Source organism: Heterodontus francisci, chromosome 45 (genome assembly GCF_036365525.1).
Source record: "Heterodontus francisci isolate sHetFra1 chromosome 45, sHetFra1.hap1, whole genome shotgun sequence".
NCBI classification, from domain to species: domain Eukaryota; kingdom Metazoa; phylum Chordata; class Chondrichthyes; order Heterodontiformes; family Heterodontidae; genus Heterodontus; species Heterodontus francisci.
The window spans coordinates 8,680,399-8,814,144 of record NC_090415.1 but is presented as its reverse complement, the minus strand read 5'-3'; the positions used below and the strand labels follow the sequence as shown (position 1 = coordinate 8,814,144).

The following is a 133,746-nucleotide window of genomic DNA, read 5'->3' as shown; positions in this document are numbered from 1 at the left end:
ACTTGGCTCTATCACATGCTGCTTACGCAATTTGGCCCCCAAATAATCCTGTGTTGTAGCTTCCCCAGGTTGACACCTCATTTTGAGGTATGCCTGGTGCTGCTCCTGGCATGCTCTGCTGTACTCTTCATTGAACCACGTTTGGTCTCCTGCCTTGATGGTAATGGTAGAGTGGGGGATATGCCGGGCCATGAGATTACAGATTGCAGTTGAGTACAATTCTGCTGCTGTTGGTAACTCGATCCTTATGTATGAACATACAAATTATGATCAGGAGTAGGCCACTCGGTCCTTCGAGCCTGCTCTGCTATGCCATTCAATAAGTTTAAGTCTGAACTGATTACTTCACATTTTCAGCACCCCCCCGGTAATCCTCCACTCCCTTGCTCGTCAAGAAACTATTTACTCTGCCTTAAAAATATTCAAAGACTCTGCTTATATCGCCCTTTGAGGATGAGAATTCCAAAGGCTCACGACCCTCTGAAAGAAAATAAAAATCTCCTCATCTCTGTCATAAATTTGCGACCCCTGACTTTTAAACAGTGACCCCGAGTTATAGATTCTCCCACAAGGGGAAACATCCTTTCCACATACACCCTGTCAAGACCCCTCAGGATATTATATGTTTCAATCAATTCACATCTTACTCTTCTAAATTCCAGCGGATACGAGCCTAGCTTGTCCAATATTTCCTCTTAAGACAACCCGTCCATTCCAGGAATTAGCCTAGTAAACCTTCTCTGTACTGCCTCCAACGCATTTACTCCATTCATTAAATAAGGAGACCAGTACTGTCCACATTAATCCGAATGGCCCACAGACCCTCATGAATGCCCAGTTTTGCATTGCTAGGTGACGAAAACTTTCCCTTATCTCCCCTCTAATCTTTCTACCAAACACTTTAAGTCTTTGTACCCTCGTCACTGACCTCCCTACGAAGGTAAATAGGCCCTTGACCTCCACTCTATCCAGGCCTCTCAAAATGTTATACATTTCAATCAGATCTACCATTCTCTGTTCCAAGGAGAAAAGTCCCAGCCCACCCAATCTTTCCTCATAGCTGCATTTTTTCCATTCCCGGCAACATCCTCGTAAATCTCCTCTGTACCCTCTATAATGCAATTACATCACTTCTATAATGAGGTGATGAGAACTGCACACAGTCCTCAAGTTGTGGCCTAACCAATGGTTGATATATTTCCAGGATAACCTTCCTGCTATTATATTCTAGACCTCAGCTAATAAAGGGAAGGATTCCATATGCCTTCTTAACCACCTTGTCGACCTGTCCTGCTACCTTCTGGGTCAGTGGACATTTACTCCAAGGTCCCTCACATTCTCTACACAACTCAGTATATTCCCATTAATCATGTATTCCTTTGCCTTGTTTGACCTCCCAAAATGCATCGCCTCACACTTATCCGAATTTTATTCCATTTGTCATTTTTTTGCCCATATGTCCAGAGCATCAATATCTTCCTGCAGCCTACAGCAATCCTCCTCGCTTTCTATCACATGACCAATTTTTGTGTCGTCTGTAAGCTTCTTGATCATGTCCCCTACATTTACGTCCAAATCATTAATATATACCACAATGAGCAGGTGACCCAGTACTGAGCCAAGTGGAACGCCAATGGAAACAGCTCTCCAATCGCAAAAACACCCGTTAATAATTACCCTTTGTTGCCTGCCACTAAACCTAATTTACATCCAGCTTACTGTATTTTCCTGGATCCCCCGGGATTTTACTTTTTGAAACAGTCTGCCATGTGGGACCTTGTCAAAATCCTTGTTAAACTCCATGTAGACCACATCAACTACAGTGCCCTCACACAACTTCCTTGTTATTAATTCAATAAATTCGATCAAGTTGGTCAGACGAGATCTTCCCTTCACAAATCCACGGTGACTCTGCTTTGACTAATCGTTGCCTTTCTAAGTGACAGTTTATCCTGTCTCTCAGAATGATTCCAATATTTTGCTCACTACTGAGGTTAGACTGACTGACCTGTAATTATTGAGTTGTGGGCTGAAATGTCAGATTCGTTTTATCTCGAAAGATCCACCCGGGGAGACCGACGATACAAACTTATCTCTCACTTATATGGTGCCACAAGCAGCCACATTATTAATCTCACAATCTGAGGACGTGTCCGAAAGTGAGTCACACAATGTCCCAAATGGAACTTTTTTTCTGCCCTGTTGAGGTCTCTGCAATGTTTCAGCTCGAACCGTTCGCTCTGACACTCAGTGACAGACATTTTCAATGTGATTACATGAATCTAGGACTGTTACTGTCAGATATTAAATCCTGCGCGATCCCAGCAAACACACCGACTCCCTCCAAGGATTGCTTTGAGAAACTGGGCAAACATACTGCAGAGAATAATCTCAAATTGAACTTTATAAAGGGGTAATCTCCCAGATGTGAACCTTCTCTATCTTACCCGCAGCCCCTGTTCCATTGCTCACAATGTGATAAAACTGAACTGAATAAAGTTCCAATTGTTTGTATTTTTGTTTTTCAAAGCGTTGCCGAAAGAAGCGCATGCGCGGTAAAGCCCCGCCCACACCTCTGGAAGTTGTTGACCGACAGAGCGCATGCGCTCCCCTGTGCCTGCAAGGCGATTGAACGGCATTTATTCAAAGAGGGGAAAGCGTTTGTTTTTAACAGAGGGAATGGAGATATTACAGTATCGGGGTAAGTCAGCAAACAGCAGTCTCCTTCCAGCAGCACTTTGTTTGGGGAAACTTGTCCGCAATCTGGCTCAGAGATCGTCATTGACTTTGGGGCAAGTTCAGGAGGGTTGCGAGTTGTTTGCAAGAGACAGAGTGAGGCAGGAAGTGATCCGGTAACATGGAGTGAGCGGCAGAAGGCAGAGGCATTTCTCGGGCTGCGTGTGCACTGCGTAAGTGAGACAAAAGGTGAAGAAGCTGCTGTTGAAATTCATGGCTGTTTTTATCCTCAAACCTGTAATGCTTGTTCCTGGTTTAGCTCCTATTTCACGCTGTTTGTTGTTATTGACAAGTGAATATTGAAAACAGAGCCGGACTGTTGGCATTTATTGCAAGGGGGATGGAATATAAACGTCAGTTGTTGGTGAGACCTCACCTGGAGTATTGGATACTGTTGTGGTCTCCTTCGCTCATGAGGGATATATACGTGCATTGGAGGCAGTTCAGGCAAGGTTCGTTCCGTTGCTTCCTGCGATGAAGAGGTTACGTTATGAGGAAAAGGTTGAGCAGGTTGTGTTACACTCATTGGAGTTTGTAATAATCAGAGCTAATCTTATTGAAAAGTGTAAGATTCTGAGGGGTCTTGACAGAGTAGATGCTGAGAAGATATCTCCCCTCGAGGAAATCAAGAACCACGCCGTACATTTTCAGAATAAGGGGTCTCCCATTTTAGACGGAGGTAAGGAAGAATTTCTTCTCTCAAAGTGTCATTAATCTATGGAATTCTCTGCACCAGAGAGGAGTGGGGGCTGGATTATGAAATATATTCAAGGATGAGTTAAACTTTTGATCTACAAGGGAGTAATGGGTTTTTGGCCAGGCAGGATAATGGAGCTGAAGCCAAGATCAAATCAGACATGATTTTATTGAATGGTGGATCAGGCTGGAGAGGCTGAATGGCTGACTCCTGCTCCTAGTTCTTAGGTTCTTAAATTATAATGCCAGATGGAAATAGAAATCTGACCTGCACAAATATCCCTGCTCCATCAGGTCGTTCCAACCTTGGAGCAGTGTAGATGTTGGCTTGTTTCTGGATGTCCAAAAATTGTTGTGGAACTGCCAAGACACCTCGTCAGCAGATGCTGAGAGCTGCAGTGGAATCAGACAGTGATATTCTTTGTATTTTTGGTTCGCCTTTGTGATTAGTCATAATGATTATTAATTGAAATGTTACATTAACCTCTTTTCCAGCTTCCACCTCAACTGCTCGTGACTTACAATACATAGTTTTCTTCCTTACTGTCGGTGAATAGTTCAAGGGAGCAGAATGAATGTGATGATTCCCAGGCACAAGGGAAAGTGCAGTCGGCTCCTTCCATCACTGACAAGGTACAGTACCACTCCCATAGGCCTTCAGTTCATGGCATTGTCACAAGGAGCAGATGTAGTCAAACTCTCACTGATCCCAAGTTCAGAGACACATTTCCAATTCAGCAATCAAACAAATCAGAAGAGACAGACATTGTATCCAATCCATTCCAAATCAATACTGCTGAAAGTTAGGTAAAGTTCAAAAGCAGAACCCACTATCAGATTAAAAGGCACTCTGTCAATCTCACAAGAGGGTGCATCCTGGAGACAGTGAATCTCACCCTCACATGCCTGAAACTGATGTTTACAAAATTCATAGAATGTATACAGACAGACACAGAGTGAAATTCACATTTACAAATTATTAAAGAGTTTAAGTAAAGATTAAAACCTTCAGCCACTGAAGGGAAACTGACAGATACAGAGCAGAAAATAAAACCCCTCACATGCAAGACACTGTCAGATAGAGAATAACACCAGAGTCACCTAACAGAGACAGTTACCATATAAAACCCATGGACACATTGCAGAGACTGAGATGTTCAAAGGAAAAGCAATTCTTCAATGACAGAAATTGAAAGATAAGAATAACACACATCCTCATGTAGTAGACGTTGATAGCTGCAGAAAAAAAGAAAATGTGCTCACACACCTATCAGGAACTGTAAGTTGCAGATTAAAACTTACAGTTACAGAGCTGAAATCGACAGATTCAGAGAAAGGCCCCATGTCACACACTAGAGTTTGATAGATACAGAATAAACCCACACTATATTACCTTAACTTTACGGGTCCAGCTTAAAACCGATACACACATACCAGAAGACAACTGGTGCAAAGTAAAACTCACTCAAGTAAGAGAAACTGACAGATACAGATCAAAAACTACAATCATATCCCAGAAAATAACAGGTACAGAATAAAACAGTCACATATCAGAATCTGGCAGACAGAGAAATAAAACCACCTTCATTTTTCATAAACTGACAGGTACAGACTAAAAACTACATTCATTTACTATCAATGCGCAGGTACAAATTTAATCCCTCATTCACTTAACAGAAGCAAACAGGTATAGGGTAAAGCACAGACTCAAATTCCAAAGATTGAAAGATCCGGAATAATCCCACATTCACATACCAGCAACTGACAGAGAAAGATTAAAACCTTCTCACAATTCAGACAGTAACAGGTACTGAATAAATGCCACCCTCACATATGAGAAACTGGCAGAAACAGATTTTAGCCAAGACACGCATAGGAGAAATCAACAGGTACACATTAATATCTACATTCACATATCAGAAATGAGGAGATACAGTATAAATGCCGCACTTAACTACCAGAGACTGACAGACACAGAGTGAAATCCATAATGAATTGCAAGAAGTTAACAGTTAGAGAGTGAAAGCCTCTCATCCATAACAGACACTGACAGGTACAAAGCAAACCTGACAATTGCATTTCAGACACTGACAGATACAGAAAAACACACACACATAATTAAGGAGAGTCATATATCAGATACTGACAAATACAGGTTAAAACTCACACAGACAGAAAATAAACTGACAGGTTCAAAATAAAATTGTCAGTCACATATCAGAGAATGACAATGTACAAACTAAACCTCACAGCCACATGTCAGAAACTGGCATGTACAGATTAAAATTCACATTCACATCCGAGAGAATGTAGAGATGTGGTGTAAATTCCACACTCAAATAGCAGACTGAAACCCTTACTGTTATATCAGACAGTGACAGAGAGAGGTTAAAAACCACAGCTACACATGAGACATTTAAGGGCACAGGTTAAACCTTAAATTGGCTACTAGACAATCAAAGATAAAGTGTGAACTCCCACTCATATCCACAAGAATGTAATTAACTGTCAAATCCACACTCACATACACTATACTGATGGGGACAAAGTACAAGCCAGAACACACACACAACAGAAGCTGAAAAGTACTGAATAAGACGTTTCTCACAGAAAACAAAGTGACCGGTACAGATAAAGCCACACTCAAAATCCGAAAATGACAGAGGTAAATTGTAGACCAGGGATTGAGAGATCTACAGTGAAACTTACACCCGCCAAGACTGGTGTGGGAGAAGTCAGGTTCAGTTTGTGGGGCACTGGCACCAGTACTAGGGAAAGTGGAGGCTGCACCATTCGGACAGTCTATACCTGAACCAAGCTGGGACCAGTGTTCGAGAAAACCGTATAACTAGGGATGTAGAGAGGTACTTGATCTAGACAAAGGGGTAGAGGAACAAGCTTTAGCAGATGTAACAAATCAAGGGATAAAGTCAAGGCAGGAAAACAGAATAGTAACCGGGGACATGAAGGCCAGAGAATGGCAGGAAGGGACATGGAGGAAAAAAAACTAAGAGCAGACCAACAGTCAACACTAGATGTTACAAAGATAACAAAAAGATAAAACTAAAGGCTCTGTATGTGAATGCACAGAGCATTCATAACAAAGTAAAGAAACTGATAGCACATGTTGAAGGAAGTAAATATGATCTAATAGCCATTATGGAGACATGGCTGCAGGACGACAAAGATTGTGCCCTCAATATTGAGGGGTATGTAAAATTCAAGAAGAACAGGAAGCTAGGTAAAGGTGGAGGGGTGGCACTGTTAATCAAGATTGGCATTAGTGCAATAGTTAGACATGTCCTTGGTTCAGGAGATCAGTATGTAGAATCAGTTTGGCTGGAGATGAGGAACAGTCAGGGAAAAAAGGCACTAGTGGGAGTAGTCTACAGGCCCACAGGCAGTAATCACAATGTAGGATGAAGTCTACAAGAATAACTATTGGGTGCTTGTGATAAAGAGATGGAAATAATCATGGGTGATTTTAATCTTCATAAAAACTGGAAAAAATCAGATTGGTAATCGAAGCTGGTATGAGGAGTTCATAGAATGCTTTCAAAATAGATTCTTTGAGCAGCATCTTCTAGAACCATCCAGCGAGCAGGTTATATTAGACTTGGTATTGTGTAATTTGACAGGATTAATTAATGACCTCAGAGTATATGCACCTCTTGGTAGCAATGATCACAATATGATTGAGGTTTGCATCCAGTTTAAAAGTGAGAGGAGTGTGTCTAAGACTAGTATTGTAAACTTAAATAAGGGCAGCTATGTGGGCATGAAAGCTGAGCTAGTTGAAGTGAACTGGGTTACTGGGCCAGGAGATAGTTCAATAGAGAAGCAGTGGCAGACATTTAAGTGGATATTTCAGAATACTTAAAATAAGTATATCCCGACTATAAAGAATAATTCCAAAGGGGGGATCCCCCATCCATGGTTGATGAAAGAAGTTAAGGAAGGCATCAACCTGAATGAAAAGGCAGAGAATTGTGCAAAGATGAGCGGCAGGTCAGATGATTGGTCATTTTATATAGAATGGCAGAGAATGATTAAAAGGTTAATCAGGAGAAAAATAAATTAGAGCATGGGTGTAAATTAGCGAGAAATCTAAAAACGGATAGCAAGATTTTCCACAGGTATTTGAAAAGGAAAAGTGCAAGTAAATTGAGTGTGGGTCCTCTAGAGAATGAAAATTAGGAGTAAAAGGTTGATAATAAGGAAATGACAGAAGAAATGTACATAAAAGAATGCTTCGATCTTCACTGTAGAAAATACAAAAATCATTCCCGTAATAGCTGTAAATCAGGAGGTGGATGGAAGAGAGGAAATTACAATCACCAGGGAAGTGGTACTGAGTAAAGTGATGGAGCAACGGGCTGACAAGTCCACAGATCCCGATGGGCTTCATCCTAGGAGTTTCAAAATGGTGGCTACGGAAGTAATAGATTTGGTGGTGTTAATTTTTCAAAATTCGTAAGATTCTGGAAAGGTGACATCAGACTGGAAAGTAGAAAATATAATCCCTCTATTTGAGAAGGTGTGGAGGCAGAGAAAGGGTAACTATAGTAATATAAAAGCAAAATACTGCAGATGCTGGAAATTTGAAACAAAAACAAGAAATGCTGGAAATACTCAGCAGGTCTGGCAGCATCTGTGGAGAGAGATGCAGAGTTAACATTAACTATAGGCCAGTTAGCTTGACCCCTGTCATGAGGAAGGTGGTAGAATTGATCAATGAGGAGGCTATAGCTGGGCATTTTGAGAAACATAAGGTCATCAGGAATAGTCAACATGGTTTTGTGAAGGGGAAATCATGTTTAACCTATTTATTGAAGTTCCTTGAAGGACTAACATGCACTGTGGATAAAGGGGAACCCGGTTGACAGACAGTACTTGGATTTCCAGAAGGCATTTGACAAGGTGCCACATAAAAGGTAATTGTGCAAAGTAGGAGCTCATGGGTAACATATTGGCATGGATAGAAGATTGACTGGCTGGCAGAACACAGAGAATGCAGAAATGGGTCCTTTTCTGGTTGGCAGGATGTGATGTGTGCTGGGCACTCAACTTTTTACAATTTATATCAATGACGTAGATGAGGGGAGTGATGACATGGCAGCTAAATTTGCAGATGAAACAAAGATAGGTAGGAATGTATGTTGTGAAGAGGACATAAGGAAGTTGAAGACTGATATATATAGGTTGAGTGAGTGGGCAGAAATCTGGCAGATGATGTACTATGTGAGAAAATGGGAAGTTGTTCACTTTGTCAGGAAGATTTAAAAATATTTCAGTGCTGAGCGACTGCAGAATTCTGGAGAGGGATCTAGGTGTTCTAGTGCATGAGTCAAAAAAGTTAGTGTGCAGTTACAGCAAGACAGAAGGAAGGCAAATGGAATGCTATCCAGTATTACGTGAGGAATTGAAAATGAAAATAATCACGTTATACTTCAGTTATACAGGGCATTGGTGAGACCACATCTAGAATACTGTGTGCAGTTTTGGTCTCCTTATTTAATAAAGGAAGTAAATGTGTTGGAGACGGTTCATAAGATGTTTACTTCAGAGAAGTGAGTGTGACAGCTAACCAGAATAAAAAGACACGAACTCATAGACCAGAGAATGAGAGTTACTGAGTAAAACCCAAATTTACTTATCAGTAATTGCCATTTTCAGAATTAAAAACCTTTCCCAACTTCCCATTGCAGCAACTGACATGCACAGATTAAAACAAACAGTTATTTAGCAGAAATTAACAAGTGCACTTGTAAATGTACACTCACAGAATAGAAACTGTCAGTTCAAGGCAGAAGCAGATTCACACAGATCAAATTGAATGTGACAATGTTAACTTCATACTTAAATACCAGAACCTGATGGGCACACAGTAAATCTTACAATAGCATACCAGACGCAGACAGACAGAGAAACAACATTATCACAGAGTGGAATCTTACAAGTAAAGAGGAAAATCTATAGTAGCGTATCAGAGACTGAGAAGGAAAGAGTAATTCAAGCACTACCATAAACCAACAAGTGCAGAATAATGGCCATACAAAGAAGTGTGATGCTGATAGGTACAGGGAAAATGTGAAGCTCGCCACAGATGCACAGAAACAGAATAAAGCACATACACATAAAGTAACTGAGGTCCATAGCAAAATCCACATTTACATGTCAGAAACAGACACGGAGAGGAAAACAAACACTCACAAATTGTGCACAGATAAATACAGAGTAATAGTCACATTCACATTACAGAGACTGGTAGATGTAGGGTCAAACCCACAATCAATTACCACAATCATAAAGTTACAGAATAAATCAGATAATTGCACTGCAGGAACTGAAAACGTGCTGGGTAAAATCCTCATTTGCATATCAGAACTGAAAGGTTAAATATTGATCCCACATTCACTTGCCAGAAAATGTACATGTCCATGTCCAGAGTAAATGAAAATGGAAAATGCTGGAAATACTCTGCAAGTCTGGCAGCACCTGTGGAGAGAGAAATTCAGTTCACATTTCAGGTCAATGACCTTTGATCAGGACAGACCTTTCTGATGAAAGGTCATTGACCTGAAAGGCTAACTCTGTTTCTGTCTCTACAGATGCTGGCAGTCCAGCTGTGTATTTACCGAATTTTCTGCTTTTATTTCCAATTTCCAGCATTAACACTATTTTGCTTTGTATTAGGTGCAGTTTAAAGATCTTACTTCAATACCAGTAATTGACAAGTACGAAGGAATACTCATATTCACATAAGAGAAAGTGAGCGATTCAAACCAAAACCACCGTTCAATTCATCAGTAAATGAAAGGTACATAAAACAATCCACTCACATCAGAAGCTGGCAGGTAGAGTGAAAAGTGCACATGCACATATCAGTAAGTGACAGAGATAAATATAGTCACATTCCACATTCTGAGATAAAGAATGAATCCCTCACACACATACCATACAAAGAGGGACAGATATTTAGACAGATCTAGGTGTGTAAGAGATCCTTCTTTGTTCCTTAAATATAAACAAACCAATCCTGTCTTTCAGAGTGGCAGATGCAGAATACATTCTACACGCAGACTGTACCATTGATGAACAGCTACAGAATGAATGTCATTCATAAAAGTGGTGTTAGGCAGGAGGTTCCAGAATTTGGTCTGAGCGATGATGAAGGAATGGTGTTATATTTTGAAGTCAGGATGTTGTGCAAACTAGAGATGAAATTGCAGGTGGTAATGTTCTCATAAGCTTGCTGCCCAGTTCCAGTCAGTAGCAGATGTCATGGGTTTGGAAGGTGTTGTTGTGCGGTACTTCCTCAGGTTGATGCAGTAAATCTTTTAGATGGGACACACTGTGCACTGGTGGTGGAGGGAGTAAATGCATAACCTGGTGAATGGTAAGATAATCAAGGCTGCTGATTTGTCCTGGATGGTATCAAGCTTCTTCAGTGTTTTTAGAGCTGCACTCATCCAAGCAAGTGGAGAGTAATCCATCAGAATTCTGACTTGTGGCCTGTAGGTGGTGGAAAGACTTTGGGAAGTTAGGACATGAGTTGCTCATCACAGAATTCCCCGTCTCTGACCAGCCCTTGAAGCCATAGAAGTAATATGGCAGATAAGAGAGTAAATCCTATAGTCATTTCCCATAAAGCAACATGCACATAAGAATGGTCATGTGCAAACAAGATACTGACATGCCTTGGACACAAGCAGCAATCATTAATCATAGGCTCATGGAGACAGAATAAAACCACGATCACATACCAGTAACTGAGAGGTACGTAGTAAAATTCACATTCACATATCAGGAACAGAAAGGCAAAGAAAAACACTTGCTGGCAAATCCAATACAGACAGACACAGAGTAAGAGCCACATTCACATTCCAGAGACTGACAGATCAAGAGTAAACACTCCAAGTAACAAACAAGAACAGAATAGAATACATACTTGCATTTTAGTATCTGACAGGTAACCAGAATAAAATACACATTCACGTATCAGAAACTGACAAGTGAAGAGTAAAAGTCACAGTAATATGTCACAAACTGACAGATACAGGGAGATCTCACATTCACTTGCCAGATTATAAAAGGTAATGAAAAAAAATCTTTCTTCCAGACCTGAAACTGACAGGCACAGAATAAAGGAGTGATTTACATTGCAGTAAGTGACCAGAATGAGGAAAATTCATATTCACATGTCAGAAACTGACAGCTGAAGAGTAAAATCTGAAGTAACATCACACTCTGACAGATATGGATTGATGCCACAATCACTTGCCAGCAACTAGCAGGTACAGAGTAAAGATCTTTATTCCATACCAGAAACTGACAGGTACAAAGAGGGATGAGGTCATGCAACTTGAACTTCGGAAGCTTGGTAGCAGATTAAAGAAAAGGGGTCCACAAAGGTTGTAATTGCTGGATTACCCCCGCTGCCACGTGCAGGTGAGTATAGGAATAGGAGGATAGAGCAGATGAATGTGTGGCTGAAGAGATAGTGCAGGAGGGAGGGCTTTAATTTCCTGGATCACTGGGTCTGTTTCTGGCCAAGGTGGGAATTGTACAAGTTGGACAGATTGCACCTGAACTGGATCAGGACCAACAGCCTTGCTGGGAGGTTTGCACGTGATTTTGGGGGAGGGGGGTGGGTGGTGGTTGTAAACTAATTTGGCAAGGGGTGGGATACAGAGGGGACGTACAGTAAGGGTTGATGCACAGTCAAATATAGAAGAGAAACTGAGTCAGGCTGGAAGGCAGAGAAAAGGCAGACCTGTTAAGACACAAACGAACACTGCAAGGCTGGATTGCATCTATTTTAACACAAGGAATCTTACTAGTAAGGCAGATGAATTGAGGCCATTTATTAACACACGGAAATATGATATTATTGTTTTCACGGAGACATGGTTGAGGGAAGGGCAGGACTGGTAGCTCAATATTCCAGGGTATTGAATCTTAAGGCATGACAGGGGAGGGTATAAAATAGGAGGTGGCAGTGCACTGTTGATCAAGGAGTCAATTACTGTATAAGGAGCGATGATATCTTCGAACATTCCTCAAATGATCCATATGGGTAGAACATAAATACAAAAAGGGGGGTAATCACTTGGCTGGGAGTGTATGACAGGCCTCCAAACAGTCAGTGAGAGATAGAGGAACAGATATGCAGGCAAATCTCAGAGAGGTGTAAAAATAATAGGGTAATAATTGTCGGGGATTTCAACTTACCCAATATCAACTGGGATCGTCTCAGTGCAAATGGCTTAAAGGAGGCAGAATTCTTAAGGTGCATACAGGAGATCTTTTTGAGCCAGCAGGTAGAAAGTCCTATAAAAGAAGGAGCCCTGCTCGACCTAATCCTAGGGAGTGAAGCCGGACAAGTGGTAGGAGTGTCAGTGGGGAAGCATTTCGAGGATAGTGGCCATAACTCAGTAATATTTAAGGTAGTTATGGAAAAGGACAAAGAGGGACCAGAAATAAATGTACTCAATTTGGGGAAGACCGATTTCAATATGATAAAACAGGATTTGGCCAAAGTGGACTGCGAGAAGCTACTTATAGGAAAGTCTACATCAGACTAGTGGGAGTCATTCAAAAAGGAAATAATGAGAATTCAGGGCCAACATGTTCCCATAAAGGTGAAGTGTAGGACAAACAAATCCAGGGAACCCTGGATGTCAAGGGATATAGAGGATTGGATAACGGAAAAAAAAAGAGGCTTAGGGCAGAAAACAGCGGAGGCCCTAGAGGAGTATAGAAAATGTCAGGGGTGCGGGGGGGGGGGGAGGGGAGGTGGTAATTAAATAAAAATATATAAGAATAATAAGCAGAGTGAGGAGGTGACTTGGAAAAAAAAATAGTGTCTAACAAACTTGATTGAATTTTTTGAGGAGATGACTTGATGTTTCGATGAGGGTAAGGCAGTTGATGTTATCTACATGGACTTCAGTAAGGCTTTAGATAAAGTCTCACATGGGAGATTGGTTAAGAAGGTAAGAGCCCATGGGATCCAGGGCAATTTGGTAAATTGGATACAAAATTGGCTTAGTGGCAGGAGGCAGAGGGTGATGGTCGAGCGTTGTTTTTGTGAGTTAAAGTTTGTGATCAGTGGTGTACCACAGTGATCGATGCTGGGACCATTGCTGTTTGTAGTGTACATGAATGATTTAGATGTGAATGTAGTCGATATGATCAGTAAGTTCACAGATGACATGAAGATTGGTGTCAGAAATGGTGAGGAGGAAAGCCTTAGATTACAGGATGATATAGATGGTCTGGTAAGATGGGTGGAGCAGTGGCAAATGGAATTTAATCCAGAGAAGTGCGAAAATATGAGGTGATGCATTTTGGGAGGCCTAACAAGGCAAGGGAATATACAATGAATGGCCAGATCCTAAGATGTACAGAGGGTCTGAGGGACCTTGGTGTACTTGTCCATAGATCACTGAAGGCAGAAGCACGGGGAGATAAGGTGGTTAGGAAGGCATATGGGATACTTGTCTTTGTTTGCCGAGGCATAGAATATAAGAGCAGGGAGGTTATGAGGGAGCTGAATAAAATGCTAGTTAGGCCACAGCTGGAGTACTGTGTACAGTTCTGGTCAACCCACCAAAGGAAGGATGTGATTGCAATGGAGAGCGTGCAGAGGAGATTCATCAGGATGTTTCCTGGGCTGTGGCATTTCAGTTATGAAGAGAGACTGGATAGGCTAGGGTTGTTTTCCTTGGAGCAGAGAAGGCTGAGGGGGGAACTGATTGAGGTATACAAAATTACACGGGACATTGATAGTACAGATCGGAAGAAAACGTTCCCTCAGTGGAGGGATCAACAACCAGGGGAGATAGATTTAAGTAATGGGCAGCAGGTTTAGAGGGGACTTGAGGAGAAAATATTTCACGCAGAGTGTGGTTGGAATCTGGAACACACTACCTGAAGGGCTGGTAGAGTCAGGAACCCTCATAGCATTTGAGAAGGATTTAGATGAACACGTGAAACGTCATAGCATACAAGACTATGGGCCAAGTGCTGGAAAATGTGATTCGAATAGATTCATGCTTGATGGGAGGCAAAGACACAGTGGGCCAAAGGGCCTGTTTCTGTGCTGTATAACTCTATGACAAATGTAAAGGAAAGCCAACATTCAGATAGCAGAAATTCACAGATCCAAAGCAAATCCACCATACAGTTCAGCAGAAAGTGACAGGACAGAAAAAAACACACACTCACATACCAGAAATTGGCATACAGAATAAAATTCACACGCCCGTACCAGAAACTAACTTGTCCAGATGTAAATCCACAATCATACAGCAGAGAATGAGATGTATGACTAAACCCAGCTTCTGACACTTGAGGCTAACGTACACAGAGTGAAAACAATGCTCATGTCTCACACCTGAAATGGCCAGATGTAGATCACAACCCATACTCACATATCAGAACTGGCAGGTACCTTGTAAAATATCTCTTAATGAACCACTGACAGGGAGACGATACAGTCCACATTCGTTCATCAGAAACTTACAGATACAGATTATAAACAGTACTTACATACAACAGATTGAAAGAAACAGGTTAAAACCCATCCTTATATGTAGACATCTGATTGGTACAGAACACAGGTGAGGTCTCCAAACCAGAGACTGACATGTCGAGTGAAAACAACGCTGGCATGTCATCAATTAACATGTGCTGTGTAAAGCTACACAAAAATGCCTCTTACTAACAGGTACAGAGACAAAATCAAACAACCTTTCATACCAGAAACTGACAGGTGCAGATTAAAATCCAAATTCACAATTCAGAAATTAACAGATAAAGAGAAATGCCCAGACTCCAAAATCAGATATTCACAGATGCATAACAAAACCCACACTCACAGAACAAAACCCATCATCACCCATTTAGAAACTGAATGTTACGGAGAAAAATAAAACAGAATCACCTATTGAAGATTGAAATTATTGAATGAAATGACCAAATCATTGACCATAGATTGACAGATATAGAGTCAAAGCCTCAGGTAAATATCACATACTGATGGGCACAGAATGAATCCCACACTCACATGTCCGGCAGGGAAGGACAAATATTTCGCGACCCAGAATGTCCATGCATTTCCTCCTGCCATATTCCACATATGTGACCAAATAGATGCTTTTGTTAACACCTCAAAAACATCATCCCTGCCAGTGTTATCATATTATATTTGATCAATTATTTCAACTCCACAACCCTCCATATTTTTTCAGACCTGTCTTTCCTGAATATTTGTCGCCAGTAATAATAAGTTCCCTTGCCTCGCCTAGTTTCAGCCAGAATTATGTAATGGTCACGATATAAATCTTTCATAATGAAAACAAGAAATGCTGGATATACTCAGCTGGTTTGGCAGCATGTGTGGAGAGAGAAGCAGAGTTAACATTTCAGGTCAGTGACCCTTCTTCAGAACTGGTAAATATTAGAAATGTGAAAGGTTTTAAGCAAGTAAAGCGGGGGTGGGGCAAGAGATAACAAGGGAGAAGGTGTAGAAAGGAAAATGTCACAGAATAGCTGACCAGAAGGTCATGGAGCAAAGGCAAACATTATGTTAATGGTGTGTTGAAAGACAAAGCATTCGTACAGATAGGGTGTTAATGGATGAAAATTGAACAGCCGCAAGTACAAACATGAAAGAAAAGTGGGTAAGCAAACTGAACCAACTGAGGTGATTTAAATAAAATAAATATAAAAATAAAGATAAAAAGGAAAGAATAACTAAAAATAAAAGTAAATTGGGGGGCCCGTCATGCTCTGAAATTATTGAACTCAATGCTCAGTCTGGCAGGCTGCTTTGTGCCTTATCGGTAAATGAGATGCTGTTCCTTGAGCTTACCTTGATGTTCACTGGAACACTGCAGCAATCCCAGGACAGAGATGTAAGCAGGGGGGAGTGTTGAAATGACAAGCAACCAGAAGCTCGGGGTCATGCTTTCGGACTGAGCGGAGGTGTTACGCAAAGCGGTCACCCAGTATATGTTTGGTCTCCCCAATGTAGAGGAGACCACATTGTGAGCAGCGAATACAGTATACCATATTGAAAGAAGTACAAGTAAATCGCTGCTTCACTCGAAAGGAGTGTTTGGGGCCTGGGATTGTGAGTAGAGAGGAGTAAAATGGGCAGGTATTACATCTCCTGTGATTGCAGGGGAAGGTGCCATGTGAAGGGGACAAGGTGGTGGGAGTAATGGAGGAGTGGACCAGGGTGTCGCAGAGGGAATGATCCCTTCGGAATGCTGACAGGGGAAGGGAGGGGAAGATGTATTTGGTAGTGGCATCACGCTGGAGGTGGCAGAAATGGCGGAGGATGATTCTTTGGATGTGGAGGCTGATGGGGTGGAAAGTGAGGACAAGGGTATCCTCGGTTGAGGAAAAAGGAAGACATATCAGAAGCGCTGTCATATAAATCTTTCATGTGGTTACTTTTGACTGCAGCTGACCAACCTTATTTGGCACGCTACATGGAGATAAGGACTTGCACTTCAATGCTCGCATTTGCCAAACTCAAAGAACAAAGAAAATTACAGCACAGGAACAGGCCCTTCGGCCCTCCAAGCCTGCGCCGATCCAGATCCTCTATCTAAACATGTCGGCTATTTTCTTAGGGTCTGTATCTCTTTGCTTCCTGCCCATTCATGTATCTGTCTAGATACATCTTAAAAGACGCTATCGTGCCCACGTCTACCACCTCCGCTGGCAACACATTCCAGGCACCCACCACCCTCTGTGTAAAGAACTTTCCACGCATATCCCCCCTAAACTTTTCTCCTCTCACTTTGAACTCGTGACCCCTAGTAATTGAGCCCCCCCTCTGGGGAAAAAGCTTCTTGCTATCCACCCTGTCCATACCTCTCATGATTTTGTACACCTCAATCAGGTCCCCCCTCAACCTCCGTCTTTCTAATGAAAATAATCCTAATCTGCTCAACCTCTCTTCATAGCTAACGCCCTCCATACCAGGCAACATCCTGGTGAACCTCCTCTGCACCCTCTCCAAAGCATCTACATCCTTTTGGTAATGTGGCGACCAGAACTGCACGCAGTATTCCAAATGTGGCCGAACCAAAGTCTTATACAACTGTAACATGACCTGCCAACCCTTGTACTCAATACCCCGTCCGATGAAGGAAAGCATGCCGTATGCCTTCTTGACCACCCTATTGACCTGCTTTGCCACCTTCAGGGAACAATGGACCTGAACACCCAAGTCTCTCTGTACATCAATTTTCCCCAGGACTTTTCCATTTACTGTATAATTCACTCTTGAATTGGATCTTCCAAAATGCATCACCTCGCATTTGCCCTGATTGAACTCCATCTGCCATTTTTCTGCCCAACTCTCCAATCTATTTATATTCTGCGGTATTCTCTGACAGACCCCTTCACTATCTGCTACTCCACCAATCTTAGTGTCGTCTGCAAACTTGCTAATCAGACCACCTATACTTTCCTCCAAATCATTTATGTATCTGACACCCACTATACTGGACGATTCGGTCCTGTTGATGGACGGAAGTGCAGAGGGGCGCTACATCCTGATAAGGAAGGGAACTATAGAGAGTGAAAAAAGAGACGAGTTCGTACTCGCAAAATAGAAATGGTTGATGAGGAAGAGGGACTCAGAAAGTCACTGATGCAGATGGATAAGGGCCGGCAAAGGGGTTTGGACGATCTGACTGCTGCGACAGTTTGTGTCTGTGAGAAGCACAAAATGTGATTGGTTACTTTAGACACCCAATCAGATAGATACAGAACATCAGGCAGTGACATCATTGTAAACCAGCCAATCATGAACATGGTCTTCTCCCATTCCTCATTAGCATAGGGTTCAGGGGATGTCTATAAAAAGCGAGCTTGGAGCGAAATTTTGTTTATTCTGTGTCTGAGATTGATCGTGATTATGGTTGACGAGAAGAAAACTGCAGCAGCTTCCAAGAAGGGCGCCAAGAAAGTTCTGAAGAAGGCGCCAGCAAAGGGCACCAAGAAACGGAGAAGATCCAGGAAAGAAAGTTACTCCATCTACGTGTACAAAGTGATGAAGCAGGTTCACCCTGACACCGGCATCTCCTCCAAGGCCATGAGCATCATGAATTCGTTTGTGAATGATATTTTCGAGCGAATCGCGGGTGAAGCTTCCCGCCTGGCCCATTACAACAAACGCAGCACCATCAGCTCCCGGGAGATCCAGACCGCCGTGCGCCTGCTGCTGCCCGGGGAGCTGGCCAAACACGCCGTGTCGGAAGGTACAAAGGCGGTCACCAAGTACACCAGCTCCAAGTAAATATCCGCAATGTACTGAAACACACCCAAAACACAAAAAGGCTCTTTTAAGAGCCACCCACAACTTCTCTGAAAAAGCTACAACATTGTCTGTATAGTATCGACTTATATTGATTTATATATCAAGTGTCCTTGCCTTTGTGATCTCTGTTTTACTCCCATAGATTCTGGTTAATGCAGTTTCACTGCCCGTGCGATCTTTCTGTCTCTAACTAATAATGTCCCGGACATAAATTACTGACCATTGACCATTTGTGAGGTTTGTTCTCGGACGTGTTCATATTCGGGCCCTTTTCTGTATTTCGACAATAAAAGCTGATTTAACGCACATACATCAGTTCGCAGTCACTTATTTCCCTAGTTCAAATTTGACCTCACAAATTAATAATTACATTATCTCGAACCCCGGGTGGTGTCGGAACCCTCCGTCTCACACGCTGACACCTGACACTGAAAATCTACACTCCGCTGTTGTCTCCCACGAATAACAAACAATCGTTCATCAGTGATGCGGTATTATTATGAAAATTGTCATGAAATGTGCCCGGTTGGAGAATGTTGTGAAAGAGACTTTCTGCCCGCTGGTTTCAAAAAGGACAGAGAGTAAACCCGAATAGATGTCAGAATGTAAAAGACAATCTGAAACTTGTTACCAAATGTAGAATAACACAATATGAAAAAGGTTTTATTTATTGAACCGTAAAAAAAGAACTATAAATGTGATATTCTATATTGAAGCCGCCCCAATATATTGGCGGGCTTTTCAAATTTGAAAAATCGGTTGCAGTCTGACAATTTGGCGCCGTTATTTTCCGCCCTCATCTCCTTGGCGTCTCCTGATTGGTGAATTCAGCAGCTCTCCGATTGGTTACATGAAGAGCACAGAGCAGAGTGACCAATCAGCAGTGCCCACCACTCCATTCCTCCAGAAGGTACAAGGAGGACGAATGTGGGCGGATCTCAACATTCTTTGTGAGATTGTGGAAATGTCTGGAAGAGGGAAGACCAGTGGTAAAGCTCGGTCCAAGGCCAAGTCCCGCTCCTCCCGAGCTGGACTGCAGTTCCCGGTGGGCCGTGTTCACAGGTTCCTTAAAAAGGGCAACTATGCTGAGCGGGTGGGTGCCGGAGCCCCGGTCTATCTGGCTGCTGTGCTCGAGTATCTGACAGCTGAAATCCTCGAGCTGGCCGGCAACGCGGCCCGGGACAACAAGAAGACCCGTATCATCCCCAGACACTTGCAGCTGGCCGTCCGCAACGACGAGGAGCTCAACAGGCTGCTGGGAGGGGTGACCATCGCACAAGGCGGAGTGCTGCCTAATATCCAGGCCGTGCTGCTGCCCAAGAAAACCAGCGCTCCGAGCACGAAGGGCAAGTGAAGCTGCCAGACCTGAATTTGACAACCCAAAGGCTCTTTTCAGAGCCACCCACTTTATCTGTGAAAGGGCTGGTTACTGTCTGAGAGACGGTAATGTTATACTGTTCGCGTTATTTTGTGTTGCTATGAATTGTACTGGAGTCAAGCATTTATCTGCTCATCAGATGGAATGCATTTTAATTTTCGCTTGCCATAGTTGTAAGGCTTTTTTACAATTCTACCGTTTATATACCACTAAGGCGTGTCTTGAGTTCTAAAATGAGCTACTCTGATAAAATGACTTGTCTCCAATGGTGTCACTGCTCTCACACTGAGAACTGCAAGGTCTTGAAATTCCCAGCTGCAATATGGAGACAAAGGAATCTGGGTCACTCTGCTTCGAGAGTTATCAGTGGACAGTAAAGAGGGTGGTCAAATCCTTCTGAGACGTTTATGTGCTGGAATCAACAAGAGATAACAGCTCTATCTTTTGCCAATTTGATGTCTCTTTGAAGAGCCGTTGTGTTATCTGATGCCAAACTCAGTTCCGGGCAGGGTTATTTTATTTTTTCAGGGCAGTTGTTTCAAAGAAGCTGTTGGCGGATTTTAAAAGAGATGTTGCATTTCGTGTTTTATTTCTGTACATTGTGGAGATTTACAAGGAACTGGGATAATTCGTCAGTGTTTTTGTCCCTGCCAAGGCGGCGTGCTTGGAGAACTCCCCGGGCAGCAGCAGACCCATTGCGGTCGATATGTGTGTCCACAAATCACAAGATCCAAATGATTGTAGACTGATGCCATCTACTGGTTAAAAGTGAGTCATGCAAGAATATTCCCATTCCTTCAGAAATATCTGAAATTGGAGAGGAATAACATCGAGTGTGTTGGGGGCGGATTCAATCGAGACCCTGAAAACAGAATTGGATAATTATATCAAGAATAAAATAAAATTGCAGAGCAATGGAGAAAAGGCGGGTAGGTGGGAGGTGGTGAGCTGGTCTTGCAGAGAGCCGGCCGCGACACGACGGGCCGAATGACCAACTTAACAGAAACATAGAAAGATAGGAGCAGGAGTAAGCCATTCGGTGCTTCGAGCCTGTACCGCCAGTCAATACGATCATGGCTGATCATCCAAACTCAGTCCCCTGTTCGCGCTTTGTCCGCGTATCCCTTGATCCCTTTAGACATAAGCGGCGATCATTTTGGAACTAAAGACACGCTTTAGTAGGACAGAGAGTCAGAGACCCGTTTCCTATCCTGAGTGGTGTGAAACAGGGCTGTGTTCTCGCACCCACACTTTTTGGGATTTTCTTCTCCCTGCTGCTTTCACATGCGTTCAAGTCCTCTGAAGAAGGAATTTTCCTCCACACAAGATCAGGGGGCAGGTTGTTCAACCTTGCCTGTCTAAGAACGAAGTCCAAAGTACGGAAAGTCTTCATCAGGGAACTCCTCTTTGCTGACGATGCTGCTTTAACATCTCACACTGAAGAGTGCTTGCAGAGTCTCATCGACAGATTTGCGGTGCCTGCAATGAATTTGGCCTCACCATCAGCCTCAAGAAAACGAACATCATGGGGCAAGACGTCAGAAATGCTCCATCCATCAATATTGGCGACCACGCTCTGGAAGTGGTTCAAGAGTTCACCTACCTAGGCTCAACTATCACCAGTGACCTGTCTCTAGATGCAGAAATCAACAAGCGCATGGGAAAGGCTTCCACTGCTATGTCCAGACTGGCCAAGAGAGTGTGGGAAAATGGTGCACTGACACGGAACACAAAAGTCCGAGTGTATCAGGCCTGTGTCCTCAGTACCTTGCTCGATGGCAGCGAGGCCTGGACAACATATGTAAGCCAAGAACGACGTCTCAATTCATTCCATCTTCGTGCCTCCGGAGAATACTTGGCATCAGGTGGCAGAACCGTATCTCCAACACAGAAGTCTTCGAGGCGGCCAACATCCCCAGCTTATACACACTACTGTGTCAGCGGCGCTTGAGATGGCTTGGCCATGTGAGCCGCATGGAAGATGGCAGGATCCCCAAAGACACATTGCACAGCGAGCTCGCCACTGGTATGAGACCCACCGGCCGTCCATGTCTCCGCTTTAAAGACATCTGCAAACGCGACATGAAGTCCTGTGACATTGATCACAAGTCGTGGGAGTCAATTGCCAGCGTCCGCCAGAGCTGGCGGGCAGCCATAAAGGCGGGGCTAAAGTGTGACGAGTCGAAGAGACTCAGCAGTTGGCAGGAAAAAAGACAGAGGCGCAAGGAGACAGCCAACTGTGTAATAGCCATGACAAACAAATTTTTCTGCAGCACCTGTGGAAGAGCCTGTCACTCTAGAATTGGCCTTTATAGCCACTCCAGGCGCTGCTCCACACACCACTGACCACCTCCAGGCACTTACCCATTGTCTGTTGAGATAAGGAGGCCAAAGAAAGAGTCATAGAGAGATACAACACTGAAACAGGTCCTTCGGCCCACCGAGTCTGTGCCGATCATCAACCACCCATTCATACTATTCCTACATTAATCCCACATTCCCTACCACATTCCTATCTTCCCTCAATTCTCCTACCTGTACTAGGGGCAATTTACGATTGCCAATTTGCCTATCAACCTGCAAGTGTTTGGCTGTGGGAGCAAACCGGAGCACCTGGCGGAAACCCAAGCATTCACAGGGAGAACTTGCAAACTGCGCACAGGCAGTACCCAGAACTGAACCCGGGTCGCTGGGGCTATGAGTTTGCGGTGTTCATCACTGTGTGGCCCTAAAAGGTAGTACTGTTAAAAAAAAAGCCTTACAAATATAAGAGGAAATTAAAACGCATTCCATCTAATAAGCATCTAAATGCCCAAATCCAGTAGTACAAACTCTTTTATGAATTTATTTAATAATTTGGCCTCAACTCTTTTCTGTGGTAGAGAATTCCACAGGTTCACCACTCCCTGGGTGAAGAAATCCCTCCTCATCTCAGTCCTAAATGTCTTACCCCTTATCTTTAGACTGTCACCCCTGGTCCTGGACTCCCCCGCCATCAGGAACATCCTTCCTACATCTAGTCTGTCCAGTCCTGTTAGAATTTTGTCGGTTTCTCGGAGATGATGTAACCATTCCATGATTCTATCCTCCAATGGGAACATGAACGTGGTGTTAAGGTGCAGAATGAAATGGTTGAAATGACATTTGAGTTCCAATGAGCTCTGGCCTGTATACTGTATAAATGACGAGCTACATGTATGCCAGCGATGCTGGCATAGTGCTGAGTATATCTGCCTTCCAAACAATTGACCCAGATTAGATTCCCGGTCATCGCAATGCCCACTCGCGGTCAAATATATTTCTGCAACCTTGCCATAGAATGTGACAAATGAAAAGCCATGACTGAATTGAAGTCGACAAATATTCTCAACATTATGTTCTTCTCCCTTAAAGTTGATGGTCAAGGGTGCTGTGGAATTTTGCTACTTAAAAATGTCAATGCAAATTCAGAAAGAAAGCTTACAAAATATTCTCAACATCCAATCAGATTCACTTCCTTGCTTGATCAGCTTCGCCCTGCAGCAAGTTTGTTTCCTTCAAGTGCTTATCCAGTTTCTTATTGAAATCATTGATTGTCTCTCCTTCCACCACACTTGTGGACAGCGAGGTCCAGCAGGTAAAACAGAAAAAGTTCCTCCTCACATTCCCTTTCATCTCTTGCCATAAACCATCAGTCTGTGTCTCCTAGTCCTTGTACCATCAGCTAATGGGAACAGGTTATCCTCGTCTAGCTTATGTACACCTCTGTCAAACCTCCTCTCAATCTCCATTTCTCTAAGGGGAACAAACCCTTACTTACAGAACACAATCCAGAGTCATCTATCCAAGCTTTTCAGGTGCAAAAGAATAGTTGTGGAGTAAGTAGTATAGATAGGAGCATAAAACTAAGAGACTTTGATTGATCAACTGATTGTCTCTGCCCAATTCACTGGATTTTCTGTATCACCTGAACACTGCTATACTCTGTGTAAAGGTTAGAGCATTTCCATGGCTTACATTTATGCAAGAACTGCTATGTCAAGGCTGGATGGCAAAGCATGAGGGTCATCTTCACAGAAATATGTCAAAATGTCTTGTTGAGAGATGTGTCTGTGTGGATGATGCACTGAGTCACGACATAAAGGAAAAGTCGTGCAGCAGGAGGGGTCCCACAATGTGGGGGTGATGGATCATGACATATTTTACCTTTGTGAATAATAAGGACAGCCACTATAATAGGACTAATTGTATGCTATGTACATCAATATATTACAGTCTGTTTGAGCTAATGCTTGCTTCATTATGAAATGACATTACAAGGCTATAGTCCATTAAAACCTCTATGGAAGAACAATGGGAGAGACAGGTTGAAGACCACAGCATCCTTACAGGAGGTGAGATGAGATCAATGAGAAACTGCAGAATTGCAAAAAAATGGCTTCCATCAGCAAGAATGTGGCCTTTAGTATCCTTGCTGAAATAGAAAGAGAAAGCATCTGTAATGTGTGTAGATTGAACCATTAACTTACTGGGATCAAACAATGATGTCAACCTGGTCCAATTAATATACTTCGAACAATTCAAAGCTAAACAAAACACATTGATGAAGTAAGAGCAGTGGATGTGGTGTATATGGATTTTAGCAAGGCATTTGATAAGGTTTCCCATGGTAGGCTCATTCAGAAAGTAAGGAGGCATGGGATTCAGGGAAAGTTGGCTGTCTGGATACAAAATTGGCTGGCCCATAGAAGTCAGAGGGTGGTAGTAGATGGAAAGTATTCAGCCTGGAGCTCGGTGACCAGTGGTGTTCCACAAGGATCTGTTCTGGGACCTCTGCTCTTTGTGATTTTTTATAAATGACTTGGATGAGGAAGTGGAAGGATGGGTTAGCAAGTTTGCCGATGACACGAAGAATGCTGGAGTTGTGGATAGTGTGGAAGGCTGTTGTAGGTTGCAATGGGACATTGACAGGATGCAGAGCTGGGCTGAGAAGTAGCAGATGGAGTTCAACCTGGAAACGTGTGAAGTAATTCGTTTTGGAAGGTCGAATTTGAATGCAGAATACAGGCTTAAAGACAGGATTCTTGGTAGTGTGGAGGAACAGAGGGATCTTGGGGTCCATGTCCATAGATCGCTCAAAGTTGCCACCCAAGTTGATAGGGTTGTTAAGAAGGCGTATGGTGTGTTGGCTTTCATTAACAGGGGGATTGAGTTTAAGGGCTGTGAGGTTATGCTGCAGCTCTATAAGGCCCTGGTTAGACCACACTTGGAATATTGTGTTCAGTTCTGGTAGCCTCATTATAGGAAGTATGTGGAAGCTTTAGAGAGGGTGTAGAGGAGATTTACCAGGATGCTGCCTGGACTGGAGGGCATGTCTTATGAAGAAAGGTTGAGGGAGCTAGGGCTTTTCTCATTGGAGCAAAGGAGGATGAGAGGTGACTTGCTAGAGGGGTAGAAGATGATGAGAGGCATAGATAGAGTGGATAGCAGGAGACTTTTTCCCAGGGTGGAAAGGGCTATCACCAGGGGGCATAATTTTAAGGTGATTGGAGGAAGGTTTCGGGGAGATGTCAGAGGTAGGTTCTTTACACAGAGAGTGGTGGGTGCGTGGAATGCGCTGCCAGCGGTGGTGGTAGGAGCAGATACATTAGGGGCATTTAAGTGACTCTTGGATAGGTACATGGATGATAGTAGAATGAAGGGTAGGTAATGAGTTTGATCTTTGAGTAGATTAAAGGTTCGGCACAACATCGTGGGCCAAAGGGCCTGTACTGTTCTATGTTCTATGTTCTAATATGGTAACATCCTTGCACCCCAGGAGGGATCAAAGAAAGGGTGTTAGGGGACATTGTCGGCACTTAGAGAGGTGTCCACGGAACATCATTGGCGCACTGAGAAGGAGAAGATAGACTCCGGTCAACAAAACACAGCAAGGGAAGCAGAAAGAGAAAAGCTCGTGCCCCAGCAAGCACAGAAGCAAGAGCCGGTGCTGAGTGATAGAACATAGAACATAGAAAAATACAGCACAGAACAGGCCCTTCGGCCCACGATGTTGTGCCGATCCTTTGTCCTCTGTCAAGGACAATTTAATCTATACCCCATCATTCTCCTTTATCCATATACCTATCTAAAAGCCGTTTGAAAGTCCCTAAAGTTTCTGACTCAACAACTTCCCCAGGCAAGGCATTCCATGCCCCGACCACTCTCTGGGTAAAGAACCTTCCCCTGACATCCCCCTTATATCTCCCACCCTTCACCTTAAATTTATGACCCCTTGTAACGCTTTGCTCCACCCGGGGAAAAAGTTTCTGACTGTCTACCCTATCTATTCCCCTGATCATCTTATAAACCTCTATCATGTCACCCCTCATCCTTCTCCGTTCTAATGAGAAGAGGCCTAGAATGTTCAGCCTTTCCTCGTAAGACTTATTCTCCATTCCAGGCAACATCCTGGTAAATCTCCTCTGCACCCTCTCCAAGGCTTCCACATCCTTCCTAAAATGAGGCGACCAGAACTGCACACAGTACTCCAAATGAGGCCTTACCAAGGTCCTGTACAGCTGCATCATCACCTCACGGCTCTTAAATTCAATCCCTCTGCTAATGAACGCTAACACCCCATATGCCTTCTTCACAGCCCTATCCACTTGAGTTGCAACTTTCAACGATCTATGCACATAGACCCCAAGGTCTCTCTGCTCCTCCACATGCCCAAGAACCCTACCGTTAACCCAGTATTTTGCATTCGTGTTTGTCCTTCCAAAATGGACGACCTCACACTTTTCAGGGTTAAACTCCATCTGCCACTTTTCAGCCCAGCACTGCAACCTATCCAAGTCCCTTTGCAGACGACAATAGCCCTCCTCGGTATCCACAACTCCACCAACCTTTGTATCATCTGCAAATTTACTGACCCACCCTTCGACTTCCTCATCCAAGTCGTTAATAAAAATCACAAACAGGAGAGGACCCAGAACTGATCCCTGCGGCACGCCACTGGTAACTGGGCTCCAGGCTGAGTATTTACCATCTAAGACCACTCTCTGCCTTCTATCAGTTAGCCAATTCTTAATCCAACTGGCCACATTCCCCACTATCCCATGCCTCCTGACTTTCTCCATAAGTCTACCATGGGGGACCTTATCAAATGCCTTACTAAAATCCATGTACACCACATCCACTGGTTTACCCTCATCCACTTGCTTGGTCACCTGCTCAAAGAATTCAATCAGGCTTGTGAGGCAAGACCTACCCCTCACAAAACCGTGCTGACTGTCCCGAATCAAGCAGTGTCTTTCCAGATGCTCAGAAATCCTATCCCTCAGCACCTTTTCCATCAACTTGCCTACCACCGAAGTAAGACTAACTGGCCTGTAATTCCCAGGGTTGTTCCTATTCCCTTTCTTGAACAGGGGCACAACATTTGCCACCCTCCAATCACCTGGTACCACCCCCGTCAACAGAGAAGATGAAAAGATCATTGCCAGCGGCTCTGCAATTTCATCCCTTGCTTCCCATAACATCCTTGGATATACCCAGTCAGGCCCGGGAGACTTGTCTATCTTCAAGTTATTCAAAAACCCCAACACATCTTCCCTCCTAACGAGCACTTCCTCGAGCTTACCAGTCTGTTTCACACCGTCCTCTTCAGTAATACACCCCTTCTCATTCGTAAATACCGAAGAGAAGTACTCATTCAAAACCTCACTTATCTCTTCCGGCTCAACACACAGTCTCCCGCTATTGTCCTTGACCGGACCTACGGTCCCCCTAGTCATCCTCATATTTCTGACATACGCGTAAAAGGCCTTGGGGTTTTCTTTTATCCTACCCGCCAAGCATTTTTCATGCCCTCTCTTAGCTCTCCTAATCCCTTTCTTCAGATCCTTCCTGGCCATCTTGTATCCCTCCAGAGCTATGCCTGTGCCCTTTTTCCTCAACCTTATATACGCATCCTTCTTCTTCCTAACAAGACTCTCAACCTCTCTTGTCAACCACGGTTCCCTCACATGACCATCCCTTCCCTGTCTGACAGGGACATGCTTATCAATGGGCCCTACTATCTGCTCCTTGAAAAAGTTCCACATTTCGACCGTGCCCTTCCCTGCCAGCATATGCTCCCAACTTATGCTCCTCAGTTCCTGCCTGACAGCATCATATCTACCCTTCCCCCAATTGTAAACCTTGCCCTGTTGCACATACCTATCCCTCTCCATTACCACAGTGAATGCTACAGAATTGTGATCACTATCTCCAAAGTGCTCGCCCACCAACAGCTCTATCACTTGCCCTGGTTCATTACCTAGTACCAAATCCAATATTGCCTCCCCTCTGGTCGGGCAGTCTACATACTGAGTCAGAAAAGCTTCCTGGACATACTGCACAAACACTACCCCATCCAAACTATTCGATCTAAAGAGTTGCCAATCAATATTTGGGAAGTTGAAATCCCCCATAATTACTACCCTGTGACTTCTGCTCCTTTCCAAAATCTGTTTCCCAATCTGCTCTTCCACCTCCCTGCTGCTATTGGGGGGCCGATAGAAAACTCCCATCAAGGTGACTGCTCCTTTCCTGTTCCTGACCTCAACCCACAGTGCCTCAGTCGGCAGATCCTCCTCGAAAATTCTTTCAGCAGTTGTTACACTATTTCTAACTAACAATGCCACCCCCCCACCTCTTTTACCACCATTCCTAATCTTATGAAAACATCTATAACCAGGTACCTCCAAGAACCATTCCTCCCCCTCACCTATCCACGTTTCAGTGATGGCCACAACATCGTAGTCCCAAGTGCCCATCCACGCCTTCAATTCACTCACCTTATTCCTGATGCTTCTTGCGTTGAAGTATACGCACTTTAACCCTTCTCCGTGCCCATCTGTCCTCTGCGACAGTGCTACCTTCCCCAATACCTCACTACACTCTTTGTCTTTCTGAGTGGACCCACTGGTCCCTGGACTACAAGTCCGGTTCCCATCCCCCTCCCAAACTAGTTTAAACCCTCCCGAACAGTACTAGCAAACCTCCCTCCCAGGATATTGGTGCCCCTCTGGTTCAGATGCAGCCCGTCCTGTTTGAACAGGTCCCATCTTCCCCAGAATGCAGTCCAATTATCCAAGAACTGGAAGCCCTCCCTCCCACACCATTCCTGCAGCCACGTGTTCAGCTGTGCTCTCTCCCTATTCCTAGCCTCACTATCACGTGGCGCCGGCAACAAACCAGAGATAACAACTCTGTCCGTCCGAGCTTTCAGCTTCCAGCCTAACTCCCTAAACTCACTTCTAACATCTGTGCCACCCTTCCTTCCTACGTCGTTGGTGCCAATGTGCACCACGACCTCTGGCTGCTCCCCCTCTAAAGCGGGCTGGGTAAATGGACTAAGGGGAAGGTCAGTGGATGAGCAGTGGCAGGCATTTAAACAGATATTTCATAATGCTGAGCAAAAATTTATCCCAGTCAAAAAGAGAAGGATGAACCATCTGTGGTTAATAAATGCTGCCAAGGAGAAAATCCAATCAAAAACTAAGGCATACAAAGAGGCAAAAACTAGTGGCTGGCCAGGGGATTGGGAATATTTTAAGAATCAGCAGCAGACGACTAAAAAGCTCATAAAGAGAGGGAAAATTGATTCTGCCAGTAAATTAGGCCGCATTTGGAGTACTGTGTGTAGTTCTGGTCACCGCACTACAGGAAAGATGTGATTAAGCTAGAGATGGTGCAGAAAAGATTCACAAGAATGTTGCCTGGTTTGGAGGGCTTGAGTTATGAAGAGAGATTGGATAGGCAGTGTCTGCTTTCCCTGGAGCAAAGGAGGCTGAGAGGGGACATGATAGACGTATATATATTTATGAGATAGGGTAGATAGCCAGAGTCTGTTTCCCATGGTAGGGGTGACTAAAACTAGAGGACATAGATTTAAGGTGAAAGGGAGGAAGTTTGAAGGGGATCAAAGGGGTAAATTTTTCACACAAAGGATACTGGATATCTGGAATGAGCTGCCTGAGGAGGTGGTGGAGGCAGGAACTGTAGCAACATTTAAGAGGTATCTGGACAGGTACTTGAATGAGCAAAGCATGGAGGGATATGGAATTAATGCAGGCAGGTGGGATTAGTATAGATAGGCATTATGGTCAACATGGACGCGGTGGGCTGAAGGGCCTGTTTCTACACTATACGACTCTGTGACTCTAAATTGGCCAGAAATATATAAATGAACAGTGAGATCTTCTCCGGTTATATAAAAAGAACGAGAGTAGCTAAAGTGAGTGTGGGAACCTTGGAGGATGTGAGTGGAGAGCTGATAATGGGGAACAGGGAAATGGCAAATAATTTATACTAATATTTTGCCTTGGTCTTCACACATTACACATACTCACGTAGCAGACATTAACAGGTGCAGAAAAAGGAATTCTGCAGACATGCACCTATCAGGAACTTACAGACCAGAAATCGACAGATTCAGAGGAAAAACCCATATCACACACTAGAGTTTGAAAGATACAGAATAAACCCACACTGTCATACCTTAACTTTACAGGTACAACTTAAAACTGATACTCACATACCAGAAATCAACTGGTGTAAAGTAAAACTCACTCAAGTAACAGCAACTGACAGGTACAGATCAAAAAACAGAAGCATATCGTAGAAAATACCAGGTACAGAATAAAACAATAGTCACAGATCAGAATCTGGCAGGTAGAGAAATAAACCACCTTAATTTTCCATAAACTGCCAGGGACACTAAAACAGATATTAATTTACTATCAATGGGCAGGTACAGATGTAATCCCATATTCACTTCACAGAAGCTGAAAGGTATAGGGTAAAACACGTACTCAAATTCCAAAGATTGAAAGATCCAGAATAAACCCACATTCAGCTCCCAGAAACTGACAGTGACACAGTGGTTAGTACCGCAGAGCCCTTCATAATTCTAGCAACCTAGGTTCAGTTCTGGGTACTGCCAGTTCTGGATACTGCCTGTGTGGAGTTTGCAAGTTCTCCCTGTGACTGTGTGGGTCTGCTGCACGTGCTCTGTTTGTCTCCCACATGCCAAAGAATTGTCGGTTAATATGTAAATCTGCCATTGTAAAAAAAAAAATGCTCCACGTGAAGGTAGGTGGTGGGAGAATGGAGGTGATTTGTGAGGGAGAATGGGATTAATGTAGTATTAGTTTATATGGGTGGTTGATGGTTGGCGTGGACTTGTGAGCTTGTTTTGGTGCTGTATCTCTGAGATTAAAACCTTCACACATTTCAGAAAGTAACAGGTACAGAATCAATGTCATCCTCACATATGAGAAACTGGCAGATACAGATTGAAACACAGACTCACACACTGGAAACCAAAAGGTACAGATTAAAATCTCCAATCACATATCAGAAATTAGGAATTGAAATATAAAAGCCACACTTAACTACCAGAGACTGACAGACACAGAGTGTAATCCATAGTGAATTGCAAGAAATTTACAGTTTGAGAGTGAAAGTCTCTCATCTGTAACAGAGATTAACAGGTACAAAGAAAACCTAACAATTGGCACTTCAGACACTGACAAATACAGAGCAAAACATACACATAAGTAAGAAGATTTATATACCGGATACTGACAGATACCCACTAAAACTCGCACACAGGTAAAGGAAACTGACAGTTTCAGTATAAAATTGGCAGTCACATACCAGAGAATGACATGTACAAATTAAACCTCAGAGCCATATGTCAGAAACTGGCATGTACAGATTAAAAATCACATTCACATCCGAGACAATGTAGAGATGTGGTGAAAAATCCACAATCAAAAACCAGAATGTACCCTTTATTCTTATAACAGATAGTGACTGCGACAGGATAAAAACCACAGCTACACATTAGAAATTTAAGGGCACAGCTTAAACCTTAAATTGGCCTACTAGACAATCAAAGATGAAGTCTCAACCCCCACTCATATTCCCGAGAATGTAATATTAACAGTCAAATTCACACTCTCACGCCTTAAACTGATGGGGACGAAATACAAGCCAGACACAGAGACACATCAAAAGCTGAAAGGGACAGAATAAGATGGTTCTCACATAAAACAGGTACAGATATACTCAAAATCAGAAACTGAGAGAGTTAAATTGTAGACTAGGGAATTGAGAGGCATATAGTGAAACTTAGACCCCCATAGACTGGTGTGGGAGAAGTGGGGGCTGTTACACAGTTGGCTCTAAGACTAGTGTTTTAAATTTAAATAAGGACAACTATGTGGGCATGAAAGCTGAGCTAGCTGAATTAAACTGGGTTACTAGGCTAGGAGATAGATCAAAAGAGAAGCAGTAGCAGTGGGGCGGCACAGTGGCGCAATGGTTAGCACCGCAGCCTCACAGCTCCAGGGACCCGGGTTCAATTCTGGGTACTGCCTGTGTGGAGTTTGCAAGTTCACCCTGTGTCTGCGTGGGTTTCCTCCGGGTGCTCCGGTTTCCTCCCACATGCCAAAGACTTGCAGGTTGATAGGTAAATTGTCCATTATAAAATTGTCCCTAGTATAGGTAGGGAAATATGGTGGGGATGTGGTAGGAATATGGAATTAGTGTAGGATTAGTATAAATTGGTGGTTGATGGTCGGCACAGACTCGGTGGGCCGAAGGGCCTGTTTCAGTGCTGTATCTCTAACTAACTAACTAACATTCAAGTGGATATTTCAGAACACTCAAATTAAGTATATACCTACAGTAAAGTAAAATTCCAAGGGGAGGACCCACCATCCATTGTTAACTAAAGAAGTTAAGGATAGACTCAACCTTAAGGAAAAAGCAGATATGTGTGCAAAGACGAGTGGCAGGTCAGATGATTGGTCAGAATATGATGAATGGAAGAGAATGACTAAAAGGTTAATCAGGAGAAAATAAATTAGATTATGACCACAAATTAGCTAGAACTGTAAAAACGGATAGCAAGTGTTTCAATAGGTATTTAAAAAGGAAAAGTGTAAAAAAAGTGAGTGTTGGTCCTTTAGAGAATGAGAATGGGGAATTAATAGTCGATAATAAGGAAATGGTGGTTGAAATGAACAAATATTTGGCTTCTGTCTTCACTGGAGGATACACAAAATATTTCAGTAATAGCAGTTAATCAGGAGGTGGAAGGAAGAGAGGAACTTGGTGAAGTTACAATCACCAGGGAAGTGGTACTGAATAAACTGATGGAGCTGCTGGCTGACAAGTCTCTGGGTCCTGATGGGCTTCATCCTCGGGTCCTTAAAGTTATGGCTGCTGAAATAGTTGATTCATTGTTGTTAATTTTTCAAGATTCGCTAGATTCTAGAAAGGTTCCATCAGACTGGAAAGTAGCAAATATAACCCTTCTATTCAAGAAGGTGGGGAGGAAGAAATTGGGTATCTATAGGCCAGTTAGCTTGACCCCTGATTCAGGGAAAGCGTTAGAATTGATCATTAAGGAGGCTATAGCTGGGCATTTAGAAAAACACAAGGTCATTGGAAATATTCAGCATGGCTATGTGAAAGGGAAATCATGGTTAACCAAAGTGTTCGAGTTCTTTCAAGGAGTAAAATGCACTGGGGATAAAGGGGAGCCCATTGACATACAGTATTTGGTTTTCAAGAAGGCCTTTGTCAAGGTGTCACATGAAAGGTTATTGTGAAAAGTAGGAGTTCATGGTGTAGTGGGTAACTTAATTAGCATGGATAGAAGATTGGCTGGCTGACAGAAAACATTCTGATCGGGAGGATGTGATAAGTGGAGTAACACAGGGGTCTGTGCTGGGCCCACAACTTTTTACAATTTATATCCATGACTTAGATGAGGGGAGCAATAGCATGGCAGTTAAATTTGCTGATGACACACAGATCGGTAGGAAAGTATGTTGTGAAGAGGACAGAAGGAGGTTGCAGACTGACATAGATGGTTGAGTGAGTGGGCAGAAATCTGGCAGATGAAGTATAATGTGAAGAAATGTCAAGTTGTTCACTTTGTCAGGAAGGTTAATAAGCAGAGTATTACTTAAATGGAGAATGACTACATAATTCCGAAGTGCAGAGACATCGAAGTGTTCTCGTGCATGAGTCACATGTTTAGTATACACATACAGCAAGTCATAAAGAAGACAAAGGGAATGCTATCCTTTATTATGAGAGGAATTGAAAATAAATGTAAGATGATATGCTTCAGTTATACAGGGCATTGGTGTGACCACATCTCAAATACTGTGTGCAGTTTTGGTCTGCATCTTGAAGGAAGGAAGTAAATATGTTGGAGGTGGTTCAGAGGGGTTTTACTAGATTGATACCTGGAATGACTGGGTTGTCTTAAGAGGAAAGTTTGGACGTAGTTGCAGGGTGACCAAGAATGGAAACTCAATATTCAAGGGCATACAATGTTCTGGAAAAATAGTCAAAAAGGAAAAGGAGGTGGTAGCTTTGTTAATAAAGGAAGGTATCAGTGTGGTGTTGAGTAGTGAAATAGGTGCAATAGATCATGATGTGGAATCAGTTTGGGTGGAAATAAAGAATAGCAAAGGGAAGAAGTCACGGGTGGGAGTCATCCATAGGCCCCCGAAGAGCTGTCTCACTGTAGGGCAAAGTATAAATCGGGAAATAATGGAGCTGTGTAAGAAGGGTGCTACAATAGTCACGAATGATTTTAATCTGCATATTGACTGGACAAATCAGATTGGCAGAGGTAATATGGAAGGTGAATTTGTAGAGTACATCAGGGACTGTTACTTCGATCAATACATTGCAGAACATACCCGGGAACAGGTTATTTTGGATCTAGTAATGTGTAATGTGGTAGGATTAACAAGAGATATTGTAGTTAAGGATCCTCTATGGGGTAGCAATCACAACATGGGAGAATTTCAAATTCAGTTTGAGGGCGAGCAACTCGGGTCTCAAACCAGTGTCCTCAAATTAAACAATGGTAATTGCTGTGGTATGAAGAAAGAGTTGTCTAAAGTGGGCTGGGAAAATGGACTAAGGGGAAGGTCAGTGGATGAGCAGTGGCAGATATTTAAACAGATATTTCATAATGCTGAGCAAAAATTTATCCCTGTCAAAAAGAGAAGGATGAACCATCTGTGGTTAATAAATGCTGCCAAGGAGAATATCCAATTAAAAACTAAGGCAAAAACTAGTGGTGGGCCAGTTGATTGGGAATATTTTAGGAATCAGCAACGGATGACTAAAAAGTGAATAAAGAGGGGGAACATTGATTCTGACAGTAAATTGGCCAGAAATATATAAACAAACAGTGAGAGCTTCTCCGGGTATATAAAAAGAACGAGAGTAGCTAAAGTGAGTGAGGGGACCTCAGAGGATGCAACTGGAGAACTGATAATGGGGAACAGGGAAATGGCAAATAATTTATACCAATATTTTGCCTTGGTCTTCACACATTACACATACTCACGCAGCAGACGTTGATAGCTGCAGGAAAAGGAAATGTGCACACAGACACCTATAAGTAACTGTAAGATGCAAATAAGAACACAAACTTACAGACCAGAAATCGAAAGATTCAGAGGAAAAAAAAAACATATTACACACGAGAGTTTGAAAGATACAGAATGAACCCACACTGTCATACCTTAACTTTACAGGTACAACTTAAAACTGATATTCACATACCAGAAACCAACTGGTACAAAGTGAAACTCAGTCAAGTAACAGTAACTGACAGATACAGATCAAAAACCAGATTCATATCACAGAAAATAACAGGTACAGAATAAAACAACAGTCACATATCAGAATCTGGCAGGTAGAGAAATAAACCACCTTACTTTGCCATAAACTGCCAGGTACAGACTAAAACAGATATTCATTTACTATCAATGGACAGGGACAGATCTAATCCTTCATTCACTTAACAGAAGCAAAAAGGTATAGGATAAAGCATGTCCTCAAATTCCAAAGATTGAAAGATCCAGAATAAACCCACATTCACATACCAGAAACTGACAGGGAAAGATTGAAACCTTCACACATTTCAGAAAGTAACTGGTACAGAATAAATGCCACCCTCACATATGAGAAACTGGTAGATACAGATTGAAACACAGACTCGCACACTAGAAGCCAAAAGGTACAGATTAAAATCTCCATTCACATATCAAAAATTAGGAGATGAAGTATAAAAACCACACTTAACTACCAGAGACTGACAGACACAGAGTGAAATCCATAGTGAATTGTAAAAAATTTACAGTTAGAGAGGGAAAGTCTGTGATGCATAACAGAGAGTGACAGGTACAAAGAAAACCTGACAATTGGCACTTCAGACAGTGACAAATACAAAACAAAACATACACATAAGGAAGAAAATTGAAATACCAGATACTGACAGATACCGACTAAAACTCGCACACAGGTAAAGGAAACTGAGAGGTTCAGAATAAAATTGGCAGTCACATACCAGAGAATGACATGTACAAATTAAACCTCAGAGCCATATGTCAGAAACTGGCATGTACAGATTAAAAATCACATTCACATGCGAGACAATGTAGAGATGTGGTGAAAAATCCACAATCAAAAACCAGAATGTACCCTTTACTCTTATAACAGATAGTGACTGCGACAGGATAAAAACCACAGCTACACATTAGAAATTTAAGGGCACAGGTTAAACCTTAAATTGGCCGACTAAACACTCAAAGATGAAGTGTAAACCCCCACTCATATTCCCAAGAATGTAATATTAACAGTTAAATCCACACTCACATATTCTGAACTGATGGGGACAAAGTACAAACCAGACACACAGACACATCAAAATCTGAAAGATACAGAATAAGACGGTTCTCACATAAAACAGGTACAGATATACTCACACTCAAAATCAGAAACTGACAGAGATAAATTGTAGACTAGGGAATTGAGAGGTAAACGTGCTGGGACCAGTGTTCTGGCAAACTGCATAACTAGGGAAGCAGAGAGGGCTTTGAACGAAACAAAGGGTGAGAGGGATCAAGCTTGGGTAGGTGCAACGAATCAAGGGGTAGAGTCAAGGTAAGAGAGCAGAATAGTAACATGGGAAATGAAGACCAGTGAATGGCGGAAGGGACAGAGAGAAAAAAACCTAAGAACACAGCAACAGTCAACACGAGGTGTTACAAAGATAACAAAAATATAAGGCTCTGTATGTGAATGCACATAGCATTCATAACAAGGTAGAGGAACAGATAGCACACGGTGAAGTAAAGAAATATGATATAATAGCCATTACAGAGACATGGTTGCAAGATAACAATGGTTGGGTCCTGAGAAGGGGTTGCACTGTAAATCAAGGATGGCATTGGTGCAATAGTTAGAGATGACCTTGGTTCCGGAGATCAGGATGTAGAATCGGTTTGGGTGACGATGAGGAATAGTCGGGGAAAGAAGTCACCAGTGGGAGTCGTGCACTGGCCACCGAGTAATAATGACAATGTAGGGTGAAGTATACAAGAACAAATTTTGGGTGCTTGTGATAAAGGGATGGAAATAATAATGGGGATTTTATTCAACATAGAAACTGGAAAAATGAGATTGGTTATAGCAGCCTGGACGAGGAGTTCAAAGAATGCTTTTGAGATAGTTTCTTCGAGCAGTACATTCTGGAACCAGGTTATATTAGATTTGGTATTGTGTAATTTGACAGGATTAATTAAGGACCTCAGTGTAAAGGCACCTCTAGGTAGAAGAACTGGGTTACTAGGCTAGGAGATAAATCAATAGAGAAGCAGTAGCAGACATTGAAGGTGATATTTCTGAATGCTCAAAGGAAGTATATACCTACAGTAAAGTAAAATTCTAAGGGGAGGACTCACGGTCCATTGTTCACTAAAGAAGATAAGGATAACCTCAACCTTAAGGAAAAAACATATACTTGTGCAAAGACGAGTGGCAGGCCAGATGATTGGTCAGAATATAATGAATGGCAGAGAATGACTGAAAGGTTAATCAGGGAGAAATAAATTAGATCATGACAGAAAACTAGCGAGAAATGTAAAAACGGATAGCAAGAGTTTCCATAGGTATTGAAAAAGGAAAAGTGTAAGTAAAGTGAGTGTTGGTCCTTTAGAGAATGAGAATGGGGCGTTAATAGTAGATAATAAGGAAATGGTGGTTGAAATGAACAATTATTTGGCTTCTGTCTTCACTAGAGGATACACAAAATATTTCAGTAATAGCAGTAAATCAGGAGGTGGAAGGAAGAGAGGAACTTGGTGAAGTTACAATCACCAGGGAAGTGGTACTGAGTAAACTGATGGAGCTGCTGGCTGACAAGTCTCTGGGTCCTGATGGGCTTCATCCTCGGGTCCTTAAAGTTATGGCTGCTGAAATAGTTGACTCGTTATTTTTTCAAGATTCGCTAGATTCTAGAAAGGTTCCATCAGACTGGAAAGTAGCAAATATAACCCTTCTATTCAAGAAGGTGGAGAGGCAGAAATTGGGTACCGATAGGCCAATTAGCTTGACCCCTGATTCAGGGAAGGCATTAGAATTGATCAGTAAGGAGGCTATAGCTGGGCATTTAGAAAAACACAAGGTCATTGGAAATGTTCAGCATGGCTATGTGAAAGGGAAATCATGGTTAAACAAAGTGTTCGAGTTCTTTCAAGGAGGAAAATGCACTGGGGATAAAGGGGAGCCCATTGACATACAGTATTTGGTTTTCAAGAAGGCCTTTGTCAAGGTGTCACATGAAAGGTTATTGTGCAAAGCAGGAGTTCATGATGTAGTGGGTAACTTAATTAGCATGGATAGAAGATTGGCTGACTGACAGAAAACATTCTGATCGGGAGGATGTGATAAGTGGAGTAACACAGGGGTCTGTGCTGGGCCCACAACTTTTTACAATTTATATCCATAACCTAGATGAGGGGAGCAATGGCATGGCAGTTAAATTTGCAGATGACACACAGATCGGTAGGAAAGTGTGTTGTGGAGAGGACAGAAGGAGGTTGCAGACCTTGATAGATGGTTGAGTGAGTGGTCAGAAATCTGGCAGATGAAGTGTAATGTGAAAAAATGTGAAGTTGTTCACTTTGTCTGGAAGATTCAAAAAACAAAGTATTACTTAAATGGAGAACAACTGCATAATTCCGAGGTGCAGAGGGATCTAGGTGTTCTGGTGCATGAGTCATGAAAAGTTAGTATGCAGGTACAGCAAGTCATCAAGAAGGAAAATGGAATACTATCCTTTATCATGAGAGGAATTGAAAATAAATGGAAGAATGTTATGCTTCAGTTATACAGGGCATTGGTGTGACCACATCTTGAATACTGCGTGCAGTTTTAGTCTCCATATTTAAGGAAGGAAGTAAATGTGTTGGAGGCGTTTCACAGGAGGTTTATTAGATTGATACCTGGAATGAGTGGGTTGTCTTATGAGGAAAGGTTGGACAGACTGGGCTTTTCTTCACTGGAGTTTAGAAGAGTGAGGGGAGACTTGATTGAAGTGTATAACATCCTGAATGGTCTTGACAAGTGGATGGGGAAAGGAAGTTTTCTCTTGTGGATGAGTTCAAAACTCGGGGGTGCTGTTTTAGAATTAGGGGTCGCCATTTTAGGACAGAGATGAGATTTTTTTCTCTCCGAGGGTTGTGCAACTTTGGAATTCTCTGCCTCAGAAGGCGGTGGAGGTGGGGTAATTGAATATTTTTAAGGCAGGGGTAGATAGATTCTTGTTAGGCAAGGGAATCAAAGATTATCAGGCATAGATGGGAGTGTGGAATTCAACTCAGAAATTGATCAGCCATGAACAAATTGAATAGCGGAGCAAGCTCGAGCGGCTGAATGGTCTACTTCTGCTAATTCAGCAGGACTGGGGGACTGTTTGTAATATGCACTGTGAAGCAGGAACTGGTCCCGGAACATGGAGTGAGCCAGGTGAAAGGGAGAGGTCTTTCTCGGGCAGTGTCTAGACAGGGAGAGAGAGACAGAATATGATGAACTCCCTTTTTCAAGATCATTGCTGATTTCTCTCTCCAAACTGTAATGAATGTTCCTGGTTTGGATTCAATATCTCACTGTTTGTTGTTGGATAGTGAATTGGGTGGCAGAGTGGCACAGTGACTAGCACCGCAGCCTCACAGCTCCAGTGACATTGGTCCGGTTCTTCGTCCTGCTTGTGTGGATTTTGCAAGTTTTCCCTGTGACTGCATGGGTTTCCGCTGAGTGCTCTGGTTTCCTTCCACATGCCAAAGACTTGCAAGTTGATAGGTAAATTAGCCATTGTAAAAAAAAAAATGCCCCTGGTGTATGTATGTTGTAGGAGAATAGTGGGGACGTGAGAGGGAAAAATGGGATAAATATAGATTGGTATAAATGGGTGGTTGATGGTCAACATGGACTCGATGGGCTGAAGGGCCTGTTTGGAACTGTACCTGACTATGAATGGCGGAAAAAAAATGGCTGAATATTCAAGACATGGCAGACTTTCAAAGACTGTCTATTGCAGGATCAGGTGAGGAGATTAGGGACACTTTTTTAAACAGTTATTACTTCTTGTCCATTGATCAATTGGACATGGAAATAGAACTCTGGCTTGTGCAAATGTCACTTCTCCATTGAGTCGTCCGGGTCATTGAGCACTGCGGGGCGTGGGTTGTTTCTGAATGTCACAAAATTGCTGTAAAACTGCTCCAAATACCTGGGAAACAGAAGCAGAGTGCTGCAGTACTGCAGTGGACTCAGACACTGACACTGCTTATGTGTGAACTTTCCTTTTGTGATTGTTCAGAATGATTATTATTGAAAATATTACATTGATCACTTTTGTATCTTCTCACTCACCTGTTCTTCAAGTGTAAGAGTTACCTTTTTTTTCTGCCAGGCAAACACTCGAAGGAACCAGAACGAAAGTCATGACTCATCAATAGATGGAAAAGTACCTCCAGCTCGTTCCAACACATATTAGGTACAGTATCAGTCACAAAGCACAGTGACACGGTCAGGTCATCATTTCCACTGTAACAAACAAAAGAAGTAGTCAGAACCAGACTGATCCCAAAGAGACACATTATCAATCCAATAGTCAAACAGAGCATAGAGATAGTATTTGTTTCTATTTCTCTCCAATTGACTGATAGATACATGATTCACAGTCCAAAAACACACACATTATCAGATTTGAATACACTGTGTCACCTTGGCTACAATTCAAATACCAAATCTTAAACAGAACAGACAAAATGTACCTGATTGAAAGCTACAGAATAAATCCCAATAACATACCCCACAATATAAACTGAGCTACAAATTACACAGCAGTGTAAACATGTCACTAAGGGTCAGACAAAAACATACAGGATTAGTTCATTTACTACAAACTGATGGAATTTGACATTACATGTCAGGTCATACTCGAAAATTGAAAGATTGTCTTTCACAATTGCTTTTGCAGAGATACAAATTGGATAAAAAGCTACAACTCACAAACAAGAATTGAATAAAACCTACAGCAATAAAACATTGTTAATCCATATTTTAAATTAAACACAAGTAAACACATATTGATACATTAACGTGTGAAACAAAGAGTTGTCACCACAATGCCTGAGATACATATGAAGTACCGGATATTCCAAAATTCTGTAGACTCTGGAGCAGTTCGTACAGATTGGAGGGTGGAAAATGTAACCTCACTATTTAAAACAAGGAGGGAGAGAAAAAAAAGGAATTACAGACGAGTGAACCTTACATCAGTAGTGGGGAAAATGCTGGAGTCTATTATAAAGGATGTGATAGTTTTACGAAAGAGAAGTCATGCTTAACAAATCCACTGGAGTTTTTTGAGGATGTAACTAGCAGACTCGATAATGGAGAACTAGTGGATGTGGTGCATTTGGATTTTCAGAAGGCTTTTGACAAGGTCCCACATAAGAGGTTAGTGTGCAAAATTAAAGCACATGGGATTGGGGGTAATATACTGGCAGGGTTTGGGAATTAGTTGACAGACAGGAAACAGAGTAGGAATAAATGGGTATATTTCTGGGTGGCAGGCAGGGTCCAGTGGGGTACTGCACGAAACTGTGCTTGAGCCCCAGCTATTCACAATATATTTTACAGACTTGGGTGAGGGAAGTAAATGTAACATTTCCAGGTTTGCAGATGACACAGAGCTGGGGTGGGGTTTGGGGGGGGGATTGTGAGCTGTGAGGAGGATGCAAAAGGCTCCAATGTGATTTGGACAAGTTGGGTGAGTAGGCAATTGCGTGGCAGATGAAATATAAATTGGATAAAAGTGAAGTTATCCACTTTGGTTTCAAAACAGTAAAGCAGATTATTATCTGAATAGTGATAGATAGGGAAAGGGGGAGGTGCAATGAGACCTGGGTGTCCTTGTACATCAGTCGCTGAAAGCAAGCATTCAGGTGCAGCAAGCAATTAGGAAGGAAAATGGTATGTTGGCCTTCGTTGCAAGAGGATTTGAGTACAGGAGCACAGATGTCTTACTGCAGTTATACAAGGCCTTGGTGAGACTCATCTGGAGTATTTAGAGTCATCGAGTGATACAGCACTGAACCAGGCCCTTTGGGTAACCGAGTCTGTGCTGACCAACAACCACCCATTTTTAAACTAATCCTACATTAACCCCATCCGACCAACAATCACCTATTTATACTAATCCTACATTAATCCCATATTCCCTACCTCTACCCACCTTCCCGACCACCAACCTATACTCAGGGCAATTTACAATGGCCAATTTACCTATCAACCTGCAAGTCTTTGGCTGTGGGAGAAAATCAGATCACCCGGCGGAAACCCACATGGTCACAGGAAGAACTTGCAAACTCTGCACAAGCAGTCCCCAGAACCAAACCCATGTCGCTGGAGCTGTGAGGCTGTGGTGCTAACCACTGTGCCACCGTATTGTGTGTAGTTTTGGCCTCTTTATCTGAGGAATTTTGTTCTCACCTTGTTTCCTGGGATGGCAGGATTGATGTACGAGGAGAGATTGGGTCAAGTAGGCCTACATTTACTTTGGTTTAGAAGAATGAGAGGGGATCTCATAGAAACCAATAAAATTCTAACAGGATACATGCTGAATGCAGGGAGGATGTTCCCGATGGCTGGGGAGTCCAGAACCAGGGGTCACAGTCTCAGGATACGGGGTATGCAATTTAGAACTGAGATGAGGAGAAATTTCTTCACTTAGAGGATGGTGAACCTATGGAGTTGTCTACCACAGAAGGCAGTGGAGGCCAAGTCATTAGATATATTCAAGAAGGAAATAGATATATTTCTTAATTGCCAAGGGATCAACTGATATGGGGAGAATGTGGGAACAGGGCACTGAATTCGACAAGTAGCCATGATCCCTATTTAAATGGTGAAGCAAGCCCTTTGGGGGCCTTCTCCTGTTCCTATTTTCTATGTTTCTATGAATGCAGCAGGATCCCACACTCACATACAGTACATAGACACCTAGGTGCAGAATGAATCCTGCACTCAAACAGAGAACAAGAGCTTCAGAGATCGAGAATGAATCACAAATACAGACACAGTATCAGTAACTTACATATATTGAATGAGTCCAACATGTGTGCACAGTACAGATACTGGCAGATACAGAATTTCTCACACATGTACAGAATCCCCTAGAGACAAACACAAAGGGAATGAATTCCAAACACACATTCAGTACCAGAGACTGTCAAATTCATAATGAAGCCTAAATTCACACACAGGATCAGAGACTGAAAGGTACAGAATGTGATCCACAGTCATATCATTATCCTTATCCTTAGCCCTTATCCATGAGGTATGAGGTTTTTGCTCCTCATGTGGACGAGGGCACAGGCTGCAGGGAGGATGAGCAAACTGACCACAGCACCGTGGTTCAGAGTGCCATTCAAGTGGGGGTTTAGTAATAGGGGATAGTATAGTTCGGGGAATAGATACCGTTCTCTGCAGCAAAGACAGGGAGTCCTGAAGGCTGTGCTGTCTATCTGGTGCCAAGATTAAGGACATCTCTTCTGGACTGGAGAGGAACTTGGAGTGGGATGGGAAGGATCCAGTTGTCGTGGTCCACATAGATATCAATGCCATATGTAGGACTTGAAAGAGGTTCTGCTGAGGTACAAGGAACAGCTCGGGGCTAAATTAAACATCAGAACATCAAAGGTAGTACTCTCCGGATTACTACCTGAGCCATGTACAAATTGACATAGGGTAAATAAGATTGGAGAGGTAAACGTGTGGCTCAAAGTTTGGTGTGTGAGTAATGGGTTCCAATTCATGCAGCAGTGGCACCAGTACTGGGGAAGGAGAGAGCTGTTCCATTGGGATGGGCTTCATTTGAACCATGCTGGGACCAGTGTCCTGTTGAATTGTATAACTAGGGTTGTAGATATGACTTTAAAGTAATTAGTGGGGAGAAGGTTTCAATTGAAGGGAAGTTTAAAAAATCAAAAAGGAATGAGAAAGCACTGGTGCAGACTAGTGAAGAGACATATGGTAATCAAAGTGTGACAGGAAGGTGCCGAAAATATTAGCAGAAGAGTGCAGCAACAATTAAAACCAGAATGACTAATAATGGTAAAAAGTCAAAGCTTAAGGCTCTTGAACTGAATGGACCCAACATTTGGAAAAATGTAGATGAGTTGATGGCACAAATAGAAATAAATGAATGTGACTTGATAGCTGTTACAGAGACGTAGTTGCAGTGTGACCAAGACTGTAAACTCAATATTCAACATTCTGGAAAAATAGACAAAAAGAAGAAGCAGGTAGGATAGCTTTGTTATCAAAGGAAGGTATCAGTCCAGTGGTGAGTGGTGATATAGGTGCAATAGGTCATGATGTAGAATCAGTTTGGGTGGAAATTAGGAATAGCAAGGGGAAGAAGTCACGGGTGGGATTTGACTATCGGTCCCTTACGTGTTGCCTCACTGCAGGACAAAGTATAAATCGGGAAATAACGGTGGCATGTAAGAAGGGTGGTAGAATTGTTATGGGTAATTTTAATCTGCATATTGAGTGGACAAATCAGATTGGCAGAGGTAACATTGAAGACAAATTTGTAGCATGCATCAGGGACTGTTACTAAGAGCAATGCATTGCAGAACCTACCCGGGAACAGGGTATTTTAGATCTAGCAATGTGTAATAAGGTAGCATTAATAAGAGATATCGTAGTTAAGAATCCTCTGGTGTGTAGTGATCACAACATGGTAGAATTTCAAATTCAGTTTGAGGGCGAGCAACTCGGGTCTCAAACCAGTGTCCTTAACTTGAAAAAGGCAATTGCAGTGGGATGAAGAAAGAGTTGTCTAAAGTGGGCTGGGAAAGTCAGTGGATGAGCAGTGGCAGGCATTTAAACAGATAGTTCATAATGCTGAGCAAAAATTAATCCCAGCCAAAAAGAGAAGGATGAACCACCCATGATTAACAAATTCTGTCAAGGAGAGTATCCAATCAAAAACTGAGGCATACAAAGCAGCAAAGACAAGTGGTAGGCCGGACAATTGGGATTTTTTTTAGGAACCAGCAGCGGATGGCTAAAAAGCTAATAAAAAGGGAGAAAAATGATTATGAAAGTAAATTGGCAAGAAATATAAAAACAAACAGCGAGAGCTTCTATGGGTATAGAAAAAGAGAGTAGCTAAAGAGAGTGTGGGACTTTGGAGGATGCAACTGTAGAATTGATTACAGGGAACAGGGAAATGGCAGATAATTTAAACCAATATTTTGCATCAGTCTTCACAGTGGAGGACACTATAAACTTCCCACAGATATCAGATAATCAAGGGCCTAATAGGAAGAAAGATCTTGTAACAGTCTCTGTAACGAGGGACAAAGTACCTGACAAACTAATGGGACTAAAGGCAGACAAGTCGCCAGGACCTGATGGCCTACATCCAAGAGTTTTAAACCAAGTGGCTGCAGAGGTAATGGAAACATTGGTCAAAATATTCCAGATCTCAGTGGATTCCAGGAGGGTCCTAGCAGATTGGAAAACCGTTAATGTGATGCCCTTGTTCACGAAGGGAGGGAGACAAAAAAGCAGAAAACGATAGGCCAGTCAGTCTAACATCTGTCATTGGGAAAATGCTGGAGTCCATTGTGAAGGAAGAAATAGCAGGATATTTAGAAAAGCTTAATGCAATCAAACCAAGTCAACATGGTTTTGTGAAAGGGAAATCATGTTTGATAAATTTGCCAGAGTTCTTTGATGGTATAACAAGCAGAGTTGATAAACTCTGGCGGCGCAGTGGTTAGCACCGCAGCCTCACAGCTCCAGCGACCCGGGATCAATTCTGGGTACTGCCTGTGTGGAATTTGCAAGTTCTCCCTGTGTCTGCGTGGGTTTTGTCCGGGTGCTCTGGTTTCCTCCCACAAGCCAAAAGACTTGCAGGTTGTTAGGTAAATTGGCCATTATAAATTGCCCATAGTATAGGTAGGTGGTAGGGAAATATAGAGACAGGTGGCGATGTGGTAGGAATATGGGATTAGTGTAGGGTTAGTATAAATGGGTGGTTGATGGTCGGCACAGACTCGATTGGCTGAAGGGCCTGTTTCAGTGCTGTATCTCTAAACTAAACTGGTACCGGGTGCTGTGGTGTATTTGAATTTCCGGAAAGCATTCGATAAAGAGCTACATTAATGATTATAGCACAAGACAGGAGCTCATGGGGTATTGGGGGTAATGTATTAGCATGGATTGAGGATGGGTTGACACACAGAAGACAGAGATTTGGGATTAATGGGTCTTTTTCAGGTTGGAAAGATTTAACTAGTGGAGTCCCACAAGGATCAGTCCTAGGCCCTCAATTATTTACTATCTATATGAATGACTTGGAGGAGGGGGCAGAGTGTAATATATCCACATTTGATGACTATCCAAAAATAGGTGGGAAGACATGCTGTCATGACGACGTAAGGAATCTGCAAAGGATATAGATGGGTTGAGTCAGTGGGCAAAACCTTGGCAGATGGAGTTTAATGTAGGAAAGTGAGAGGTCATGGACTTTGACAGGAAGAATCAAAAGGCAGATGATTATTTAAATGGAGAGAGACTCCAAAAAAGTGCAGCACAGAGGGATCTGGGTTCTTGTCCTTGAAACACAAAAGTTAGTATGCAGGTGCAGCAAGCAATTAAAAAGACAAATGGAATTTTGGCCTTTATTGCGAGGGGGTTGGAGTTTATAAATAGGGTCGTCTTGTTACAACTGTACAGGGTGTTGGTGAGGTTGCACATGGAGTACTGTGTACAGTTTTCATCCCCGTATTTAAGAAAGGATGTACGAGCATTGGAAGCAGTTCAAAAGACATTCACTTGGCTTATACCTGCGATGAAGGGGTTGACTTATCAAGAACGGCTACACAGGTTAGCACTTTATTCATTACAGTATAAAAGAATGAGGGGTGACCTTATTGAAACGTATAAGATTCTGAGGGGGCTTGACAGGGTAGATGCTGAGAAGATATTTCCACTAATGGGGGAATCTCGAACTGGGGGACATAGTTGCAGAATAAGGGGACACTCATTTACAACTGAGATGCAAAGGAATTTCTTCTCTCAGAGCATAGTGAGTGTCTGGAATTCCCTACCCCAGAGAGTTGTGGAGGTGAGATTACTGAAAGTATTTAAAGAGGAAGGAGATGGATTTTTGAGATGTTGGGGAGTTGAGGGCTATGAGGAGCCACTGCCTGAATATATAAGTTCACTTACCCAGCAGTCCCCGTGTCTGCGTCCGCCCAATCACGAGGTAAGTACTTTATAGTGAAACTTACCTTCCCGGCTGCCACCTGGCTCGCACTCTCACCACTCCCACTGCTCAAATGGAAGAAAGAAATACCCACCAATCACTGAGCAGCTCTCCTGTGACATCACACTTCACCTTTTGCTGGTCAAGCAGGTCCACAGAACAGAACCAAGCGGCTCTCGCTGCTGCTTCTGGTCTCTGGCTTCGGCTCCTTTTATCTCCCGGCTCCTCTCGCCTGTTCCCGCTCTCGCTGCAGAGATCTGCTCACGCGCGATATAGGCCTGTCGAATATGACGTCATAATGCGGAGAAGAGCGCATGTGCACCCCATCCCCCAGCTCTGTCTCTGAGCACCATTCACTGTGATTGTTTAAATCAGCTGCAAATGGAGACATTACAAGCCTGGGGTAAGTGAACAAACAGTATCTTTTCACAGCAGTACAACAGATTTGGGCCTGCGTCTGCCGATGTGCTGATCGATTAGCATTGATTACCGGGTACATTCAGCGGGAGTGGTGGACAGTTTGTAATGTGCATTGTGGAGCAGGAACTGGTCCTGGAACATGGAGTGAGCCGGGGGGGAAGGGAGAGGTCTTTCTCAGGCAGTGTCTGGACAGGGAGAGAGAGACAGAATATGATGAACTCACTATTGAAAATCATTGCTGATTTCTCTCTCCAAACAGTAATGAATGTTATAATAAAAAGCCAAATACTGCGGATGCTGGAAATCTGAAATAAAAACAAGAAATCTTGGAAATACTCAGCAGGTCTGTTTGCATCTTTGGAGAGAGAAGCAGAGTTAACGTTTCAGGTCAGTGACCCTTCTTCAGTAATGAATGTTCCTGGTTCAGATCCAGTATCTCACTATTTATTGTTACTAGATGCAGAACAGCAGAAAAAAATGTCTGAACAATAAAGATGCGGCAGATTTGAAGGGATCAGGTGAGAAGATTAAAGACACTTTTTTAAACAGTGCTTACTTGTTGTCCGTTGAACAATGGGACATGGAAATAGAAATCTGGCTTACACAAATGTCACTACTCGATCGGGTATTCCAATTCATGGAGCAGTGCGGGGCTTGGGGTGTTTCTGAATGTCACAAAATTGTTATAAAACCGCTCCAAATTGCCCCTCGTATAGGTAGGTTGTAGGGAAATATAGGGACAGGTGAGGATGTGGTAGGAATATGGGATTAGTGCAGGATTAGTATAAATGGGTGGTTGATGGTCGGCACAGACTCGGTGGGCCGAAGGGCCTGTTTCAGTGCTGTATCTCTAAATAAAAAAATAAATAAAATATCTGGCAAGCAGAAGCAGAGTTCTGCAGTACTGCAGTGGACTCAGACACTGACACTTCTTGTGCTGTTGACTTTCCTTTTGTGATTGTTCAGAATGATTATTGTTGAAAAGATTACTTTGATCACTTTTCTGTCTTCTCACTCAGCTGTTATTCAAGTATAAGAGTTGCCTTTCTTTTCCTGCAGGCAAACACTTGAAGGAACCAGAAGGAAAGGCATGACTCCTCGACAGAAGGAAATGTGCATCCAGCTCGTTGCAATACACAGTAGGTACAGTATCACTCACAAAGCACAGTGACACGGTCAGGTCATCATTTCCACTGCAACAAACAAAAGAAGTAGTCAGACCCACACAGATCCCAAAGAGACACATTATCAATCCAATAGTCAAACAGAGCATAGAGATAGTATTTGTTTCTATTTCTCTCCAACAGACTGGTAGATACATGAATCACAGTCCAAAAACACACACATTATCTGATTTAAATACACTGTGTCACCTTGGCTACAATTCAAATATCAAATCTTAAACAGAACAGACAAAATGTACCTGATTGAAAGCTACAGAATGAATCCCAATGACACACCCCACAATATAAACTGAACTACAAATTACACACCAGTGTAAACATGTCACTAAGGGTCAGACAAAAACATACAGGATTAGTTCATTTACTACAAACTGATGGATTTTGATATTACATGTCAGGTCATACTCTAAAATTGAAAGATTGTCATTCACAATTGCTTTTGCAGAGATACAAATTGGATAAAAAGCTGCAACTCAAACAAGAATTGAATAAAACCTACAGCAATAAAACATTGTTAATCCATATTTTAAATTAAACACAAGTAAACACATATTGATACATTAACGTGTGAAACAAAGAGTTGTCACCACAATGCCTGAGATACATATGAAGTACCGGATATTCCAAAATTCTGTAGACTCTGGAGCAGTTCGTACAGATTGGAGGGTGGAAAATGTAACCCCACTATTTAAAACAAGGAGGGAGAGAAATAAAAGGAATTACAGACAGAACCTTACATCAGTCGTGGAGAAAATGCTGGAGTCTATTATAAAGGATGTGATAGTTTTACGAAAGGGAAGTCATGCTTAACAAATCCACTGGAGTTTTTTGAGGATGTAACTAGCAGACTCGATAATGGAGAACTAGTGGATGTGGTGCATTTGGATTTTCAGAAGGCTTTTGACAAGGTCCCACATAAGAGGTTAGTGTGCAAAATTAAAGCACATGGGATTGGGGGTAATATACTGGCAGGGATTGGGAATTGGTTGACAGACAGGAAACAGAGCAGGAATAAATGGGTATATTTCTGGGTGGCAGGCAGGGTCCAGTGGGGTACTGCAGGAAACTGTGCTTGAGCCCCAGCTATTCACAATATATCTTATAGACTTGGGTGAGGGAAGTAAATGTAAAATTTCCAGGTTTGCAGATGACACAGAGCTGGGGGTGGGGTTTGGGGGGGGGGGGGGGGGGGGGAGGATTGTGAGCTGTGAGGAGGATGCAAAAGGCTCCAATGTGATTTGGACAAGTTGGGTGTGTAGGCAACTGTGTGGCAGATGAAATATAAATTGGATAACAGTGAAGTTATCCACTTTGGTTTTAAAACTGTAAAGCATATTATTATCTGAATAGTGATAGATAGGGAAAGGGGGAGGTGCAACGAGACCTGGGTGTCCTTGTCCATCAGTCGCTGAAAGCAAGCATTCAGGTGCAGCAAGCAATTCGGAAGGAAAATGGTATGTTGGCCTTCGTTGCAAGAGGATTTGAGTACAGGAGCACAGATGTCTCACTGCAGTTATACAAGGCCTTGGTGAGGCTCATCTGGAGTACTTAGAGTCATAGAGTGATACAGCACCGAACACTCTGTCCCTTCATCTGTCTTTTCCTCCCTGGCAGTCCCTCTCTCTCCTTCTCTCTCTGTCCCTCCATCTGTCTTTCCCTCTCTCTCCTTCTTTCTCTGTCTCTCTCTCTCTGTCTTTCCCTCCTTGTCACTCCCTCTCTCTCCTTCTATCTCTGTCTCTCTCTCTATCCCTCTATCTGTCCTTCCCTCCCTGTCACTCCATCTGTCTCCTTCTCTCTCTGTCTCTCACTCTGTCCCTCCATCTGTCTTTCCCTCCCTGACACTCCCTCTCTCTCCTATCTCTGTATCTCTCTCTGTCCCTCCATCTGTCTTTCCCTGTCTATTTCTCCCTTTCTCTCCTTCCATCTCTGCCTCTCTCTCTCTCTATGTTCCTCCATCTGTCTTTCCCTCTCTGTCCCTCCATCTGTCTTTCCCTCTCTGTCCTTCTATCTCTGTCTCTCTGTCTTTCCCTCTCTCTTCTTCTATCTCTGCCTCTCTCTCTCTCTCTCTCTCTCTCTATCCCTCCATCTGTCTTTCCCTCCCTGACACTCCATCTCTCTCCTTCTCTGTCTGTCTCTCACTCTGTCCCTCCATCTGTCTTTCCCTTCCTGACACTCCCTCTCTCTCCTTCTATCTCTGTCTCTCTCTCTCTCCCTGCATCTGTCTTTCCCTCTCTGTCTCTGCCTCTCTCTCTGTCACTCTTTCTCTCTATCCCTCCATCTGTCCTTCCCTCCCTGTCACTCCATCTCTCCCCTTCTCTCTCTGTCTCTGTCCCTCCAGTGGTCTCCCCTTTAGTGACTCGGTGCCAAATTGTTATTATTTTTTATTCATTTGTTGGATGTGTGTATTACTGGCTATGTCAGCATTTTATTGCCCATCACGAATTGCCGTTGAACCTTCTTGAACCGCTGCAGTCCATGTGGGGTAGATACACCCACAGTGCTGTTAGGAAGTGAGATCCAGGATTTTGACCTAGTGACAGTGAAGGAATGGTGATATAGTTCCAATTCAGGATGGTGTGAGACTGGAAGGGAAACTTGCAGGTGGTGGTGTTCCCATATGTGTTTCCTGTTTGTTTGCTCTCTCTCTCCCTCCTTATTTCTAGACCTCCCTGTCCTTCTGTCCCTCTCTGTCATGGGAACCTAAGAAGAGAAGGAAGTGGGTGCAGGAACAGAGAGACCTGGGGATGTCTGTGCACAAATTGAAGGTGGCAGGGCTAGTTGAGAAAGTGGTTAAAAGGCATTTAGGATCCAGGCTTTGGAAATAGAAGCTGAGAGTATAAAAGCAAGGAGGTTATGATGAAAATTTATAAAACACTGCTTCATCCTCATCTAGTATTGTGTCCAATTCTGGACACCATACTTTAGGAAGGATGTGGGGGCTTTAGAGAGGATGCATAAAAGATTCACGAGCAAGGTTCCAGGGATGAGGGACTTCAGTTACGTGGATAGATTGTAGAAGCTGGGGTTGTTCTCTCTGTCTTTCTCCGTCTTCCTCTCTCTCTCCCTCCTGCAATCTCTGACACTGGGAGAGAGACAGAGGGAGAGAGGGTTAGCTTTGAGGCCAGGAGAAAAAGACCAACAAATTCAGCAACTATTTCAGTAGGAGAAAAGCCAATAACAAGCACAAGCTGTTGGAGGGACGGGAAATCGTTTCCGAAGGGACAGAGTATCTGATCACACCCGGGATGGTGTAATGAATGCCAACAAAGCCCATTTCAGCCTGCAATATGAAAAGGAGGGATGGAGAGCTGAGAGGGAATGAGTTAATTTTGACTGAGTTAATTTTGACTGAGTTAATGAGGGGGCAATGGCGTCCTGCGGCTCCCACAATGCCGCGCGACTGGGAACGGCCCCTTTCTGCGGAACATGCCGCGCTGCACTCTGGGAGGTGGCTCCGCACATGCGCATCTGCACAGGAGCGTTAACCGCCGCTTTTTTATATTCTCCCCCGGCTCAGACGTTCAACTTTCCTCCATTGAGATCGACAGATGAAGCCGCCTCTTCTTTTCCTTTCCCTTTCTGCTGCTGTTTGCGGAAATATGTGGTCAGCGGGTGACGTCACGCGAACATGGCGGCTGATGACCCCTCCCTCCTGCCATGGCGTCATTGAGGTCTCATTGACTGCCTCGGCACACGTGTCTGGAGGTCAGGGGGTCAAAAGATGCCCCCCAGCCTCCGCGGTTTGGGCGACTTGGAACCCCACCCCCCCCCCTGGGGTGGGGGAGGGGGGGGTCAGCACCAGACTCTTAAAGGGACCCTGCACCACCAGAACTGTCCCAAACTCTTAAAGGGACCCAACATGGGCAGACAGAGCAAGACAGTTGGAGAGCAAGTAATAGAGAGGGAAATAGAAAAGAGAGAGTGATGGGGAGAGAGAGAGGAAGAACTGAGCTTGAAAGAATCATAGAGAGATGGAGAGACTGAGAGAAAATAGGTGAGAGTGAGAGAGCAAGAGATGGTGAGAAATGGAGGAAGAATTTCCTTAATTGGACAGAAATGGAGAGAGAGTGATAGAGAGATGGAGAGACTGAGAGAAAATAGGTGAGAGGGAGAGAGTGAGAGAGCAAGAGATGGTGAGAAATGGAGGAAGAATTTCCTTAATTGGACAGAAATGGAGAGAGAGTGATAGAGAGATGGAGAGACTGAGAGAAAATAGGTGAGAGGGAGAGAGTGAGAGAGCAAGAGATGGTGAGAAATGGAGGAAGAATTTCCTTAATTGGACAGAAATGGAGAGAGAGTGATAGAGAGATGGAGGGCCAAAGGGCCTGTACTGCGCTGTAATGTTCGAATAAGGACTGTATTGACTAGGTTTCATATGAGACTGAGAGAAAATATGTGAGAGTGAGAGAAACAGATGGTGAGAAATGGAGGGAGAATCTACTCAATTGGACAGAGATGGAGAGACTGAGAGAAAATAGGTGAGAGGGAGAGAGTGAGAGAGCAAGAGATGGTGAGTAATGGAAGAAGAACTCAGCCCCTCAAACCTGCCCCGGCATTCAATACAACCATGGCTGATCTCATTTCGTCCTCAACTCCACTTTCCTTCCCGTTCTCCATAACCATTCAACCCATTATTAATTGAAAATCTGACCATCTCCTCCTTAACTTTACTCAACGTCCCGTCATCCAGCACAATGTGGGGTAGTGAATTCCACAGTCTCACGACCCTTTGAGAGAAGTAATGTCTCCTCATCTCTGTTTTAAATCTGCTCCCCCTTATTCTGAAACTATGGCCTCTCGTTCTAGATTGCCTCACATGAGGATACATCCTCTCTGTCTACTTTGTGAATCCCCATAATCATCTTATATATCCCTCGATTAGATCTCCCCTCATTCATCTAAACACGAGAGAGCAAAGGCCTAAACTGCTCAATCTCTCTTCATAAGACAAACCTTTCATATCTGGAATCAGTCTAGTGAACCTCCTCTGAACTGCCTCAAAGAACAAAGAACAGTACAGCACAGGAACAGGCCATTCGGCCCTCCAAGCCTGCGCCGATCTTGATGCCTGCCTATATTAAACAAGTGGTGACCCTTACCTCCCACATCCTGTAAGAGGAGCATGCAACTGCCCGAGCTTCCATCCCCTCCGCTCTAAATTGACAAAAGAGATTTAAAAAAATAAAGGAAAAAACTTACCTGACCGAACCCTCCACACAAGAGTCCATTTTTTTTGGTTAGAGGAGGAGGATGGGTGGGAGACACTACACGTGTAGTGTTTCAGGTTTAGCCACTGCCTGAATATATAAGTTCACTTACCCAGCAGTCCCCGTGTCCGTGTCCGCCCAATCACGAGGTAAGTACTTTCTAGTGAAACTTACCTTCCCGGCTGCCCCCTGGCTCGCACTCTCACCACTCCCACTGCTCAAATGGAAGAAAGAAATACCCACCAATCACTGAGCAGCTCTCCTGTGACATCACACTTCACCTTTTGCTGGTCAAGCAGGTCCACAGAACAGGACCGAGCGGCTCTCGCTGCTGCTTCTGGTCTCTGGCTTCGGCTCCTTTTATCTCCCGGCTCCTCTCGCCTGTTCCCGCTCTCGCTGCAGAGATCTGCTCACGCGCGATATAGGCCTGTCGAATATGACATCATAACGCGGAGAAGAGCGCATGCGCACCCCATCCCCCAGCACTGCCTCTGAGCACCATTCACTGTGATTGTTTAAATCAGCTGCAAATGGAGACATTACAAGCCTGGGGTAAGTGAACAAACAGTATCTGCTCACAGCAGTACAACAGATTTGGGCCCGCGTCTGCCGATGTGCTCATAGATTAGCATTGATTACCGGGTACATTCAGCGGGAGTGGGGGACAGTTTGTAATGTGCATTGTGGAGCAGGAACTGGTCCTGGAACATGGAGTGAGCCGGGGGGGAAGGGAGAGGTCTTTCTCAGGCAGTGTCTGGACAGGGAGAGAGAGACAGAATATGATGTACTCACTATTGAAAATCATTGCTGATTTCTCTCTCCAAACAGTAATGAATGTTATAATAAAAAGCAAAATACTGCGGATGCTGGAAATCTGAAATAAAAACAAGAAATGTTGTAAATACTCAGCAGGTCTGTTTCCATCTTTGGAGAGAGAAATAGAATTAACGTTTCAGGTCAGTGACCCTTCTTCAGTAATGAATGTTCCTGATTCAGATCCAGTATCTCACTATTTGTTGTTACTAAATAGAGTACAGCAGAAGAAAATTGCTGAACAATAAAGATGCGGCAGCTTCGAAGGGACCAGGTGAGAAGATTAAGGACACTTTTTTAAACAGTGCTTACTTGTTGTCCGTTGAACAATGAGACATGGAAATAGAAATCTGGCTTACGCAAATGTCACTACTCGATCGGGTATTCCAATTCATGGAGCAGTGCGGGGCTTGGGGTGTTTCTGAATGTCACAATATTGTTATAAAACCGTTCCAAATACCTGCAAAGTAGAAGCAGAGTTCTGCAGTACTGCAGTGGACTCAGACACTGACACAGCTTGTGTTGTTAACTTTCCTTTTGTGATTGTTCAGAATGTTTATTATTGAAAAGATTACATTGATCACTTTTCTGTCTTCTCACTCAGCTGTTATTCAAGTATAAGAGTTGCCTTTCTTTTCCTGCAGGCAAACACTTGAAGGAACCAGAAGGAAAGGCATGACTCCTCGACAGAAGGAAATGTGCATCCAGCTCGTTCCAATACACAGTAGGTACAGTATCACTCACAAAGCACAGTGACACGGTCAGGTCATCATTTCCACTGTAACAAACAAAAGAAGTAGTCAGACCCACACAGATCCCAAAGAGACACATTATCAATTCAATAGTCAAACAGAGCATTAGAGATAGTAGTCGTTTCTATTTCACTCCAACTGACTGGTAGATATATCAATCACAGTCCAAAAACACACAGTATCAGATTTAAATACATTGTGTCACCTTGGTTACAATTCAATTACCAAATCTTAAGTAGAATTGAACAAATGTACCTGAATGAAAGCTACAGAATGAATCCCAATAACACACCCCACAATATAAACTGAGATACAAGTTACACACCAGTCCAAACATGTCACTAAGGGTCTGACAAAAACACACAGGATTAATTCATTTTCTACAAACTGATGGAATTTGACATTACATATCAGGTCATGCTCTAAAATTGAAAGATTGTCATTCACAATTGCTTTTGCAGAGATACAAATTGGATACCAAACTGCAACTCACAAACAAGAATTGCATAACACCTACAGCAATAAAATATAGTTAATCCATATTTTAAATTAAACACAAGTAAACACATATTGATAGCACAAAGACACATAGATGCAGAGTGAATCCTACACTCAACCAGGGTGCCAGAACCTCACAGATCAGGAATGAATTACATATACAGACACAGTATCAGTAACTTACATATATTGAATGTGTCTATCCTGTGTGCACAGTGTAGATACTGGCAGATACAGAATGTCTCCCACACTTACACACTCCCCCATAGACAGACACATAAGGAATGCATTCCAAGCACACATTCAGTACCAGAGACTGTCAAATTCAGAATAAACCCTACATTCACACACAGGACCAGAGACTGAAAGTCCAGAATGTGGCCCACATTCATATACATATCCTTAACCCTTATCCAATAGGTTTGAGCTTCTTGCTCCCTGTGTGGACGAGGGCACAGGCTCTAGGGGAGGATGAGCAAACTGTCCACAGCACCGTGGTTCAAAGCGCTATTCAAGTGGGGGATTAGTAATAGGGGATTGCAGATTTCGGGGAAGTATACCATTCTCTGGCATCAATAACAGGGAGTCCCAAAGGCTGCGTTGCCGACCTGGTGCCTAGATTAACGAGATCTCTTCTTGACTGGAGAGTAACTTGGAGTGGGAGGGGAAGGATCCAGCTGTCTTGGTCCACATCGGTAGGACAAGGAATCCGCTTCTGCTGAGGGCCGATGAGCAGCTCGGGGCTAAATTAAAAAGCAGAACCAGAAAGGTAATACTCTCCAGAATGCTACCAGAGCAACGTGCAAATTGGTGTAGGGTAAATCAGATTATAGAGGTAAACGTATGGCTCAAAGATTGGTATGGGAGAAACGGGTTCCAATTCCTGGGGCACTGGCACCAGTACTGGGGAAGGAGAGAGCTGTTCCACTGGGACAGGCTTCATTTGGACCATGCTGGGACTAATGTCCTGGCGAATCATATAACGAGGGTTGTAGATAGGACTTCAAATTTATTAGTGTGGGGTGGGGGGTGGCGTTCAATTGAAGGGAAGCTTCAAAAATCAAAAAGGAACGAGAGAACAGAGGTGCAGAGTAGTGAAGAGGCAAACGGTAATCAAAGTATGACAGGAAGGTGCAGCTAATATTAGCAGCAGAGTTCAGCAGAAATTAGAACCAGAATGAATAATAATGATAAAAAGTCAAAGCCTCTTTATCTGAATGCACACAGCATTTGTAACAAGATAGATCAGTTGGCGGCACAAATAGAAATAAATGAATGTGACTTGATAGCTATTACAGAGACGTAGTTGCAGGGTGACCAAGACTGGAAACTCAATATTCAAGGGTATACAATGCTCTGGAAAAATAGGCAAAAAGGAAAAGGAGGTGGGGTAGCTTTGTTAATAAAGGAAGGTATCAGTGTGGTGTTGAGTAGTGAAATAGGTGCAATAGATCATGATGTGGAATCAGTTTGGGTGGAAATAAGGAATAGCAAAGGGAAGAAGTCACGGGTGGGAGTCATCCATAGGCCCCCGAAGAGCTGTCTCACTGTAGGGCAAAGTATAAATCGGGAAATAATGGAGCTGTGGAAGAAGGGTGCTACAAAAGTCACGAATGATTTTAATCTGCATATTGACTGGACAAATCAGATTGGCAGAGGTAATATGGAAGGTGAATTTGTAGAGAACATCAGGGACTGTTACTTCGATCAATACATTGCAGAACATACCCGGGAACAGGTTATTTTGGATCTAGTAATGTGTAATGTGATAGGATTAACAAGAGATATTGTAGTGAAGGATCCTCTATGGGGTAGTGATCACAACATGGTAGAATTTCAAATTCAGTTTGAGGGCGAGCAACTCGGGTCTCAAACCAGTGTCCTCAAATTAAACAAGGGCAATTGCTGTGGTATGAAGAAAGAGTTGTCTAAAGTGGGCTGGGAAAATGGACTAAGGGGAAGGTCAGTGGATGAGCAGTGGCAGATATTTAAACAGATATTTCATAATGCTGAGCAAAAATTTATCCAAATCAGAAAGAGGAGGAAGCATCTGTGGTTAATAAATGCTGCCAAGGAGAATATCCAATCAAAAACTAAGGCATACAAAGAGGCAAAAACTAGTGGCTGGCCAGGGGATTGGGAATATTTTAGGAATCAGCAATGGATGACTAAAAAATTAATAAAGAGGGGGAACATTGATTCTGACAGTAAATTGGCAAGAAATATATAAACAAACAGCGAGAGCTTCTCCGGGTATATAAAAAGAACGAGAGTAGCTAAAGTGAGTGAGGGGACCTCAGAGGATGCAACTGGAGAACTGATAATGGGGAACAGGGAAATGGCAAATAATTTATACCAATATTTTGCCTTGGTCTTCACACATTACACATACTCACGCAGCAGACGTTGATAGCTGCAGAAAAAGGAAATGTGCACACAGACACCTATAAGGAACTGTAAGATGCAGATAAGAACACAAACTTACCGACCAGAAATCGAAAGATTCAGAGAAAAAAAACCCATATCACACACTAGAGTTTGAAAGATACAGATTAAACCCACACTGTCATACCTTAACTTTACAGGTACAACTTAAAACTGACACTCACATACCAGAAACCAACTGGTGCAAAGTGAAACTCAGTCAAGTAACAGCAACTGACAGGTACAGATCAAAAACCAGATTCATATCACAGAAAATAACAGGTACAGAATAAAACAACAGTCACAGATCAGAATCTGGCAGGTAGAGAAATAAACCACCTTATTTTGCCATAAACTGCCAGGTACAGACTAAAACAGATAATCATTTACTATCAATGAACAGGTACAGATCTAATCCTTCATTCACTTAACAGAAGCAAAAAGGTATAGGATAAAGCATGTACTCAAATTCCAAAGATTGAAAGATCCAGAATAAACCCACATTCACATACCAGAAACTGACAGGGAAAGATTGAAACCTTCACACATTTCAGAAAGTAACTGGTACAGAATAAATGCCACCCTCACATATGAGAAACTGGTAGATACAGATTGAAACACAGACTCACACACTAGAAGCCAGAAGGTACAGATTAAAATCTCCATTCACAGATCAGAAATTAGGAGATGAAGTATAAAAAGCACACTTAACTACCAGAGACTGACAGACACAGAGTGAAATCCATAGTGAATTGTAAGAAATTTACTGTTAGAGAGGGAAAGTCTGTGATGCATAACAGAGAGTGACAGGTACAAAGAAAACCTGACAATTGGCACTTCAGACACTGACAAATACAGAGCTAAACATACACATAAGGAAGAAGATTCATATACTGGATACTGACAGATACCGACTAATACTCGCACACAGGTAAAGGAAACTGAGAGGTTCACAATAAAATTGGCAGTCACATACCAGAGAATGACATGTACAAATTAAACCTCAGAGCCATATGTCAGAAACTGGCATGTAAAGATTAAAAATCACATTCACATCCGAGACAATGTAGAGATGTGGTGAAAAATCCACAATCAAAAACCAGAATGTACCCTTTACTCTTATAACAGATAGTGACTGCGACAGGTTAAAAACCACAGCTACACATTAGAAATTTAAGGGCACAGATTAAACCTTAAATTGGCCTACATGACACTCAAAGATGAAGTGTGAACCCCCACTCATATTCCCAAGAATGGAATATTAACAGTCAAATCCACACTCACATATTCTAAACTGATGGGGACAAAGTACAAGCCAGACACACAGACACACAAAAAGCTGAAAGGTACAGAATAAGACGGTTCTCACATAAAACAGGTACAGATATACTCACACTCAAAATCAGAAACTGACAGAGATAAATTGTAGACCAGGGAATTGAGAGGTAAACGTGCTGGGACCAGTGTTCTGACAAACTGCATAACTAGGGAAGCAGAGAGGGCTTTGAATGAAACAAAGGGGTAAAGGGATCAAGTTTGGGTAGGTGCAACAAATCAAGGTGTAGAGTCAAGGTAAGAGAGCAGAATAGTAACATGGGAAATGAAGACCAGTGAATGGTGGAAGGGACAGAGAGAAAAAAACCTAAGAACACAGCAATAGTAAACACGAGGTGTTACAAAGATAACAAAAATATAAGGCTCTGTATGTGAATGCACATAGCATTCATAACAAGGTAGAGGAACAGATAGTGCACATTGAAGTAAATAAAGATGATATAATAGCCATTACAGAGACATGGTTGCAAGATAACAATGGTTGGGTCCTGAATATTGAGGGGTATACAGCATTCAAGAAGAATAGGAAGTTAGATAAAGGTGAAGCGGTTGCACTGTTAATCAAGGATGGCGTTGGTGCAATAGTTAGAGATGACCTTGGTTCAGGAGATCAGGATGTAGAATCAGTTTGGTTGACGATGAGGAATAGTCGGGGAAAGAAGTCACTAGCAGGAGTCGTGTACAGGCCACCGAGCAATAATGACAATGTCGGGTGAAGTATACAAGAACAAATTTTGGGTGCTTGTGATAAAGGGATGGAAATAATAATGGAGATTTTATTCAACATATAAACTGGAAAAATGAGATTGGTTATAGCAGCCTGGACGAGGAGTTCATAGAATGCTTTTGAGATAGTTTCTTTGAGCAGTACATTCTGGAACCAGGTTATATTAGATTTGGTATTGTGTAATTTGACAGGATTAATTAATGACCTCAGTGTAAAGGGACCTCGAGGTAGCAGCAACCACAATATGACTGAATTTTGCATCCAGTTTGAAATTGAGAGGAGTGGGTCTAAGACTAGTATTTTAAACTTAAATAAGGACAACTAGGTGGGCATGAAAGCTGAGCTAGCTGAATTGAACTGGGTTACTGGGCAAGGAGATACATCAATAGAGAAGCAGTAGCAGACACTGAAGGTGATATTTCTGAATACTCAAAGGAAGTATATTCCTACAGTAAAGTAAAATTCTAAGGGGAGGACCCACCATCCATTGTTAACTGAAGAAGTTAAGGATAGCCTCAACCTTAAGGAAAAAGCATATAATTGTGCAAAGACGAGTGGCAGGTCAGATGATTGGTCAGAATATCATGAATGGCAGAGACTGACTGAAAGGTTAATCAGGGGAAAATAAATTAGATTATGACAGCAAACTAGCTAGAAATGTAAAAACAGATAGCAAGAGTTTCCATAGGTATTTAAAAAGGAAAAGTGTAAGTAAAGTGAGTGTTGGTCCTTTAGAGAATGAGAATGGGGAGTTAATAGTAGATAATAAGGAAATGGTGGTTGAAATGAACAATTATTTGGCTTCTGTCTTCACCAGAGGATACACAAAATATTTCAGTAATAGCAGTTAATCAGGAGGTGGAAGGAAGAGAGGAACTTGGTGAAGTTACAATCACCAGGGAAGTGGTACTGAGTAAACTGATGGAGGTGCTGGCTGACAAGTCTCTGGGTCCTGATGGGCTTCATCCTCGGGTCCTTAAAGTTATGGCTGCTGAAATAGTTGACTCGTTATTTTTTCAAGATTTGCGAGATTCTAGAAAGGTTCCATCAGACTGGAAAGTAGCAAATATAACCCTTCTATTCAAGAATGTGGGGAGGCAGAAATTGGGTAACTATAGGCCAGTTAGCTTGACCCCTGATTCAGGGAAGGCATTAGAATTGATCATTAAGGAGGTTATAGCTGGGCATTTAGAAAAACACAAGGTCATTGGAAATGTTCAGCATGGCTATGTGAAAGGGAAATCATGGTTAACCAAAGTATTAGAGTTCTTTCAAGGAGGAAAATGCACTGGGGATAAAGGGGAGTCCATTGACATACAGTATTTGGTTTTCAAGAAGGCCTTTGTCAAGGTGCCACATGAAAGGTTACTGTGCAAAGCAGGAGTTCATGGTGTAGTGGGTAACTTAATTAGCATGGATAGAAGATTGGCTGGCTGACAGAAAACATTCTGATCGGGAGGATGTGATAAGTGGAGTAACACAGGGGTCTGTGCTGGGCCCACAACTTTTTACAATTTATATCCATGACCTAGATGAGGGGAGCAATGGCATGGCAGTTAAATTTGCAGATGACACACAGATCAGTAGGAAAGTGTGTTGTGAAGAGGACAGAAGGAGGTTGCAGACCTTGATAGATGGTTGAGTGAGTGGTCAGAAATCTGGCAGATGAAGTGTAATGTGAAAAAATGTGAAGTTGTTCACTTTGTCTGGAAGATTAAAAAAACAAAGTATTACTTAAATGGAGAACAACTGCATAATTCCGAGGTGCAGAGGGATCTAGGTGTTCTGGTGCATGAGTCATGAAAAGTTAGTATGCAGGTACAGCAAGTCATCAAGAAGGAAAATGGAATACTATCCTTTATCATGAGAGGAATTGAAAATAAATGTAAGAATGTTATGCTTCAGTTATACGGGCCATTGGTGTGACCACATCTTGAATACTGCGTGCAGTTTTAGTCTCCATATTTCAGGAAGGAAGTAAATGTGTTGGAGGTGTTTCACAGGAGGTTTATTAGATTGATACCTGGAATGAGTGGGTTGTCTTATGAGGAAAGGTTGGACGGACTGGGCTTTTCTTCACTGGAGTTTAGAAGAGTGAGGGGAGACTTGATTGAAGTGTATAACATCCTGAATGGTCTTGACAAGTGGATGGGGAAAGGATGTTTCCTCTTGTGGATGAGTTCAAAACTCGGGGGTGCTGCTTTAGAATTAGGGGTCGCCATTTTAGGACAGAGATGAGATTTTTTTCTCTCCGAGGGTTGTGCAACTTTGGAATTCTCTGCCTCAGAAGGTGGTGGAGGTGGGGTAATTGAATATTTTTGAGGCAGGGGTAGATAGATTCTTGTTAGGCAAGGGAATCAAAGATTATCAGGCATAGATGGGCGTGTGGAATTCAACTCAGAAATTGATCAGCCATGAACAAATTGAATAGCGGAGCAAGCTCGAGCGGCTGAATGGTCTACTTCTGCTAATTCAGCAGGACTGGGGGACTGTTTGTAATATGCACTGTGAAGCAGGAACTGGTCCCGGAACATGGAGTGAGCCAGGTGAAAGGGAGAGGTCTTTCTCGGGCAGTGTCTAGACAGGGAGAGAGAGACAGAATATGATGAACTCCCTTTTTCAAAATCATTTCTGCTTTCTCTCTCCAAACTGGAATGAATGTTCCTGGTTTGGATTCAATATCTCACTGTTTGTTGTTGTTGGATAGTGAATTGGGTGGCAGAGTGGCACAGTGACTAGCACCGCAGCCTCACAGCTCCAGTGACATTGGTCCGGTTCTTCGTCCTGCTTGTGTGGATTTTGCAAGTTTTCCCTGTGACTGCATGGGTTTCCGCTGAGTGCTCTGGTTTCCTTCCACATGCCAAAGACTTGCAAGTTGATAGGTAAATTAGCCATTGTAAAAAAAAAAATGCCCCTGGTGTATGTATGTTGTAGGAGAATAGTGGGGACGTGAGAGGGAAAAATGGGATAAATATAGATTGGTATAAATGGGTGGTTGATGGTCAACATGGACTCGATGGGCTGAAGGGCCTGTTTGGAACTGTACCTGACTATGAATGGCGGACAAAAAATGGCTGAATATTCAAGACATGGCAGACTTTCAAAGACTGTCTATTGCAGGATCAGGTGAGGAGATTAGGGACACTTTTTTAAACAGTTATTACTTCTTGTCCATTGATCAATTGGACATGGAAATAGAACTCTGGCTTGTGCAAATGTCACTTCTCCATTGAGTCGTCCGGGTCATTGAGCACTGCGGGGCGTGGGTTGTTTCTGAATGTCACAAAATTGCTGTAAAACTGCTCCAAATACCTGGGAAACAGAAGCAGAGTGCTGCAGTACTGCAGTGGACTCAGACACTGACACTGCTTATGTGTGAACTTTCCTTTTGTGATTGCTCAGAATGATTATTATTGAAAATATTACATTGATCACTTTTGTGTCTTCTCACTCACCTGTACTTCAAGTGTAAGAGTTACCTTTTTTTTCTGCCAGGCAAACACTCGAAGGAACCAGAATGAAAGTCATGACTCATCAATAGATGGAAAAGTACCTCCAGCTCGTTCCAACACATATTAGGTACAGTATCAGTCACAAAGCACAGTGACACGGTCAGGTCGTCATTTCCACTGGAACAAACAAAAGAAGTAGTCAGAACCAGACTGATCCCAAACAGACACATTATCAATCCAATAGTCAAACAGAGCATAGAGATAGTATTTGTTTCTATTTCTCTCCAACTGACTGGTAGATACATGAATCACAGTCCAAAAACACACACATTATCTGATTTAAATACACTGTGTCACCTTGGCTACAATTCAAATACCAAATCTTAAACAGAACAGACAAAATGTACCTGATTGAAAGCTACAGAATGAATCCCAATAACATACCCCACAATATAAACTGAACTACAAATTACACACCAGTGTAAACATGTCACTAAGGGTCAGACAAAAACATACAGGATTAGTTCATTTACTACAAACCGATGGAATTTGACATTACATGTCAGGTCATACTCTAAAATTGAAAGATTGTCATTCACAATTGCTTTTGCAGAGCTACAAATTGGATAAAAAGCCACAACTCACAAACAAGAATTGAATAAAACCTACAGCAATAAAACATTGTTAATCCATATTTTAAATTAAACACAAGTAAACACATATTGATACATTAACGTGTGAAACCAAGAGTTGTCACCACAATGCCTGAGATACATATGAAGTACCGGATATTCCAAAATTCTGTAGACTCTGTAGCAGTTCGTACAGATTGGAGGGTGGAAAATGTAACCTCACTATTTAAAACAAGGAGGGAGAAAAAAAAAGGAATTACAGATGAGTGAACCTTACATCAGCGGTGGGGAAAATGCTGGAGTCTATTCTTAAGGATGTGATAGTTTTACGAAAGAGAAGTCATGCTTAACAAATCCACTGGAGTTTTTTGAGGATGTAACTCGCAGACTCGATAATGGAGAACTAGTGGATGTGGTGTATTTGGATTTTCAGAAGGCTTTTGACAAGGTCCCACATAAGAGGTTAGTTTGCAAAATTAAAGCACATGGGATTGGGGGTAATATACTGGCAGGGATTGGGAATTAGTTGACAGACAGGAAACAGAGTAGGAATAAATGGGTGTATTTCTGGGTGGCAGGCAGGGTCCAGTGGGGTACTGCTGGATACTGTGCTTGAGCCCCAGCTATTCACAATATATCTGACAGACTTGGATGAGGGAAGTAAATGTAACATTTCCAGGTTTGCAGATGACACAGAGCTGGGGGTGGGGTTTGGGGGGGGTGTGGGGGTGATTGTGAGCTGTGAGGAGGATGCAAAAGGCTCCAATGTGATTTGGACAAGTTGGGTGAGTAGGCAATTGCGTGGCAGATGAAATATAAATGGGATAAAAGTGAAGTTATCCACTTTGGTTTTAAAACAGTAAAGCAGATTATTATCTGAATAGTGATAGATAGGGAAAGGGGGAGGTGCAACGAGACCTGGGTGTCCTTGTACATCAGTCGCTGAAAGCAAGCATTCAGGTGCAGCAAGCAATTAGGAAGGAAAATGGTATGTTGGCCTTCGTTGCAAGAGGATTTGAGTACAGGAGCACAGATGTCTTACTGCAGTTATACAAGGCCTTGGTGAGACTCATCTGGAGTACTTAGAGTCATAGAGTGATACAGCACTGAACCCTTTGGACAACCGAGTCTGTGCTGACCAACAACCACCCATTTTTATACTAATCCTACATTAACCCCATCCGACCAACAATCACCTATTTACACTAATCCTACATTAATGCCATATTCCCTACCTCTACCCACCTTCCCTACCATCTACTTATGCAAGGGGTAATTTACAATGGCCAATTTACCTATCAACCTGCAAGTCTTTGGCTGTGGGAGAAAATCAGCTCGCCCGGCGGTAACCCACATGATCACAGGAAGAACTTGTAAACTCCGCATAGGCAGTACACAGAACCAAACACACGTCGCTGGAGCTGTGAGGCTGTGGTGCTAACCACTGTGCCACCGTATTGTGTGCAGTTTTGGTCTCTGTATCTGAGGAATTTTGTTCACACCTTGTTTCCTGGGATGGCAGGATTGATGTACGAGGAGAGATTGGGTCAAGTAGGCCTGTATTCACTTTGGTTCAGAAGAATGAGAGGGGATCTCATAGAAACCTATAAAATTCTAACAGGACTAATAATGCTGAATGCAGGGAGGATGTTCCCGATGGCTGGGGAGTCCAGAACCAGGGGTCACAGTCTCAGGATACGGGGTATGCAATTTAGAACTGAGATGAGGAGAAATTTCTTCACTTAGAGGATGGTGAACCTATGGAGTTGTCTACCGCAGAAGGCAGTGGAGACCAAGTCATTAGATATATTCAAGAAGGAAATAGATATATTTCTTAATGCCAAAGGGATCAACTGATATGGGGAGAATATGAGAACAGGGCACTGAATTAGACAAATAGCCATGATCCCTATTTAAATGGTGAAGCAAGGCCTTTGGGGGCCTTCTCCTGTTCCTATTTTCTATGTTTCGATGAATACAGCAGGATCCCACACTCACATACAGTACATAGACAACTACATACAGAATGAATCCTACACTCAAACAGAGAACAAGAGCTTCAGAGATCGAGAATGAATCACAAATACAGACACAGTATCAGTAACTTACATATATTGAATGAGTCCAACATGTGTGCACAGTACAGATACTGGCAGATACAGAATTTCTCACGCATGTACAGAATCCCCTAGAGACAAGCACAAAGGGAATGAATTCCAAACACACATTCAGTACCAGAGACTGTCAAATTCATAATGAAGCCTAAATTCACACACAGGATCAGAGACTGAAAGGTACAGAATGTGGTCCACAGTCATATCATTATCCTTATCCTTAGCCCTTATCCATGAGGTATGAGGTTGTTGCTCCACATGTGGACGAGGGCACAGGCTGCAGGGAGAATGAGCAAACTGACCACAGCACCGTGGTTCAGAGTGCCATTCAAGTGGGGGTTTAGTAATCGGGGGATAGTATAGGTCAGGGAATAGATACCGTTCTCTGCAGCAAAGACAGGGAGTCCTGAAGGCTGTGCTGCCTATATGGTGCCAAGATTAAGGACATCTCTTCTGGACTGGAGAGGAACTTGGAGTGGGATGGGAAGGATCCAGTTGTTGTGGTCCACATAGATATCAATGCCATATGTAGGACTTGAAAGAGGTTCTGCTGAGGTACAAGGAACAGCTCGGCGTTAAATTAAACAACAGATCATCAAAGGTAATACTCTCCGGATTACTACCTGAGCCATGTACAAATTGACATAGGGTAAATAAGATTGGAGAGGTAAACGTGTGGCTCAAAGTTTGGTGTGTGAGTAATGGGTTCCAATTCATGCAGCAGTGGCACCAGTACTGGGGAAGGAGAGAGCTGTTCCATTGGGATGGGCTTCATTTGAACCATGCTGGGACCAGTGTCCTGTTGAATCGTATAACTAGGGTTGTAGATATGACTTTAAAGTAATTAGTGGGGGGAAGGTTTCAATTGAAGGGAAGTTTAAAAAATCAAAAAGGAATGAGAAAGCACTGGTGCAGGCTAGTGAAGAGACATATGGTATTCAAAGTGTGACAGGAAGGTGCCGAAAATATTAGCAGAAGAGTGCAGCAACAATTAAAACCAGAATGACTAATAATGGTAAAAAGTCAAAGCTTAAGGCTCTTGAACTGAATGCACCCAACATTTGGAAAAAGGTAGATGAGTTGATGGCACAGATAGAAATAAATGAATGTAACTTGATAGCTGTTACAGAGACGTAGTTGCAGGGTGACCAAGACTGGAAACTCAATATTCAACGTTCTGGAAAAATAGACAAAAAGAAGAAGCAGGTAGGACAGCTTTGTTATCAAAGGAAGGTATCAGTGCAGTGGTGAGTGGTGATATAGGTGCAATAGATCATGATGCAGAATCAGTTTGGGTGGAAATTAGAAAATAGCAAGGGGAAGAAGTCACGGGTGGGATTCGACGATAGGTCCCTTCAGTGTTGGCTCACTGTAGGACAAAGTATAAATCGGGAAATAAAGGTGCCATGTAAGAAGGGTGGCAGAATTGTTATGGGTAATTTTAATCTGCATATTGACTGGACAAATCAGATTGGCAGAGGTAACATTGAAGACAAATTTGTAGCATGCATCAGGGACTGATACTTAGAGTAATACATTGCAGAACCTACCCAGGAACAGGGTATTTTAGATCTAGCAATGTGTAATAAGGTAGTATTAATAAGAGATATCGTAGTTAAGAATACTCTGGTGTGTAGTGATCAAAACATGGCAGAATTTCAAATTCAGTTTGAGGGCGAGCAACTCGGGTCTCAAACCAGGATCCTTAACTGAAACAAGGGCAATTGCAGTGGTATGAAGAAAGAGTTGTCTAAATCGGGCTGGGAAAATAGCGTAAGGGGAAAGTCAGTGGATGAGCAGTGGCAGACATTTAAACAGATAGTTCATAATGCTGAGCAAAAATTAATCCCAGTCAAAAAGAGAAGGATGAAGCACCCATGATTAACAAATTCAGTCAAGGAGAGTATCCAATCATAAACTAAGGCATACAAAGCGGCAAAGACTCGTGGTAGCCCGGACGATTGGGAATTTTTTGAGGAACCAGCAGCGGATGACAAAAAGCTAATAAAAAGGGAGAAAAATGATTATGAAAGTAAATTGGCAAGAAATATAAAAACAAACAGCGAGAGCTTCATTGGGTATAGAAAAAGAGAGTAGCTAAAGAGAGTGTGGGACTTTGGAGGATGTGACTGCAGAATTGATCACAGGGAACAGGGAAATGGCAGATAATTTAAACCAATATTTTGCATCTCTCTTCACAGTGGAGGACACTATAAACTTCCCACAGATATCAGATAATCAAGGGCCTAATAGGAAGAAAGATCTTGTAACTGTCTCTATCACGAGGGACAAAGTACTTGACAAACTAATGGGACTAAAGGCAGACAAGTCACCAGGACCTGATGGCCTACATCCAAGAGTTTTAAACCAAGTGGCTGCAGAGGTAATGGAAACATTGGTCAAAATATTCCAGATCTCAGTGGATTCCAGAGGGTCCTAGCAGATTGGAAAACCGTTAATGTGATGCCCCTGTTCACGAAGGGAGGGAGATAAAAAAGCAGAAAACGATAGGCCAGTCAGTCTAACATCTGTCATTGGGAAAATGCTGGAGTCCATTATGAAGGAAGAAATAGCAGGACATTTAGAAAAGCTTAATGCACTCAAACCAAGTCAACATGGTTTTGTGAAATGGAAATCATGTTTGATAAATTTGCCAGAGTTCTTTGATGGTATAACAAGCAGAGTTGATAAACTCTGACGGCACCGCAGCCTCACAGCTCCAGCGACTAGGGATCAATTCTGGGTACTGTCTGTGTGGAGTTTGCAAGTTCTCCCTTGTGTCTGCGTGGGTTTTCTCCGGGTGCTCTGGTTTCCTCCCACAAGCCAAAAGACTTGCAGGTTGGTAGGTAAATTGGCCATTATAAATTGCCCCGAGTATAGGTAGGTGGTTGGGAAATATAGAGACAGGTGGCGACGTGGTAGGAATATGGGATTAGTGTAGGGTTAGTATAAATGGGTGGTTGATGGTCGGCACAGACTCGATTGGCTGAAGGGCCTGTTTCAGTGCTGTATCTCTAAACTAAACTAAACTGGTACCGGGTGCTGTGGTGTATTTGAATTTCCGGAAAGCATTCGATAAAGAGCTACATTAATGATTATAGCACAAGACAGGAGCTCATGTGGTATTGGGGGTAATGTATTAGCATGGATTGAGGATGGGTTGACACACAGAAGGCAGAGATTTTGGATTAATGGGTCTTTTTCAGGTTGGAAAGATTTAACTAGTGGAGTGCCACAAGGATCAGTCCTAGGCCCTCAATTATTTACTATCTATATTAATGACTTGGAGGAGGGGACAGATGTAATATATCCACATTTGATGACTATCCAAAAATAGGTGGGAGGACATGTTGTCATGACGACGTAAGGAATCTGCAAAGGATATAGATGGGTTGAGTCAGTGGGCAAAACCTTGGCAGATGAAGTTTAATGTAGGAAAGTGTGAGGTCATGTACTTTGACAGGAAGAATCAAAAGGCAGATGATTATTTAAATGGAGAGAGACTCCAAAAAAGTGCAGCACAGAGGGATCTGGGTTCTTGTCCTTGAAGCACAAAAGTTAGTATGCAGGTGCAGCAAGCAATTAAAAAGACAAATGGAATTTTGGCCTTTATTGCGAGGGGGTTGGAGTTTAAAAATAGGGTCGTCTTGTTACAACTGTACAGGGTGTTGGTGAGGCCGCACATGGAGTACTGTGTACAGTTTTCATCCCTGTATTTAAGAAAGGATATCCAAGCATTGGAGGCAGTTCAAAAGATATTCACTCAGCTTATACCTGAGATGAAGGGGTTGACTTATCAAGAACGGCTACACAGGTTAGCCCTTTATTCATTACAGTATAGAAGAATGAGGGGTGATCTTATTGAAAGGTATAAGATTCTGAGAGGGCTTGACAGGGTAGATGCTTCCACGAGTGGGGGAATCTCGAACTGGGGGACATAATTGCAGAATAAGGGGACACTCATTTTAAACTGAGATGCAAAGGAATTTCTTCTCTCAGAGTGTCGTGAGTGTCTGGAATTCCCTCCCCCAGAGAGTTGTGGAGGTGAGATTACTGAAAGTATTTAAAGAGGAGGTAGATGGATTTTTGAAATGTTGGGGATTTGAGGGTTATGAGGAGCTGGCATGAAAGAGGAGTTGAGGTCTGAGGCAGATCAGCCATGATTTTATTGAAATTCGGGGCAGGCTTGAGGGGCCGAATGGCCTGCTCTTTCTCCTATTTCTTATGTTCTTAGGTTCTGAAATAAATAACATAAGAAACAGGAGCAAGACTAGGCCTTTTGACCCCCCTGCCTGCTTTCCATTCATTAAAATTATGGCTGATCTGATTGTGGTCTTAACTTCAATTTCTTGGCTTCCCCCATAACCCTTTTTTCCATTGTAGATCAAAAATCTGTCAGGCAGATCAGAGAATGACAGCTATATAATGCATCCCATACTCAATTACAGTACATGAAACTGATGGACACAGGGCAAATTTCATTGACAAAGAGCAGTGGAGAATAAAAAGCACAATGAGAGCCACAGAATAAACAACAAATTCACATACAATACCAGAGACAGAGATATTGAATGAATCTCAGGCTCACTGTCAGTGCCAGTTACTGATGAAAAATGAATTTATCCGTACACATATTCAGTTTGAGAGACTGATTGGTACATAAGTATATTCATACTCACAGGGAGTAGCAGAAACTGACATACACCACATTAATCCCACCTCACACAGAGTACTGGAGCCTGAAATGATGAATTGGAACCAGATGTAATCACAAAATAGAAAATAAATGTTACTGAATAAAGTACACATTTACATATGTCAAACTCATTGAGTGATGGTGGTTTAATGCTGACCAAAGCTGCCTTCCAAGCTGTTGACCTCGGTTCCTTCCTGCAGGTCAGGTATCAATTCTAATACCATCCAGCTGCATTGATACCTTAATTGTTAATGCAATTTCAAGAATAAAATTGACAAAATACTCTCATCATCCATGTGCAGCTCCCATATAGCTCAGCTTCAGTTTTCTTTCAATGAGAACTTTGTTAACCAAAGCAGTCTTTAAACTGATAAATGAGTTCTCAGTCAGAAACAATGGCAAAGATCTTTGTTAAATAGAGCAAAAAAATAAAAAGGAGCCTGTAAGTTTCACCAGTTAAACTGAGCTCTGGGTAATGATTGAAACGACAATGATAGACTCACAGACCAGAAACTGACAAGGACAGAGTTCAAGCGACACGCAGATATATCTGAGGCTTCAAAATACAGATTAAGATGTTTCTCACATAAAAGAACGTAAGAACTAAGAGCAGGAGTAGGCAATTCAGCCCCTCAAACCTGCTCCGCCATTCAATACGATCATGGCTGATCTCATTTCGGCCTCAACTCCACTTTCCTGCCCGTTCTCCATAACCGTTCAACCCAATATTAATTGAAAATCTGACCATCCGCTCCTTAAATTTACTCAACGTCCCGTCATCCACCACACTCTGGGGTAGTGAATTCCACAGTCTCACGACCCTTTGAGAGAAGTATTTTCTCCTCATTTCTGTTTTAAATCTGCTACCCCTTATTCTGAAACTATGACCTCTCGTTCTAGATTGTCTCACAAGAGGAAACATCCTCTCTGTCTACTTTGTCAATCCCCTGAATCATCTTATATACCTCAGTTAGATTTCCCCTCATTCTTCTAAGCACTAAAGAGCAAAGGCCTAAACTGCTCAATCTTTCTTGATAAGACAAACCCCTCATCTCTGGAATCAGTCTAGTGAACCTCCTCTGAATTGCCTCCAATGCAACTACATCCCTCCTCAAGTAAGAGGACCAAAACTGTACTTAATACTCCAAGTGCTGTCTCACTAATACCTTGTACAGTTGCAGCAACACTTCCCCACTTCTATACTCTTTTCCTTTCGCAATGAATGCCAAAATTCCATTTGGGTTCCTTAATACCTGCTGCATCTGCATACCAGTTTTCTGCAATTCACGCACGAGAATGCCAACATGCCTCTGTTCCAAAGCACTCTGACGTTTCTCTCCATTTTGATTATAACTTGACTTTCTATTCTTCTGACCAAAATGGATAACCTCACACTTATCCACGTTAAACTCCATCTGCCACATTTTGGCCCATTCACTTCACCTATCCATATCCATTTGTAAATTTCTTATTTCTTTATTGCAACTTACTATCCAACCTGTTTTCATGTCATCAGCAAATTTGGCTATAGTGCCTTCTGTCCCTGCATCCAAGTCATTAATATAGATTGTAAATAGTTGGGTCCCAAGGACCGAACCCTGTGACACTCCACTAGTTATATCTTGCCAACCAGAAAAAGACCCATTTATACTGAACCTCTGTTTTCTGTTGGTTAGCCAATCCTCTATCCAAGCCCATAAATTGGCCCTAACCACATGTGATCTTTCCTTTTGTGCGGCACCTTATCCAATGCCTTCGTAAAGTCCAGATATACTACATCTACAGGATCCCCATTATCCACTTTGCTTGTTACATGTTCGAAGAACTCTAGCAAATTAGTCAAACACGATTTACCCTTCATAAAACCATGCTGACTCAGATGTATTGCGTTTTGACTTTCCAAATGACCTGTTATTACATTCTTAATAATGGATTCTAACAATTTCCCAATATAGATGGATGTGAAACTAACTGGTCTATAGTTTCCTACTTTCTGCCTTCCTCCCTTTTTGAAGAAGGGCGTTATATTTGCTTTTTCCAATCCACTGGAACCTTTCCTGCATCCAGGGAATTTTGAAATATTATAACCAATGGATCCACTATCTTGCTGCAACTTCCTTTAAGACCCCAGAATGAAGGCTATCATGACCTGGGGACTTGTCTACCTTCAGTCCTAATGGTTTGCCGAGTATCTTTTTCCTAGTGATGATGATTGTTTTAAGTTCCTCCCTTTCTATAAACTCTGCATTACCTGTAACAGACAGGAGCAGAAAAAAAACCTGCACTTACAATCAGATACAGACAAATTACAGGTTAGGGATTGAGAGATATAGAGTGAAACTTACATTTACATACCAGAACCTGAATGATACAGCAAAATAGACAAGAAAACAACACTCACCTGTGAGAGCAGAGTAAAATTATACAAACATACCAGAAACAGAGAAGCATGAAGCAACCCCCACACACACTGCAGAAACTGATAGGTAAAGACCAATACTGTAAGGCACAAAGGAATTAAAGGTTCAAAAGCACACTCACATTTCAGTGGCAGACAAATATCGAGTAAATCCCATACTCCCATAGCAGAAACTGACAAACACGAAGTGAAAACTACACACATACCAGAAACTGACAGGTACAGAACAGAATACATATTTAAATACCAGAAAATAAAACCAACATTCACACACCACAGAATGACAGGTACAGTGTAAACCCCACATCATACTCCAAAAACTGACAGATACAGACTAAATCAATGCTCCCGTACCAGAAACTGTCAGGTACAATGGCGATCATTGGACGATATTTAGTTTGTAGGGCAGGGAATTAATAAGTGACACAATGTTTGAACCGGTTGGTGAACGTGCTTGTTTGAGAACTCAAAGTTAACTTGGCTGAAATTTGAACAGTTGGTATTGAAATCTCTGCAGTAAATCGATTATTTCAGAGAGGCTGTCAGTGGATCTTAAAAGAGCCGTTGTGCTTGGTGCTTTATTTCTGTACATTGTGGAGATCTACAAGGAGCTGTTGTGCTTGGTCACTGCCTTTGTCCCTTTCGACATGGTGGGCTTGGCAAGCTCCCCAGGCAGCAACAGGCCCATCACAAAAGAGACGTGCAAACAAAAACCGGAAGGAGCAAATGATTGTGGCTGGTGCCATCTTCTGGCCGAAAGTGAGTCGTGCAACGAGAGAACCATTCATTTGTAACTATTTTAATTGGAGAGAAATAACAGAGTGTGGTGGAGACGCATTCAATAGAGCCCTTCCAAAGAGAATTGGATAATGATATGAAGAGTAAATCAAAATTACCAAGCACTGGAGAAAAGGCCGGGGAGTGGGACTAGGTCAGCTGCTCTGCAGAAACCTGGCCCAGACAGAATGGGCCGAATGTCCTCTTTCTGTGATGCAACCATTCAATGATTCTACCCTTCAATGGTAACATAAACGTGGTAATGAAAACAAAGTGCTGGATATACCCATCAGGACTAGCAATATCTGCGGAGAGAGCAACAGATTTAACGTTTCAGGTCTGTGATCTTACATCAGAGTATTTACAGTACTTTCTGTTTTTATTTCAGATTTCCAGCATCCGCAGTATTTTGTTTTTGATGAACATAAACTAAAAGTTTCAGATTAAAATGCTTGCAAAGCATTTGATTAATCAGAAGGCTATTGTGTGTAGTTGCTCTATAAATGAAGCCTGAGGGGCCTGTTTCCAGAAACAATCTTGTTATATTGGTGAGCAAAGCTGCTTTCCAAGCAGTTGAGTTAGTTTTGATTCCTGGCCATCACAATGACCATCTTTATTGCCCTGTTGAATGTCAGGCTTTAATTCTGGAACTTGAATTAAACTATCTAAAAATGTCAGAGCAATTGATAAAATTCTCATCATCCATGCAGTTCTCACATAAAATAGACCTGTGGTTTCTTTTTATGGCTACTATATATTGAAAAAGCCTTTAAAATAATCAGGTTACAGTCTCAAACAAATAGTAAACATACAGATATTTCCAGCACAGAAGGAAGCCATTGGGCCCATCGACTCCATGCCAGCTCTCCATAGATGAATCCAGTCACACTCATTTCCCCACACGATCCTTGTAGCTCTGCAAGTTTATTTCCTTCAGATGCCATCCCAATATCCTCTTGACGTCATTAACTGCCTCAGCTTCTTCCACCCTTGTGGTCAGTGAGTTCCAGGTCATTACCATTCAGTACATAAAAAGTTCTTTCTCGTATTCCATCGTGGCAGATGGAATTTAGTCCAGTCAAATGTGAGGTAATGCATTTTGCAGTATAAATATTGGCAAGTCACGCTGCAGCTGTACAGAACTTTAGTTAGGCCACACGTGCAATTCTGGTCGCCACACTACCAGTTGGCCGTGGAGGCTTTGGAGTGGTTACAGAAGAGGTTTACCAGGATGTAGCCTGGTCTGGAGGACATTAGCTATGAGTAGAGGTTGGATAAACTCGGATTGTTTTCACTGGAACGACGGAGGTAGAGGGGCGACATGATAGAGGTTGACAAAGTTATGAGTGGCATGGACAGAGTGGATAATCAGAAGATTTTTCCCCAGGGTGGAAGAGTCAATTTCCTGGGGACATAGGTTTAAGGTGAGAGGGGCAAAGTTTCGAGGGGATGTGCGAGGCAAGATCCTTACACAGACGGTTGTGAGTGCCTGGAACTTGTTGCCGGGGGAGGTGGTGGAAGCAGGTACCATAGAGACGTTTTAGAGGCAACTTGACAAATACATGAATAGGATGGGAATAGAGGGATACGGACCCCGGCAGTGCAGAAGGTTTTAGTTTAGGCAGGCATCAAGATCGGCGCAGGCTTGGAGGGCCGAATGGCCTGTTCTTGTGCTGTACTGTTCTTTGTTCTTGTTCAGCATGAAAGACCCAGCACATTCTTAAAAAGACATCTGAAGTCGGTGCTCTTCAGTGACAACCAGCTAAGAGAAACATTTCACAGACAAACGATTTGAAGCCACGCAGGCAGAGCTCAATGAATTAGTTGTCAATCGCGTTAACCACCCGACCACCTAGTCTGCCTGGGCCTAAATAGATGTGCGGTGGAATGATAGGTAGAGAATGAAAAAGTAACGGTCCAGTTCCAACAAAATGGAAGTAATTGAAGAGACAGTAACAGAGGGAGTCAGAAGGTCAGGGATGTCGGCAGATAGGTTTTTTGGCACATAACACAGAATATCTCTACTCCTCTTTTGTCCTCCACGAAAAGGGATCAATCTATAATCAGTGATGTAGAATTATTATGAAAATTGACCTGAAATGTGTCCGGTTGCAGGATACTGTGAATGAGGCTTTCAGCCGCTGGTTACAGACAGTATCATAAAAAGAAAAGAATAAAGCAGAATACATGGCGGATTACAAAAGCGAATCTGGAACAATCGGGGACAAAATGTGGAATAAAAAAAATAAAAAGTTTTTACAATGTTTTCTGCAAAACAATATGACCTATAAATGTAATATTCAACATTGAAGCCGCCCCCTTTTTTACAAATATATTGGCGGGCTTTTCAAATGTGAAATATCGTTGGGAGCCTGACCATTTCGCGCTCTTATTTTCCGCTCTCAACTCACTGTCTTCTTGTGATTGGTGAATTGAGCAGCTCTCTGATTGGTAACATGTACAGCACAATGACACCGAGTGCTGACTGACCAATCAGCAGTGTCCCCAACACCATTCCTCCAGAAGGTACAAGGAGGAGGAATGTGGGCGGATCTCAGCATTCTTCGTGAAAGTGTTTGTGAGATTGTGGCAATGTCTGGAAGAGGGAAGACCGGTGGGAAATCTCGGGCCAAACCCAAGTCTCGCTCCTCCCGGGCTGGATTGCAGTTCCCGGTCGGCCGTGTTCACCGCCACCTCAGAAAGGGGAACTATGCTGAGCGAGTGGGTGCCGGAGCCCCGGTCTATCTGGCTGCTGTGCTCGAGTATCTGACAGCTGAAATCCTCGAGCTGGCCGGCAACGCGGCCCGGGACAACAAGAAGAGCCGCATCATCCCCAGACACCTGCAGCTGGCCGTCCGCAACGACGAGGAGCTAAACAAGCTGTTGGGAGGGGTGACCATCGCTCAGGGCGGGGTGCTGCCTAATATCCAGGCCGTGCTGCTGCCCAAGAAAACCAGCGCTCCGAGCACGAAGGGCAAGTGAAGCGGCCTGACTTGAATCTGTGAACCCAAAGGCTCTTTTCAGAGCCACCCACTTTATCTGTGAAAGGGCTGGTTACTGTCTGAAAGACTGTAATATTGTACTGTTATCGTTGTTTTGTGTTGGAATGAAGTGTACTGGATTTTGGCATTTAGTTGCTCATCAGATGAAATGCATTCTAATTCCCTCAGACCCTATTGGAAAGGCACTTTTACCATTCTACCCTTTTTGTACCACAAACATTTGTTCAGTCCTAAAACGATCGCCGATCTATTAAAATGCGCTGTGCACATTGGGATCGCTACTCTAGATCTTACAACTGACACGTCATGAAATCTCCAGCTGCCGGATGCAGACAAAAGTATTTATGTCTCCCGGCTTTGAGTATATAAGTGGTCAAAACCTTCTAAGACGTTTATGTGCTGGAATGAACATGAGATCACAACTTTCTTTTGTCGATTTGGTGGCTCTTAAAAGAGCCGTTGTGGTATTTGATGCCGAACTCAGTTCCGGGCAGGGTCAGTTTAGGCTCGCTCCCCGCGGATGCGGCGTGCCAGCTGGATGTCTTTGGGCATGATGGTGACTCGCTTGGCGTGGATGGCGCACAGGTTGGTGTCCTCAAAGAGCCCCACCAGGTAAGCCTCGCTGGCCTCCTGCAGGGCCATGACGGCAGAGCTCTGGAAGCGCAGGTCTGTCTTGAAGTCCTGTGCGATCTCCCGCACCAGGCGCTGGAAGGGCAGTTTGCGGATGAGCAGCTCGGTGGATTTCTGGTAGCGGCGGATCTCCCTCAGAGCCACAGTGCCGGGTCTGTAACGGTGAGGCTTCTTCACTCCGCCCGTGGCTGGAGCGCTCTTGCGGGCCGCTTTGGTAGCCAGCTGCTTGCGGGGAGCTTTCCCTCCGGTCGATTTGCGCGCTGTCTGCTTGGTTCTCGCCATTATCTACGGAGTCCTTACACAATGTCGGCTTTAATGGTGAAGCTGCTCAGGGACTGCCTATTTAAGACAGTCGAAGGACCGCCCTAATGTTGTGATTGGATGAAACCCCGTCCATCATCCAATTTGAAACGATGGAAAAGAGCGGTGGGAATTGCTGCTCCCTGATTGGTTGAACTGCAACTGAAATTTCATCAATTTCAAAAAGCCCGCCAATTTCAAATTAGCAAACTACTCAAAGATTAAATAAAACCTAATTCGGCGGGAACAATTATAAAATCTCACTGCTTGGAGCTTCATCTTTCGGCCCTCGATTCCACCTCCGTTTCTTCCAACACGGTTTGAATTGGGGTTCATTCCTTGTTGGGTCTCAGGCGGGAATAAAGCTCCGGTCATTGCTTACTCGAACGGGAATAAATCCATCATCTTCACCGGCAGTTCAGGTCGTCAATGGACATTATCAAATGCAACCGTTTAATTCATGACGCGATAACGAAACATAGAGTCATGGATTTAAACAGCACAGAAACAGGCCCTTCGGCCCACCGAGTCTGTGCCGTCCAACAAACACCCATTTATACTGATCCTCCATTCATCCCATATTCCCTACGGCATCCCCACCATTCTCCTAACATCTACCTACACTAGGGGCAATTGACCTATAAACCTGCAAGTATTTCTTCAAGCATCTAACTATTCTAATCCCATTTTCCAGCACTTGGCATGTATTCTTGTATGCGATGGCGTTTCAAGTGCTCATCTAAATACCTCTTAAATGTTCTGAGGGTTCCTGCCTCTGCCACCTATTCAGGCAGTGTGTTCCAGATTCGAACCACATGATGAGTGTTTTTTCCCCCCTCACATCTCCATTAAACCTCCTGCCCCTTGCCGACTGATCGATCCGTTCGCTGAGGGAAAACAAAAAGTTTCCTCCTGTCTAACCTATCAATGACCTTCATAATTTTGGATCCCTCAATCATGTCCCCCCTCAGCCTTCTCTTTTCTGAAAATAATTGAAAGTTTATGGCACAGAAAGAAGCCACTTGGACCATCGTGTCTGTGCCAGCCGGAAAGCTCTCCACCCATTCTAATCCCACCTGCTACCATTTGGTCTGTAATCCTGTAGAATATGCACTTGAGGTGCATATCCAGACTTCTTTTGAATGATTTGAAGATTTCTGCCTCAACTACCCTTTCAGGCATTGAGTTCCAGACCCCCACCATCCTGTAGATGAGAGGGAAAAAAACCTTGTCCTCATCTTCCCTCTAATCATTCCACCAAACGCTTTAAGTCTTTGACCCCTAGTCAGTGACCTCTGTATTAAGGTAAATTGGCCCTTCACCTACACTCTATCCAGGCCTCTCAAAATGTTATCCAATTCAATCAGATCTCTCCTCAGCATTCTCTGTGCCACAGAAAACAACCACGGCCTATTCAGTCTTTCCTCATAGCTGCATTTTTTTCCAGTCCCGGCAACATCCGGTTGAACTGCAACTGAAATTGAATCAATTTCAAAAAGCCCGCCATTTTCACATTGTAAACGACGCAAAGATGAAAGAAAACCTAATTTGGCGGAAGCGATTATAAAATCTCATTGCTTTTAGCGTCATTTTTTTCCGCCCTCGATCCCCCTCTGTGTCTTCCAACACGGTTTGAATAGGGGTTCATTCCCTGTTCGGTCTCTGGCGGGAATAAAGCTCCGGCCATTTCTTCCTCTAACGGGAGTAAATCCTTTTCTACATCTTTACCGGCAGTTCAGGTCGGCAATGGACATTATCAACTGCAACCTTTTAATTCATGACGCGGTTATTAAACATGGAACAGAAGAAGACAGTGAAAAAATGTGCGAGACGTAAAGTGACTATAAGAGAATGCAATACTGATCTGATAAAGTCCACATAACATTGGATGAGCTCCAACAATTTCACATCCCAAGACATCCCCGCTGCAGTTTCAAGGTCACTTATCTCAATGTGAGGTTTTGGGTGGCTCTTATAAGAGCCTTTTGTTTTTGGTAGACAGGGTCGATTTGCTTAGCCGCCGAATCCATAGAGAGTGCGGCCCTGGCGTTTCAGAGCGTACACCACATCCATGGCGGTGACCGTCTTGCGCTTGGCGTGCTCAGTGTAGGTGACCGCATCTCTGATCACATTCTCCAGGAAAACCTTCAGCACCCCGCGGGTCTCCTCATAGATCAAACCCGAGATGCGCTTCACTCCGCCACGGCGAGCCAGGCGGCGAATTGCTGGCTTGGTGATGCCCTGGATGTTATCACGAAGCACTTTGCGGTGCCGCTTTGCTCCGCCTTTGCCCAGTCCTTTGCCTCCTTTACCTCTTCCTGTCATGATGCTTCTTTAGACAAACCGATTCTGAATGAAAAACGAGCAGCTTCTGCTGCCTTTTTATACAGCCTGCCCCGACCTGACTGAGAAAGAGTCAGAGAGCCAGAGGCGGGTCTGAAGGAAACTGAGTGACAGACAGAGCAGAGAAATGTCTTTGATCCTCTTGCTCCGCCTCCCACTTGCTCGAACCGCCAATTCAAGAAAAAACAGTTCTCGACATGAGAGCTCAGCATAAAACCTGGAGATTCGGCATTGATAGTCACTGATAACAAAAACCGGCGGTCTAAATACGGATCTGTAACAAATAAAAGTTCGTAATACACCCGCCTAAGTGCAGTGCTTCCGATCACAAGTCAACCTGTTTCGGCACACCTCTCCTCCCAGACGGATTGAGCAGTTTACTGAAACCTAACCCCAGCTGAATTATACAAAATCATGTATTGGAGTTTGAGATGTGACGCGGGGTATCTCGCCCGTGTTACTGTGTTACAGGCTGTCGCCCTGAAACGAGCATGAACTGAGACTTCACCGAACATATACCCGGGTACAGTGAGGCCCGGACATCCCTGATTTGTTGCAGAGAGTGAGGAAGGGCTGGGTTGAGAGTCACCAGGGAACCTGGATTTACTTCAAATCATTTCTAGGTGAAATGTGTACACGACTGCGGGACAGGGATCATTTGATCGGGGATCAGCTCTTTCCTGAGAGACGTGGGTGGCTCTGAAAAGAGCCTTTGGGTTCAGATGTCTACAAGTTTCCCGTGCTGTTTCACTTCTTTCCAGGGGCTGCTTTCTGAGCCTTTGCTGCTTTCGGCTTCTTCCCGCCCCTTGATGATTGGACTTTCTTGGGCGGCTTTCCGCCCGTGGCCCTCTTGGCTTTATTAGCATTCTTCGCTGGAGATTTTTTTGGAAGCGTTGCTTTCTTTACCGCCTTCTTTGGCGTTGCTGTCTTCTTGCTGGTCACTTTCTTGGCTGCTGTCTTCTTGGTGCTCACTTTCTTGGCTGCTGTCTTCTTGCTGCTCACTTTCTTGGCGACTATTTTCTTCCCTGGGGATTTCTTGGCTGTTTTCTTTGTGATCTGTTTCTTGGCAGCTGTTTTCTTCACTAAAGATCTCTTGGCTGCTCCTGTCTTAATCTTCTTCACCACATTTCCCTTCTTTTCCTGTTTCGCGATTTTGAAGGTGCCGGAGGCCCCCGTGCCCTTCGTCTGCACCAGGAAGTCTTTCGCCACAAGCCGCTTGATACTTTGCTTGATTGGGAACTTGCTCTTCTCCACATCGACACCTTTAACACGCAGAGCCTTCTTTATTGCCTGCAGTGACATCCCACCGCGGACACTGCATTCCGCCACAGTCTTGAGGATCAGCTCGCCCAACTTGGGACCGCCTGACCCCTTCCGGGGAGCCGCCTTCTTCTTCTTGGGAGTCTTGACTTGAGCGGCGGCGGCTGGAGGAGCCGTTTCGGCGGCTGCAGTATCGGTCATGTCCAGGACTCTGCACAAAGTCTCTCTGTCAGTCAGAACTGGGTGAGAAATGAAGCTGGTGGTGGCGGCACTGAGCAACTTAAAGGCAGCGAGCGGACGGGGCGGAGACAACCTGCTGTCAGCTCCCGGCTCCTGCTGCCTCTCTGTGTTTCTCTCTGGTCCTAAACTCTCCAATTCCACTGAAATTCGGGTATTCCAGAGTCCCAGGCTAGATCCTTCCTGTCTCTGACATCAGAATGTTTGCTGTCACAAAGGTTTCGCTTGAAGTAAAGACTCCATTTTCGACTGAAACCCGTTTCATTGCTGCACTGATGACTCTCTCTCAGCCGATCGCTGACATGTTCCATACTTTTCGATTAAAATCTTGAAATCAACAAACAAACAACACTGAATTCCCACTTTGAGGATTAGAAGGGGAGCAAAGTGCTTCTTTAACTGGAAAATCTTGTTATTTTACACAAGAGGGACTCGGAAATCCGGCGATGAGACCAGACCCACAAACACAGTGGCATTAGACTAACGCGCCCGCCCCTTTAATACACTCTCTTACACAATATTCACATCCACACAATCTCAGGCCGAACTGTTCGTTAAATTTAGCGTTTCCAGGACAGGATTTCCCCTCCGCTCGGCCTGTGCTGCGGATTCACGGTGGGTATTTGTATTTTCTAGACTCAGTGAGTGTTAAACACTCTGAGACCAGATTCGGCGGAAAGAGCCCATCACAGCTTTGAATGTGTTCAAACCAATGTCGGCTTTGATGTTATTATAGTGATCGCACACATAAACATGTTTCCTGACGGTGAAAATACAAATTATCGACTGTCTCTTCCTATAGTCTATCCATATTTTCTTGTTGTCCTAGCCATCCCATTGTCAACAAGGAGAGATGTCCAGTTACAGAATAATCCCACATTCAGACGCTGTGATTTTTTTTTTTGTTCCAGGCAGTGACAGGCTGGTTCTGTCCGTCCTTCCATTCAGGACTGAAGACAGATAAATGCACCGTCAGATCAGAACGTACCGAGCGGAGAAGTGACAGTGACCGTCTCACCCGCAGCACCGGAGGAGAGTTCACTGTTCCAGTGTTGCACGTCTGTTCAGCGTGTCCATAACTCGCTCAATAACACCTTTTCCCTTTCATATACCAAAACAGAGGGACCAAGAGAGGCAGAGATAAAGAGAGAGAGGTGGGAAAGGGTAGAGAGAGTGGTGGTGAGAGAAGTAGAGAGACAGACTGTATCAGACTTAGAATTTCCAACTGTGTGTCCATATCACACTGAACAACAGTATTTCACCTTCACCTGTATCATCAGAGAGAGAGAGAGACTATCAGTACTACAATAGAATGCATACACATAACACTCACTAACGGTATCGCCAACATAGATACAGCGCCAAAGGCAAAGGGAGAGACACCGTATCAATAACGAGAAAAAAACAGAGAGAGAGAGAGAAAGATCAGGATTGGGTGAGGGGCTTGGGGGATTTTGAGATAGAGAGAAATAAAATCACTTCGAATCATAGAAACATTGGAAGTCTATGTCACAGAAAGAAGCCATTTGGCCCATCGTATCTGTGCCAGCCAAATGATATCCACCCATTCTAATCCCACCTGCCAACATTTTGATCCCGAACCCTGCAGATTACGGCACTTGAGATGCATACCCAGACTTCTTTTGAATGAGTTGAAGGTTTCTGCCTCAACTACCAGCATTTATTGCACATCCCGAATTGCCCTTGAGAAGGTTGTGGTGAGATGGCTTCTTGAGCTGCTGCAGTCCATATGAGGTCGGTACACCCACAGTGCTGTTAGGAAGGGAGTTCCGTGATTTTGACACAGTGACAGTGAAGGAACGACAGTATAGATCTAAGTCAGGATGGTGTGTGACTTGGAGGGGAACTTGCAGGTGGTGGTGTTCCCATGCATCTGCTGCCCTTGTGCTTCAAGTTGGTAGAGGTCGCGGGTTTGGAAGCTGCTGTCTAAAGAGCCTTGGTGCGTTGCTGCAGTGCATCTTGTAGATGGTACACAGAGCTGCTGCTGTGAGTCGGTGGTGGAGGGAGTGAATGTTTGTGCATGGGGTGGCAATCAAGTGGGCAGCTTTGTGCTGGATGGTGTTGAGCTTCTTGAGAGTTTTTGGAGCTGCAGGCATCCAGGCAAGTGGAGAGTATTCCATCACACTCCTGACTCCCGCATTGTAAATGGTGGGCAGGCTTTGGGGCGTAAGCAGGTTATTTGCTCGTCGCAGGATTCCTATCCTCTGACCCGCTCTTGTAGCCACGGTATTTATATGGCTACTCCAGTTCAGTTTCTGGTCAATGGTAGAGCCCAGGATATTGACAGTCGGGAGTCCAGCGATGCTAATGCCATTGAATGTAAAGAAGAGATGGTTAGATTCCCTCTTGTTGGAGATGGTAGTTGCCTGGCACTTGTGTGGCGTGAATGTTACTTGCCACTTATCAGCACAAGCCTGGATATTGTCCAGGTTTTGCTACATTGCTACACAGACTGTCAGTAGCTGAGGAGTCACGAATCGTGCTGAACATTGTGCAATCTTCAGTGAACATCCCAACTTCTGACCTTATGATTGAAGGAAGTTCATTGATGAAGCAGCTGAAGATAGTTAGGCCTCGGACACTACACTGATGAACTCCTGCAGTGATGTCCTGGAGCTGAGATGATTGACCTCGAACAACCACAACCATCTTCCTTTGCACTAGGTATGACTCCAACCAGCAGAGAGTTTTCCCACTGATTCCCATTGACCTCAGTTTTGCTCGGGTTCCTTGATGCCATAGTCGGTCACATGTTGCCTTGATGTCAAGGGCAGTCAGTTTCTCCTCACTTCTTGAGGTCAAAGCTTTTATCCATGTTTGAACCAAGGCTCACATGGCCAAGCCATCTCAAGCGCCGCTGGCTCAGTAGGGTGTATATGCTGGGGATGTTGGCCGCCTTGAGGACTTCTCTATTGGAGATACGGTCCTGCCACCTAATGTCAAGGATTCTCCGGAGACAGCGAAGATGGAATGAATTGTGATGTCGCTCTCGGCAGACATGCATTGTCTGGGCCTCACTGCTGTAGAGCAAGTTACTGAGGACACAGGCTTGATACACTCGGACTTTTCTGTTCCGTTTCAGTGCGCCATTTTACCACACTCTTGTGGCCATTCTGGACATAGCAGTGGAAGCCTTTCCCATGTGTTTGTTGATTTCTGCATCGAGAGACAGGTTGCTGGTGATAGTTGAGCCCAGATAGGTGAACTCATGAATCACTTCCAGAGTGTGGTCGCCGATATTGATAGATGGAACATTTCTGACGTCCTGTCCCAAGATGTATGTTTTCTTGAGGCTGATGGTAGGCCAAATTCATTGCAGGCAGGCACAATCCTGTCGATGAGACTCTGCAGATACTCTTCAGTGTGAGATATTAATGCATCATTGTCATCAAAGAGGAGTTCCCTGATGAGGACTTTCCATGCTTTGGTCTTCACTCTTAGACGGGCAAGGTTGAACAACCTGCCACCTGATCTTGTGTGGAGGAAAATTGCTTCTTCTGAAGACTTGAACGCATGTGAGAGCAGCAAGGAGAAGAAGATACCAAACAGTGTAAGTGCGAGAACACAGCGCTGTTTCACGCCACTCAGGATAGGAAAGGGGTCTGATGAGGCACCGCTATGCTGAATTGTGCCTTTCATATTGTCATGGAATGAGGTGATGATACTTAGTAGCTTTGTTTGACATCCGATCTTTTCCAGTAGTCTGAAGAGACCACGTCTGCTGACGAGGTCAAGGGCTTTGGTGAGATTAATGAAAGCAACGTAGAGGGGCATCTGTTGTTCCCAGCATTTCTCCTGTAGCTGGTGAAGGGAGAACAGCATGTCAATGGTGGATCTCTCTGCTCGAAACTGTGCCTCAGGGTATACACGCTCAGTCACCTTCTGGAGCCTGCTTAAAGTGACTCGAGTGAAGACTTTTTCCACTATGCTGAGCAGGGAGATTCCACGGTAGTTGTTGCAGTCACTTTGGTCACCCTTGTTCTTATAGAGGGTGATGATATTGGCATCGCGCATGTCCTGTGGTACTGCTCCCTCATCCCAGCACAAGCAAAGCAGTTCGTGCAGAGCTGAAAGTATAGCAGACTTGGCACTCTTGAAAATTTCAGGGGTAATACCATCCTTCCCAGGGGCTTTTCTGCTGGTTAGAGAATCAATGGCATCACTGAGTTCCCATTTTGTTGGCTGTACGTCCAGCTCATCCATGACTGGCAGAGACTGGGCTGCATTGTGAGCGGTCTCAGTGACAACATTTTCCCTGGAGTACAGTTCTAGGTAGTGCTCCACCCAGCGGTTCATTTGCTTGCATTGGTCAGTGATTGTGTCCCCTGATTTAGATTTGAGGGGGGCGTCTTCTTGATCGTTGGCCCAAAAGCTCTCTTAATGACATCATGCATTCCTCTGATGTTTCCGGTGTCAGAGGCCAGCTGAATATGACTGCATAGATGTTGCCAGTAGTCATTTGCGCAGCGCCTGTCTGTTCTTTGTGCAGTGCTTCTGGCTGCTTTAAGTGTTACAGATGTTAACTCGCTGGGGGCTTTCTTGTAGTTCAGCAGTGCAATGAGCTTAGTGGCTATGACAGGTTCCAGCTCATCAAAGTGAGATTGAAACCAGTCTGCATTTTTCTTCACACGTTTGCCATAGGTGGTCATTGCTGAGTCATATATGGCATCTCTGATGTGGGCCCAAATCGACTCTGCATCCCCTGTAGGAGTGTTTTGAAGGGCTTTTTCAAGTGAATTTAGAAACTTATGTAACAGCTATGGAAGAGAAATTCTGCTAGTGTTGATACGCAGGCAGCCCATTTGCTTGGAGTGATGTAGATTTTTTGGTTTGAGTCTAAACTTGCTGCACACCAGGGAGTGGTCGGTGTCACAGTCTGCACTGTGGAAGCTGCGTGTGATTTGAACGCTGTTTAAAGAGGCTCGCCTTCTGATGATGAGGTCCAGCTGGTGCCAACAACGTGATCTTGGGTAATTCCAAGAAACCTGGTGACAGGGTTTAGTGTGAAAGAATGAGTTGGTGATGCAGAGGTTATGATAGGTACACAACTCAAGCAGTCTCTGTCCATTCTCATTCATCCTTCCAATGCCATAGCGCCCAAGGCAGGAGGGCCATGAGTCATGGTCGGCCCCAACACTGGCATTAAAGTCCCCCAGCAGGAACAGGTGTTCGGTATTGGGATGCTACTAATGATAATATGGAGTTCCTCGTAGAACTGGTCTTTAGCTTCAGGTGGGGATCAGAGTGTTGGAACATAGATGCTGAGTAGGTGTACTGGACCAGAGGCGGTGAACTGTCGGATGGACAGTATGCATTCAGAGACGTTTGAGGCTGGCTCGATCATGCTGAGCAAAGAGTTTCTGATGGCGAAGCCCACTCCATGCTGTCTTGGTTCTACAGGATCCCTGCCCTGCCAGAAGAAGGTGTAGTCTTGCTCTCTTAGAGATCTGCTCGCAGTGAGGTGTGTCTCCTGAAGTGTTGCGATGTCCACATTGAGTCTACTGAGCTCGTTGTTAATGATGGCGGTCTTCCGAGAATCGTTGATTTGTGTAAGGTCTTCTGACAGGCCAGGAAACATAGTTCTGACATTCCAGATTGCAAAACGAAGGGCTGGTACCTTCTTTGCTTTCTTTGTCGTACTGTTTGGTGCAGTGTTATAGTCCACTTGTCGGGCAATGACCCTGAGCTCCAAGCACCCATTGAAGCAGGTGGACTGTGTCAGGACAGAAACTTACTGACTGGGGGCTGCCCGGTTTGAGGCGGGTGGTAGCTGTCCAGTAAGATGCGATGACCTCTCCCACCGACCGTGGCGCCCAATCTCTACCCCACTTGAGCTGGACTTATAACCCATAACTGCTGCCTTCCGTGTTGTTTTGGTCGCTGTGAGGCGACTACGGAGTGACCTCTCCATGACACATGCCTGGGCGGATGTATGGAGGTTGTGAGTTGCCCAAGTGTCGAAACCCCCCTCTCGGCCTTCCTGGTGGGGCCCAAAGGAGTGCAGAGCACGACGTTTGACACCGGTATGGCTGCAGGAACTGCCGGAAACATGCAAAAGGTGACACATGACTGCCTTTGGGATTCCGCTCTGGATTTTCCGTTTGGGTTTACTCCCTTAACCTTGGTCTCTCCCGAGACGCCCACAAGGCAGTGGGATTGTTAGGGCCTCTGCTCAGAGGTAGGTGGATACCGCTGAGAGGAGGTGGAGGGAAGGGGGTGCGGGGTGGGCTAGTGAGTGCGAGCGGGAGGGGTGCGGTGGGAAGGGGTGGAGGGAAGGGGGTGCGAGGGGGAGATGGGAAGGGGCCTGCAGAGGGGTAGGGGAGGGGGTGCAGGGATATAATGCGCATTCTAGGTCAATAATGCAACTGCCAATGATTAACTGACATTATTTTGCACCAGGTATTGCAGTATAACAATACAAATTACTATCAGAGACACAAGAGGAGTATCTTGGAATATTATTCTTTGGGTCTTCACTGTCATTAGCCAGAACACCAAACAAATAACACTTAGTCCCAACAAGACACAAGGTATGACCAAGGCGGGGACAGGGCTGCGGACCATTTTTGGGAGGTTTTGGTTTTAGTTTCTTCCATTCCCATCTGCTTGCCTGCAGTTCATACAGGTCATTGCTATATTTTCCATATTTTACCACTCCTCCAAATACCAGAATCCTGGTGCCATCACAGATGAAGCCATAGGCTGCACAGCCTGGTGGGAAATCCCCCTGAACTGCAGGGATGAACCACTGGTTTGTGACTGTGTTATCGACCTGCAGCTCGTCCACGATCCCCTCGTTGCCGCCGCCGAATATGGTCATTAACTAGGACTGTTACTGTCAGATATTAACTCCTGCGCGATCCGAGCAAACACACCGTCTCCCTCGGAGGATTGCTTTGAGAATCCGGGCTGAGGAACAGCAAACATACTTCAGAGAATCATCTCAATTTGAACTTCATAAAGGGGTAACCTCCCAGGTAGGAACCTTCTCTATCTTAACCACAGCCCCGGTTCCATTGTTTAAAATGTGATAAAACTGAACTGGATAAAGTTCCAATTGATTTGTTTTTGTTTCCCAAACAGTTGTCGAAACAAGCGCATGCGCGGTACAGCCCCGCCCACACCGCTGTGTTGATGACCGATCGAGCGCATGCGCTCCCCTGTGCCAGCAAGGGCTGTTGAAGAGCATTTACTGAGAGAGCGGAAAGCGTTTGTTTTAACGGAGAGAATAGAGTTATTACAGTATCGGGGGAAGTCAGCAAACAGCATTCTCCTTCCAGCAGCACTTTGATTTGGGGCACTTGTCCGCAATCTGGCTCAGAGATCATCATTGACTTTGGGGCAAGTTCAAGGGGAGTCGGGAGATGTTTGCAAGAGACAGCGTGAGTCAGGAAGTGATCCGGTAACATGAAGTTAGCGGCGGAAGGCAGAGAGACCTTTTCTCCGGCTGCGGGTGCAGTGTGCAGGTGAGACAAAACGTGAAGAAGCTGCTATTGAAAATAATGGCTGTTCTCCATTTTCAAACCTTTAATGCTTGTTCGTGGTTTAGTTCCGGTTTCAAGCTGTTTGTTGTTATTGAAAAGTGAATAGTGAAAACAGAGCCGGATTGTTGGCAGATGCAGTTCAGGCAGGTTTCGTTCGGTTGATTCCTGCGATGAAGAGGTTGCGTTATGAGCATAAGGTTGAGCAGGTTGTGTTACACTCATTGGAGTTTGTAATAATCAGAGTAAATCTTATTGAAAAGTGTAAGATTCTGAGGGTCTTGACTGGGAGGATGCTGAGAAGATATTTCCCCACTTGAGGGAATCAAGAATCACGCCGCACAGTTTCAGAATAAGGGGTCTCCCATTTTAGACGGAGGTAAGGAAGAATTTCTTCTCTCAAAGCGTCATTAATCTATGGAATTCTGTACACCTGAGAGTAGTGGAGGCTGGATTATGAAATGTGTTCAAGGATGATTTACATTTTTTATCTACAAGGGAGTAATGGGATATTGGCCAGGCAGGATAATGGAGCTGAAGCCAAGACCAAATCAGACATGATCTTATTGAATGATGGATCAGGCTCGAGAGGCTGAATGGCTGACTCCAGCTCCTAGTTCTTAGGTTATTATATTACAATGACAGATGGAAGTAGAAACCTAACCTGCACAAATATCCCTGCTCCATCATGTAGTCCCAATCTTGGAGCAGTGCAGATGTTGGCTTGTTTCTGGATGTCCCAAAATTGTTGTGAAACTGCCAAGATGCTGAGCGCTGTAGTGGAATCAGACAGTGACACTCTTTGTATATCTGGTTAGCATTTGTAATTAGTCATAATGATTATTAATTGGAATGTTACATTAATCTCTTTTCTAGCTTCCACCTCAACTGATCGTGTTTTACAAGGCATAGTTTTCTTCTTTTCTGTAGGCAAATACTTCAAGGGAGCAGAATGAATGTGATATAAAAACAAGAGATGCTGGAAATATTCAGCAGGTCTGGCAGCATCTGTGGTGAGTGAAGCAGCGTTAACGTTTCAGGTCAGTGACCTGAATGAATGTGATGATTCACAGGCACAAGGAAAGGTGCAGTCAGCTCCTTCCATCACAAACTAGGTACAGTAGCACTCCCAAAGGACATCGGTTCATTCCATAATCACAAGGAGCAGATGTAGTCAAACACTCACTGATCCCAAGTTCAGAGACACATTTTCAACCCAGCAATTAAACAGAGCAGAAGAGACAGACATTGTATCCTATCCATTCCAACACTACACTGCTGAAAGTTCGGTAAAGTTCAAAAGCACTCAGACTATCACATTGAAAGGCACTCTATTAATCTCACAAGAGGGAGGCATTCTACAGACAGTGAATCTCACCCTCATATACCTGAAACTGATCATTACAAAATTAAAATAAACACACACGTGTACTGTAAAAAGTCAGACACAGAGTGAAATTCCCATTTACAAATTATTAAAGAGTTTAAGTAAAGATTAAAATCTCCAGCCACAGAAGGGAAACTGACAGTTACAGAGAAGAAAATAAAACCATTCACAGGCAAGAGACTGTCAGATAGAGAATAACACCAGAGTCACTGAACTGAGACAGACAGTTACCAGTAAAACCCATGGACACATACCAGAGACTGTAGAAGTACAAATGAAATTCAATTCTTCAATAACAGAAATTGAAAGATAGGCATAACACACATACTCATGTAGTAGACGTTGATCGCAGCAGAAAAAAAAATAGAAAATGTGCTCACACACCCATCAGGAACTGTAAGCTGCAGATTAAAACACAGTTACAGAGCAGAAATCGACAAATTCAGAGAAAAAAAAGCACGTCACAGACTCCAGTTTCAAAGATACAGAATAAACCCACACTATCATCGCTTAACTTTACAGGTCCAGCTTCAAACTGACACTCACATACTAGAACACAACTGGTGCAAAATAAAACTCATTCAACAAACAGAAACTGACAGGTACAGATCAAAAACCAGAACCACATCCCAGAAAATAACAGGTTCAGAATAAGACAACACACACATATCAGAATCTGGCAGCTGGAGAAATAAAACCACCTCATTTTCCATGAACTGACAGGTACAGACTGCAAACCACATTCATTTACTATCAGTCGATAGGTACAGATTTAATCCTTCATTCATATAACAGAAATTAAAAGGTATAGGGTAAAGCACATACTCAAATTCCAAAGAGTGAAAGATCCAGAATAAACCCACATTCACATACCAGAATCTGACAGGAACAGAACCCACATTGCATTCAGAGAAACAAATGAGTACAAAGCAAAGTCCATGATCACATACCAGCAACTGACAGGGAAAATTAAAACTTTCTCACATTTCACAAAGTAACAGGTACAGAATAAATGCCACCCTCACATAAGAGAAACTGGCAGATATACATTGAAACCCAGACTTGCATTCTAGAAACCGACAAGTACACATTAAAATCTCTTTTCACATATCAGAAATTAAGAGATACAGTATAAATGCCACACTTAACTACCAGAGACTGACAGACACAGAGTGAAATCCATAATGAATTGCAAGAAATTTACAGTTAGATTTGAAAGTCTCTCATCCATAACAGACAGTGACAGGTACAAAGAAAACCTAACAATTGCATTTCAGACGCTGACAGATGCCGAGCAACACACACATATAATTAAGACTCATATACCACATACTGACAGATACAGACTAAAACTCACATACACAGAAAAGAAACTGACAGGTACAGAATAAAATTGTCAGTCACATATCAGAGAATGACAATGTACAAAGTAAACCTCAGAGCCGCATGTCAGAAACTGGCATGTACAGATTAAAACTCACATTCACATCCGACGCAATGTAGCGATGTGGTGTAAAACCCACACTCAAATAACAGATTGAAACTCTTACTCCGATACAAGACAATGACAGACACAGATTAGAAAACCACACCTGCACCTTAGAAATTTAAGGGCGCAAGCTAAAGCTTAAATTGGCATACTAGACAATCAAAATCTGAACTCCAACTCATATTTCCCTTCTTTCTTGACTATAGATGATGCAAAAACATTCCAGTAAGAGCTATAAATCAGGAGGTGGAAGGAAGAGAAGAAGTTGGTGAAATTACAATCACCAGGAAAGTGGTATTGAGTAAACTGATAGAGCTGCTGGCTGACAGTCCTTGGATCCTGATGGGCTTCATCCTAGGGTCTTTAGATTGGTGGCTACTGATGCAGTAGATTCGTTCATGTTAATTTTTCAAGATTCGCTAGATTCTGGAAAGGTTCCATTGGACTGGAAAGTAGCAAATAAAACCCATCTATTCAAGAAGGCAGGGAGGCAGAGAAAGACTAACTATAGGCCAGTTAGCTTGACCCCTGTCATGAGGAACGTTTAAGTTTTAGTTTAGTTTAGAGATACAGCACTGAAACAGGCCCTTCGGCCCACCGAGTCTGTGCCGACCATCAACCACCCATTTATACTAATCCTACACTAATTCCATATTCCTACCACATCCCCACCAGTCCCTATATTTCCCTACCACCTACCTATACTAGGGGCAATTGCTAATGGCCAATTTACCTATCAACCTGCAAGTCTTTGGCATGTGGGAGGAAACCGGAGCACCCGGAGGAAACCCACGCAGACACAGGGAGAACTTGCAAACTCCACACAGGCAGTACCCAGAATTGAACCCGGGTTGCTGGAGCTGTGAGGCTGTGGTGCTAACCACTGCGCCACTGTGTTGGAAGTGATCAATAAGCAGGCTCAAGCTGGGCGTTTAGAAAAACACAAGGTCATCAAGAATAGTCAGCATGGTTTTGTGAAAGGGATATCATGTTTAACCAATTTATTGGAGTTCTTTGAAGAAGTATTATGCCCGCTGGATAAAGGGGAGCCCATTGACATACAGTCCTTGGATTTCCAGAATACATTTGACAAGATGCCACATAAAAGATTATTGTGCAAAGTAGGGCTCATGGAGTAGGGCGTCAGCATGGATAGAATTTTGGCTGGATGGTGATAAAAAGGGAGAATGCATAAAGGGCTCCTTTTCTGATTGGCAGGAAGTGACGAGTGGAGACTTGTAGGCATCTGTACTGGGGCCTCAACTTTTTACAATTTATATCAACGGCTTAGATGAGGGGAGCGATGGCATGGAAGCTAAATGTGCAGATGAAACAAAGATAGGTAGGAAAGTATGTAGTGAAGAGGACATAAGGAGGTTGCAGACCGACATAGATAGGTTGAGTGAGTGGGCAGAAATCTGGCAGATGGAGTACAAGGTGAGATATTGTGAAGTTTTCACTTTGTCAGGAAGACTCAAAAAAAAAAAGAGTATTACTTAAATGGAGAATGACTGCAGAATTCCGAGGTGCAGAGGGATCTAGGTGTTCTTGTGCTTGAGTCTCAAAATGTTAGTATGCAGGTATGGCAAATCACAAAGAAGGCAATTGGAAAGTTATCCTTCATTTTGACAGGAATTGAAATAAAACTAAGGATGTTATGCTTCAGTTATACGGGGCTTTGGTGAGACCCCATCTCGAATACTGTGTGCAGTTTTGTTCTCCATATTTAAGGAAGGAAGTAAATGTGTTGGAGGTGTTTCACAAGAGGTTTATTAGATTGATACCTGGAATGAGTGGATGTCTTATGAGGAAAGGTTGGACAGACTGGACTAGTTTTCACTGGAGTTTAGAAGAGTGAGGGGAGACTTATAAGATCATAAGAACTAGGAGCAGGAGTAGGCTGTCCGGCCCCTCGAGCCTGCTCCGCCATTCAATAAGATCATGGCTGCTCTTTTCGTGGACTCAGATCCACTTACCCGCGCTCCCACTATATCCCTTAATTCCTTTATTGTTCAAAAAGATATCTACCTTAGCTTTAAAAACGTTTACTGAAGAAGCGTCAACTACTTCACTGGGCAAGGAATTCCATAGATTAACAACCCACTGGGTGAAGAAGTTCCTTCTTAATTCAGTCTTAAATCTGCTCCCTCTAATCTTGAGGCTATGCCCTCTTGTCCTAGCTTCACCTGCCAGTGGAAACATCCTCTCTACTTGTATCTTATCTATTCCCTTCATGATTTTATATGTTTCTATAAGATCCCCCCTCATTCTTCTGAACTCCAATGAATATAATCCCAATCTACTCAGTCTCTCCTCATAAGCCAACCCCCTCAACTCCGGAATCAACCTAGTGAACCTCCTCTGCACCCTCTCCAGTGCCAGTATATCCTTTCTCAAGTAAGGAGACCAAAACTGCACACAGTACTCCAGGTGTGGCCTCACCAGTACCTTATACAGCTGCAACATAACCTCTCTGCTTTCAAACTCGATCCCTTTAGCAATGAAGGACAAAATTCCATTTGCCTTCCTAATTACTTGCTGTACCTGCAGACCAACCTTTTGCGATTCATGTACAAGGATACCCAGGTCCCTCTGCATAGCAGCATGCTGCAACTTTTTACCATTCAAGTAATAATCCTTTTTACTGTGTCTCCTACCGAAATGAATGACTTCACATTTATTAACATTGTATTCCATCTGCCAGACCTTTGCCCACTCACTCAATGTATCTATGTTCCTCTGCAAAGTTTCACAGTCACTTTGCTCTGCCACTCATCTTAGTGTCATCTGCAAACTTTGACACCCTACACGTGGTCCCCAACTCCAAATCATCGATATAAATTGTAAATAATTGCAGTCCCAACACCGATCCCTGAGGCACACCACTAGTGACTGATTGCCACCCAAAATAGCACTCATTTATCCCCACTTTCTGCTTCCTGTTAGTCAACCAATCCTCTATCCATGCTAATACTTTACCCCTAACGCCATGCATCCTTATCTTATGCAGCAGCCTCTTGTGCGGAACCTTGTCGAAGGCCTTTTGGAAATCTAGGTACACCACATCCACTGGGTCCCCATTGTCCACCTTGCTCATAATGTCATCATAGAATTCCAAAAGATTTGTCAAGCATGACCTGCCCTTCATGAACCCATGCTGCGTCTGCCCAACGGGACAATTTCTATCGAGATGCCCTGCTATTTCTTCCTTGATAATAGACTCAAGCATCTTCCCCACTACAGAGGTTAAGCTAACCGGTCTATAATTCCCCATCTTTTGTCTACCTCCCTTTTTAAACAGTGGCGTCACATCTGCTGTTTTCCAATCAGCTGGGACTACCCCAGAGTCCAGCGAATTTTGGGAAATTACCGTCAGTGCACCTGCTATTTCTCCCGCCATCTCTTTTAGTACCCTGGGATGCATTCCATCAGGGCCAGGAGACTTATCAATCCTCAGCTCCATTAGCTTGCCCAACACTACCTCTTCCGTAATAATGATTGTTCCCAGGTCCTCACCTACGTTCGTCTCTTTGTCATTTACTGGCATGTTATTAATGTCCTCCACTGAGAAGACTGATACAAAATACCTGTTCAATGCCTCGGCCATTTCATCATATCCCATAACTAAATTCCCCTTCTCATCCTCTAAAGGACCAACGTTTACTTTAGCCACTCTTTTTCGTTTTATATATTTATAAAAACTTTTGCTATCTGTCTTTATATTCTGTGCTAGTTTTTTCTCATGTTCTATCTTACTTTTCTTTATAGCTCTTTTTGTAGCTTTCTGTTGACCTTTAAAGTTTTCCCAATCTTCTAGTTTCATGCTGCTTTTGGCCACTTTGTATGCCTTCTCTTTCAATTTGATAGCCTCCCTTATTTCCTTAGACACCCATGGCAGATTACCCATTTTCTTCCAGTCCTTCCTTTTCACTGAAATATACTTTTGCTGAGCACTTTGAAAAATTGCTTTGAAAGTCCTCCACTGCTCGTCAACTGTCCCACCATAAAATCTTTGTTTCCAGTCTATTTTAGTCAAGTCCTCCCTCATTCTATTGTAGTCCCCCTTGTTCAAGCACAGGACCCTGGTATTGGAATTTATCTTCACACACTCCATCTGTATTCTAAATTCAACCATACTGTGATCACTCCTTCCAAGAGGATCCCTAACTATGAGGTCATTAATTATTCCTGTCTCATTACACAGGACTAGATCTCGGATAGCTTGCTCCCTTGTCGGTTCCATTACATACTGTTCAAGAAAACTATCACGGATACACTCAACGAACTCCTCCTCAAGGCTACCCTGACTGAGCTGGTTCGACCAATCTACATGTAGATTAAAATCCCCCATGATAATTGCTGTACCATTTTTACTTGATTGTAGTATATAAGATCCTGAATGTTCTTGACAAGGTGGATGGGGAAAGGATGTTTCCTGTTGTGGATGAGTTCAGAACTCGGGGGCGCTGTTTTAAAATTAGGGTTCACACTTTTAGGACAGAGATGCGGAGCTTTTTTCCCCTCAGAAGATTGTGTGACTTTGGAATTCTGTGCCTTAGAAGGTGGGGAGGCGGGATCATTGAATATTTTTAAGGCAGGGGTAGATAGAATCTTGATAGGCAAGGGAATCATAGATTATTGGGAGTAGATAGGAGTGTGGAATTCAAGTCAGAAACTGATCAGGCATGATCTTATTGAATGGCATAGCAAGCTCGGGGGGTTGGGGGGAGGGGGGTGGTGAGGTGGGGGGGGGGGGAGGGTGGTGGTGAGGTGGGGGGGGGGGGAGGGTGGTGGTGAGGTGGGGGGGGGGGGGAGGTGACGAATGGCCTACTTCTGCATGCAAGAAACTGAATGATGTAACAAAAATAGAGAAATCAACATTCACCTGCTAAAAAAAATGAAAACAACTGCACTAACATACTAGAAACTGACAGGCATAAAGTAAACGCCCACAATACCACCCCCCCCCCCCCCCCCCCCCCCCACTACGCACACAAATACATACCAGAAACTGACAGTCATGAACCATAGGCTACACACACATACCAGAACGTGACAAGTATAGTTCAATACTGCAAAGTACAAAGGAAAAAAAGTTTAAAACCAAAACTTACATTTCTGAGACATACTGGCACAGAGTAAAACCTTAGTGCACATACCAGAGACTGACTGTTGTATAACTCAATCACAAAACAGAAACTGCGAGATGCACAGTATACCCCACATTCAGATAACAGAATCTGACTGGTACAAAGTAAAATTCAAACCAACGTTTCAGAAACAGACAGCTAACCAGAAGAATACACAAACTCAAATACCAGAGAATGAGGGTTACAGAGTAAAACTCACACTAATGTATCAGGAATTGCCATTTACAGAATTAAAAACCTCTCATTCATAATAGAAACTTACAGGCACAAAGGAAATCCCACACTTGCACTTCAGAGGCTGAAAGATACCGAGATAAAAAATACTTTTTTTCACACAGACTGACAAGAATGTAATTAAGTATACCATCAAGATAAATCAAATGGCAGATACAGCATGAATCCCAACTTCCCATTGCAGTGACTGACATGCACAGAGTAAAAGTGGCGCAGTGGTTAGCACCGCAGCCTCACAGCTCCAGGGACCCGGGTTCGATTCCAGGTACTGCCTGTGTGGAGTTTGCAAGTTCTCCCTGTGTCTGCGTGGGTTTTCTCCGGGTGCTCCGGTTTCCTCCCACAAGCCAAAAGACTTGCAGGTTGATAGGTAAATTGGCCATTATAAATTGTCACGAGTGTAGGTAGGTGGTAGGGAAATATAGGGACAGGTGGGGATGTTTGGTAGGAATATGGGATTAGTATAAATGGGTGGTTGATGTTCGGCACAGACTCGGTGGGCCGAAGGGCCTGTTTCAGTGCTGTATCTCTAATCTAAAACAGAGCAGAAGTTAACAAGCACCCTTCAAATGTACACTCACAGAGCAGAAACTGTCAGTTCAAGGCAGAAGCAGATTCACACAGTACAACATGAAAGATACAATGTGAACCTCATACTTAAATACCAGAAGCTGATGGGTATACAGTAAAACTTGCAATAGGATACCAGACACAGACAGATAGATAAAAGACAATATCACACAGCAGAATCTGACAAGTGCAGAGTAAACTGTATAGTAGCATATTAGAGAGTGACCATAAAAGTGTAAATCAAGCACTACCATAAACCAACATGTACAGAATAATGACCATCCTCACAAGAGTGATTCTGATAGATACAGGGGAAATGTTACACTCACCATAGATGCACAGAAACAGAATACAACATATACACATAAAGTAACTGAGGTACATAGCAAAATCCACATTGAGAAACATACAGGGAAAGTAAAACACATACTCACAAATCATGCACAGACAAAAGCCACATTCACATTACAGAGACTGGCAGATGCAGCGTAAAACCCACAATCAATTACCACAAACAAAATGTTACAGAATAAAACAGATATTTGCATTGCAGTAACTGACAACATGCTAGGTAAAATCCACATTTGCATATCAGAAACCAAAGGTTAAAGATTGATCCCACATTCATTTGCCAGAATATACGATGTACAGTGGAAATGAAAACAGAAAATGTTGGAAATAATCTGCGAGTCTGGCAGCACCTGTGGAGAGAGAAAGTGTGTTAACATTTCAGGTCAATGACCTTCGATCAGAACAGACCTTTCTGATGAAAGGCCATTGACCTGAATGGTTATCTCTGTTTCTGTCTCCACAGATGCTGGCAGGCCTGCTGAGTATTTGCAGCATTTTCTGTTTTAATTTCACATCTCCAGCATTCACAGTCTGTTGCTTTGTATTAGTTGCAGTTTAAACACCTTTCTTCAGGACGAGAAATTGACAAGTACAAAGGAACACTCACATTGACATAACAGAAAGTAACAGATTCAAATCAAAACCCCCGTTCAATTCAGCAGAAATTGACAGGTACAGTATAAAAGAAACACATGCATGCCAGAGGCTGATAAGTGCATAATAAAACCCACACTCACATCAGAAGCTGGCAGGTAGAATGGAAAGAACACATGCACTTATCAGTATGTGGCAGATACAGAGAAAGAGCCCTAGTTACATATCATAAGCTGGCAGGTACATAGTAATACCAACAGTCACATTCCACATTCAGAGATAAAGAATGAATCCCTCACTCACATACCACACAAAGAGGGACAGATATTTGGAGATCGAGCTGTGTAAGAGCTCCTTCATTGTTCCTTAATTGTAAACAAACAGATCCTGTCTTTCAGAGTAACAGATGCAGAATGACTTCCACACTCATAGTGTACCAGTGATGAACAGACACCGAACGAATATCATTCATATACACACCTTTATGATTATTTGTAGTAAATGTTCATGGGATGTCAGCACCTCTAGAATGGCCAGTTATTGTTGTCCATCCCTTATTGTCTTTGGAAGATGGTGTTCAACAGACTTCTTTCACCCTCTGGTCTTTGTAGTGTAGGTACACCAACAGTGGTGTTAGGTAGGGAGTTCCAGTATTTGGGCTGAGTGATGATGAAGGAATGGCGTTATATTTTCTCATCAGAATGACGTGTGAACTGAAGATGAAATTGCAGGTGGTAATGTTCTCATAAGCTTGCTGCCCATGTTCTACTCGGTAGCAGCTGTCGCGGCTTTGTAAGGTGCTGTTGCACGGTGCTTCCTCAGGTTGATGCAGTCCATCTTGTAGATGGTACACACTGTGCACTGCTGGTGGAGGGAGTAAATGCTTAAGCTGGTGACTGTTAATCCAGTCAAGCCCGTTGCTTTGTCCTGGATGGTATCGAGCTTCTTCAGTGTTGTTTGGGCTGCACTCATCCAAGCAAGTGGAGAGTAATTCGTCAGAATTCTGACTTATGGCTTGTAGGTGGTGGAATGAGTTTGGGGAGTTAGGACATGTGCGATTCATCACAGAATTCCCAGCCTCTGACCAGCTGTTGAAGCGATAGTAGTAATATGGCAGAAAAAAGAGTAAATCCTGCAGTCCTTACCCATAAAGCAACATGCACATAATAATGGGCAAATGCAAACAAGATACTGACATGCCTAGGACACAAGCCACAATCATAGGCTCATGGATACAGAATAAAACCCACAATCACATACCAGTAACTGAGAGGTACAAAGTAAAATTCACATTCACATGTCAGGAACAGAAAGGCAAAGGAAAACACTTGCTGGCAAATCCAACACAGACAGACACAGAGTAATAGCCACATTCACATTCCAGAGAGTGACAGATCAAGAGTAAAAGCTACAATCAATTAAAAGAAAACAACAGGTACATAATAAAATACATACTTGCATTGTATTAACTGACAGGTAAAGAATAAAATCCAAATTCATGTATCAGAAACTGACAGGTGATGAGTAAAAACGACAGGAACATGTTACAGACAGACAGAAACAGGGTGATCTCACATTCACTTGCCAGATTATAAAAGGTAATGAAAAAAATCTTTCTTCCAGACCTGAAACTGACAGGCACAGAATAAAGGAGTGACTTACATTGCAGTAAGTGACCAGAATGAGGAAAATCCATATTCACATGTCAGAAACTGACAGCTGAAGAGTAAAATCTGAAGTAACATCACACTCTGACAGATATGGATTGATGTCACAATCACTTGCCAGCAACTAGCAGGTACAGAGTAAAGACCTTTATCCCATACCGGAAAATTACAGGTAGAAATAGGGATGAGGTCATGCAACAAGAATTTAGGGAGCTAGGTAGCAGATTAAAAAGGAGGACCTCAAAAGTTATAATCTCTGGATTACTCCCAGTGCCACGTGCTAGTGAGTATAGAAATGGGAGGATAGAGCAGATCAATGCGTGGCTGAAGAGATGATACAGGAGGGAGGGGTTTAGTTTCTTGGATCACTGGGTTTGTTTCTGGCGAAGGTGGGACCTGTACAAGTTGGACTCGTTGCCTGAACGGGAGCACGACCAACATCCTTGCTGGGAGGCTTGCTTCTGCTGTTCGGGGTTGGGGGGGGGTGGGGTGGTTGTAAACTAATTTGGCAGGAGGGTGGGATACAGAGGGGAGGTACAGTAAGGGGTGATGCACAGTCAAATATAGAAGAGAAACTGTGTCAGTCTGGAAGGCAGAGCAAAAATTGAGCTGTTCAGGCAAAAGCGAACAATGCTAGGCTGGCTTGTGTCTATTTTAATGCAAGGAGTCTTACTAGTAATGAATTGAGGGCATTGATTAACACATGGGAATATGATATTATTGCTATCTGACTGGAACAGAGGAAAATCCATATTCACACGTCCGAAACTTGACACCTGAAGCAACGTATGAGACTCTGACAGATATGGAGTGATCCCACAATCACTTGCCAGGGAATAGCAGGTACAGAGTAAAGACCTTTATTACATACCAGAAACTAACAAATACAAAGGAAAACCAACATTCACATAGCAGAAATTGACAGATCCAAAGCAAAACCACCATGCAGTTCAACAGAAACTGACAGGACAGAAAAAAACACACATTCTCATACCAGAAACTGGCATACAGAATAAAATTCACACGCCCGTACCAGAAAGTAACTTGTACAGGTGAACATCCACAATCATACAGCAGAGAGTCAGATGTACAATCGTAATTAAAAAAAATGAAACCAGACAGACCACCTGCCATCGACCTATGCACTGGAAACGACAATAGCAAACCCAGCCCTGTTGATCCAGCAAAGTCCTCCTTGCTTACATCTGGGGGCTCGTGCCAAAGTTGGGAGAACTGTCCCACAGACTAGTCATGCAACAGCCTGACATAGTCATACTCATGGAATCATACATTACAGACAATGTCCCAGACACTGCCATCAGCATCCCTGGGTATGTCCTGTCCCACCGGCAGGACAGACCCAGCAGAGGTGGGGGCACAGTGGTATACAGTAGGGAGGGAGTTGCCCTGGGTGTTCTCAACATCAAATCCGGACCCCATGAAATCTCATGGCATCAGGTCAAACATGGGCAAATAAACGTCCTGCTGATTACCACCTACCGACCTCCCTCAGCTGATGGGTCAGTACTCCTCCATGTTGAACACCACATGGAGGAAGCACTGAGGGTGGCAAAGGCACCGAATGTACTCTGGGTGGGGGACTTCAATGTCCATCACCAAGAATGGCTCAGTAGCTCCACTACTGACTGAGCTGGCCGAGTTCTAATGGACACAGCTGCTAGATTGGGTATGCAGAAGGTGGTGAGGGAACCAACAAGAGGGAAAAACATACTTCACCTCATCCACACAAAACTGCCTGCAGCAAATGGATCTGTCCATGACAGTATTGAACGGAGTGACCACCGCACAGTCGTTGTGGAGACAATGTCCCACCTGCACATTGAGGATACCCTCCATCGTGTTTAGTTTAGAGATACAGCACTGAAACAGGCCCTTCGGCCCACCGAGTCTGTGCCGACCATCAACCACCCATTTATACTAATCCTACACTAATTCCACATTACTACCACATCCCCACCTGTCCCTATATTTCCCTACCACCTACCTATACTAGGGGCAATTTATAATGGCCAATTAACCTATCAACCTGCAAGTCTTTGGCATGTGGGAGGAAACCGAAGCACCCGGAGGAAACCCACGCAGACACAGGGAGAACTTGCAAACTCCACACAGGCAGTACCCTGAATTGAACCCGGGTTGCTGGAGCTGTTGTGTGGCACTACCACCATGCTAAATGGGATAGATTTTGAACACATCTAGCAATGCCATTCTGCGTATCCATGAGGCACTGTGGGCCATCAGCAGCTGCAGAACTGTACTCAACCAGAATCTGTAACCACATGGCCCAGCATATCCCCCACTCTATCATTACCATCAAGCCAAGAGACCAACCACAATTCAATGAAGAGTGCAGGAGGGCATGCCAGAGGCAGCACCAGGCATACCTCAAAATGAAGTGTCAACCTGCTGAAGCTACAACACAGGACATCTTTCATGCCAGTCAGCAGCATGTGATGGAAAGAGATAAGAGATCCCGTAACCATTAGATCAGAGCTCAGGTTTGCAGTCCTGCCACATCCAGCCATGAATGGTGGTGGACAATTAAACGACTAACTGGAGGAGGTGGCTCCACAAATATCCCCATCCTCAATGATGGGGGAGCCCAGCACATCAGTGCGAAAGATAAGGCCAAAACATTTGCAACAATCTTCAGCCAGAAGTGCCAAGTTGATGACTCATCTCGGCCTCCCCCTGAAGGCCCCAGCATCACAGATGCCAGACTTCTGCAGACTCGATTCACTCCACATGATATCAAGAAATGACAGAAGGCACTGGATACTGAAAAGGCTATGGGACCTGACAATATTCTGGCAATAGTACTGAGGACCTGTGCTCCAGTACTTGCCACACCAGACAAGTTGTTCCAGTGCAGCTACAACACTGCTATCTACCCAGCAATGTGGAAAATTGCCCAGGTATGACCTGTACAGAAAAAGCAGGGCAAGTCCAACCGGCCAATTACCACCCCTTCAATCAAGTCTCGATCATCAGTAAAGTGATGGAAGGTGTCATCGACATTTCCATCTAGTGGCACTTGCTTAACAATATATTGCTAGTGACGCTCAGTTTGGATTCCGCCAGAGCACCTCAGCTCCTGACCTCATTACAGCCTTGGTTCAAACATGGACAAAAGAGCTGTACTCAAGAGGTGAGGCGAGATTGACTGCCCTTGACATCAAGGCAGCATTTGACCGAGTGTGGCATCAAGGAACCCCATCAAAACTGAGGTCAATGGGAATCAGGGGGAAAACCCTTCGCTGGCCTAGTCATACCTAGCACAAAGGAAGATGGTTGTGGTTTTTGGAGGTCGATCATCTGAGCTCCAGGACATCACTGCAGGTGTTCCTCAGGGTAGCGTCCTAGGCCCAACCATCTTCAGCTGCTTCATCGATGACCTTCCTTCAATCATAAGGTCAGAAGTGGGGATGTTCGCTGATGATTGCACAATGTTCAGCACCATTCGTGACTCCTCAGATACTGAAGCAGTCCATGTAGAAATGCAGCAAGACCTGGACAATATCCAGGCTTGGGTTGATAAGTGGCAAGTAACATTCGCGCCACACAAGTGGCAGGCAATAACAATCTCCAACAAGAGAGAATCTGCCCATCTCCCCTTGACATTCAACGGCATTACCATCGTTGAATCCCCACTATCAACATCCTAGCGACTACCATTGACCAGAAACTGAACTGGAGTAGTCATATAAATACTGTGGCTACAAGAGCAGATCAGAGGCTCAGAATCCTGAGGCGAGTAACTCACCTCCTGACTCCCCAAAGCCTGTCCACCATCTACAAGGCACTAGTCAGGATGGGTGCAGCTGCCTGGATGGGTGCAGCTCCAACAACACTCAAGAAGCTCAACATCATCCAGGACAAAGCAGCCCGCTTGATTGGCACCCCATGTACAAACATTCACTCCCTCCACCACCGACGCACAGTGGCAGCAGTGTGTACCATCTACAAGATGCACTGCAGCAATGCACCAAGGCTCCTTAGACAGCACCTTCCAAACCCGCGACCTCTACCAACTAGAAGGACAAGGGCAGCAAATACATGGGAACACCACCACCTGCAAGTTCCCCTCCAAGTCACACACCATCCTGACTTGGAACTATATCGCCGTTCCTTCACTGTCGCTGGGTCAAAATCCTGGAACTCCCTTCCTAACAGCACTGTGGGTGTACCTACCACACACGGACTGCAGCGGTTCAAGAAGGCAGCTCACCACCACCTTCTCAAGGGCAATTAGGGATGGGCAATAAATGCTGGCCTAGCCAGCGACACCCACATCCCACGAATTAATTAAAAAAAACTCCAAAAGCAGAGACTAACAGATATATAGTAAAACTCTCAATCACTGAGCAGAAGCTAATCGGTACAGAATAAAGCCTATAATCACCCACTTAGAAATTGAATGTCACGGAGAGAAGAAAAAAAATAGCGGAATCACCGATTGAATATTGAAAATTTTGAATTAAATCGCATAATCATTGACCATAGACTGACAGATACGGAATAAATGCCCCGGTTAAATACAACATACTGATGGGCACAGAATGAATCCCACATTCATATGCCCTGCAGGGAAGGAGAAATATTTGGCGACCCACACCGTCCATGCATTTCCTTTTGCTTTGTTCCGTATATATGACCAAATAGATTCTGTTTTTAACCCCTTAAAAACGTCATCCCTACCAATGTTATATTATATTTTGCAAATGCGAGGTGATGCATTTTGGAAGATCCAATTCAAGAGTGAACTATACAGTAAATGGAAAAGTCCTGGGGAAAATTGATGTCCAGAGAGATTTGGGTGTTCAGGTCCACTGTTCCCTGAAGGTGGCAACGCAGGTAAATAGAGTGGTCAAGAAGGCATACGGCATGCTTTCCTTCATCGGACGGGGCATTGAGTACAAGAGTTGGCAGGTCATGTTACAGTTGTATAGGACTTTGGTTCGGCCACATTTGGAATACTGCGTACAGTTCTGGTCGCCACATTATCAAAAGGATGTGGATGCTTTGGAGAGGGTGCAGAGGAGGTTCACCAGGATGTTGCCTGGTATGGAGGGCGCTAGCTATGAAGAGAGGTTGAGTAGATTAGGATTATTTTCATTAGAAAGACGGAGGTTGAGGGGGGACCTGATTGAGGTGTACAAAATCATGAGAGGTATAGACAGGGTGGACAGCAAGAGGCTTTTTCCCAGAGTGGGGGTTTCAATTACGAGAGGACACGAGTTCAAAGTGAAAGGGGAAATGTTTAGGGGGGATATGCGTGGAAAGTTCTTTACGCAGAGGGTGGTGGGCACCTGGAACGCTTTGCCAGCGGAGGTGGTAGACGCGGGCACGATGGAGTCATTTAAGATGTATCTAGACAGATACATGAATGGGCAGGAAGAAAAGAGATACAGAACCTTAGAAAATAGGCGACATGTTTAGAGAGAGGATCTGGATCGGCGCAGGCTTGGAGGGCCGAAGGGCCTGTTCCTGTGCTGTAATTATCTTTGTTCTTTGTTTTTTTGTTCTATATTTGATCAATTATTTCCACTCCACAACCCTCCATAATTTTTCAGACCTATCTTTCCTGAATATTTATAGTGAGAAATACTAAGTTCCCATGCCTCCCCTTGTTTCAGCCAGAATTATGTAATTGCCACTAAAGAAGTCTGGAATGTGGCGTCTGGTGGCTGCAGCTGACCAACCTTATTTGGTACGCTACATGTATTTAAGGACTGTACTGGACGGCTACGTCCTGGTGAATGGACGGAAGTGCAGAGGGGCGCTACTTCCTGATGAGGAAGGGAACATGTGGAGCAATTTATACGTACAGTATGAAAAAAGAGACGTTCTCGGACCAGAAAAATAGAAATGGTTGACGAGGAAGAGGGACTCAGAAAGTCAGGGATGTCGGTGGATAAGGGCGGGCAAAGGGGTTTGGACGATCTGACTGCTGCGACAGTTTGGGGCTGTGAGAAGCACAAAATGTGATTGGGTATCTAAAGTAACCAATCAGATAGAATCAGAACATCAGGCAATGACATCATTGTAAACCAGCCAATCATGAACATGGTTTTCTCCCATCCTTCATTAGCATACGGCTTTGGGGATGTCTATAAAAAGGGAGCTCCGCGCAAAGTTTCGGTTATTCCGTGTGGAGAGTTGATCGTAACTATGGTTGACGACAAGAAAACAGCAGCACCTCCCAAGAAGGGTGGCAAGAAAGCTCTGAAGAAGGCGCCAACGAAGGGTAACAAGAAACGGAGAAGACCCAGGAAAGAAAGTTACTCCATCTACGTGTACAAAGTGATGAAGCAGGTTCACCCTGACACCGGCATCTCCTCCAAGGCCATGAGCATCATGAATTCGTTTGTGAATGATATTTTCGAGCGAATCGCGGGTGAGGCTTCCCGCCTGGCCCATTACAACAAACGCAGCACCATCAGCTCCCGGGAGATCCAGACCGCCGTGCGCCTGCTGCTGCCCGGGGAGCTGGCCAAACACGCCGTGTCGGAAGGTACAAAGGCGGTCACCAAGTACACCAGCTCCAAGTAAATATCCACCATGGACTGAAAAACACCGAAAACCCAAAGAGGAGCCACCGACAACTTCTCTGAAAAAGCTACAACATTGTCTGTGTAGTGTCGACTTATATTGATTTATATATCAAGTGTCCTTGCCTTTGTGATCTCTGTTTTACTCCCATAGATTCTGGTTAATGCAGTTTCACTGCCCGTGCGATCTTTCTGTCTCTAACTAATAATGTCGCGTACATAAATTACTGACCACTGACCATTTGTGAGGTTTGTTCTTGGACGTGTTCATATTCGGCTCCTTCTTTGTATTTCGACAATAAAAGCTGATTTAACGCACATACATCAGTTCGCAGTCACTTATTTCCCTAGTTCAAGTTTGACCTCAGAAATTAATAATTACATTATCTAGAACCCCCGGTGGTGTCGGAACCCTTCGTCTCACACGCTGACACCTGACACTGAAAATCTACACTCCGCTGTTGTCTCCCACGAATAACAAACAATCTTTCATCAGTGATGCGGTATTATTATGAAAATTGACATGAAATGTGCCCGGTTGGAGAATGCTGTGAAAGAGGCTTTCTTCCCCCTGGTTACAGAATGGATCAAAAAAGGCAGCGTAAACACGAATCGATGCCAGAATGACAAAGCGAAACTGGAGCTTTTATTTTATTTAGAGTTACAGCACTGAAACAGGCCCTTCGACCCACCAAGTCTGTGCCGACCAACAACCACCCATTTATACTAACCCTACAGTAATCCAATATCACCTCCCAACACTAGGGGCAATTTACAACAGCCAATTTACCTATCACCTGCAAGTCTTTTGGATGTGGGAGGAAACCGGAGCACCCGGCGAAAACCCACGCAGACACAGGGAGAACTTGCAAACTCCACACAGGCAGTACCCAGAATTGAACCCGGGTCCCTGGAGCTGTGAGGCTGCGGTGCTAACCACTGCGCCACTGTGCCGCCCATCTACATTCTGCCAAATGTAGAATAACACAATATGAAAAATATTTTATTTTGTTTTTACTGTACAAATTACCTATAAATGCGATATTCTATACTGAAGCTGCTCCATATTTTACAAATATATTGGCGGGCTTTTCAAATCCTTTGCAGTCTGACAATTTAGCGCCGTTATTTTCCACCCTCATCTTCTTGGCGTCTCCTGATTGATGAATTTAGTCGCTCTCTGATTGGTAACATGTACAGCACAATGACACCGAGTGCTGACTGACCAATCAGCAGTGTCCCCAACACCATTCCTCCAGAAGGTACAAGGAGGAGGAATGTGGGCGGATCTCAACATTCTTCGTGAAAGTGCTTGTGAGATTGTGGAAATGTCTGGAAGAGGGAAGACCAGTGGTAAAGCTCGGTCCAAGGCCAAGTCCCGCTCCTCCCGAGCTGGACTGCAGTTCCCGGTGGGCCGTGTTCACAGGTTCCTTAAAAAGGGCAACTATGCTGAGCGGGTGGGTGCCGGAGCCCCGGTCTATCTGGCTGCTGTGCTCGAGTATCTGACAGCTGAAATTCTCGAGCTGGCCGGCAACGCGGCCCGGGACAACAAGAAGAGTCGTATCATTCCCAGACACCTGCAGCTGGCCGTCCGCAACGACGAGGAGCTCAACAGGCTGCTGGGAGGGGTGACCATCGCACAAGGCGGGGTGCTGCCTAATATCCAGGCCGTGCTGCTGCCCAAGAAAGCCAGCGCTCCGAGCACGAAGGGCAAGTGAAGCTGCCAGACCTGAATTTGTCAACCCAAAGGCTCTTTTCAGAGCCACCCACTTTATCTGTGAAAGGGCTGGTTACTGTCTGAGAGACGGTAATGTTATACTGTTCGAGTTATTTTGTGTTGGTATGAATTGTACTGGAGTCAAGCATTTATCTGCTCATCAGATGGAATGCATTTTAATTTTCTCTTGCCATATTTGTAAGGCTTACCGTTTATGTACAACTAAAGCGTGTCTTCAGTTCGAGAATGATCGCCGCTATAATATGAGCTGTACACGACTGAAAACTGCAAGGTCCTGAATTCTGGGTCGCCCACATAACACAGTAAAAAAGTGGTCAAATCCTTCTGAGACGTCTATGTGCTGGAATGAACAAGAGATCACAACTCTTTCTTTTGTCGATTTGGTGGCTCTTAAAAGAGCCGTTGTGGTATTTGATGCCGAACTCAGTTCAGGGCAGGGTCAGTTTAGGCTCGCTCCCCGCGGATGCGGCGTGCCAGCTGGATGTCTTTGGGCATGATGGTGACTCGCTTGGCGTGGATGGCGCACAGGTTGGTGTCCTCAAAGAGCCCCACCAGGTAAGCCTCGCTGGCCTCCTGCAGGGCCATGACGGCAGAGCTCTGGAAGCGCAGGTCTGTCTTGAAGTCCTGTGCGATCTCCCGCACCAGGCGCTGGAAGGGCAGTTTGCGGATGAGCAGCTCGGTGGATTTCTGGTAGCGGCGGATCTCCCTCAGAGCCACAGTGCCGGGTCTGTAACGGTGAGGCTTCTTCACTCCGCCCGTGGCTGGAGCGCTCTTGCGGGCCGCTTTGGTAGCCAGCTGCTTGCGGGGAGCTTTCCCTCCGGTCGATTTGCGCGCTGTCTGCTTGGTTCTGGCCATTATCTTCGAACAAATCCGCTGTTAATGCGGAGGCTGCTCAGGGACTGCCTATTTAAGACAGTTGAGGGACCGCCCTAGTGTTGTGACTGGATGCAGCCCCTTTCCTTCATTTCAGTTTGAAAGGAGCTCTGGGAAGTGAAAGGGCGGCGGGAATTGCTGGGCCCTGATTGGTGTAAATTTCATCAATTTCAAAAAGCCCGCCAATTTCAAATTAGCAAAGTGCGCAAAGATTAAATAAAACCGAATCTTCGGAAGGAATCGAAGCTGCAGGAACTCTGAATGCGAACGTGGCTGTCGAGTTCGCCGTTTGAACTGTGGTCAGGGCAGTGATTGGTTGGGCGACTGGGTGCCAACCAATCACTGACGCTTGAACGATAGGGTGTAAACTACGATTGGCCGAGCTGGGATGGCGCTTCATTTTCAAAAAGACCGCCAATTTCTGTGCCGACCGAATCGATTTGCTTTCCAACATGTAAAGCAAAAAGTTCGAGGCCATTCTGCCTCTCCCATACATTCTGCCTCCCCGCGACTCACGGCATCAAATGGCTCTTAAATGAACATCTCCTTGCCTGGACGACACAACCAGAGGACATTGTTTCAATTGTGTTGTTATCGTCAAACCGTCCATTAGGTCATCCCTTCTACTTCAATACTCTCTACTCAGTTTAACCGCCGCCGCTCTCTCCCCAGTATTCAGTACAATTGTGTACTAGAACAACCGAACAGCTATCAAGACGCTGCTCCCTCACTAAAGGTTGTTCTGAAGGTTGTATTTGGCAGAAGGGGCCCGAGTCCAACAGGGACCTCGGCAGTAATTCTTCATTATATTATAAAAAATCACGGGTACAACGATTGTTTATCCCGCATGATTTCTATGAGATTATAACCCGGACGCGGGGCATTTAGTTGCGGACTCAGCTCTTTTTTTAGAGAAAGGTGGGTGGCTCTGAGAAGAGCCTTTGGGTTCGGATGTTTTCAAGGTGCGCCTTTGATTTACTTCTTCTGGGATTTCTTGAATGCTTTCTTTGCCTTGGGAGTTTTCAGCTGGCGAGGCCCTTTCGCTTTGCCCGCCCCCGACTTCACGACAGCTTTCGTCTTCTTGAGGCTCCGAGCCTTCGTGGCAGGAACCTTTTTCTGACCGGCGGCCGCTTTCTTGGCCTTTTTGGGGCCCGCCGAGCCCTTCACTTTCTTGGCGGGAGAATTCCTGGCCAGTTTCTTGGCGGGAGATTTCTTGGCCGGTTTCTTGGCGGGTGATTGCTTGGCCGGTTTCTTGGCGGGAGATTGCTTGGCCGGTTTCTTAACTGCCGGTTTTTTGGCTGTTGGCTTCTTTCCCGCCTTGGTCACTTTTCCCCCAGCTTTCTCCTTCGGCAGTTTAAAGGAGCCCGAAGCCCCTTTACCCTTGGTCTGCACCAGGGTGCCTTTATCCACGTGCCTCCTGATCGATACATTGATCCGGCGGCCGAACGTCTTCCCATCAAAGCCTTTGCTGCCCAGAGCCTTCTTTATGGCGGGCGCGGACATCCCCTTGCTATCGCGGTTAGCCGCCACAACCTGGCAGATCACCTCGGCCAGCGTGGGTCCGGTTGCCTTAGACCGGGATGCGGTCTTCTTTTTCTTGGCAACTTTGACCTGAGCGGCAGGCGGAGCCGTTTCGCTGGCAGCAGTATCCATCCTGTCTGAGTCTCTCTCTTCTCTCTTTACTGTCAGAGCTAGATCTGAAATGAAGCAAGAGGCGGCGACACAGCGCTATTTAAAGGCCTGGAGCGGACGTGGGCGGAGACCGCCTGCTCTCAGCTCCCTGCCTGTGTGGCTGTTCTGTGTTTCTCTTGCCTCCTAAACTCTTCAATCCCGATGACAATCGGACATTCCAAAGCCCCAGAAGAGGCCCGTCCTGTCTCCATGATCGGAACACTTGCCGCGAGCAAAGTTTCACCCGAATTAAAAGGACTTTTTGCGAGTTAAACCCGTTCCATTGCCGCACCGCTCGCCCTCCCTCAGCAGCTCGCTGACGTTTTCTCCGCTTTTTGATCAAAATCTGTCATCGAAATGCACATTTTCCCTCAAATTCCCACTTGGAGATTCAGCAGAACATCAGTGCTCTCCTGCGGCAGGAAAACCTACTTATTCTGGAGAGAGGAGACACGGAAATGCTGCTTTGAAACCGAGCACACAAACACAGTGGACAGTGGCTCTCGCCCGCCCCAGTGTTCCAGCTTGCGGAGGCTTGATCATCTTCCGGCCCAGTATTCAATGATGGAGCATCCGCAAGCCTCAGGGGTAGAGAATTCCAAAGATTCACCACAACCCCTTGAGTTTAGTAATTTCTCCTCATCTCAGTCCTGAATAATTAGCCCCTTATCCACAGACTGTGCCTTCTCGACTTCCAGACCAGTGGAAACAATCTCTCAGTTCCGAAGAAGGGTCACTGACCCGAAACGTTAACTCTGCTTCTCTTTCCACAGATGCTGCCAGACCTGCTGAGTGAATCCAGCATTTCTTGTTTTTGTTTCAGATTTCCAGCATCCGCAGTATTTTGCTTTTATTCTCTCAGCTTCTACCCTGCCCAGCCCTTTCAGAATCTTGTATGTCTTAATAAAATCACCTCTCATTCTTCTAAACTCCAGAGAATACAGGCTCAGTTTACGCAGCCTCTCATCAAAGGACCACGCTCTGCACCCAGGGACCAATTTAGAAAGAGTGCAAAGGCAGGAGAAAGGATGCAAAAAAGAGTTACAAGACCGTTTCCTGGGATGAGGGACTTCAGTTACGTTGATAGATTGGAGAAGCTGGGCTATTGTTCTTAGAGAAGAGAAATTTCAGAGGAGATTTGATCGAGGCGTTCAGAATCACGAGGCGCCAGTACTGAGTCGATAGCGTGAAACTATTCCCATTGGCGGAAGGGCTGAGAACCAAAGGACACCGATTTAAGGTGAATGGCAAAGAGTAAACATACTTTACGAGACGTTTGGTTGGGATCTAGAATGCACAGCCTGGGAGTGTGGTGAAGGCAGATTCCGTCCTGTCTTTCAAAAAGGCATTTATCTGAAGAGGGGGAAAGAAGTGCAAAAGACCGGGAATTGGGACTCGGGGAGTTGTTGTTGCAGAGAGCCGGGACGGACACGACGGGCCGAATGGCCTCCTTCTGTGCTGTAATTGTGATTGTAATTGTAATATGATTCTATGTCTTTACATGCCAATTTTGTCTGATAACACTCCTTTGAAGGACTTTGGGTCGATATATTCCTTTAAGAAGCCGATACACAGTGGCGCAGTGGTTAGCACCGCAGCCTCACGGCTCCAGCGACCCGGGTTCAATTCTGGGTACTGCCTGTGTGGAGTTTGCAAGTTCTCCATGTGTCTGCGTGGGTTTCCTCCGGGTGCTCCGGTTTCCTCCCACAGCCAAAAGACTTGTTGGTAGGTCGATTATAAAATTGCCCCTAGTATAGGTAGGTGGTAGGGAAATACAGAGACAGTTGGGGATGTGGTAGGAATATGGGATTAGTGTAGGATTAGTATAAATGGTTGGTTGATGGTCGGCACAGACTCGGTGGGCCGAAGGGCCTGTTTCAGTGCTGTATCTCTGAACTAAACTGAAACTAAATTCAAGTTGTTCCGCTCTTTGATCTGATTGGTCAGGAAGAGAGGCCTGCAGGTTTAAAGTAACAGGAAATGCGCATGCACGTTCAGCACCCCCCTCCCTCCCACCGTCCCCAGTTTTGCCAGCGGATGTCTTTTCCTCTGTGCTCGGCTGATCACGGTTTGAACGCATCAGGGAGCGGAGAGAGTAAAAGCAGCTTCCTGGAGAGCAGCGCCTGTGCGCGCAAATGGCCTTTGAATCAGGGTAAAACCAACGGCTGTTTTAAGAAGCGGAGTGGAGCAGGATCTGGTTCCGGAAAATGGAGTGAGTGGGGGAAGGGCGAGGTCATACTCGGGCTGTGTGTACATTGTAGGGTAACTTAGACGGTAAATCACCTCGATCTTTCAAATCATTGTTGCATTCTTTCTTCAAGTCATTGAGGAATATTCCGAGCTCAGTCCCTAGCTCACCGTGTTTTACGTTGGACAGTGAATTACTCAAACGGAGCCAGACAGCAGGATCTGAGGAGGTTCACAAAGAGGCCCCACTGCAGACACCAGGCGACGAGTGTGAGTCACCTCATTTCAAAGATTGGGTTCCTTTGGTTCCCTGCGCTGAGTTTGTTTTTGTGACCGGAGGGCTGTTTCCAGTAGCTCAGTTCCAGATCCCCTGCTTTTTGTGGTATGAACGATTTGGACATAAATGCAGGGGGGGTGGTGTGGGGGATGATCAAGAAGTTTGCAGACGACACAAATATTAGCCGTGTGGTTGATAGCGAGGAGAATAGCTGTAGACTGCAGGTAGATATCAATGGACTGGCCATGTGGGAAGAAAAGTGGCAAATGGAATTCCACCGGGAGAAGTGTAAGGTAATGCATTTGGGAAAGTCAAACAAGGCAAAGGAATACACAATAAAGGGGAGGATGCTGAGAGGTGTAGATGAAGTGAGGGACCTTGGAGTGTATGCCCACCGATCCCTTAAGGTAGCAGAACAGGTCGACAAGGGGGTGGTTAAGAAGTCATATGGAATCCTTTCCTTCATTAGCCGAGGTAGAGAATATAAGAGCAGGGAGGTTATTCTGGAACTGTATAATTGGTTTGTAAGGCCACCACATGAGTGCTGTGTGCAGTTCTGGTCACCTCATTACAGAAAGGATGTAATTGCACCAGAAAAGGTACTGAGGAGATTTGAGGATATTGCCAGGACTGGAAAATTGCAGCTATGAGGAAAAATTAGATAGGCTGGGGTGTTTTCCTTGGAACGGAGGAGGCTGGGGGGAGATTTGATTGAGATGTACGAAATTATGCGGGGCCTGGGTAGAGTAGGGGGGAACTGGCTATTTACCTGAGCAGAGTGGTCAATGACATGGGGCATAGATATAAAGTGATTGGTAGAGGTACTCGCGGGGAGATGAGGAACTTTTATTTCAGCCAGAGGGTGGTAGGGCTCTATAGCCCACTGCCTGAAATGGTGGATGCAAAGAAACCTCATGTCATTTAAAAGGTGCCTGGGTGTGCACCTGAAGCACCGTAAAATGCAGGAAAGTGTGAATAGGCTGGGTGGCTTTTTATTTTAGGCCGGCACAGACACGATGGACCAAATGGCCTCTTTCTGTGCCATAAACATTTTTCTGATTCTCCAGAACTGTGCTGTTGTTGAGTTCGAAGGACCTGGACAGCAACTAGGTCATTGCTGAATTCAGTAGTTTTATTAATAAGTACCGGGTTTGGGTTTTGTCTGTATGCTGACAAATTACAACCATCCTGCACACACTTGAAATGGAAAATCTGAATGTTGCTGGACTGCAGTGTGATCAGATAATGACTGTTTGTATCATGGTTTCCTCTCTTCCGATATTTTAATTTATATGAAACAAATAAATTGGGGCGGCACAGTGGCGCAGTGGTTAGCACCACAGCCTCACAGCTCCAGCGACCCGGGTTCAATTCTGGGTACTGCCTGTGTGGAGTTTGCAAGTTCTCCCTGTGTCTGCTTGGGTTTCCTCCGGGTGCTCCGGTTTCCTCCCACAGCCAAAAGACTTGCAGGTTGATAGGTAAATTGGCCATTATAAATTTCCCCTAGTATAGGTAGGTGGTAGGGAAATATAGGGACAGGTGGGGATGTGGTAGGAATATGGAATTAGTGTAGGATTAGTATAAATGGGTGGTTGATGGTCGGCACAGACTCGGTGAGCCAAAGGGCCTGTTTCAGTGCTGTATCTCTAAACTAAACTAAATATATTAATTATAACTTTATCGTTATGCTCCTCGCTGCATCTACTCCTATGTTAGGACTAATAATGTTCTTCTATCATTATACTTATAGCAGAATACTTCCATGAACTTGTGTAGATGTACCCTTTCCTCCACACAATGAAAGGAACAGTGAAGACAGGTCCTTCTCACACTCGTTTAAGTACACTATCTCCCACAGAATGTCACAGACAGCAGAAACCATCAGTCCCATGTAGATATGAAGGTCCAGTGTTAGACAGTCACATAAAGCAATAGAATCAGATGTTGTTTCCATGTCCAAACCTATCGCTTTGACAGGCAAATCCACTTTCACTCCCTTACCCACACAAACTGATAAGCACTAATAGAGTGGCAGTCAACACAGATGATCAAGGACAGAGAAATGGCTCTAATGGACTAAACCACATCTCCTCCTGTGAAAGTCACAGATAAACTCGCACTGGCATGGCGTAGGGAAGGCAGAGAAGGAACAGAATTCAACAGTGATGCAGAGAAAGAATAAGACAAGGGATTTACATTGCATAATGAATCTCACAGTCACATACATTTCTAGTCTAACAGATGAATAATCAGTGCCACAATCACAAACCGGAGCAGAGATTGAGAGGCTCAAAGCAATACACTAAGAAACAGTGGATGATATATTGAAAATCACTCACAGTTACCTGTGACTGAGTGACTCAGAGCGAATCACACTGACATTTTGGCGAAGGTAATGATGGATGCAGAATGCATCCCAAACTCCTACACAGCTGCTGAGACAGGTAGCTACATTATGACTCCAACACTCAGACACAATGATGTTCCATAGTGAATTTCACACTCAAAGTAACAGCTACCGAATGAATCTTCCATGCATGTAAAGTAACAGACTGACAGATAGAGAATTAGGAATACACTCATCACCATAGTAAGGCAGATTCAGAACCAATTGCACATTCACCCTACATATCTAGCACAGAATTCATCTCAAAGCAACATAAATGTCCAGAGACTAAAAGGAATCTCACATGTGCACATTCAAAAGCAGAGAACATTGAACACATAATTAGTAGCACATTCACATTCGGTAACACAGAATGATGGATACAGGATGTCTTTCACAAAGACAGATATAATACCAGAGACTGTCCAACACGGAATGAACCTCACACACCAGTGTAATATTAGACACAGATAGATTTAGAACAAATCTCGCGCACATGCACAGAGCAGGAATTGAGAGGTACAAAAAGAATCTTACTCACATACAGTACCAGACATGAACAGAGACAAAACAGATCCCACATTCACATTCTGTACAAAGGAATGCACAATACAAACAGCAGTAGACCATTCAACACCTTGAGATTTTGGCTGATGTGTATACTAATTCCATCCAATCACCTTGGCCCCATATCCATTTAGAAACTTGGCTAGCAAAAAATCAATCAATGTCAGATTTAAAATTATTACTTGATCCAGCATCTGTTATTTCATTTTTTGCTTGATTTCAACACATCTGTCTCACTATGAGGAGGTTTGTCCTTACTTGTCTCCTGAATGTCCTGCTTCTGATTTTACGATGATGTCCTGTTGTCCTAGACTCCCCCAACAGCCAAAGAAAGTGTCTCACTATCTAGTTTATCAATTACTTTACAAATCATAGAAACTTCAATCAAATAATATCCCAACCTTCTATATTCCAAGGAATGCAAATCTAGTTTCTGCAATCTCTCCTTATTACCTATCCCTCGCAGCCCTGGTAACATTCTGCTGTTGCAATCTTTAGCCAAATGTTTTAAAACGTCTCTCGGTATGCAATGCAGCTTAGTGTTTCGGTCTCTCACCTCTGGTTAGAAGGTCTGGGATTCAATGCCCACTCCAGGCTAACACACCCCAGTATAAGGGGCATCCTGCTTACAGCAGCACGTGGCTTTGGGATGGTGTCTACAGCTGGGCACAGAGATCGACATTTTAACGTGTAACAATTTTCAGGGGAGCATGGACAGAATGGGAGGGAAGGGAGAGGCCATTCTCGGGCAGAGTGTGGACAGCGAAAAGTGAAACAGAATGGGAACAATCCTGCCATTGTGAATCATCCTGGAAATTGCTCCTGAGACCAGTGGGGAATGTCATTCGTAAGGCTTCAATGAGCTGACTCTTGTTAGTGAACAGCGTAGAGAAGTTAGTATTGTTGTAGCATTTGCATTTATGTAGCATTTTTAACATAGTCCCAACGTCCTTCAAACAAATGTCAACAGAGGCAAAATTGACTCTGAGTTGGATAGAAAAGACATTAGGGCAGTGACCAAAAGCTTGGTCAAATGATCTATCTGTTAAGAAGGAATGAAGGGCTATATAGCAACTTTTATGTCCCCAGGACGTCCAATTGTGCTTTACAACCAATTAAGTATTCTCAAAGTGTTGTAAAGTATGAAACGTGGCAGCTAATATGAGCACAGCGAGCCTCTACAAGCCAGATTTAAAATGTTAGCTCTGTTTTTTTTTCTGTCCACAGATGCTGCCTGACCTGCCGAGTATTTCCAACATTTCCTGTTGTTGAGCCAGAATAGGATATGGGGATAGAGTGGAAAGCTGGTGTGAGGGTGGAAGAGCAACCATGATTTTACTGAATGGCAGAGCAGAGTCGAGGGGCTGTATGGCCTGCTCCTATTTTGTCTGTACATATGTTCTTATAGATTACTAGTTAATCTCTTTTCCTGATGTTGTTTGGCCGCCATGGGAGGACTCTCCTTCAAAAACACTGGATATCATTCATTCACTTGAGAGAACAGAAGGGCGTCAGTTCAGCAATTCATCCACAAGATGGCACCACTGATGGTGTCGCAGTCCCTCAGTGCTGCATTGAAGCAGCAGTCTGGAATTTGTGTTTAAGTCTTCGGATTTGCCTGATAGGCAGAGTGCTACCCATTAAATTATGATTGACATAGACAGTGAAGAAATTGGGGAAGGAAGGTGTTCACGTTTTACATTTTAAGCAAATATGTCTGAAAATATTGTGTTTTCTTTTTGTGCAGCGATAAAGCTAATTGTCCACAGTCGCATTCCACTGTCCACCATCATTGTTCTGAGGTATACCGGGGGTCTAATTGTGTCATCTGGTTAGATGCTTACATCCAACTGAAATTAAAATGTACACACTCCTTATATATGCCTGTGAAATCCTCGGCTCAGAACTGTAAACACAAATTAGTTGTGTAAGCGAATCAAAATAACGACTGGTTGGCATTAGTTGGCAGGAAAAAAATCATCCAGTATCTCAGGCAATCCACTCTTTGCATAGCTTTAAGATAGTAAGATAATTTTCCTTAAAATAAAAGCAAAATACTGCGGATGCTGGAAATCTGAAATAAAAACAAGAAATGCTGGAATCACTCGGCAGGTCTGGCAGCATCTGTGGAAAGAGAAGCAGAGTTAACATTTCGGGTCAGTGACCCTTCATCGGAACTGACAAATATTAGAAAAGTCACAGGTTATAAGCAAGTGAGGTGGGGGTGGGGCAAGAGATAACAAAGGAGATCTAGATTGGACCGGGCCACATAGCTGACCAAAAGGTCACGGAGCAAAGGCAAACAATATGTTAATGGTGTATTGAAAGACAAAGCATTAGTACAGATTAGGTGTAAATACACTGAATATTGACCAGCAGCAAGTGCAAACCTGAAAAAAAAACAGTGGGTAAGCAAACTGAACAAACAAAGATGAAATGAAATAAATGCAAAAAAAAGATTGTAAAAAATGTAAAAAAGAATGTTAAAAAAAGGAAGAAAAAATAACTAAAAATGAAAGTAAAATGGGGGGCTGTCATGCTCTGAAATTATTGAACTCAATGTTCAGTCCGGCAGGCTGTAGTGTGCCTAATCGGTAAATGAGATGCTGTTCCTCGAGCTTGCGTTGATGTTCACTGGAACACTGCAGCAATCCCAGGACAGAGATGTGAGCATGAGAGCAGGGGGGAGTGTTGAAATGGCAAGCAACCGGAAGCTCAGGGTCCTGCTTGCGGACTGAGCAGAGATAATTTTCCTTTGTTGTTCCTCCGCTCTCCTACCAATTGAGACATACTGGTTGGTCCTCAGTTAGAATATTTTGTTCCATTCTGAATACCAGACTATGGGAAGGCGGGTGCAGAAAACATTTACAAGAATGGTATCAGAGATGAGGGACTGCAGTTGCATTGAGAGACAGGAGAAGCTGATGTGGTTCTCCTTAGATCAGAGAAGGTTAAGAGAGGATTTCACAGAGGTGTTCAAAATCATGGGCGGTTCGATGGAATAATTGAAGTGCTATTGTTTCCAGTGGCAGAAGTGTTGCAAAGGATTCAGATTTAAGTTGATAGGCAAAAAAAAAACTGGAGGTGACATGGGGAAAATACTTTAACACAGAGAGTTATTGTTATCTGGAATGCATTGTGTGGTTGGAGGTAGAATCAATAACAACTTTTAAAAGAGATATGGATAAAGGGGTGAAACACATGTCTATAGGGAAAGAGCAAGCAAAAGCGATTTTTGAAGACCCAGTACAAGTACAAAGGGCTGAATGGACTCCACCGGTGCTGTATCATTATAAGATTGCATGATGTTCGACCCGTCCCTAAGATATGACAAGATTGTGGTTCCCACCATAATCAGAATTACAGTAAGACAAAGCAAGAACATATGGGCTAAGGTCATTGCACACAGCATGTGCATTATTAATTACAGGAATAACAATTTGTAATAATTACACCATCAAATGCGAGAGTACAGATCGAATCAATAACCATGTCACACTGTTCTACCACAGGGCACAGATACACTATCCATCTCACATTGACCTGCAGCAGAAAACAAATACCTTATCGACCTCACATTGAACTAAAACAAAGCATGGGTTCAAAATTCTGAATCACACTGATATATAATAAAGCTGAGTTAAAATATCCTGAAACTGAGCCACAGTAGAACAAATATAATGGGCTAGAAATTTGTCTTGGAAGTGGTGCAAAACGAGCCGTGTAGGATCGGCTGCGAGTTATATCAAACGCTGGGTATTCAGTTCCATTGCAGTGACTGAAGGAGGGGGTGTAGAATTATTGATTACAGCTGTGAGGAGTGATGATATACTAAATGAATCATCAAATGAGGCCATTTGGTTTGAGCACAGAAATAATGAAAAAAGGCCAGCCACACTAGTTGCTGTGGAGAGAGTGCAGAGGAGATTTACAAGAATGTTGCCAGGGCTTGAAAGTTGCAGCTATGAGGAAAGATTGGATAGGCTAGGGTTGTTTTCCTTAGAACAGAAGAGGCTGAGGGTACAAGATTGAGGTGTACAAAATTATGAGGGGCCTAGATAGAGTAGACTGGAAGGACCTGTTTCCCCGAGCAGATGGCTCAATTACCAGGGGGCACAGATTCCTTGGTTTTTTATTCCTTTTTAATTAGGTATCCAATAACATTTTGAACATTACTTTCGATTCAGTTTCAACACACATTTAGTAAATGCATTCCAGCTCACAACAACATGTTCAGATTTTTTTTTTAAAGTTCCTAATTTCTCCCGTAGTTTTTAGTTGCTTATTATCTTAAATCGGTGTCCCACAGTTACTGACCTCTCTGCCAGTGGAAACAGTAAGAAGCTTTAAGAATGCATCATCCTGGAGAATATTAACTACCACTCGGCCAAGTATGGACTAATAAAGGAGAGCCTGCACAGATTTGTTGAAGACAAATTGTGTTTGACTAACTTGACTGAGTTTCTGGATGATTTAACAAAGGCTGGTTGAGTGCAATGCAGTTGATATTGCATCGCTGTTCTTTCAAAAGGTTTTGACCAAGTAACACATATTAGGTTTTTCAGAACAATTGAAGCCTATGAGATAAAAGCACAGAAGAAGCATGGGTATAATATTGGCTAAGGCATAGGAAGCTGAGTATTTTGATGGGTTTTTTTCTTACTAGATGGTGATATACAGTTGAATTCCACATGGTTCAGTACTAGGAACACTACTACTTTAATATACATTGATGGATTGTGCTAGGGGTACAGGGCACAATTTCAAAATTTGCAGATGACAAAAAAATTAGAAATGTAATAAAGTGTGAGGAAGTTCGTCCTAGCCCCCAGGGGTGAGAGATTCGAAGATGTGTCTATCTGTATCTGGGGGAGGGGTGGGGAGGGTGTGCAGTGGTGACTGTGGACATGTTACCCTGTGGCAGTGTCACCAATGGTTGCATCTAAGGCTTTATGACAACTCTCCTGCTGGGATCCAGGTTTAAGGTCTGTTACCTGGGATTAATCTTTTACCGATTAAGTACAGACAGGAATTGAATTGACCAAGCATGGGAGCCCTCACTAATCTGCACAGCTGCACTGTATAGATCTGTACAAATTGGTTACACGCAGGCACGGAGCTGATTCACCAAGGGTTACCGACATAGGTACATTGCTCAAACCGTTGCCCATTCAGTATAAGCAGGTATTGAACCAATGTGCCATGGGGGAGTGTGGGGGTGGCACTCACATGCACACTTATATTGATCAGATCTTTAACCATTGAGTGCCAAGAGGCACTGTGCTGATCCACCATGGGGAGCCTCATTTAGCTGTACATTGCTCAGATTTCCCTTTTTATTAAATCAGTTGCAATGCCCTATTTCAATTATTTTGTTTTATTTTAACCTGCTTTTTTGCTTACTCTCTGTTTTATTTATACTTTCATTTTCTGATGATTTCCCCTCATCTTTTCTGCTTGTTACATCTCTCCCATTCCCTTTACAATGCCAGAGCTGTACATGCTGTCAATGGTGACAGTGTGTAGTCTGCTGTGTGTGTGTGTGCACTGAGCTTCACTCAGTATTAGACTCTCTCATTCTGTATCCATGTTAGTCACACGACCTCACTTAGGCTGTGTTTAATCGGATAACTCACTGTTTATTTATATTACACAGAACAGTGCAGATCCTTTTCCCCCACTGCACTGGTTGGGTGCAGGGTGTGATTCGACTAAGGGAATCGTCAGTGCAACCCTTATGAAACTGTTCCCTTTCTGTAACTTTTTTTAGATTCAGGTTTTAGATTTTAGATTTAGATTTAGAGATACAGCACTGAAACAGGCCCTTCGGCCCACTGAGTCTGTGCCGACCATCAACCACCCATTTGTACTAATCCTATACTAATCCCATATTCCTACCACATCCTTGCCTGTCCCTATATTCCTCTACCACCTACCTATACTAGGGGCAATGTATAATGGCCAATTTACCTATCAACCTGCAAGTCTTTTGGCTGTGGAGGAAACCGGAGCACCCGGAGGAAACCCATAAATACACAGATTTGTCAATGTTTCTCATTTCTTTTCTCTGTATCACTCTGTGTCCACTGTCTCACCGATATCTCACTCCCTCTTTTGTATCTCACTGTCTGCCTAATCACAGCTTTATCTCTCTCCTTGTATTGATTTCTCTCTGTATCACTTTACTCACTCACACTCTTAGTTATCTTCCTCTGTTGGTTTCTCTCTGGATCGCTCAATGTCCTCAATGACACTCTCATTTTTAAGGCAGAGGAAGATAAATTCTTGATAAGTAAGGAGGTGGAAGGTTATCGGGGGTAGGTGGAAATGTGGAGTAATCAGTTAAGTCATGAACTTATTGAATGGTGGGGCAGGCTCGAAGGGCCAAGTGGTCTACTCCTGCTCCTAATTTGTATGTTATCTTTATCCTCTGTTACTTACCTGCAGTCGAAAATTGCTCAGATCTTTAACCACTGACAGCAGACAGTGCCAGGACAGATCCACCATGGGGAACCTTAATCACCTGTTCAGAGCCATTGCTCAGATCTTCCTGTTATTCAATCACATGCATTTCCTATTTCTTAATTTCCATTGTTTATTCTAAACCCATTTGTTTCTCTCTCTTTCCTAGACTCTCACCTCATCTGTTATGTTTGCTTCAACTCACCTACACCATTCATTTTATAATTGCCAGATTCCCCCATTCCCATGTACTCTGGTGCCACCTGAAATCTGCCGTCTGTGTTTGCCCCTGAGCTTCAGTGAGCATTAGACTCTCTCACTCGGTATCCGTGTGAGTCACCACACCTCAGTCAAGCTGCATTTAATCAGCTCTTTCCTGAACATTTAAATTACATATAACTGTACAGATTCCTTTACCGCACTGCACAGTTCACGCGTCATCCCAAGGTTAGAAAGAACATGGAGAAACAATATAAAATAAAGGGTACAATTCTAATGGGGGTATAGGAGTAGAGGGACCTAGCTGTATATGTATATACGTCATTGAAGGCAGAAGGACAGGTTGAGAGAGCGGTTAATAAAGCATAGGGTATTTTGGGCTTTATTAATAGGGCCATAGAGTACAAGAGCAAGGAAGTTATGTTGAAGTTGTATAAGACACTAATTTGGCCTTAGCTGGAGTATTGCATCCAGTTTTGGACACCGCACTTTCGGAAAGACATGAGGGCATTGGAGAGAGTACAGAAAAGATTCACGAGACTGGTTCCAGGAATGAAGATCTTCAGTTATGTAGATAGACTGGAGAAATTAGGACTGTTTTCCTTGGAGAAGAGAAGGCTGAGAGGTGATTTGATAGAGGTATTCAAAATCATGAGGGGTCTGGACAGAGTAGATAGAGAGAACCTGTTCTCACTGGTGAAAGGATCGAGAATGAAATGGCACAGATAGAAAATATTTGGTAAGATAAGCAAAAGTGACATGAGGAAAACTTTTTCACGCAGCGAGTGGTTAAGGTCTGGAATGCTTTGCCTGAAAGTATGGTGGAGGCAGGTGAAGCATTCGAAAGGCAATTAGACAGTTATATGAAAAGGAAGGATGTACAGGGTTATAGGGAATAAGTTGGGGGAATGGAACTGAGGAAACTGCTATTTCAGAGAGCCAGTGCGGACATGATGGGCCGAATGGCCTCTTTCTGCATTGTAACGATTCTGTGTAGGGGAAAGCAATCTGCACAGACTTGCTTTTTCAGTGACATAAGCACATGCATTTATCTCCCTCTCTCTACTGGTTTCTCCCTGTGTCACTCCCTGTATTCAACCACACCTTCAGCATTCTCCCTCTGTTGCATAGCTCTGGAAAATTGTAAAGACAGGTGCTGGGCTGATCCACTCTAGGGGGCTTCACTCACCTGCAAGATACATTGCTCAGGTCGTTAACCATTGGGTACATATTGGCTGATAGATCCTGGGGTGCCTCACTTACCTATACAGGGACATTGCTCATATTTCCATTTCATTCAATCACTTGAATTGTCCTATTTCATAAATTTATTTGTTTGATTTTAATGCACAGTTTGTTTTTACTTTATTTGTTACCCATCTGTTTTATTTTAAAACTCTCTTTCTAATGACCCTCCCTCCCCAAACTGTTCTGTTGGTTTCTCCTCATCTCTCACATACCCCTTTAAAACCCCCAGATTTCCCCACTCCCAGTGAGACCCTGCAGCCTGTATTTGTGATCTTGAGATGATATTAGACTCTCGCATTCTGTCACCATGTAAGTCACTCAAGCTCAGTCAGCCATTGAGTAATCAGCTCTCTTACTGTCCATTTGTATTACACAGAAGAATGCAGATCCATTTACAACACTGCCTGGTTCAGGGATCATTCTAATGCGGGAATAGGCAGCGCAAACCTTAATAAACTGTTCCCACCCTGTGACTTTTACACGTTGTAAGTACTCTGTGTTATAAGTACTCTTTATTTATCGCCCTCTTGTGCATTTCATTCTGTATCACAGCATGTACACAGCCTCACCTGTATTTATATCCTGCTGTTGTGTGTCGCTCACTACTTGCCTGGAAGAGTGAAACTCCAACAACACTCAAGAAGCTCGACACCATATAGGGCAAAGCAGACCACTTGATTGGCACCCCATCTACAAGCATTCACTCCATTCACGACCGATTCACAGTGGCAGCAGTGTATACCATCTATAAGATGCACTTCAACAATGCACCAAGGCTCCTTAGACAGCACCTCCCAAACCCGTGACCTCTACCACCTAGAAGGGCAAGGGCAGCAGATGCGTGGGAACAGCACCACCTGCAAGTTCCCCTCGAGGCCACACACCATCCTGACATGGAACTATATCGCCGTTCCTTCACTGTCGTTGGGTCAAAATCCTGGAAATCCTTTCCTAACTGCACTGTGGTTATATCTACACCTTATGGAAAGCAGTGATTCAAGAAGGCAGCTCACCACCACCTTCTCAAGGGCAATTATGGATGGGCAATAAATGCTGGCCTCGCCAGCAACACCCACATCCCATGAACGAATAAAAAAAACCTCAGTTTTATCTGCCACTCTGCATTGGTTTAGCTCTCTATCTCTCCCTATATTCAATCACACCTTTATTGTTCTCATTTTTTTGGTGTTCCTCTTTACAACAAACGCTGTGCCAATATTTTTGCTATCTCCTCGCCAGCTCTTGCGAAGTATACAGCCAGGCACAGGGCTGCTCCACTGTCGGTGATTGGGGGCAAGGAGTAAAGGGATCATTCACCTGCACAACAATGTTGTTCAGATCTTTAAGCACTGATGGCAGACAGGGCTAGGACTGCTCCACTGTGGGGAGAATTACTCACTAGTTCAGGGTCATTGCTCAGATCTGCATCTGTTCCTCTTTGTCATCGATCTCAGTCTCAAACTTCTATACCTCCCTCTGTTTGCTAGCGTTCACAAAGCACACAGACGCTGGGCTGATCCACTGTGGGGCCTCACTCATCTTGACTTGTACCTTGCTAAAACCTGTAACTTCAGATACCACCATTCCCTTGTGCCCTGGTGATACGCTGCAGTCTGTGTATGTCCCTGAGCTTCACGCTCTCGCTAGGTGTCTATGTGAGCTATGCTACCCCAGTCAGGCTGCGTTTAATCAACCACCACCGCCCACCCCCATTGTTCATGTGTAGTACAAAGAACAGTGCAGATTCTTTTTACCCCACGGTATAGATTCACGGGGAACCCTAAAGAGGCAATTATCATAGAGACATACAGTGCAGAAACAGGCCCTTCAGCCCATCGTGTCTGTGCCGGCCATCAAGCACCTACCTATCCTAATCCCATTCTCCAGCACTTGGCCCACAGCCTTGTGTGCGATGGTGTTTCAAGTGCTCATCTAAATACTTCTTAATTGTTGTGATGGTGCCTCCCTCTGCCACCTCTTCATGCAGTGCGTTCCAGATTCCAACTACCCTCTGGGTGATTTTTTTCCCCCCCAAATCCCCTGTAATTCTCCTGCCCCCTGCCTTAAATCTATGCCCCCTGGTTAGTGAGCCCTCTGCTAAGGGAAAAAGTTTCTTCCTATCTAATCTATCCATGCCCCTCATAATATTGTATACCTCAATCAGGTCCCCCCTCAGCCTTCTCTGCTCTAAGGAAAACAACTCCAGCCTTTTCAGTCTCTCTTCATAGCTGAAATGCTCCAGCCCAGGCAACATCCTGGTGAATCCCCTCTGCACCCTCTCCAGTGCAATCACATCCTTCCTATAGTGTGGTGCCCAGAACTGTACACAGTACTCCAGCTGTGGCCTAACTAGCATTTTATACAGCTCCATCATAATCTCCCTGCTCTTATATTCTATGCCTCGGCTAATAAAGGCAAGCATCCCATATGTCTTCCTAACCACCTTATCTACCTGTGCTGCAGCCTTCAGTGATCTATGGAAGTACAACCCTTTTTAAACTGTTCCTTTTCTGTGACTTTATTTTTTTTTAATCAATGGACACCTTTATCTTTCTCCTCCTGTTTGTTTCTTTTTGCATCCGTCTATGTCCTCATTCTCACCTATATCTCGCTCAGCCCGTTGTGTATCATTGACAGACCAGCCACAGCTTTATCTATTTGCCTGTGTCGGCTTCTCTTTCTATCTCCCTTTGTACTCAGTCTCACTGTTGCACAGGTACATGGCTCAATTCTTCCCTTCACGCAATCAGTCTTATTTTATAAACAACAAACGCAACCGATTTTTATTTAGAACTTTTATCATAAAATATCCAAAGGCGTGTCATAGAAGATTTGCGAACAAATAGATGACACCGAAGAAAAAAAGGGAATCTTAGCGCGGATGGACGAGTGCTTGGGGTCAAAGGAGAAGGCTTTAAGGAGCATCAATAAGGAAGAAAGCATGGTAGAGAGGTCTGGAGGTTTGGGGAAGGAATACCAGATCTTTGGAATTTGGCACCAGACAGCATGGCCCCCAATGATGGAGCGATTAAAATCGGTGATGCTCAACAGGCCAGAATTAAAGGAACACAGCTCTTTTTTTCTTTGTGGTTAGAGGAGATTTCAGAGGTAGGGAGGGCTCAGCTGTTGGAGGGATTTGAAAACACAGTCACATGGGATAATATTTGTGACTTTCACAACAGGCACTTTGGTACTGTGGCAGCGGCAGATACCTGATTCGAGCATTGGGCTCTGGAAAAAGTGGGCACTTTTTTTCTAAACGTTGTTTTTATTTTAGGTATTCCGTTCTGGTTTTGCCACTGCCCCACTCCCATGACCCCCTCGTGTCACCATGCAGTCTGAGTGACGTCGGTCTGCCGTCTGTGTGACATCAAGCTGCAGTTTGTGACAGGCGTCGGACAATGTTTGTGTGACGTGACACCGGCCGCATTTGAGTGACATGTCGTCGAAAATGTTTGTATGTCATGCTTTGGGGCATGTTTGTCTGTCAGGCAGTTAGCCATGTTTGGGTGACACTATAAACTCAAGGGAGGCAGAATAAAACAGATGTCTAACGCAGTCAATAGGCATAGTTTTGTAAGTCAAATAGGCTATGAATGGAACACATCAAATAACAAAAGAAAGCAAATTCCAGTGCGTTTTGGTTACTTTGAAGGACGTGACATTGACTGGAGCTATAATATCCTCACTCGCAGCACTTCTGGGATCAACCTCACCAAGGGGCACTGCACGGAAGCTCAACTGGCATAGATTCACCAGAGGACGCCCCAGGACAACTAAACTGACGTAGCGTCACCGGGCGATGGTCGATGACCGTTGCACTGACAAAGCGTCACCTGGGAGCGCTGCAAGAACGCTAAACTGACATAGCGTCACCAGGGGGCGCTGCGAGACTGCTAAACTGACATAGCGTCACCAGGGGGCGCTGCGAGACTGCTAAACTGACACAGCGTCACCAGGGGGCGCTGCGAGAACGCTAAACTGACACAGCGTCACCAGGGGGCGCTGCGAGAACGCTAAACTGACACAGCGTCACCAGGGGGCGCTGCGAGACTGCTAAGCTGACATAGCGTCACCAGGGGGCGCTGCGAGACTGCTAAACCGATACAGTGGCAGCAGCGGGCGCTGCAGTCCGGCTACAATTACATCTCGTCAGCAGGGGACACTGCAGAACCGCTAACCTGATATAGTTGCACGAAGAGCGCTCCATGACAGAAAAAAAAACTAAAGATTTTTGCTTGAAATATGCCACCACCCACTACGAACTTTTATCACCCTCACTTGATATTCTTCATATTATTTCTATCCTTGCAAGAAAAAAAAACAAAAGGCAAGGCAAACTGGCAAGTTCCATTTTAAATTGGCTTCGGGGCAGGAAGCAAATTGTAAGGGTCGATAGCTGTTTTTGTGACTGGAAGACTGTTTCCAGAGGGCTCCGCAGGGCCCGTTGCTCTCTGTGGCATATATCAATGACTTGGACTTGAATTTGGACTTATAGAGTCCTACAGCATGGAAACAGGCCCTTCGGCCCACCGCGTCCATGCCGACCATTTATCTATACTAATCCCACCTGCCTGCATTATTTCCATATCCGTCTATGCCTTCGGCTATGATCACGCTGTTTGCAGACAAGGTAGACTACAGGAAGAAGTCAATGGGCTAGTCAGGTGGGTTGAACAGTGAAAAAGGGAGTGCAATCCGTAGACCTGTGCATAATGCATTTAGGGAAGGCTAAGAAGGGAAGGGAATGTAAAATCAATGGTGGGATACTGAGAATTAGAATTAGAACATTACAGCGCAGTACAGGCCCTTCGGCCCTCGATGTTGCGCCGATCTGTGAAACCATCCATACAGTATTCCATTTTCATCCATATGTCTATCCAATGACCACTTAAATGCCCTTAAAGATTTGTAGAGAAACAGAGAGACGTTGGACGGCTTGTCCACAGATCTCTGAAAGTTGCTGTGCAGGTAGATAAGGTTGCCAAGAAGGCAGATGGGATAATTGTTTTTATTAGCCGAGCCATAGAATATAGGAGCTGAGAGGTTATGCTGGAACTGTATAAAACGCTAGTTAGACCACATCTGGAGCACTGCATGCAGTTCTGGTCACTATACAATAGGAAATATGTGATTGCACTAGAGAGCGTACAGAGGGGATTTACGAGGATGTTGCCTGGACAGGAGAGGTTTAGTTATGAGAAAAGATTGGATAGGCTGGGCTTGTTTTCTTTGGAACAGAGTGGGTTGCGGGACGTCCTAATTGAAGTGGGAAAATTATAAGGAGTCTAGATTTAGTGGATAGGAAGAGCCCATTCCTCTTTGTTGAGAGGTGCATAACTAGGTGGCATAGATTTAGTTCAGAAGTAGAAATTTAGACGTGATTCATGGGGATAATTTTCACTCAGGATACTTGACACGTGGCCCACTTGCGCGCTGTGCTTTTCTATGATTCTAGATTTCTATGATCTAAAAGCTTCGAATTACTGGGACGGAGCCATGATGTGGGACCCAGGATTTAATTGATGTATCCAAAACATGCGTGGATTGAATAAAGAAACTAAGGAAAAACTGTTTCTGGTGACACAATTTCCGGTAACCAGAGTGCACAGATTTAAAGGGATTGGCAAAAGAATCTGGGGTGACATTTGGAAACGTTTCTTTTATTAACACTATTTTTTTTCTCTTCTTCTGTCAGGGCAGGGATCCTGAAGAACCAAGACAGCATGGAGTGGGCTTCGCCATCAGAAACTCCTTGCTCAGCATGATAGAGCCTCCCTCAAATGGCTCAGAACGCATACTGTCCATCCGACTGCTCACCACCTCTGGTCCAGTACACCTACTCAGCATCTATGCTCCAACACTCTGCTCCGCACATGAAGCTAAAGACCAGTTCTATGAACAACTCCATAACATCATTAGCAGCATCCCCAACACCGAATACCTATTCCTGCTGGGGGACTTTAATGCCAGGGTTGGGGCCGACCATGACTCATGGCCCTCCTGCCTTGGGCGCTATGGCATTGGAAGGATGAATGAGAACGGGCAGAGACTGCTTGAGTTGTGTACCTATCATAACCTCTGCATCACCAACTCGTTCTTTCACACTAAACCCTGTCACCAGGTTTCATGGAGGCACCCAAGATCACGTAGTTGGCACCAGCTAGACCTCATTGTCACAAGGCGACCCACCTTAAACAGTGTTCAAATCACACGCAGCTTCCACAGTGCAGACTGTGACACCGACCACTCCCTGGTGTGCAGCAAGGTTAGACTCAGACCAAAGAAGTTGCATCATTCCAAGCAGAAGGGCCACCCGCGCATCAACACGAGCAGAATTTCTCACCCACAGCTGTTACAAAAATTTCTAAATTCACTTGTAACAGCCCTTCAAAACACTCCCACAGGGGATGCTGAGACCAAGTGGGCCCACATCAGAGACGCCATCTATGAGTCAGCTTTGACCACCTACGGCAAAAGTGCGAAGAGAAATGCAGACTGGTTTCAATCTCATAATGAAGAGCTGGAACCTGTCATAGCCGCTAAGCGCATTGCACTGTTGAACTACAAGAAAGCCCCCAGTGATTTAACATCCGCAGCACTTAAAGCAGCCAGAAGTACTGCACAAAGAACAGCTAGGCGTTGCGCAAACGACTACTGGCAACACCTATGCAGTCATATTCAGCTGGCCTCAGACACCGGAAACATCAGAGGAATGTATGATGGCATGAAGAGAGCTCTTGGGCCAACCATCAAGAAGATCGCCCCCCCCTCAAATCTAAATCGGGGGACATAATCACTGACCAACGCAAACAGATGGACCGCTGGGTTGAGCACTACCTAGAACTGTACTCCAGGGAGAATGCTGTCACTGAGACTGCCCTCAATGCAGCCCAGCCTCTACCAGTCATGGATGAGCTGGACATATAGCCAACCAAATCGGAACTCAGTGATGCCATTGATTCTCTAGCCAGCGGAAAAGCCCCTGGGAAGGACAGCATTACCCCTGAAATAATCAAGAGTGCCAAGCCTGCTATACTCTCAGCACTACATGAACTGCTATGCCTGTGCTGGGACGAGGGAGCAGTACCCCAGGACATGCGCGATGCCAACATCATCACCCTCTATAAAAACAAAGGTGACCGCGGTGACTGCAACAACTACCGTGGAATCTCCCTGCTCAGCATAGTGGGGAAAGTCTTTGCTCGAGTCGCTCTGAACAGGCTCCAGAAGCTGGCCGAGCGCATCTACCCTGAGGCACAGTGTGGCTTTCGTGCAGAGAGATCGACCATTGACATGCTGTTCTCCCTTCGTCAGATACAGGAGAAATGCCGTGAACAACAGATGCCCCTCTACATTGCTTTCATTGATCTCACCAAAGCCTTTGACCTCGTCAGCAGACGTGGTCTCTTCAGACTACTAGAAAAGATCGGATGTCCACCAAAGCTACTAAGTATCATCACCTCATTCCATGACAATATGAAAGGCACAATTCAACATGGTGGCTCCTCATCAGAGCCCTTTCCTATCCTGAGT

At 43.9% G+C, this 133,746-nt stretch overlaps 5 protein-coding genes across 12 annotated transcripts; 3 read left to right on the top strand and 2 right to left on the bottom strand.

Moving 5' to 3' along the window:
• Positions 1 to 18,376: 18,376 nt before the first annotated feature.
• On the top strand, positions 18,377 to 18,833 carry LOC137356510 (histone H2B 7-like). The gene has a single exon (XM_068022396.1). It carries the CDS (start codon positions 18,377 to 18,379, stop codon positions 18,755 to 18,757), a length of 381 nt encoding a protein of 126 aa, XP_067878497.1. The 3' UTR covers positions 18,758 to 18,833.
• A 63,486-nt stretch (positions 18,834 to 82,319) lies between these two features.
• Positions 82,320 to 82,874, bottom strand: LOC137356281 (histone H1-like). The gene is made up of 2 exons (XM_068022152.1): positions 82,736 to 82,874; positions 82,320 to 82,573 (listed from the first exon to the last, which is right to left on the bottom strand). Exons 1-2 carry the CDS (start codon positions 82,872 to 82,874, stop codon positions 82,320 to 82,322), a joined length of 393 nt encoding a protein of 130 aa, XP_067878253.1.
• Positions 82,875 to 89,768: 6,894 nt separating this feature from the next.
• On the top strand, positions 89,769 to 108,900 carry LOC137356441 (histone H2B 7-like). 3 transcript variants are annotated; one of them, XR_010971046.1, is made up of 4 exons: positions 89,769 to 90,067; positions 90,174 to 90,556; positions 91,448 to 91,584; positions 101,967 to 102,029. XR_010971046.1 is itself a non-coding variant. In XM_068022333.1 (2 exons), the coding sequence occupies exons 1-2, from the start codon at positions 91,548 to 91,550 to the stop codon at positions 108,581 to 108,583; spliced, it is 498 nt and encodes a 165-aa protein (XP_067878434.1). In that variant the 5' UTR covers positions 91,530 to 91,547; the 3' UTR covers positions 108,584 to 108,900. The 3 variants fall into 3 exon arrangements, 1 of the variants encoding a protein (XP_067878434.1); XR_010971045.1 differs by lacking the exon at positions 101,967 to 102,029 and adding an exon at positions 97,652 to 97,818; XM_068022333.1 differs by lacking the exons at positions 89,769 to 90,067; positions 90,174 to 90,556; positions 101,967 to 102,029 and adding an exon at positions 108,123 to 108,900 and having other exon boundaries at positions 91,530 to 91,584.
• A 2,080-nt stretch (positions 108,901 to 110,980) lies between these two features.
• LOC137356479 (histone H1.3-like) lies at positions 110,981 to 112,878 on the bottom strand. The gene has a single exon (XM_068022365.1). It carries the CDS (start codon positions 112,844 to 112,846, stop codon positions 112,169 to 112,171), a length of 678 nt encoding a protein of 225 aa, XP_067878466.1. The 5' UTR covers positions 112,847 to 112,878; the 3' UTR covers positions 110,981 to 112,168.
• A 562-nt stretch (positions 112,879 to 113,440) lies between these two features.
• On the top strand, positions 113,441 to 133,238 carry LOC137356467 (craniofacial development protein 2-like). Of its 6 annotated transcripts, none has more exons than XM_068022360.1 (3): positions 113,441 to 114,104; positions 115,186 to 115,321; positions 131,909 to 133,238. In XM_068022360.1, the coding sequence occupies exon 3, from the start codon at positions 131,975 to 131,977 to the stop codon at positions 133,004 to 133,006; it is 1,032 nt and encodes a 343-aa protein (XP_067878461.1). In that variant the 5' UTR covers positions 113,441 to 114,104; positions 115,186 to 115,321; positions 131,909 to 131,974; the 3' UTR covers positions 133,007 to 133,238. The 6 variants fall into 6 exon arrangements, 3 of the variants coding, with proteins under 3 accessions (XP_067878461.1, XP_067878459.1, XP_067878460.1); XR_010971072.1 differs by lacking the exons at positions 113,441 to 114,104; positions 131,909 to 133,238 and adding exons at positions 114,875 to 115,076; positions 126,763 to 127,303; XR_010971073.1 differs by lacking the exons at positions 113,441 to 114,104; positions 131,909 to 133,238 and adding exons at positions 114,875 to 115,076; positions 126,587 to 126,736.
• The last annotated feature ends 508 nt before the right edge of the window (positions 133,239 to 133,746 follow it).

What these genes read in the sequence shown, in the direction of transcription:
- LOC137356441 (XM_068022333.1), top strand. Translation starts at nt 91,548, where the DNA reads ATGCTGGAAATATTCAGCAGGTCTGGCAGCATCTGTG. An exon ending in CAGGTCTGGCAGCATCTGTG is followed by an intron (nt 91,585 to 108,122) that starts GTGAGTGAAGCA and finishes ATCCTTCATTAG; the next exon opens with CATACGGCTTTGGGGATGTC.
- LOC137356510 (XM_068022396.1), top strand. Translation starts at nt 18,377, where the DNA reads ATGGTTGACGAGAAGAAAACTGCAGCAGCTTCCAAGAAGGGCGCCAAG.
- LOC137356281 (XM_068022152.1), bottom strand. Translation starts at nt 82,874, where the DNA reads ATGTCACTGCAGGCAATAAAGAAGGCTCTGCGTGTTAAAGGTGTCGAT. An exon ending in GAAGGGCACGGGGGCCTCCG is followed by an intron (nt 82,574 to 82,735) that starts GCACCTTCAAAA and finishes TCGCCAAGAAAG; the next exon opens with TGAGCAGCAAGAAGACAGCA.
- LOC137356479 (XM_068022365.1), bottom strand. Translation starts at nt 112,846, where the DNA reads ATGGATACTGCTGCCAGCGAAACGGCTCCGCCTGCCGCTCAGGTCAAA.
- LOC137356467 (XM_068022360.1), top strand. Translation starts at nt 131,975, where the DNA reads ATGATAGAGCCTCCCTCAAATGGCTCAGAACGCATACTGTCCATCCGA.